The 144,179-nt window shown below is 42.1% G+C and overlaps 1 protein-coding gene across 2 annotated transcripts; it reads left to right on the top strand.

The window, feature by feature from the left end:
* The first annotated feature begins 74,010 nt into the window (after nucleotides 1–74,010).
* On the top strand, nucleotides 74,011–124,335 carry LOC134578070 (serine/threonine-protein kinase SBK1-like). 2 transcript variants are annotated; one of them, XM_063437044.1, is made up of 4 exons: nucleotides 74,011–74,229; nucleotides 112,924–113,101; nucleotides 119,760–119,959; nucleotides 123,089–124,335. In XM_063437044.1, exons 2-4 carry the CDS (start codon nucleotides 112,936–112,938, stop codon nucleotides 123,722–123,724), a joined length of 1,002 nt encoding a protein of 333 aa, XP_063293114.1. In that variant the 5' UTR covers nucleotides 74,011–74,229; nucleotides 112,924–112,935; the 3' UTR covers nucleotides 123,725–124,335. The 2 variants fall into 2 exon arrangements, with proteins under 2 accessions (XP_063293114.1, XP_063293115.1); XM_063437045.1 differs by lacking the exon at nucleotides 74,011–74,229 and adding an exon at nucleotides 75,318–75,406.
* Nucleotides 124,336–144,179: the final 19,844 nt, after the last annotated feature.

The following is a 144,179-nucleotide window of genomic DNA, read 5'->3' as shown; positions in this document are numbered from 1 at the left end:
CCAATTACTTATGAACATATTTTTTCTTTAATGTATAGATATTTAACTTTTTAATCACTTTCAGCACCACACTTTGAGGGAATTTTTTGATTTCCTGCCCTCCCCTTTTCCTTCCTCTTTATCCCACATAGCTTGTCTTATGTTAAGAGACAATAGTAGATATTCTTACCCAGTATCTCTTTAAGATAGCATCTTCACTCAGTATCTCTTTAAGGTTAAAGATAAAATATTAATAAGTCTATATATCTATGGCTTTAAGCTAAATATAGTTCCTCCTTATATTAAGAGACAATATTTGACACTCTTACTGAGTCTTGACATCAAATGGTAAGTCTATACCTTTAAAAACACAACAGTGTCTACACCTTTAAAAGACAACTTAGTCTATATCTCCAAAAGATAAGCAACAAATAGAACATATACCCCTTGAATGATTTAGACAATAAATCGGTGGACTCATGCTTCCAATCTAAGTTTTTATTGTACACATCTATAACTATCAGATAAGTACATTACAAATTATGAATCGATCTTTAACTCCTACTCATCTTAACTCTTAAATTAACAGTAAGAGAGATTATTAATGCTGTTTAGCAAATGTATGGAGTCTATAGGAAATTCTTAAATCACTGTATGTATATACTCTTAGTGATTGACAAGTATGTGAAAGAGTAAACCTTTCTATCCACGTAATAAATAATAAGGGAGAACACTAATTTGTCTCAATAACCTATGGAGCTCATATGTGTTAAATGCCTTTATGATGATCGATAAGCACTTTGCAAATCAAAGTGCTGATTTCCTTACATCAGCCTAACATTAACAGTAAGAGATATTAACAGCGCTCTCTTGGCATTTTACGGAGCTTATATTTAATTTTCTAACATTTTCGGACACTTTGTTAGCCAGGGAACAGAGGGAGGCAATCTAGCTGCCAATCACCCTGATGCGGCGGTTCACTCCGCCCACAGCAATTTCACGTGACCGCATAGCGACACGTCATTAATGATGGAACCCTGCTGATTGGCTAGCCTATATTTAAATACCGGAGGGAGATCGGGCGGCAATTCTCAGCCCCTGACGAAGGAGTCTAGCACTCCGAAACGCGCGTCGGGTTTCTACAGTGGATCTCTCACTCACTGAGCACTCACCCAGCACTATGCACGAGGGAATCCCCTTTTGATTACCACTTATTTTCCTTTTCGTTGTTTTAATTTATGTTTATTTACTTTTCTTAAGAAGCTGTACTAGTGTAGCAATGGCAGTCTTTATGGGACAGAGCATAGCAATTTAGCAAGGATAGAACACCCACGAAGGTGTTGGGGGGAGTGTATAGGAGAGATTAGAACCAGCGTTTTTTTGGGGTACTTTACCCTTCACTCTACTATTGATCTACCCTTTCACTCTATGATAGTTTTTTGCCTATCCTCCATATTATATACATGCTCTATCCTATCATGTAATGATAGTTTAGAGCCTATCCTTTAGCTACTGATTAACTGACACTCTGTGTCCTTTTCCATACTGTGCCACTCTGCCTCTATCCCACTTGCTCAACTTCTATAAGATTTAAAGGTATCATTCTTTACTTTTTTTCTTTCCTCTGTGGATTGCCCAATAGGAATATTTTGATTCTCCAGTGTTTAATATGCTTTAATTTTTACCTGGGCATTAAGATATATCCACTTGGGATTTTTTCAGTAATCAAGCATTCTCTGGAAACTGATATTTTGTATCCTTTCTATAGTTGGTTTAATAAAGTTACAGTGTTTCACTGTTTATGCTAGGATACATATTCTACTAGTTTCCCAACATTAGTATGCTTTATTTTTAGATACCTTTTTCTCTATACTTGGACATATCTATAGGTATATCCTTATTATTGTCCTTCTATTGTCTCTGGGGGGGGGGGGGGGGGGGGTGCTACCCAATCTATTTATCCTTTTGTAATTTCAGGAGAGAATAGTATCAAGAGATCCACATGCCCGCCCTACAATTACCCTCCACCAACCACAATAAAGGGTATACACGTATGAGGTCAGGGCCGGACTGGCCCACCGGGATACCGGGAAATTTCCCTGTGGGCCATCGGCACCTGGGACCTGGGGCCGGGGTGTCCTGCGGCCGCATGGAGAGCTTGGATGGCGGCCGCAGGGGAAGCACTTCTGGCGGCCGCTGGGGGAGCAGGCTGTTCTGTCTCTGCTCCCCTTCCCTCACGCGCTAGAAAAAGACCGGGGGCAGAATATGACATCATATTCCGGCCCCAGTCTCATTAAGCTGCGCTCGAGGGAGGGGGAGCAGAGACAGAACAGCCTGCTCCCCCAGCGGCCGCCAGAAGAGCTTCCCCTGCGGCCGCCATCCAAGCTCTCCATGCGGCCGCAGGACACCTAGCTATCAGTCTGCCCACCCACCCACACAGGTAGCAACAACAAATATGTATGTCAGTGGGAGTGTGTGTGTGTGTGTGTCATGCTGTGTGTCTGTGTCATGCTGTGTATATGTGTCTGTCTAATTCATGCTGTGTGTGTGTGTGTCTGTCTGTGTCATGCTGTGTGTGTCTGTCTGTGTCATGCTGTGTGTGTCTGTCTGTGTCATGGTGTGTGTGTCTGTCTGTGTCATGCTGTGTGTGTGTCTGTCTGTGTCATGGTGTGTGTGTCTGTCTGTGTCATGCTGTGTGTGTCTGTCTGTCATGGTGTGTGTGTGTGTTTCTGTGTCTGTCTGTGTGTCTGTGTCTGTCTGTGACATGGTGTGTGTGTCTGTCGTGTGTGTGTGTCTGTGTCACGGTGTGTCTGTCTGTCATGGTGTGTGTGTGTTTCTGTGTCTGTCTGTGTCATGGTGTGTGTCTGTGTCATGGTGTGTGTGTCTGTCGTGTGTGTGTGTCTGTGTCACGGTGTGTCTGTATCATGGTGTGTGTGTGTCTGTCTGTGTCACGGTGTGTGTGTCTGTCATGGTGTGTGTGTCTGTCTGTGTCATGGTCTGTGTCATGGTGTGTCTGTCATGGTGTGTGTGTGTCTGTCATGGCGTGTGTGTGTCAGTCGTGGTGGGTGTGTGTGTGTCAGTCGTGGTGGGTGTGTGTGTGTGTGTGTCAGTCGTGGTGTCTGTATGTGTCAGTCGTGGTGTCTGTGTGTGTTTTTAAAAAGTGTTTTACTCACCTTTTTTTTTCCAACGTCATGGTGGTCTTTGCCTCTATGACTGAGATCATCAAGCTTGTGACTCTAGTGACCGTCTGAGTGTCTGTCACTAGAGGTGTCACTAGGAAGCAATGTAAACACTGCATTTTCTCTGAAAAGTCAGTGTTTACATTCAAAGGCCTGCAGGGACAGGCTATAGACACCAGAACCACTACATTAAGCTGTGTGTGTGTGCGCCTGCTAGTGAGTGAGCTTGCTTGCATGTGTGTGTGTGCGCCTGCTAGTGAGTGAGCTTGTGTTTTATCTCAATGAGCTTATGTTTATTAGTGAAATTGTTTGTCTATGAGGCTGTGTATCAATGAGCTTGTGTGTGTCAGTGAGATTGTCTGTGTCTGCATGTGAGTATGCTTACTGTATAATAAAATGTTTTACTCTGAAAGGACCAATATTTTATATTAGAAAAAGCAATATATATATATATATTTATATATATATATTACTCAATCATCTGGGGTGGCAAGACATAGCCCTACATATTACATGCGACAATATATGGCGCAATGACTTATGGGGCTGGCATAGATTTTTTTTCCAGGGCTGCTTTGTATCCCCAGTCCGGCCCTGCATGAGGTACAGGGCGTCTTGGCCCAGCATCCCGACCCAACCCGATGTCTATAACAATAAGAACTCACAACACACGAGGGTTGAACCATCCGCATAAACGCCGCATCCTCTTAGAAGCGGCAAAACAAGATAAAATAGATATTCTATGCATCCAAGAAACGCATTTTGTGACCAACAAAGTCCCCAAGTTTGGACTTCAAGACTACCCAACCCAGTTCCATAACACACACTCCTCCAAATCCAAGGGGGTGTCGTTCCTAATACACAACTGACTAACGTTTGAACTACTGCATATCAAAAAAGACACACAAGGAAGATACATAATACTGCACTGCATGATTAACGATACTGAATATGTAGTGGCAGGCATATACAGCCCAAACACGAACCAAAGACAATTCTTGCAAAAAATCCTGAACAAGCTCCCAAATCCGTCACCTGGAGCTACGGTTATCTGTGGTGACCTAAACCACGTATTGGATTCCCGCATAGACACAACACTCCCTGGCCTCTCCCCACAACACACTAAAACTGGCACACAGAGCAAAGCTATACTCAAACTAATGACAGAACATAACCTGCATGATGCATGGCGCAGACTACACCCCACTGAAAAAGAGTTCACGTACTACTCACAAGTCCACAAGTCATTCTCTAGAATAGACCATATGGTATCGGGTACACTGATACCGAGAACTACTCAGTGTGAAATTGGCGACATAGTGTGGTCTGACCACGCGCCACTCATAATTACAATAAGAGGCTCCTTTCCCCATAGGGGCCGGGCGCCTTGGCGCCTAAATGACTCCCTGCTGCATGACCCTACCTTCCTCGCACAGATGACACAAAACCTGGAACAAATATCTGCGCATGGGTAGTATAATCCCCAAAAGGGATATGGTTTGGAGTAGTTGTCCAAAATTTCAGTTGGATTTACCAGGAACAAATAAAATAGGCAAAACTATTAAAAAGCATAAAAAGTGTAATAAATGGTTTAACACATATAATTAGTGAAAACCAAATATACTTTTTTTTTTTTTTTTTTTAATAGATTTTTCTTGAAGCATTTTTTCTTGTTTTTTTTACCAATATAAGACAAATATACTGGTCCTGAAAAATACAATTCATATATAATACAACAAACAAATACATTCAATACATGAATTATTGCACATTATTTGCATTATACAGCATCATAGATATTGGTACAATGATCGCTTTAAGACCAGCATAAAATATCACATAAAACACAAAAAAGAAAGAAAAAACATCACCAAATTAAGAGCACAAGATCAGTTATTTCCTTTATCATCAATCTATGGGTCTTCACGACTATTTTATCTTTGGTTTAATTTCCAATTTTTAAATGCCAACATATATATCCAAATACGGTTCAGATAAAAAAAACTATCTAAGGAGAAGATTGTCCAAATAAACCCTTATATTTTTTTAACCAATCCCAATACCATTGTTTCCTCTTTGACATGAGAATCGAGTTGTTAATTAGCTCATATTCCATTGATATTTGAAACATGATCTGGTCAATCAGTAGCCGTTTATCAAACGGCTTTGATGATTTCCAGTGTCTCGCAATAATAATTTTAACAGCAACTAAACAATGAATAGCAAAACAAATATCTTTTTGAGGTTTGAATATCAAATTAAGATGCAAAAGAGCAGAGGCAGCATTCTCCAGAATTCTATTTGTAGTCATAGCTGTAAAAATATTAAAAGCCCATACCCATAGATGTTTAACATCGGGACAAGTCCACCAAATGTGTATATAGGTACCTGGATGACTACCACATCTCCAACATGTTGGATCAACAGAGTCATACATTCTGGCCAATCTGGCTGGAGTATAGTACCATCTATGGAGAACCTTAAAATGGCACTCAGACAAATTCAGACAATGAATATGTTTGTTTACCAGAGTTAAAGAAGAGTTCCAGTCATCTACAGAAATCTGCAGTCCAAGTTCTTGTTCCCAGGTCTTAATTAATTTATAGGGAGACTCCTTAAGACTCCAACATAGATGCTGCAACAGACGTGATCTTTTTTATAGATTGATTACCAAATATAAATTCCAATTTCTTAGCAAATATAGAAGAAGATTTAGTAACGCTTTTATGGATAAAATTTTTGATGCGAAGATAAGTAAAAATTTATTTTCGTGGAATATGGAAAGTATCAGTAATATTGTTCAAAGACAAAATTTTGTCTCCCTGCATAATATCTGCAAACTTGAGTTTATCAGCATTGATCCAGTACTTTAACGAGAAATCTTTTATCAAAATTTCCAATATGTCAAGTGTGCATGACTTGGGTATAGAATTATTCAAGCCTAACTTCTTCCTAATGTCAAGCCATTCTTCCAGAGTTTGAAATAATATCGACGAACTGGTTAAGGACGAATTCACAAGACTATTCCTTGTGACTGTCCACATAGAGTGTTGTAATTTATCTATATGATCCACTTTGGACTCAATGATATACCAGGGTTCGCAGACCTGTTTAGGATCCTGGAGAAGATAAATATGCCTAATAATATTTGCTTGATAACTATAAACAATACTAGGAAAATTTAGACCACCGTTAATCAACTTTTTGGTTAGAATCTTTTGAGTAATTCTAGGTTTTTTATTATTCCAAATAAAGTTATTAAAGCTGGATTGGATCATTGCTAACCAGGGTCTAGGGACTTTGAGTGGAATCATGGAGAACAAATATAACCATTTAGGGAGAATATATGAATTAATAATATTTATTTTACCTTGCCATGAGGTTTCTAGCTTTCTCCATTTTTTAAGTTTGAGATTCATATTCCTCATAAGGGTCCAAATATTCCTCTCCATTATTCCAGCCACTTTGGCAGTTATAAGTAATCCTAAATAATTTATTTCTGAATCTGTCCATATAAATTTATAAGTATGGGATAGAATACTAACCTGATCACTATTCATGTTCAAGAACATTACTGTAGATTTATTTATATTTAATTTTAAATTCGAAACACTGGAATATCTATCAATTTCAAACATTAAAGATTTCAAAGAAGACTCTGGAGATGAAAGAGTAAGTAGCGCATCATCCGCATAAAGGGATATTTTGACGTCGAGAGTATTCATTTGGACCCCTCTAATCAGTGGATTGTTCCTGATATTAATAGCCAAAGGCTCAATTGACAGAATATACAGCAAGGGGGACAAGGGGCAGCCTTGACGCGTACCATTTTTGAGTGAAAACCACCCTGCAGTAATGTTAGGACCCACAGTTCGTGCAGAAGGGGCAGAATACAGGGCCATTATAGCCTTGTGTATCCAACCTGTAAACCCGAAAGCAGTAAGAACTTTGCTTAAATATCCCCACCCGACCCTGTCAAATGCTTTTTCGGCATCTAATGACAGGGCCAGGAGGGGAAAACGATCTCTATTAGCCAAGTCTACAATGTCTATTATTCTCCTAGTATTGTTGGACGCTAGCCTGCCCGGGACAAACCCAATCTGATCCGGATGGATCAGAGTCGTAATAATAGTCTTAATTATATCAGCGATAATAGCCGCATATATCTTCATATCCACGTTAATTAATGCTATAGGTCTATAATTACTAGGATCAGTGCTGATTTTATTTTGTTTCAATATTGGAATAATATTAGCCTGTAATAATTCACTTGGAAAAGACTCATTTAAAGATATTTGATTAAACATTTCTGTCAAAGGTTTGATCAATAAAGACTGCATGTGTTTATAATATAAATTCGAGAAACCGTCGGGACCCGGGGTTTTATTAATGGGTAGTCTATTTATTTGAAATTGGACTTCGTCCTCCGAAATGCTTTTATTTAGAATTAGTAAATCCTGACGAGTGACTTTTGGTGTCTGAGTATCAAATAAATAGTTTTTGATATCATTACAGTTGGGAGACAGTTTAAGATTATACAACTCTTCATAGAATTGATTAAATCTCTCCCCAATTGAAGAAGGTGTTGAGTAGACCTTTTGGGCGTCAATCAGTTGTTCCACTCTATTTTTAGCATAATGGTTTTGCAATCTTTTAGACAGATTTTTATTTGCCCTATTTCCAGTATAATAGTTGTCTAATTTTAATTTATGAATGTTTAATTTAATTTTCTGTTCAATTTTTAAATTAATTTGTTTTTGTAAAACATTTAAATTAGTTTTTATTTCTACGGAAGGATTTTGTTTATTTAATTTCGATAGCTTATAGAACTCGATATACAGATCGCTTAAGGTCTTTCCACTTTTAATCTTCATTATATGGGCTAATTTGATTAAATATCCTCGCAAGACTGATTTATGTGTACACCAATTATTAGCTGGGGATGTATCGGAGGAACTGTTTTCTAACCAAAAATATTTTAGTAATTGGGTTAGTTCCTCCTTACTCTTTGGATCCTTAATGAGAGCATCATTTAATCTCCAAGTATTTCGAACTGGATAAGATTTATTTCCAAGGTCCATTAATATAAAACTATGATCTGACCAAAAACTCTCTTTAATTTCGATTGAATTACATAAAGGAATCGAGTTTGCATCCAGTAAACAGAAATCAATCCGTGCATATGAACCATGTGCACAGGGTTGATGAGAATAGTCTTTATCGTTTGGATGTAATAGTCTCCATATGTCATGGAGATTATATTGTTTACAAATGTTATCAAGTTTTTTAGCCTGCTTAACAGTTCTTTTATCATTTGGGGTACCGGATATATACTTCTTATCCATTTTAGGGTCACTCACACAATTAAAATCCCCAGCTATAATTAGATGTCCCTTGTGTACTTTGTCAACTCGCTCCATTATAGACAAAAATTTAGCCATAGGCTCAACATTTGGCAAATAGACATTGACTAAAGTATAAAACGTGTTATCAATAACACAAACAATAATTATAAATCTAGCTTCTGAGTCCACTTCGATATGTTTGATTCCCAGATTAACATTGATATTAAAGATGACTGCAACTCCTCTTTTTTTCTTATCCGTTAGTGAAGCATGAACAATAGTGGAGAATTTATCCCCTCCCCATCTTTGATTAAGATCTTTAAGCCAATGGGTTTCTTGTACAAATGCAACCTGTATATTATGTTCAACAAGGGAGTTGTACAATCTTCTCCTTTTTTTATTTGTGTTCAAACCTTGGACATTTAAGGACATAAACTTTATCATCTATTTTTATCGAAAATTTATCAAAAGTATTTATGTCCAAACCCCATACGTTTAGAGACAAAGATTTGGACTGCTATTGTTGTGAAAAGTTTGTCAAAAGTATCATGTGCTCTAAAATAAAAACAAAAAAAGAAAGAAGACAACAAAGAAACAGACATACTACACCCATTATTAAAAAGATGGATCAAACTAGATCCAACAACCACAAGCAACATAAAACAAGTAATAAAGAACATTTTTCTTTATTACTTGTTTTATGTTGCTTGTGGTTGTTGGATCTAGTTTGATCCATCTTTTTAATAATGGGTGTAGTATGTCTGTTTCTTTGTTGTCTTCTTTCTTTTTTTGTTTTTCTTTTCCCTTTTCTTTCCCTTTCCTTTCCCCTTTTCTCTCTTGGACTGTAAATTTCTGATTACACTAGAAATTAACAGAGACAATGTAGTATCACTGCACCAAGAGGGACAGCCGCCCAGGAAAACAAAAAACAACCTCAGAGGATCTTACTATTTCAAACAGAAAAAGGAGAGTGACCTCCAAAAATATCCAAATACATTGTGTTCACTGTATTTTCCTATCATTATAGACATGAAAGCTGTATTCAATGTATGCATCGGTTGACCGAACTCTCTCTCTAATTGGCGCATCATGACGTGCTGACGCACTCGTGTGCGGCATCGCTGTGACGGAAGAGGAGGGGCAGCCACCAGGGACGGCGGGATCTGATGCGCCCGCCCTAGGATGAGGCGTCAGTACTCCCGCTTCAGCCTCGAGGAATCACTGTGATTTACAGCTGAAAAATTATGGTCTAAACACCTCTAACGCCCTTCCGTCGCCAGAACCGATTTGTAGTTACTCCTGTCCTCTGTAAATTAATGTCAAGGTAATCTACGACTCGAGGAGACATCCTGCTTAAAAGTGTCTATAAAGTGTCTATAAGCCCGCTGCCGTTGATGCACACGTGCTATTTGGGAATCCATTAGTTAATTTTTTAAAAAAAAAATTTGCATACGAATTACATATTGCATACGAATATTTAATAGTATGTATTTCCTCAGAAGAAAAGCCTTATAATTTTTTTATTTTTTGGGGGGCTATTGACATACTTAAAAGACAACCACATATATTAGTGTGCAACTTTAACTCTGCATACAAAATATACCGAACAGTGTGTATTCCCTGAGAAGAAAAGTCTTATATTTTTTTTTTCTATGCATGCCCTTTGACACACTTAAGGGGTAATCATCCATATTAGTGTGCAATTTTAATTCTGCATACAAAATATACCGAATAGTGTGTATTCCCTGAGAAGAAAAGCTTTATATGTTTCTATGCATGCTTATTGACATACTTAAAGGGTAATCACCCATATCAGTGTGCAACTTCAACTCTGCATGCAAAATATACCGGACAGTGTGTATTTCCTGAGAAGAAAAGCCTTATATTTTTTTCTATGCTTGCCTATTGACATACTTAAAGGGTAATCACACATATCAGTGTGCAATCTTAACTCTGCATACAAAATGTACCGGACAGTGTGTATTTCCTGAGAAGAAAAGCCTTATATTTTTTCCTATCCATGCTTATTAACATACTTAAAGGGTAATCACACATACCAGTGTGCAACTTTAACTCAGCATACAAAATATATTTAATAGTGTGTATTTCCTGAGAAGAAAGGCTTTATACTTTTTTTTTTTTGTGCAACTTTAACTCTGATTGATTTACTCAAATACAGCTGGGGTTGGAAATACAATCCAATTCAATTCAATATGGCTTCAAGAAAACCAAATGACACTAACACTTCAAGAAAGGATAAAAAAGATGTCTCACAAGATAAATCAATGAATATTTATTTCTCCCCTCAACAGCATAAAAATCCAAAATTGAAAGCGAATGGTATTGACTCCATAAATTGAAAAGAGAGATATAGGGTAGATCCACAGTGTCACAGACATATGTAAAGCCGTGGACTTATCCTATAAATGCCTACCTCAGAGCTACAAGGTAGGGGGTAACCCAACTAAAAGAATAAAAAAAAAAGGGGAGACCCTTGAACCAAGGGGATCCCAGGATAGTAGCTCTGATCACAGTATAAAGAGCCTAGTTGCCAGATAACAGGAGAGGAAGAGAGAAAGAGTAATTAGTAGTAGGTGGAGGGGAAAGAAAAAAGGAGAGACCCCCAATCCCCTATACCACCGTAACCCACAACTTCCTAAGCTAAGGAAGCTAGGAATCCAACACAAAAAATGTGTAGGAAAATCTCTTAACTCTCATAAGGCTGCCTAAAAAAATACAGTGGGTACCAGAATAGTACTGAGCCCTAGGTAAATAAAGTCCTTATCACCAGGGATACTAGAGCATACCACAATTAACAAAGGCTGCCTGTCCTAAGTAACTAAAAAATCTGGTTAACTAGAAAGTCACCACATACTAACTACCTAAGTGCTAAGTGCTACCTAAAGTGAAAACGAAAATAATAAAGAGAAGCGCTCGACGCGCGTTTCAGCGTGAATACACGCTGTCGTCAGGAGCAAGTTTGGAACTGTGTCTCTGAATGCCGGTTAAATACCTGTATAATCAGGGAGGAAAGGCCCTGCAGCTGTTTGAGTGTGTGGAGGGGCGTGGGTAAGTGACGTGTGGTTACCACGCCCACACCTTCCGCATCATAGCTTGTTGAGGCAGGCTATTGGATGGCTTGTGGATCCGTCAACGCAGATCCGCCGATACTCGCCCCGCCCCCCTCCTACGCGTCACGATCTGTGATGCTAGTCATTGGATACTGAGACAATCAGTCAAAGTGTGGCAACTTTGTGCCTACCACTCTCTGTACCTATCTAATTTCTATAGTTCTTCCGTCCCTGTGTATTTACAATTTTAATGGCAGGTTTTCTGTCTAATAAATTAGATGCCCAACAGTGGTGTTTGGATGCTGATGTGGTCTTTTCCAATAGTACTTCCTTGTCATCTCCCTTCGCTCCGAATATTCATACGAGTTTCAATAAACTAACCAGGACTTTCAAAAAACAAATTAAGACTAGTTGGGAAATTTCGACACTTAACACTTATATTACTAAACAAATCATTCCAAGAGGTCTAAGAGTTCTTGTACCCCTTCTAGGAATATAGAGATTGAGGGGTTTAATAAGGAGTGGGAGGAGGCAGCATCAAAATGCTCAGTTACATTTATGTCTATTATTTGTAAGTATGAGAATTTGCAACTTAACAAGATACAACAAGAATTGGACACTGAGATAGAGGCAGTCCAAAAATTTAATACAGACCCTCTATTTCAGAGTCTTGAAGTTAAGCTCAAAAATAATCTTGATAAATTCTCATACCAAATTAAGACCAAAAAACATCAGAAATTTCTGAGAGACACTACTGATTTCCAGACCGGTAGGATATACCGTCATTTCAAAAAACGAGTCAGGACAGATTCTGATCGATTTAGTACCTCAGAATATGAATCGACTGATAATGAAGAACATGACTCTACCACTTCCTCTAGTCAAGCCTCTCAACCTTTAGCTCCCAAAAGCATACTACGCAAAGGGGTAGATTTTTTAGGCCTAAGACAGGCCGAGTGTCACGTTTAAACATTTCATATGAAGGAACACAACTGCAGATTTCTTATAGTTCGAATATTTATTAGAAGTAATTGGTATTGACTTTAATTCCAATATACAGGTACTGTAGCATTAAGTAATAAACGATAAATGAAGTCCACAGTTACATGCACTGTAGCTTTAAGGAGTAAACGGAACTGAAGCAGCAAGAGTCCTTTAGTAGTATTAGTTAATTAGATGATAAGAAGTTACAATAGCTGTTCCATAGACTTTAACTGAAGAAAGATAGATGCAGCTAACTGAGACAAGTATGTGTTGAAGTTAGCTGTAACGGTTGGCTTTAACGAAGGACTTTGGAGACAGGAAATAACAGCTTTAGATGCAACGTTTATCAGAGAAGTTTTACTTAGCTTCCGGCTTATAGAACACTGGTTCCCGAGATTCCTCAGAGGCAGATTATCCTGCATGGATAGAGTTCAGCTTTAGCCGTGGATGAGGAGAGGCGAAGGGAACTTGAAGTCTTCTATTCCGGTCCGGTAACAGCAGGATTTCACAACTAAGTTGCAGCCGGTTCGTGAGTACAGAACGTAGTTCATTAATCCAGCCTCGATCAGCTGGTGCGGTCAGATTAAATAGGGAGACCGAGTCATGAAGAGGTGTGGCTAAGCTCCGTGGAACCAGGAAGTAAGGGGATATTATAGTTAAGGCATGACAGTATCCCCTCCTTAATGAGCAACCTCTGGGTGCTATTGACTTGGCTTAGAAGGGTAGCGTTTGTGAAACTGGGAAACTAATTTGTCAGCATGAACGTCAGAGGAGTTTTCCCATGTATCCTCATCAACTCCATATCCTTTCCATCTGATGAGATATTGTAAGGAGCCACGATGGAACCTTGAATCCAGTATACTTTGAATCTCGTATTCTTCTTCACCCTGGACCAGTATAGGGTCAGGAGAAGTAGTGACATTCCTTTGGAAAGGGTCAGGATGATGAGGCTTCAGCAAGGACACATGAAAAACAGGATGGAGCTTTAAAGTAGGTGGAAGTTTCAATTTAACAACATTACGGTTGATAATCGATAGTATTGGAAAAGGACCAAGGAAAAGAGAACTTAACTTCTTTGATGGACGGTTTGTAGAAATGTTCTTTGAGGAAAGCCAGACAAGATCACGATTTGATAAGAAGGTGAAGGTTGTCGTTTTGTATCATAAAACTTCTTTTGAGTGGAGGAGGCCAATTCAAGATTGTCATGCAATTTTTTGAATAAAGAGGACATATGAGAGATTTGATTCGAATCGGAGAGATTAGATGAAGAACTTGTCTGAGCAGGAAATGAGGAAGGATGAAATCCATAATTGGATAGAAATGGAGTCATTTTACTGCTGGTATGAAAAGAGTTATTGTATGCGAATTCTGCCATTGGTAACCAAGTTATCCAATCGTCTTGTAAGTGAGAGCAATAACATCGTAGATATTGTTCTAAGCATTGATTGACTCTTTCAGTTTGTCCATCTGTTTGAGGATGATATGCAGATGATAGTTTACGTTGGATATGAAGAGTGGCACATAAGGCAGTCCAGAATTTGGAGGTAAATTGAGTTCCTCGGTCTGAAATGATTTCGTCTGGCAGTCCGTGAAGTTTAACTATGTTGTCAAGAAATGTTTTCGAAAGTTCAGAGGACGAAGGTAACTTCTTTAAAGGAATGAAATGAGACATTTTTGTGAAGCGGTCTACTACCACTAAAATGGTAGTGTGATGATGAGAAGGAGGTAATTCTACCAAGAAATCCATAGAGATGGATTGCCAAGGTCGTTCAGGAATTGGTAAATTCAATAATTGACCAAATGGTTGATGATGGACATGTTTTGATCTTTGGCATACAGAACAAGATTTAACATAAGATTCAATAGTTTGGTCTTGACGAGGCCACCAATAGTATCTTTTGGACAATTCAAGGGTCTTCTTTATACCTGGATGACCTGCCAGAGGGGAATCATGAATAAATTCGAGTACTTTAATTCTGAAGGATGGAGGCACGTAAATCCGGTCTTTGAAATAGTAGAGACCGTTTTTCTTAGATAATTTAATTGATTTAGGAAGTTCGAGAGCATCTTCACTGAGATCTTTAATGTCGTCAATAAGAGAAGATAAGATTCCAATGACTTTAGGCGAAGGAGGTTCAATCTCAGTGTCCTTATGGATCCTGGAAAGGGCATCAGCCTTTTTGTTTCTAGACCCAGGTCTAAAGACGATTTGGAAGTTGAACCGGGAAAAAAAGAGATTCCATCTTACTTGTCGAGCAGACAGTGTTTTATTGGAGTGAAGATATTCGAGATTTTTATGGTCAGTATAAATGATTAAAGAGTTCCGAGCGCCTTCAAGAAGGTGTCTCCAGGTTTCTAAAGCCACTTTGATACTTAATAATTCTTTTTCTCCTGTAGGATAATTCTTTTCAGCAGGAGATAATGATCGTGAGAAGAAGGCAACAGGATGAAGAGGGTCTTGAGGAGTTTTGTGTTGAGAGAGGACAGCTCCAATTGCAAATTCCGAAGCATCCGTTTCAAGGACATAAAGATATGAAGGATTTGGAAGTTGAAGAATAGGAGCTGTTGTAAACTTTCTCTTTAATTCGGTGAAGGCAGTTTGAGCCTTCTCGTTCCAATTGAAGGGATAATTTTTTCTGTTAAGTTGATTGAGTGGGTGAACTATCTCAGAGTAGTTTTTAATAAATTTTCTGTAGAAATTGGCGAATCCTAGAAATCGCTGTAATTCTTTAACTGTAGAGGGAACAGGCCAGTTGATGATACAATCGACTTTTGCATTGTCCATACCTATTGAATGAGGGGAGATGACATAACCTAAGAAGGTAATTTCTTTGACGTGAAAAACACATTTTTCGGGTTTAGCGAATAATTTGTGAGTTCTGAGTCTTGATAACACCCATCTGACATGTTTTCTATGTTCCTCAGGAGTGTTGGAGTATATGAGAATATCATCTAAATAAATGATGACACAGACGTCCAATAGGTCTCTAAAGATATCATTTATGAAATGTTGAAAAGTTGCAGGGGCGTTGCAGAGGCCAAAAGGCATCACCAGATATTCGAAGAGGCCATATCTTGTTCGGAAAGCAGTTTTCCATTCATCATTAGCCTTTATCCTGATGAGATTATATGCCCCGCGAAGGTCAAGCTTAGTGTAGATGGTAGCAGTTTTTAATCGTTCAACCAGTTCATTGATGAGGGGAAGAGGATAACGATTTTTAACTGTTATTTTGTTTAAGGCTCTGTAATCAATGATAGGACGTATAGTCTGGTCTTTGTTTCTTACGAAAAACATACTTGAGGCAGCAGGTGAACTAGAGGGTCTAATGAACCCTTTCCGTAGGTTTTCATCTAGATATTCTTTGAGAATTTGTAATTCAGCCTCAGAGAGAGGGTAGATGTGCCCAAAAGGTACTGGGGCACCAGGTATGAGGTCTATAGGACAATCGTAGGAACGATGAGGCGGGAGCGTTTCAGCTTCTTTTTTACTGAAGACATCTGAAAAGTCTGAATAACAAGAAGGTATGGTTGGTTCTTTGGAGATTTGAAAAATAGGAATTTGCTGTAAACATGTTTCTTTACAATAATGTGAGTTAAAGGTGATAGAGAAAGGAGACCATGAAATTTGAGGGTTGTGGTTCCTTAACCAATTGATCCCTATTATAACGGGATAGAGAGGTGATGGAATAACATCAAATACTAGAAATTCAGTATGAATATGATTGGTGGTTACCTTTAGAGGGATGGTTTCATGAAGAATCGGTCCCGAGGAGATAAAGGAGCCGTCAATCACTTTAACAGGAACAGAAATGGCTTTTTGAACACAAGGAATTTTATTCTTTGTTACAAAGGTTGAATCGATGAATACTCCATGTGCACCAGAATCGATGAGAGCTTCAGTCACAATTCTCACCTTATCCCACTGTATTACAAGGGATACAGGTGTGAACGGAGTGGTCGATGTTGGGGGGGGTGCACTGAAGATCGCAGAGGTATAGGCTTGTCTACCGGCCTTTGTCCGTTTTAGTAAGGGACAATCAGAGACCAGATGATCTTGAGAGGCACAATACATGCATAGGTTTAATTGACGTCTTCGGTTCTTTTCTGCAGGAGTGAGAGGACTTCTTATTACCCCTAATTCCATGGGTTCATTTGGTAAAGAAGTTTTTTCTGGAGCTTTTGAGGGAGTAAAAGATTTTCGGTCTTTAGAATGAAAAAGGGCTTTTTCTGCCTTTCTTTCTCTTAATCTTCTGTCAATGCTGATTGATAAGTGAATTAGAGCGTTCAAAGTAGTAGGGAGTTCTGTTCTAGAGAGTTCATCTTTTACAGCTTCAGATAAACCAATTCGAAACTGGTTGCGCAATGTGATGTCATTCCATTGCGTTTCAACAGCCCATCTTTTGAATTCAGCAACATAATCTTCAACGGGTCTATTTCTTTGCTGTAGTGTTCTGATTGTTAAATCAGCTGTAGCTTGTTTATTAGGATCTTCATAGAGAAGAGACATGGCTTCAAAAAATTCATCCAGTGAGCCTAAGATGGGGTCATCATTGTCCAAAAAGGTATGGGCCCAGAACATAGGTTCACCTCTTAGAAAGGAAATAACTGAAAAAACCTTAGATCTTTCTGTGGGATAAGCTCTAGGTTTTAAAGCAATCAATAGTTTGCAGGAATAAAAAAACTCCTTATATTTGGAACGATCACCATAGAATTTTTCAGGGTTACATACAGCAGGATCACTAGCCGAGAGCAGAGTAGTATGAGGAGTACGAGTTTGTAAATCTCTGACATAAGTGAGAAGTCTTTCGTTAGTGACTTGCAGGTCTTGCACATCTTGGGTTAGTGTATCAACTCTTTGATTCAGCGTAGTTATAGTAGAATCGAAATCTGCTGGATCCATTACAATGGCTGGATTAATCTGTCACGTTTAAACATTTCATATGAAGGAACACAACTGCAGATTTCTTATAGTTCGAATATTTATTAGAAGTAATTGGTATTGACTTTAATTCCAATATACAGGTACTGTAGCATTAAGTAATAAACGATAAATGAAGTCCACAGTTACATGCACTGTAGCTTTAAGGAGTAAACGGAACTGAAGCAGCAAGAGTCCTTTAGTAGTATTAGTTAATTAGATGATAAGAAGTTACAATAGCTGTTCCATAGACTTTAACTGAAGAAAGATAGATGCAGCTAACTGAGACAAGTATGTGTTGAAGTTAGCTGTAACGGTTGGCTTTAACGAAGGACTTTGGAGACAGGAAATAACAGCTTTAGATGCAACGTTTATCAGAGAAGTTTTACTTAGCTTCCGGCTTATAGAACACTGGTTCCCGAGATTCCTCAGAGGCAGATTATCCTGCATGGATAGAGTTCAGCTTTAGCCGTGGATGAGGAGAGGCGAAGGGAACTTGAAGTCTTCTATTCCGGTCCGGTAACAGCAGGATTTCACAACTAAGTTGCAGCCGGTTCGTGAGTACAGAACGTAGTTCATTAATCCAGCCTCGATCAGCTGGTGCGGTCAGATTAAATAGGGAGACCGAGTCATGAAGAGGTGTGGCTAAGCTCCGTGGAACCAGGAAGTAAGGGGATATTATAGTTAAGGCATGACACCGAGGAACTCAAAGGCCCAAACACCAGACAATCTCAAAAGAGCAGGGGCCAACGGAGGTATCGAAATTAGGCCCTGATGATTTAAAAATTGTGAATTTGTCCTCCCTCACTTTATCTGACACAGAAATGTTGGTTTTGCAGAAAGGTCTTACTTTTGTACCTATCCCTCCATTTAATAAATTTATTTGGACGAAGGACCTACACCTTTTTGCCCGTAAACTGGCCCTATTTAAATATCATACCACCAGAAAAGAACAGAAAGCCCAGAATTTAGGGTTAGCTGTTAAAGATTTGGAATGCCTAGACATGCTGATTGAGTTATTGCAATGTAATGAAGATGTAAGACAGGTTAATGTACCTTTGACTGAGTTAAAGCCTAAGAGTACATTCACCCCCCACTTCAAGGATTATAAAAGTGTAGAAGTATTCCTGGATATGGTATGTAGGGATATTGAGCAAATAAATCCTAGAAGGCCATATTATCTCAAGCACTCGACAAAAAACTAATCACAAGAGATGAGTTTGATTTCATGTTTACAAGGCATCCCACAACATCAACCTTCTACAGTCTCCCGAAAATTCACAAGTCAATGACCAACCCTACGGGGTGGCCAATAGTTTCGGGGATAGGCAATCGAACCCAAAATATGAGCATTTACCTTGACAAGATAATGAGCCCTTTCGTATCAGCCCTTCCTTCCTTCATAAGGGATACGAAACAAATGTTACAACTTATGGAGAGCTTTATCGTACCCGAAGATGCACTATTGTGTAGTCTCGACGTGGAAGCTCTCTATAGCTCTATCCCACATACTCTAGGGATCGAGAACTTTAGACTGGCTTTACAACTACAGTCTAAATTCTCCTTTGAGTATATAGACTTTGCCTGCACAATCTTGAACTTTGTACTCACTAAAAATGTTTTTCTGTTCAATGGTGTAGTGTACCATCAGGTCATGGGCACAGCGATGGGCACGTCATGTGCCCCCTCATATGCAAATTTATACCTGGGCATGTGGGAAAGGAACCTTCTGACTGATGAACGCCTAGCCCAATACCAGACGCAAGTACATTGTTGGAAACATTACATCGACAATATACTTGTAGTATGGCGGGGCACAGTAGAGGATTTCAATAAGTTTGTATGCTTATTGAATGAGAATGAACTGAACTTACATTTTACAAGTGATATTGGGGGTAAACATCTGAATTTTTTGGACATTACGTTGTCTTTACAAGATAATCAAATATCCACAACTTTGTATCGTAAAAAAACAGCTATGAATAGTTTCCTCAATTGGCACAGCCATCATCCTTATCCCTCTAAAGCCGGTATCCCGATTGGGCAATACCTGCGGTTGCGCAGAAATTGCTCAACCCTTGAGGACTTCAAAATTAAAGCTGTTAGCTTACGGAAGTCCTTTAAAGACAAAGGGTACCCCAACAGAGTGTTAAAAAGGGCATACTCAAGGGCACTAAACTCAGACAGAGTGGATTTACTTAAAGATAAAAACTCATTGTCAAGCCACCAGATTCGTTGCATTGGGACATTCGATGCAGGCTGGCATAAAATGCAGTCAATTCTTTGCAGATACTGGCCAATCCTGACATCAGACACCCAGTTAAAGTCAGTGATTTCCCCCTTCCCGTCTATCACAGCACGTAGAGGGAAAAACTTCAGGGACCTATTGGTACCTAGTCATTTTGGACCACTCAGTTGTTCACCTAAACCATATCTTCCCAAAGGCACATACAGGTGTGGACACTGTAGTGCCTGCCAGCATATAGCCAAAGAAACAAAGACCTTCTCGGACAGTTTGAATCAGGACTCTCATTTGGTACAGTCCTTTTTCAACTGTCGCACGGAGGGAGTAATCTATTTGCTGACATGTTCCTGCGGAATTAAGTACGTCGGAAAGACTTTCCGCCCCTTTAAATTCCGCATTAGGGAACATGTAAACTCAGTTAGAAGGAGATTGGAAACCCCCATCTCCAGACATTTAAAAATCCACCATGCAAATTCATCCAGTAGGATACGCTTCATGGGTATAGAACTCATACCCCAAACCCAACGTAAAGGAGATTGGGACCGTAAGTTAAAACAAAGAGAGTCCTACTGGATTTATAAATTAAAAACACTTTCTCCACAGGGACTAAACGAAGGATTTTCATTCATATCATTCCTATAGAATTATAGGGTACTTATCATCAACAGTAAATAGACCCACCCATTCAACTAACCTTATAGTTTAGTTGTTGTCTGTATATATTTTTATATGTAAATAATAAATCTTTTTTGTTTTTTGTTTTTTAACTGTATAAATCTCTACCGGTTCTACCTGATCAAGTCAGCTGATTTAGGCTCACATTTATTGGTATTAAAATAATGGTTAGCCTTACATCATGTACCACTTAATAATTGTGGGAATACCTCTTATTCCTCCTGTACTATACTGGTCAATACAAGCTTCATCTCATACAGAGCCTTCATCTCATACAGAGCCTAATTAAAAAACTGACATTGTATAGGAGTTCTTAATATAGATATCTCCTATTATGTGTCTGTACATGTACTCTTCACATAGAGCTAATTCCAGTTGATGGAAATACCGATTCTCCATCACTTCGGTCTTTCGCATTATTAGGCAAAAACCTTAAGAATACATCTTGTTATTTGAGAAATATTCCCTACTTTATTATTACTCCTACTTTGTACAGCCAATATGCTGGTTAGTCAGATCCTGCTTTATAGAGAGGGTCTAAATACTTAACCCCTAGTTACAGGCTCCTATATCTACCTACCTACTATATACAGTAACCATTACGTTTTACAATGAATAATAGCCCTTAATGGTTTTGATGAATGTTCCTTCTCATCACACACCAGTCAGTCTACTAAGGGGTAGGGCGTTAGAGATTACACCCTCCCCCTATAGCGTCTGACCTGCTCTCAGCTTTCAGACCCCGGCCGTGTGGTGGAAAAGGAGGAGTGTTTAAGATCCAATCACTCATCAAACACATCCACCCCCCTCCCTCTTGACACACTTTGACTGATTGTCTCAGTATCCAATGACTAGCGTCACAGATCGTGACGCATAGGAGGGGGGCGGGGCGAGTATCGGCGGATCTGCGTTGACGGATCCACAAGCCATCCAACAGCCTGCCTCAACAAGCTATGATGCGGAAGGTGTGGGCGTGGTAACCACACGTCACTTACCCACGCCCCTCCACACACTCAAACAGCTGCAGGGCCTTTCCTCCCTGATTATACAGGTATTTAACCGGCATTCAGAGACACAGTTCCAAACTTGCTCCTGACGACGGCGTGTATTCACGCTGAAACGCGCGTCGAGCGCTTCTCTTTATTATTTTCGTTTTCACTTTAGGTAGCACTTAGCACTTAGGTAGTTAGTATGTGGTGACTTTCTAGTTAACCAGATTTTTTAGTTACTTAGGACAGGCAGCCTTTGTTAATTGTGGTATGCTCTAGTATCCCTGGTGATAAGGACTTTATTTACCTAGGGCTCAGTACTATTCTGGTACCCACTGTATTTTTTTAGGCAGCCTTATGAGAGTTAAGAGATTTTCCTACACATTTTTTTGTGTTGGATTCCTAGCTTACTTAGCTTAGGAAGCTGTGGGTTAGGGTGGTATAGGGGATTGGGGGTCTCTCCTTTTTTCTTTCCCCTCCACCTACTACTAATTACTCTTTCTCTCTTCCTCTCCTGTTATCTGGCAACTAGGCTCTTTATACTGTGATCAGAGCTACTATCCTGGGATCCCCTTGTTTCAAGGGTCTCCCCTCTTTTTGGTATTGACTCCAGTCTTGATATTCTTGAGGCTGAGGATAGAAATATTATTGAAAAAGATCAAATCACGTCTACTATATTGCAAACTAGCTGAAGATCGAATTTGGAGGAAATAAAGGCTGAATTAGCTACGATTGCAGCAGAAATTAAAACAGAATTTAAACAAGAAATAAATGTCCTCGCTGCTAATATGCAGAGAATTGAAGACCAATTTAAAGCAATTGATTCTCAAGTCAAATTCCTTACAGATGAAACTAAGAACGCCCAAAGCAAGATCTCGGCACTTGAACTTAAATTGATGGATTTGGAAGACCGTAGTCGCCGTAGAAACCTACGTTTTAGGAACATACCGGAGAAAGACTCACAAGAAGATTTAAAACAGACGCTACTGGAATTTGTAACAGTTTTGGGTATTGTGTTCAAATAATAGAAAGGTGCCACAGATTATTCAAACCCCAATCTATTCAGAAAGATCTCCCAAGGGACATCATTGCCTGTTTTTTTTCGTATGAATTTAAAGAATCAATTCTGAAGTCTGTCAGAACAAATCAAATTAATTCTGGACGTTTTCAAAATGTTCGGGTGTTTCGTGATCTTTCTTTTGAAACCAGACAGAGGAGGAAAATATTAAGTTCTGCAACCCAAATTCTTAGATCTCACAATATAAGATATAGGTGGTTATACCCCTTGAAACTATCCGTAACATATGAAGACAAAAGAGAGACTTTCGATTCAAATCCGGATTTACTGGAATGGCTGAGGGGCAAGAAATTATCATAGTTGATCTACAGAGTTCTGAAGAAAAGAATGAAAAAGGAAACAATGTGAAAGGGAAGGAAAAAAAAAAGAGAATGATAAAAACAATTTATGCAAAAAATAGAAAAGGGAGAGGCCCGAACTCTTGAATTAGAGTGATAATTAATAATACAATATTAAATTTAGTCTTTTTTTTTTTCTCTCACGATATGTGTGCACAAATAATTGATACTGACATCATATTTTTTATAATGTCTCACTCCTAAAAGATAATATTGTGGGGAAAACATCAACAGGGAAACGAAAGATAATTCCCAATGCATGGCTTATAAATTTATCACTATTATGAAGTGAAGGTGGTTGGATGTATATGGGGATAGATTGCAAACCTATATCAATTAGGTTATGATCACTTAAGAATAATATTAATGGTTTTTTTCACGGTGATGATTAGTTGATTTTGGAATTAATGTGGTTCAAGATGGCCGCACGTTATTTCCAAGAGAATGTGTGTATTTCAATTCACTTCCGGTTTCGCTTTGCTCCGGTCACGTGATACAGCTTCCGATCATGTGACACCGGAGGGGGGTGTGGGTAGATGGTTGCACAAACGGCCAGATCGTGAATAAGGAGGATAGTAAACCCTATCACTCCAAGTCCATATTATTAGTCCATATTACATAGAAATAAAGAAAGAGAGAAAGTGATATCAGGTAGAGGTATTCAACAATGTTATCATTAATAAAATTTAATAAATAAATGTCATAAAAAATATTCAGGTGAGTAAGAGTAATAAAATAAAACCTACATATCAAATTTGACTATAATAAATTAATAATATCACACATAAAAGAGAATTTATAAAATTGAGCTTATTTCAAAATCAATGTTTAAGCCTTTTGGACATAATGTTTGGAGCTCAAATATCCAGTTTGCTTCTTTTCTATTTAAATTCATAGCACCATTGCCACCTCTCCAGTGATTTTCTATTTTATGAATTGCTGTAAATTGCAACTCACTGGGATTAGAGTTATGTTTTTCTAAGAAGTGACTCGATACACTATGATTTAAAAACCCAATTTTTATATTTCGAATGTGTTCATAGATCCTAGTTTTTAACGGTCTTGAGGTTTTACCTACATACTGTAAGCCGCAAGTACATTGCAGCAAATAAATGACATTGGTAGACTCACATGAGATAAAAGAATTGATGTTAAACATTTTTTTGGTTGTATTTGAAATAAAATCTACTTTCTTTTTTTTGGTTATATGGGTATTTTTACATGCATAACAATTACCACAGTGGTAAAAACCTTTTTGTGCTTCTGACCACTTAGTTAAAAAATTAGGATTCTTATTTTCTTTATCGACATAATTTGAGGTTAAAATTTGTTTAAAATTTCTTGCCCCCCTAAAGATGAACTTCGGTTTATCCCCTAAAAAATCTCGCATTTCATGATCCTGTTGTAAAATGTGCCAATTTTGATTTATAATCCTTTTTAAAGTGCCCACGTTGCTGCAATAATTAAAAATAAGAGGGATTTGTTTGTTTGATTCTTTTGGTTCTTTTTTATCCTTGTTCTTATAATTCAATAACTGTGGCCTATTTAGATCACCAATATTATTAATATCCTGTTGGAGATCTTTTTCACAATAACCTTTTTGTACAAATTGTTTTTTTAAAAATAAAGATTGGGAATTAAAATCCTTTTTATCTGTACAATTTCTTCTCATACGCAGGAACTGGCCTTTTGGGATATTTTTAATCCATGGATCATAGTGGCAACTACTTGTTTCGATAAAACTGTTTACATCCACTTGTTTGAAGAAAGTGCGTGTTTTGAGTTGATTATCAGAGATAAAAATGTTCAAATCTAAAAAATCAATAGTATTAGGGCTCACATTTTTGGTCAATTTAATTCCCCAAGTGTTCAAATTTAGGTAATTGAAAAAAGAATTAAAATCAGACTCAGTGCCTTTCCAAATAATAAAAATGTCATCGATATAGCGTCTGTATAGGGCCAAGTTTGCTCCCCAGCCATGCCCCTGATAAATAAAAAGATGTTCCCAATAAGACATGAACAGGTTGGCATAGCTGGGGGCAAACTTGGTCCCCATAGCAGTACCCCTAATTTGAAGGTAAAAATCACCGTCGAACCAAAATAAATTGTTTTCTAAAATCATCTGAATACCTTTAGTAATAAAATCAATTTGTGTACTTAAAAATTCCTTCGATTGGTCTAAAAAGAAAGTGGTTGCCTCGATACCTTTGGAGTGCTCAATTATAGTGTATAAACTTGTGACATCACACGTGATTAATAGATAGTCTTCTTCCCATTTTAATTCATCTAAAATCTTTAAAAGGTTCATAGAGTCTTGCAAATGTGAGGGGCACCCTTTAACTAACGGTTGTAAGTAATAGTCGATAAATTGGGAAAGTGGCGATAAAAGAGAATCTATCCCCGAGACTATGGGTCTTCCTGGGGGATTTGCCAGATCTTTATGTATTTTGGGCAATATGTAAAGGACCGGTATTCTAGGGTATTGTACTTGGAGGAACGAAAATTCATTTTTATCTAGTACATTGTTTTCCATCCCAGTTTTAAGGAAGTTCTCGTATTTTATTTTAATATCCGTTGTAGGATTTTTCTCTAGTTTTTTGTAGGTAGTATCATCCCGGAGTTGTCGTTTTATCTCATCGAGGTAGGCATTTTTATCTAAAATAACCACCCCTCCCCCTTTATCAGCGGGTTTGATTACAGTGGTGGGATTTTGTTTTAGGTCTTTAAGGGTTAACTTCTCTTTAAAAGATAGATTTTGTTCGTACTTAGATAAAGGTTTAATATTGTATATTTCATCTAAGCAAGCCTTCTCAAATACTTTCATGCTATGAGATTTCAAATATTGTGGATTAAAAGAAGATTTTTTCTTAAAATTAGTGTGTTTAATATTATTTCCTATTAGTTCTGTATCTACACTCTCTATTTCTTCGCTTTGGGGTGTATTAATTATTTCTTTATTAAAAAAAATTTTTAAACATAATTTTCTGGTGAATCTATTAACGTCAATGAATGCTTCAAATTTATTTACAGAGCAGCTAGGGGCATATTTAAAACCCTTTCTTAAAACTTTCTCTTTTGTTGGTGATAAAACAGTATTAGATAAATTAAAAATTCTTATTTCATTATCGTTACTTTTTTCCTCTCTTGGTTTATCTCTCCCTCCTCTGGTTCCTCTTCTGACATTCTGTATCTTTTTATGGGAGTTCCATGGTGTTCTTCCCTCCTCATCCATCTTGGTTCTAAAAAAAACTCCTCTCCTTTTTCACTCCTTAATCGCTCAAATCTATTTTTTAAGGGGATTTGGAAAGATCGATCTTCGTTATATCTTGTCCTAAACCTCTGAGTATCTCTCCTAGGTTTAGGCGAAATAGGGGCGGCTTTCCTGTCAAACTGTTTCGGTCTGGTTTGTCTATCCTTTACTGGACTTATTTTATTATATGAGTTCTTTTTCTGGAATTTATTGGGGATATTTTCTTTCCTTTTCCAGACCGGAGTTTTGGGTACCTCATGCCGTATGGGATTGGCATTTACATGATTTCTATATCTATTTTCCTCATGCCAAATGAGGGTTTTACTATAAGTGATAATTTAGATGATATGATCCATCAATTGGAGAAATTACTAAGTAGGGAAGTAAAAATTAAATGGGACATTTTCACTTTGGAAAAGTACCTTAAAGACAAAATCACCCCTAGAGGGCTAAGATTCACAAAATTCCCCACTTTCGATCCAGATAACACCAAATTTATGGGAATTTGGACAAATGCTCTCGAATCTTTCTCCATTACAATGATCAATATAATTGTAACACAAAGAAAGGAGGATTTACAAGAACTAGATATCACCATTAAAAAATTACAAACACAGTTGGAACCGTTTGTAGGGACACAAGATTTCGATATGCTCTCTGCAAGAGTTACAAACAATTTGGATAAATTAGAGAATTATATTATTGGCATTAAAAAAAAGAAATATAAAAGAGATCTGGATGATTATGCCAGTAACAGAGTGAGAAAAATGCCAGGGAGTGGCAAAGTAGATCAGAATAGAAAAAGACCACCCCAAAAAACGATAAATATTTGGCATGAGGAAAATAGATATAGAAATCATGTAAATGCCAATCCCATACGGCATGAGGTACCCAAAACTCCGGTCTGGAAAAGGAAAGAAAATATCCCCAATAAATTCCAGAAAGAACTCATATAATAAAATAAGTCCAGTAAAGGATAGACAAACCAGACCGAAACAGTTTGACAGGAAAGCCGCCCCTATTTCGCCTAAACCTAGGAGAGATACTCAGAGGTTTAGGACAAGATATAACGAAGATCGATCTTTCCAAATCCCCTTAAAAAATAGATTTGAGCGATTAAGGAGTGAAAAAGGAGAGGAGGTTTTTTTAGAACCAAGATGGATGAGGAGGGAAGAACACCATGGAACTCCCATAAAAAGATACAGAATGTCAGAAGAGGAACCAGAGGAGGGAGAGATAAACCAAGAGAGGAAAAAAGTAACGATAATGAAATAAGAATTTTTAATTTATCTAATACTGTTTTATCACCAACAAAAGAGAAAGTTTTAAGAAAGGGTTTTAAATATGCCCCTAGCTGCTCTGTAAATAAATTTGAAGCATTCATTGACGTTAATAGATTCACCAGAAAATTATGTTTAAAAATTTTTTTTAATAAAGAAATAATTAATACACCCCAAAGCGAAGAAATAGAGAGTGTAGATACAGAACTAATAGGAAATAATATTAAACACACTAATTTTAAGAAAAAATCTTCTTTTAATCCACAATATTTGAAATCTCATAGCATGAAAGTATTTGAGAAGGCTTGCTTAGATGAAATATACAATATTAAACCTTTATCTAAGTACGAACAAAATCTATCTTTTAAAGAGAAGTTAACCCTTAAAGACCTAAAACAAAATCCCACCACTGTAATCAAACCCGCTGATAAAGGGGGAGGGGTGGTTATTTTAGATAAAAATGCCTACCTCGATGAGATAAAACGACAACTCCGGGATGATACTACCTACAAAAAACTAGAGAAAAATCCTACAACGGATATTAAAATAAAATACGAGAACTTCCTTAAAACTGGGATGGAAAACAATGTACTAGATAAAAATGAATTTTCGTTCCTCCAAGTACAATACCCTAGAATACCGGTCCTTTACATATTGCCCAAAATACATAAAGATCTGGCAAATCCCCCAGGAAGACCCATAGTCTCGGGGATAGATTCTCTTTTATCGCCACTTTCCCAATTTATCGACTATTACTTACAACCGTTAGTTAAAGGGTGCCCCTCACATTTGCAAGACTCTATGAACCTTTTAAAGATTTTAGATGAATTAAAATGGGAAGAAGACTATCTATTAATCACGTGTGATGTCACAAGTTTATACACTATAATTGAGCACTCCAAAGGTATCGAGGCAACCACTTTCTTTTTAGACCAATCGAAGGAATTTTTAAGTACACAAATTGATTTTATTACTAAAGGTATTCAGATGATTTTAGAAAACAATTTATTTTGGTTCGACGGTGATTTTTACCTTCAAATTAGGGGTACTGCTATGGGAACCAAGTTTGCCCCCAGCTATGCCAACCTGTTCATGTCTTATTGGGAACATCTTTTTATTTATCAGGGGCATGGCTGGGGAGCAAACTTGGCCCTATACAGACGCTATATCGATGACATTTTTATTATTTGGAAAGGCACTGAGTCTGATTTTAATTCTTTTTTCAATTACCTAAATTTGAACACTTGGGGAATTAAATTGACCAAAAATGTGAGCCCTAATACTATTGATTTTTTAGATTTGAAAATTTTTATCTCTGATAATCAACTCAAAACACGCACTTTCTTCAAACAAGTGGATGTAAACAGTTTTATCGAAACAAGTAGTTGCCACTATGATCCATGGATTAAAAATATCCCAAAAGGCCAGTTCCTGCGTATGAGAAGAAATTGTACAGATAAAAAGGATTTTAATTCCCAATCTTTATTTTTAAAAAAACAATTTGTACAAAAAGGTTATTGTGAAAAAGATCTCCAACAGGATATTAATAATATTGGTGATCTAAATAGGCCACAGTTATTGAATTATAAGAACAAGGATAAAAAAGAACCAAAAGAATCAAACAAACAAATCCCTCTTATTTTTAATTATTGCAGCAACGTGGGCACTTTAAAAAGGATTATAAATCAAAATTGGCACATTTTACAACAGGATCATGAAATGCGAGATTTTTTAGGGGATAAACCGAAGTTCATCTTTAGGGGGGCAAGAAATTTTAAACAAATTTTAACCTCAAATTATGTCGATAAAGAAAATAAGAACTTAATTTGGACATTAAGATATATCCCCAGGAAATTCTGTCAGTAACTAAGCATCTCTTGGGAATTGAGATTTTGTATCATTTGTTCAGTTGATTTAGTAAAGTTACAGTGTTTTCACTGTGTTTGCCAGGATACATATCTCACTAGTTTCCTAATACGAGTATGCGTTATTTTTGATACCTTTATTCTTATTTGGACACATCTATAGGTATAGCACCATAACTGTCCTTTTTTACTCTATACCAGGTTGATTGGGAGCTTTTTCCCCCCCTTTTTTTTAGTTTCTAAGGGGGAAACGCTACCCAATCTATTCATTTTTCTATAAAGTTCAAAGAAAATAAGAATCCTAATTTTTTAACTAAGTGGTCAGAAGCACAAAAAGGTTTTTACCACTGTGGTAATTGTTATGCATGTAAAAATACCCATATAACCAAAAAAAGAAAGTAGATTTTATTTCAAATACAACCAAAAAAATGTTTAACATCAATTCTTTTATCTCATGTGAGTCTACCAATGTCATTTATTTGCTGCAATGTACTTGCGGCTTACAGTATGTAGGTAAAACCTCAAGACCGTTAAAAACTAGGATCTATGAACACATTCGAAATATAAAAATTGGGTTTTTAAATCATAGTGTATCGAGTCACTTCTTAGAAAAACATAACTCTAATCCCAGTGAGTTGCAATTTACAGCAATTCATAAAATAGAAAATCACTGGAGAGGTGGCAATGGTGCTATGAATTTAAATAGAAAAGAAGCAAACTGGATATTTGAGCTCCAAACATTATGTCCAAAAGGCTTAAACATTGATTTTGGAATAAGCTCAATTTTATAAATTCTCTTTTATGTGTGATATTATTAATTTATTATAGTCAAATTTGATATGTAGGTTTTATTTTATTACTCTTACTCACCTGAATATTTTTTATGACATTTATTTATTAAATTTTATTAATGATAACATTGTTGAATACCTCTACCTGATATCACTTTCTCTCTTTTTTTATTTCTATGTAATATGGACTAATAATATGGACTTGGAGTGATAGGGTTTACTATCCTCCTTATTCACGATCTGGCCGTTTGTGCAACCATCTACCCACACCCCCCTCCGGTGTCACATGATCGGAAGCTGTATCACGTGACCGGAGCAAAGCAAAACCGGAAGTGAATTGAAATACACACATTCTCTTGGAAATAACGTGCGGCCATCTTGGGAAGGTCGCTCGCACTCCCATAGACATGAAAAGACGGCGGCCATCTTGGAAGAGGCACAAGTATTACTACCTTCGCCGGAAACACTCCTTGTATGGATGGAAGGATGGACTTTACACAGCTGCTAATGTTTTACCAATAATTGTATGTAGCATGTATGGTATATAAGAAAGTTGTCAGTCCGTTTTTGTTATGCACCTGAGGAAGACCTATTTGGACTAGGTCGAAACGCGTTGTGTTTTACATATACTTTTATGTTTTAATATTAAAGTATTTACCTTCTACTCACCTGGTGATCCTGGTTCCTGATTTCTTCTATACAAAGAAGGCGGTTTGGCGTTTTTCCCAAGGGACCCATACTGCATTACCTGCACCAGACTGATCACACTGCTTTAAAAGTTTAGAGCCAACTCAGAAAGGCTCTAAATATTGTGAGTTTTCCAAGTTTTTTATACTTTTATTGTGTCTAAGATGTACTGCCCTATGTTGGTTTTTTATACTTACAGAACCTAGGGGTCTACGCTTAAGACTAAGGATATAATTTTCTATGTGCGCAACCACCGCCCTCTTTCCTTTTATCTTTGTATGTAAGTGTTATACAGTGACTATACACTTGGGTGGTTTTTATGTGTGCTGCACTGGTTTTTTATATATGATATTTTTTATATATTACAACTAACTGTTAGCGCCATCCTTTATCTCTGTTTTTTACTTGCACCTTTTATAGTAGATTCACATTAGTAATCTAATAAGTCAAGGGTAAATTTAGGTTGTTATCGCTTATATCTATGCTGTTATAAATGATGGCAGATATATATATATATATATATTTTTTAGATATATATATATATATATTTTTTTTTTTTTTCGTTTATGTCTGCACAAATAAGTGAGATTGGCACATTGGTATCCTATTTTGCACAATGTTTCACTCTTAAAATATAATATTGTGGGGGAAACACTAAATAAGGTTATGAAAGATAATTTTTAAAGTATGACATACAAATTTATCACTATTATGAAGTAAGGGACGATGGATGTGTATAGAGATGGACTATAATGCTATACTAATTAGGTTATGATCACTGAAGATCTATATCAATGGTGTGTGTCATGGTGATGATTAGTTTAACTTGAAATTTACGTGGTTTAAGTCAAAAGTGGAAAGCAAAGGAAAGGAAAAGAGATAAACAAAATGTGATGCAATATAATTTTACTCTATCAATATAAAGCGATAATCACTTTTTTAAGTAGATTTATATTAGTAATCTTATACGTTATGGGTAATTTAAGTTGTCACTACTTGTATCCATGTTGTAACAAATGATGGCAGATACATTGGGTTTTTGCACTTAATTTTGTAATAAGTGCTATATACATAGAATAGACACATACATTACACATATTGAATATTTAAATGTCATGTTATTAATTGCCAAAGTTTAAATTAGGAAAACCAAATATACTTTAATGCTAAAAGAAATAAAACAAATACTACACAACGGATTTCACTAATAAAAGGCTTTTTCAAGTGTATTGTGTTACTGTATTTTAGGTGTATTATTGATTTTATCAATGATGTACTGAGGGATTATCTGTATTCTTTTGCCATTGTCTATCCAGTTGATATCCTTAATCACTCATCAGATATTGGCACATATCTTCATACTATCCTACAGATGCTTCTCAAGAACAGTTTGTACTTCAAACTAGAGAATGCTCTGATCAATTTACCATTCAATTTTTGGGTTATATTATACAGGAGAGGGGTTACAGATGGACCCAAACAAGTTACAAGGAGTGCTAGAATGGCAATGGTACCTCAGGCTCTTAAGGCCGTACAAAGGTTTGTGCGATTTGCTAATTATTACAGACAATGTATTCACGTTTTTATCAAAGATTATTCCCCCTATAACTAATATGACTAAGAAGGGGGCTGATACTAAATTCTGGTCTGATGAAGCTAAACAAGCTTTAAAATCCCTAAAACAAGTACAGTGGGACCTCCGTTTACGTATTTAATGCGTTCTCCGGGACATTTCTTATTGCGAAACATTTGTAAACCGAAACTCGGTTTCCCATAGGAATGCATTGAAAATTAATTAATCCGTTCTGGAGGTCAGAAATAAGTCAAAATGAGTTGGCATGGAAACCAACCCACAATGCAGAACACACAATAAAAGGCATGCAAACGATGAAACTCAGCTTCCCTACCTTTCCAGTGCTTGAGAAATGCACCAAAAAAGTTCCAAAAAGTCCCAAAACCACTGCAAACAATTTCCAGAATGGCACCAAAACTTGATGCAAAAGCCGCTCCAACACCTCCACACTCGACGCCACATGCTACCAACAGGCTCTAGCATGCAGGGGGCGGTGCTATAAACCTCCAGGTGCAATTGTGTATTGCGAAACAAATTTGTAAACCAAGGCATTATTTTCAATGGATTTTCATTTGTAAACCGAAAATTATGTTAACCGAGGCGTTTGTAAACCGAGGTCCCACTGTATTTTCTTTTGCACCAATTCTAGTTCACCCAGATCCTCTTAAACCATTTGTCTTACAGGTTTTCCTGTAAGTAGGGGCTTTACTTTCCCAAAGGGCTTCCTCTGACGCTCCTGTCCATCCTTGTGGGTTCTTCTCTAGAAAGCTGACAAAGACAGCGAAGAATAATAACACTAGTATCAGAGAATTACTGGAATTTACAGTATAGGGTATATATACTTATTGGTTTCCTTGTTTCTTGGTTTTTGATTACCCAAGAGTGCATTCCATTGTTATTGATTTTTCTGGTATCTGACCCTGACTTGTTTGACATTTCCTTTATTCTGTTATCCTGACCTTGGCTTGTATTCTTGCTATTCCAATTCTCTGTTTCCCTTTGACCTTGGCTTGCCAACATTTATTCCTAGTCTGTTTGCAGACATATTCTTTATCTGTCACCAGTGTCAACCTGGCCACTCTAATGACAGGTACACACTTCTGTCCTGGTTACACCTGGGTTTGGTCAGTCCTGACATTAATGTATTGTAAATGGCCATGTTTTATGGATCAGTAGTGGTAAAAGTAATTAAATTGTTATCAGTTTTACCTTGTTAATAGCTGGTCTGCAACCAATAAGATGTAGATAATGATGGTACATTATGGTACACGAGTTTGTAATTTCCCTCTATGTGTGAACCAAGAAAAGCAGTCATTATTTACCTTTCATGTAACTTTACAGTGGGAAGCATGTAGTCAGCAGCACCCTCTCGCATTTTCTAAACACAGAATTCTCTGTCAATCAGTCAATTCATTAAAGGATCACTATAGGGTCAGGAACACAAACATGTACTCCTGACCCTATAGTGTTAAAACCACCATCTAGCCCCCCTGGGCCCCTCATGCCTCCATAAATATAAAAAAATCTTACTTATTCAAGCCTGAAGCTGCAGATCTGCATGTTGTTTGCCTCAGAAAACAAGCAGTCTGCTGACATCAGGGCCGCCATCAGGGGGTGACAACCATAACGGGTTGCACCAGGGCCGCACGCTGATGGGGCCTATCGGGTGCCTATATCTTAAGGGGACCGGTCAGAGCTGTGGCCGTGTTATAGCGCGACCGGGCCCCTTTAAAAAGAAATGCAGCCGCAACGCAAGTACTGCTGGGAGGAAGTGGACACGTCCTCCCAGCTCACTCCGCGCTGGAGGAGCGCGCCCACCAGTGAAGAGGGAGAGCCAGCCGACTCCTATCAGCCCCAGCCACCCTCCTGCAAAGAAAAGGTAAGAAACAGGAGGGTGGCTGAAAAATGAGCTGTGTGTGTGTGTGTGTGTGTATGTATGTATCTCATTATGAATGTATGCATGTTTGTCTATATGTATGTATGCCATTATCAATTTATGTCTGTATGTCATAATGTATGTCAGTATGTCATTATGAACATATGTCTGTGAGTATGGATGTCAGTATGTATGTATGTCTGTCAGTATGTCTGTATGTCATTATGTATGTATGTCTATATGTATGTATGCCAGTATCAATGTATGTCTGTATGTCATTATGCATGTCAGTATGAACGTATGTCTGTGTGTATGTGTGTCAGTATGCATGTATGTCAGTATGTATGAATGTATGTCTGTATGTCATTATGTATGTGTGTATGGATATCAGTGTCTGTAAGCATGCATGTCTGTATGAATGTATGTATGTATGTCAGTATGTCATTATGAATGTATGCATGTATGTCTATATGTATGTATGCCAGTATCAATGTATGTCTGTATGTCGTATGTCATTATGAACGTATGTCTGTGTGTATGTGTGTATGTATGTCAGTATGCATGTATGTCAGTATGTATGAATGTAAGTCTGTATGCCATGATGTATGTATTTGTGTATGGATGTCAGTGTCTGTATGAATGTATGTATGTATGTATGTATGTCAGTATGCCATTATGAATGTATGCATGTATGTCTATATGTATGTATGCCAGTATCAATGTATGTCTGTATGTCAGTATGAATGTATGTCTGCATGTCATTATGAACGTATGGATGTCGGTATTCATGTATGTCAGTATGTATGTATGTCAGCATATATGCATGTATGTCAGTATGTATGTATGAATGTATGTCTGTATGCCATTATGAATGTATGTATGGATGTCAGTGTCTGTATGCATGTATTCCAGTATGAATGTATGTATGTCTGTGTGTATGTATGTATGTGTGTATGTCAGTGTGTATGTATGTATGTGTCTGTATGTCCTCATGCATGTGTGTCTGTATGTATGTTAGTATGTGTCTGTCTGTCACTATGTATGCCTATATGCGTGTATCAGTGTGTGTGTTTGTGTCTGTGTGTGTATTCCTGTGGGCGGGATTTGGAAGCGGACCCTGTGGGCGGCATTGGAGGCCCCAGGGGGCCCAGACCCTGAGCTGAGTTAGGGGCCCCAAAATTTCTGGTGGCGGCCCTGGCTGACATCATCAGAAGTGGTGGCCTGATCCAATCACAATGCTTCCCCATAGGATTGGCGGAGACTGAAAAAGAGCCAGATCAGGGTCAGAGCCAGCATGATTCAAACATAACCCTGGCCAATCAGCATCTCCATATAGAGATGAATTGAATCAATGAATCTCTATGAGGAAAGTTCAGTGTCTACATGCAGAGGGAGGAGATACTGAATGTCTGGGTGCATTTTAGGTAGCCATGACCCAGGAAAGATCTCTAACAGCCATCTGAGGAGTGGCCAGTGAAGTTATCACTAGGCTGCAGGGCCGGACTGGGAGAAAAATTCGGCCCGGGCATTTTTTGAGCACAGCGGCCCACTAAGAAGGGGGCGGGGCAGAGAGGGTGTGTTTCGTCATCACCAATGTCTCAAAGTGAGCATTGGGTCAATGCTCTTCCAGGGCAGAGCAAGCAAGTTTATTTGTTCTGCACAGTGCAAGCAAGTTTAATAACATGCTTGCACTGTGTTTCCTTGCAACTTGTCTCTGGTGTCTCTATAAATGGATACCAGGAGACAAAAGGGCCAGGAAAGAGTATTGAGCGTGTGTTTGGAGCCTGCTTGTGGTATTGCGTGTGTGTAGAGTGAGCTGATTGTGGTGTGGTATTGTGTAATAAGGTCGGTTTTAGTTGTGTTGTGTTGTGTTTGTGGTGTAATGTAATACATAGGTGGCTAGGGGCTGTAGAGAATGTGTGTATAGGGGATGTAGTAAGTGTGTGCATACAGGCTATAGTGTGTGTGTGTGTGTGTGTGTGTATATAGGTGATGTAGTGTTTGTAGGGGTTGTAGAGAGTGTGTGTTTAGGGGTATAGCATGTGTTTGTTTACAATTAATCTAGTGTATGTATAAGGGATCCAGAGTGTGTATGTTAGGAATGTAGTGTGTGTGTGTGTGTGTGTGTGTTTGAAGGACCCAGAATGTGTAGGAGATTTAGTGAGTGTGTGTATATAATGGAATCAGAGTGTATATAGGGATCTAGTGTGTGTATATGATCCAGAGTTGGGTGTGTGTCTGGAATGTAATGTGTTTAGGGGTGCAGTATGTGTGTGAGGGGTGCTGTAGTGTGCGTGTATATGTATATATATATATATATATATATATATATATACATATATAAATATAAATATGTTTGGAAGTATTGTGTGTGTGTGTGTGTGTTTGGTGCAGTGTGTTGGGGTTCTGTGTGTATGTGTGAGGGGTGCAGTGGGTGTCTGTGAGGGGTGTAGTGTGTATGTCAAGGGTGCAGTATGTGTGTGTGATGGATGCTGTGTTTGAGGGGTGCTGTGTTTGAGGGGTGCTGTGTGTGATGTGTGTAAGGGTGCTGTGTATGTGTGTGAGGATGCTGTGTATGTGTGTTAGAGTGCTGTGTGTGATGTGTTTAAGGGTGCTGGGTGTGTGATTTGTGTGTGAGGCTGCTGTGTTTAAGGGTGCATTGTGTGTGATTTGTGTGTGAGGGTGCTGTATGTGAGGGTGCTGTGTGTGATTTGTGTGTGAGGGTGCTGAGTGTGATGTGTGTGAGGGTGCTGAGTGTGATGTGTGTGCGAGTGCTGTGTGTGCGAGTGCTGGCTGTGTGTGCTGTGTGTGAGAGTGCTGTGTGTGCGAGAATGCTGTGTGTGAGAGTGCTGTGTGTGAGAGTGCTGTGTGTGAGAGTGCTGTGGGTGAGAGTGCTGTGGGTGATGTGTGTGAGAGTGCTGTGTGTGCTGTGAGTGCTGTGTGTGAGAGTGTTGTGTGTGATGTGTGTGCGAGTGCTGTGTGTGATGTGTGTGAGAGTGCTGTGTGAGAGTGCTGTGTGTGATGTGTGTGAGAGTGCTGTGGGTGAGAGTGCTGTGTGTGCGGTGTGTGAGAGTGCTGTGGGTGAGAGTGTTGTGGGTGAGAGTGCTGTGGGTGATGTGTGTGAGAGCGCTGTGTGTGCTGTGAGTGCTGTGGGTGAGAGTGCTGTGTGTGATGTGTGTGATGTGTGTGAGAGTGCTGTGGGTGAGAGTGCTGTGGGTGAGAGTGCTGTGTGTGAGAGTGCTGTGGGTGAGAGTGCTGTGTGTGCGTTGTGTGAGAGTGCTGTGTGAGAGTGCTGTGGGTGAGAGTGCTGTGTGTGCGGTGTGTGAGAGTGCCGTGTGTGAGAGTGCTGTGTGTGAGAGTGCTGTGTGAGAGTGCTGTGTGTGAGAGTGCTGTGTGAGAGTGCTGTGGGTGAGAGTGCTGTGGGTGAGAGTGATGTGGGTGCGGTGTGTGAGAGTGCCGTGTGTGAGAGTGCTGTGTGTGAGAGTGCTGTGTGTGAGAGTGCTGTGTGTGAGAGTGCTGTGGGTGAGAGTGCTGTGTGTGCGGTGTGTGAGAGTGCTGTGTGTGAGAGTGCTGTGTGTGAGAGTGCTGTGTGAGAGTGCTGTGGGTGAGAGTGCTGTGTGTGCGGTGTGTGAGAGTGCTGTGTGTGAGAGTGCTGTGTGTGAGAGTGCTGTGGGTGAGAGTGCTAAGTGTGAGAGTGCTGTGTGTGCGGTGTGTGAGAGTGTTGTGTGAGAGTGCTGTGTGTGAGTGCTGTGGGTGAGAGTGCTGTGTGTGCGGTGTGTGAGAGTGCCGTGTGTGAGAGTGCCGTGTGTGAGAGTGCTGTGTGAGAGTGCTGTGGGTGAGAGTGCTGTGGGTGAGAGTGCTGTGTGTGCGGTGTGTGAGAGTGCTGTGTGTGAGAGTGCTGTGTTTGAGAGTGCTGTGTGTGAGAGTGCTGTGTGTGCGGTGTGTGAGAGTGATGTGGGTGAGAGTGCTGTGTGTGAGAGTGCTGTGTGTGAGAGTGCTGTGGGTGAGAGTGCTGTGTGTGAGAGTGCTGTGTGTGCGGTGTGTGAGAGTGCTGTGTGAGAGTGCTGTGTGTGAGTGCTGTGGGTGAGAGTGCTGTGTGTGCGGTGTGTGAGAGTGCTGTGTGTGCGGTGTGTGAGAGTGCTGTGGGTGAATGTTAAAATGGATTGTGTGTTGGGGGGCTAAAAAAACAAAAACGAATTAACAGGCATTATGTCTCCCCCTCCCTTCTTACCTTTAGCCTGGGAGGGGGGGACCGGCATGCTGGTGAGTGGGAAGGGGGTTAAATCACTCGCACACCATCCCTGGTGGTCCAGTGGGTGAGTGAACTCTAGCCTGCGAGGCTAGAGTTCACTCTCGCGAGATCCGGTCGTTGCCGTGGCAACGCTCCGGATCTCGCGAGAGGAACCCGGCGGAGCTGCAAGATAGAGCTCCGCCGGGTCCTCTCCCTCCCTCGCCAGCCGCAGGTCTATTTAAATGGGCCGGTGAGGGAGATCTCTGATCTCCTCACCGGCCCGCCATGGCACACAGCGGGGCCGGCGCTCATATAGTAAACCCTGTATCTGTGTTTGTGAAGGTTTAGAAGAAATATTTACATTTTCCAGTGGTTTGTACTTTTAGTTTGGTCCTTGGAAAGGTTGAAAGGTCACTTGAATGGCCATTGGAGTAATACTAAAAATCTCCAATAATTTAAATGTGCATAGGGATTTAGAATAGTGCATAAGTAACTATTTTCTTTGATTTTTATTGTTTGTATTGGGGCTGATGTGTGCTATAGTCCTGCCACCCAGGAGTAGTGGGAGTTTGAGCACAGAACTTAATTTTGTATATTTGATTTTGTATCACACATCCATTTTACCGTCCAGCCCATGGTTTTGTGATGTAATTCCAGTAAAATACAAGTTTAGCAGGCTAAGATTGCCACAAGGCATATGTATGTATATGTGTTTGTAGTATCAGTTAGTTAATAACACGTAGCTAAGATACTGTCATCACTGTACTGACCAGGTGCAGGAATGTAAGAACTGGAATTACGCGTCCCTCTCCTTTGTATCAGATGAGCCACGTGGTTAGACCGGATGGATGAGTTTAGACTCTATTCATTAAATAGGTTAAGGGTATGTGTGGGTGTAGTTAATTGTGGGAGGAGCTACAGTGCTATATAAGGAATGTACTCTATGTATTCAGTACTCAGACTTTGCTGTATTTTGGTGACGCTAGTCCCTCTGAGTCCCGATCGGTGATCCAATAAAGAATCTCTTCCTTCCTGAAGAAACCTGTGTCCATCTCTCTGTGCTTGGCTTCCGTCAGTTTCTCCGGTATCATTTGGTGCATTGGCCGGGAAGCTCATCGTTCAACGGTAGCTGAGAGGCAGAGGCGTGAGACGGTCTATCTTTGCCCACGTTCTCTACGGCTGCACCCCTGAACTTCTGCGTGGACCTCCCTTCGTCTCGGCGCCACTGGTCTGTTGTCCAGGAGATCATCGGCCTCTACGTGAGAAGTGCTGGGGTGTCCCCGTCGATGAGTGTGAACTCAGGTTCAGGAACGAGGAGGTAAGATAACTGCTGTTTTAGACGGCAGGACCCGCTAGGGGTATACCGATTGTGCGGTAGGCCCAAAGGGGTTTTTGAATCTGTATCTGCCCCCTCTGTCGGAGGGAAGGAGCGAAGGCGCACCGCTCGATCGAACGCTCTTTAGTCAGACCGTTTGATTTGGTTAGTCAGGCGGGGTCCTGGTGTAAGATAGCCCTAGCCGGACACCGGTGTCTTGTCTAGACTAGCGTTCTAGGGTGTATATTACGTTCGCTAGGTCGGAGGGACCGGGAGACTAAGCGGCGCCTGTGTAAATTCGGTTCGCTAGTTCTCATCCTATCTGGGCTAAGTGGGAAGGCGTGTAAATTTGGAACCCACTAGACTTTTGATAGTACGACTAAGAGGCGCCTGTGTAAATTCGGATCTCTAGCTCGTTGTATAGTGCGACTAAGAGGCGCCTGTGTAAATTCGGTTCTCTAGCTCGCTATGTATATGTGGTGATTGGGCAGTGTGGCTAACCAAAACGGGTGTATATAGTTTTAGGTAGTCCATTCAAGGTACTGGCCAATAGTTTAGTTGGGAATTGTAAATGTGTTAACGATTGTTTTAGTAAAGTGTATATCTTGTTAGATAGCGCGAGCTCAGCCGTCTAGCGAGAGTGTTAATAGTGTGTTGCTGTATTATAGTGCACGGTACCATAACCCTGTATATTTACTGACATTATATAATAAGTACTAATCATTGTCGTCCATTGCATGTTTAACACCATAACCACTAATAATTGTATTGTGACCTTAACTTGTGCTTTGACCTATGCTAACCGTACTGTAACCGCTATTTGTAAAAGACGATGTTACTGGGGTGTGTTATAGACGGGTAATTCGTATATAGAGAATTATAGCGTGGGTGACTGTGTAGTTACGCCAAAGGGCATAATATTGATTATATAGTGACTGGTGTAGCAGCTGTGTGTGTACGGGAATTCCCTGAGTGTTTATTGTTATTGTGTACGTTTCACTTGGTAACCGTACCACGTGGTGCTGTTGCCAGAGGAAACGGGTGTGACTGTTGAATAGTACGCGTGTATAGTAATCGTTGTCGACGACGTTCCACTGTTAAATATGGGTGCGTCGCAGTCAACGATTCCGGATCCCTTAGGATGTATGGTTAAGAATTTTAAAAAGGGATTCAAAGTTTGTGATTTTGGGGTTAAGATGTCCCCTGTACGTTTGGTCACTTTGTGCACTAGGGAGTGGCCTACTTTGGTTGCGGCATGGCCGCCACGTGGCAGTTTGGATCCAACTCTGGTACAGCGCTTACACGTGGCTGTATCAGGTAGGCCTGAACTTTACGGCCAGTTTCCTTATATTGATTGTTGGAGACAGGCCGTAAATGACTCGCCAAAATGGCTCCGGACATGCCACGAGGAACAGTGTCGCCTCATGGTAGCTAGGACTTGTTCGTCCACTAGGGCTGGTGTTAGGCCCATTTTGGACACGCCCCCTGAGTCCGAGATCCCTTTGCCGCCCCCTTACTTTCCGGTAAGAGGAAGTGACGCAAATACAGGAAGTCCTGTAACCCTTCCCTCACTACCCCCATCCACTTCCGCTTCCTCCTCCAGTACAGGATCCACCCCCCCTCGTACTAAATCTCCCCTTCCGGAACCAGAACCCACCCCCATTAGAAACGAATATCCTGATTTGGCGCCACTTCAGACTTCCGGTCAAGCTTCATCTAGCTCGGCCCGAAGTGTTCTATTCACTACCTTTTCCCAAAACCAACCTCCCACATCCCCATACCCTATATCTCCCCGACCGGAACCCATGACTGACGCTTCCCTACGTAGCCCCATCCAAACCCGACAGTTGACTGGTGCCCAACAATTAAAGCACTATCAGATGCCTCTTCGCTTAAATCCCGGGTCAGCTTATATCGATGCCGCAGGTCAAATGGCACACGCTGACCCTGTCTTCGTATATGTCCCTTTCACCACTACCGACCTTTTAAACTGGAAGACCCATAATTCCTCGTATACTGAGAAACCACAAGCCATGACTGATCTGTTCACCTCAATAGTACAGACGCATAATCCGACATGGGCTGATTGCCAGCAGTTATTAATGACTTTATTTAACAATGAGGAAAGGACAAGAATAAATCAAGCAGCCATTAAAGCATTAGAGGATAGAGCCCGTGCTTTGAACCAAGCCAATCCAGCAGCATGGGCCGCGACACACTATCCCAACACCGATCCCGATTGGAACGTAAATGGTGCTGATATGGTTCAACTCAGAGCCTATAGAGACGCTATAATTGCTGGCATGAAAGCCGGAGGAAAGAAAGCCATTAACATGTCGAAGACAGTTGAGGTGATCCAGAAAAGCGATGAAGCGCCCAGTGTCTTTTATGACCGATTATTGGAGGCGTACCGCTTGTACACCCCCTTTAATCCGGAAGACGCAGACAATTCCCGAATGGTGAACTCCGCCTTTGTCAGCCAAGCTTACGGAGATATTAAGCGCAAGCTACAAAAGTTAGAAGGGTTTGCAGGTATGTCAATCTCCCAACTAATGGAGGTAGCTAATAAGGTCTATATGAATAGGGAAACAGAAAGCAAGAAAGAGGAGGAGCGCAAGATGCGTAAAAAGGCTGATATGCTAGCGGTAGCGATCGCAGGCGTAGATAAACGGGGCCCAGATAGAGGCAATAATAGATGGAGTAGGGAGCCTTTGAGTAGGGATCAGTGTGCGTATTGCAAGGAAGAAGGGCATTGGAGGAACGAATGTCCGCAAAGAGAGCAGTACGAGAGAGACCAACCCAGGGCAGGCTACGGAAACTTTAGAGGCAGAGCGAGAGGTAGAGGAGGTCCCGGAGGGAGTAATGGTTATAGAGGGAGTAATGGGAACAGAGGAAGTGTTAGGGAAGACAGATATATTCCAGCAGCGCAAAGGTCCCGCGATAGAGAAGGTAGGGACTTCGTAGGATTGGCTGACACGGTCATGGAGGACTATTGATACCGACCGGGCTCCATCCCCCTTGGTCGAGCGGAGCCTATGGTCGATGTATCAATAGGGGGGAAAAGGAGTGCGTTCATGATCGACACTGGTGCTGAACATTCAGTGGTGACTAATCTAGTTGCTCCTCCATCTGGAAGGACTATTACTGTGATAGGAGCAACTGGAAGAAGTGCTGAAAGACCGGTTCTTAAAAGTCGACTCTGTACATTGGGAGGCCACGTAGTAAAACACCAATTCCTTTATATGCCTGAATGTCCAGTCCAATTGCTGGGACGTGATATGCTATCCAAATTACAAGCGCAGATTACGTTCCTACCAGATGGAACAACATCTTTAAAGTTTAATGGACCTTCAGGTATTATGACTTTATCCGTACCAAAGGAAGAAGAGTGGCGACTTTATACAGTGTTGACTAGGCAAAACCCTAGGAGTGATGAGACATTGTTTAACATACCAGGAGTTTGGGCAGAGAACAACCCACCAGGACTGGCCCGCAATATTCCACCAATAAAAATTGAACTGAAACATGGGGTTTATCCAGTGAGCCTAAGACAATATCACATTCCGCAGAAGGCTAAGAAGAACATCCAATCCTATCTGGATAAGTTCATACGGTATGGTATCCTAAAATTCTGTACTTCCCCCTGGAACACCCCATTGCTGCCTGTTCAAAAGCCCGGCACAGATGAGTATCGACCTGTGCAGGACTTAAGAGCAGTCAATGATGCGGTTGTTAGTATACATCCAGTTGTACCCAATCCATATAACCTGCTTGCTTTAATTCCGGGCGGGGCTACTTACTTCACAGTCTTAGATCTCAAAGATGCCTTCTTTTGCCTCCGAATTGCCGCAGAAAGTCAATGTATTTTCGCTTTCCAGTGGGAGAACGCTGTAACGGGCTCAAAACGCCAAATGACTTGGACAAGACTGCCCCAAGGGTTTAAAAATTCACCTACCCTATTTGGTTCAGCCCTAAGTCAAGATCTATTGGATTTCGAGTCCATCCCAGGAGAGTGTGTATTGTTACAATATGTAGATGACTTGTTGATAGCAGCAGTTACAAAAGAAATCTGTCAGCAAGCAACGCACGATCTACTACACATTCTCTGGAAGGCAGGATACAAGGTGTCTAGAAAGAAGGCTCAGTTGTGTTTGCCAACTGTCAAGTATCTAGGATTCCATATCTCTGAAGGTCAAAGAATTATGGGGCCAGAGAGAAAAGAAGCTGTCTGCCAAATACCAATACCCAAGAATAGAAGACAAGTGCGAGAATTCTTGGGGGCAGCAGGCTTCTGTAGGATATGGATTCCCAGTTATGCGATACTAGCAAAACCTCTGTACGCAGCTATCAAAGGTACAGAGCACGACCCCTTCTTATGGACCCAAGAACAGCAAACGGCATTTGAAGATGTGAAGAAGGCTTTGATGAGTGCCCCAGCATTAGGTCTACCTGATCACACACGACCATTCTACCTGTATGTACACGAGCAAAGAAGAATGGCTGTGGGAGTATTGACACAGTACTTGGGATCATGGCAAAGACCTGTTGCCTACATGTCTAAGCAACTGGATGCAGTGGCCAGCGGACTTCCACCTTGTCTAAGAGCCGTAGCTGCAGCCGCCCTGCTAGTAGCTGAAGCCGATAAACTCACTCTGGGTCAAGAACTTTATGTACGAGTCCCACATGCAGTACAGACGTTGTTGGATTACAAAGGAAATCATTGGTTTAGTAATAGCCGTATGACCAAGTATCAAGCAATGTTGTGTGAAAACCCAAGAGTGCATTTAGAGACTGTAAACACCTTAAATCCAGCTACCCTTTTGCCACAACCTACTGAAAGTCAACATGATTGTTTGGAAGTAATGGATGAAGTATTCTCAAGTAGACCAGATCTTCGTGATTTTCCCATCCAGAACCCCGATGTTCAATATTACACCGACGGCAGTAGTTATGTGAAAGAAGGGATCCGCTATGCAGGATATGCAGTGACAACAATAGACAAGGTGATAGAAGCTCGGCCACTGGCGAAAGGAACATCAGCACAAAAGGCAGAATTAATAGCACTAACACGAGCGTTACAATTGGCTGAAGGTTTAAGAGTAAATATCTATACGGACTCTAAGTATGCGTTTTTAACCACTCATGCCCACGGAGCTTTGTATAAAGAAAGAGGACTACTGAATTCAGAAGGCAAAGAAATCAAGTACGCAGCTGAAATCCTACAACTATTGGAAGCAGTGTGGGAGCCGAAAGAAGTCGGTATCATACATTGTCGAGCGCATCTGAGAGGAGATGGTGATGTAACCAAGGGAAATCGGATGGCAGATAGTGCAGCTAAGCGTGCTGCTGAATCAGGAAGACAGGAGTATGTAGGGCATATAGCTGCTCTTATACCAACTCCACTGTCCCAATGGACTCCAGTTTATACAGCTCAAGAAGAGGAGTGGTTAAAGACTGAACCGGGAAAGTATCTGGAGAACAAGTGGTATCAGCTAGAAGATGGAAGAATAGTTATACCAGCATCGCTAGCGGTAGAAATTGTCCAAAATTATCACAACGGGACACATTCTGGGAGAGACCGTACTGAAGAATCTCTTAGAAAACATTTCTACATACCAAGATTGTCCAACTTGACTCAGGCCATTGTACGCAGATGTGTAACGTGTGCTAAGAATAATGCAAGACAAGGACCAGTAAAGCCACCAGGAGTTCAGTTTATGGGGGGACTCCCCATGTCCGATCTACAAATAGACTTTACAGTGATGCCTAAATCGGGTGGACATCGTTACCTGCTGGTAATTGTGTGCACCTATTCAGGCTGGGTAGAAGCATGTCCTACTCGTACAGAGAAAGCAGGAGAAGTTGTGAGATTCCTGCTACGAGAAATAATACCCCGATATGGACTACCCTGTTCTATAGGATCGGACAATGGTCCAGCTTTTGTTCACCAGTGCCTACAACAACTGACTCATATGCTTGGTATAAAGTGGAGGCTTCATACTGCATATAGACCCCAGAGTTCTGGTAAGGTAGAGAGAATGAATAGAACTATAAAGAACCAGTTGGCTAAAATGTGTCAGGAAACCCAACTTAAGTGGAACGTTCTCTTACCCATAGCTTTATTGCGAATCCGCAGTACCCCTACCAGAAGGATGGGCCTCTCTCCTTTTGAAATCATGTATGGGCGACCACCTCCCGTACTTGGTAACTTAAGGGGGGACTTGAGTCAGTTGGGAGAAGGAATTACCCGGCAGCAGGTTGTAGAGTTGGGTAAGACTATGGAGGAGGTACAGAAATGGGTACAAGATAGATTACCTGTGAATATTTATCCCCCTGTTCATAGTTACCATCCAGGAGACCAAGTGTGGATTAAAGAGTGGAATACTGTACCGTTAGGGCCCAAGTGGAGAGGTCCTTATGTTGTTCTTTTGTCTACCCCTACAGCAATAAAAGTAGCAGAAGTGACTCCGTGGATACATCACTCCAGGGTTAAACCAGCAGCAGTCGATTCTTGGCAAATTACAGCTGATCCAGAGAATCCCTGCAAGATCCGGTTGAAACGCACTACTCAGTCGGAGTAACGAGGAATTATTGTGGATTACAAATTTTATTGTTACAGGTGTGAGTGAGAAGGCCATAATAAAGCCTGTCCGCTTACCAACACATAGTGTATAAGCCAGGAAAGTCTCGAAGGGACACCTGTGAAGATGAGCAGAACTCCATTCCCTGCAGCCCCTCACATCCTGGAAGCTGAGGCGCCATCGCACGGACGAAGACTGAGGATGACGGCGAAAGATTTGCTTTTGATTGTGTTTATTTATATGTGTTTTTATATTCAGGAAGGTAGAGGTACCGACACTCCTAGCTGTGAGGTATGCATTAAGACTACGAGAACAGGTAACCATATTTCCCAAACCCTAATTTGGCATTCACAATACGAATGTAAAGGAGATGTATCGAGATGTAGATACTTAAATATAGATTATAGTGTGTGCCATTTAGGAGTAGGAGAACCTAAGTGCTTCAGTCCGGAGTATCAGCCTCGTACAATTTGGTTGACTCTCAGGAATGGAGATCCTCAGGGGACCCTAATTAATAAAACGGTGTTAGAATCCGTACATTCTTCGGGTGTTCTGCTATTTGATGCGTGTAAAGCGATATCGAGTGGTAGAAAGCCGTGGAATGTATGTGGGGATCTTAGATGGGAGAGGACGTATGGGTCTAACGATAAATATATTTGTCCCAGTAGCAAAAATAAATATGTAAGTCCTAGATGCCCAAATAAAGACTATAACTTTTGTCCATATTGGTCTTGTGTGGGGTGGGCGACTTGGGGACAGACAGTAGACAAAGACATGATAGTGACTAAGTTGCCGACTAGCCCTTATTGTAAGTCTATGGAATGCAACCCAGTCCATATACTCATTAATAACCCCGACAAGTTCTTAGATAAGTATGGAAATTTATTTGGGTTTCAAATATACGGGACGGGTTTAGATCCTGGGACATTATTGTTTATAGGAATAGAGACTGATACGGTATCCTCCCAGACTCATCAAGTATACCATTCCTTTTACGAAGAGATGAGTATAGATAATAAGATCCCCCATAATGCTAAAAACCTGTTCATTGATTTAGCTGAAAGTATTGCCGGTAGTCTTAATGTTACCAACTGCTATGTGTGTGGAGGTTCTAACATGGGAGACCAATGGCCTTGGGAAGCAAAGGAGGTAATGTCCGGTTCTGAGGCAGTTGACCAATTAATATCTACACAAGCCGATTATCATATGAGTGTTAGAGGTAAATCTGAGTGGAGATTAAAGACCTCCATCATAGGTTATGTTTGCATAGCAAGGAAAGGAATAATGTATAATACTTCTGTAGGAGAATTAACTTGTCTAGGGCAAAAAGCTTATGATGATGATACAAAGAATACAACTTGGTGGTCGGCTTCAAATGTCTCAGAACCATCTAACCCGTTTGCTAGATATGCCAATTTAAAGGATGTGTGGTTTGATCTATCCATCACATCTACTTGGAGAGCCCCAGCAAATTTGTACTGGATCTGTGGTAAGAAAGCCTATTCGGAGCTGCCACAGGACTGGGAAGGGGCATGTGTGTTGGGTATGCTCAAACCATCCTTCTTCTTGTTACCGATTGAAACAGGTGAGACTTTAGGTGTTAAAGTGTATGATGTGAATCATAGGAAGAAAAGGGGACCCATAGAGATAGGCGCCTGGGAAGATGATGAATGGCCTCCCCAGCGTATTATAGATTACTATGGGCCAGCCACGTGGGCTGAGGATGGTACCTTTGGTTATAGAACCCCTATTTATATGCTCAACCGTATTATAAGATTACAGGCGGTGGTTGAGATTATCACAAATGAGACATCACAAGCACTCAATCTTCTAGCGAAGCATAACACCAGGATGAGGACAGCAGTCTACCAAAATAGATTAGCCTTGGATTACCTTTTGGCAGTAGAGGGAGGTGTATGTGGGAAGTTTAACCTGAGCAATTGCTGTCTTCAAATAGATGACGAAGGGCAAGCAATAGCTGAGCTTACTAGCCATATGGTTAAACTAGTGCATGTGCCTACTCAGGTATGGAAAGGGTACAATCCAAGTAGTTGGTTTGGTAGCTGGTATGAGTGGTTTGGAGGGCTTAAGGCAGTGGTAGGTGGAGTCCTACTGATTTTACTGTTGTGTCTACTCCTACCGTGTCTTATACCCTTAGTAGTTAGGTCTGTGCAAAGCCTGATAGGAAGTATAGCAGAGAGGAAGGCTGCTGCACAGATAATGGCGATATATAAGTATAAGGCTCTAGATCAGGGAGAACCAATGCAAGAAGATGAATGTTGAAGATTCACATCATAAGATAAGTCTGGTCTGGTTCATGGTAACCTGAGGTATATGCAAACCAAGGTTAAGTGATGCCTCAAGTAATTGTGAAATATCAGAGGCATCAAAGGGGGGAATGTGATGTAATTCCAGTAAAATACAAGTTTAGCAGGCTAAGATTGCCACAAGGCATATGTATGTATATGTGTTTGTAGTATCAGTTAGTTAATAACACGTAGCTAAGATACTGTCATCACTGTACTGACCAGGTGCAGGAATGTAAGAACTGGAATTACGCGTCCCTCTCCTTTGTATCAGATGAGCCACGTGGTTAGACCGGATGGATGAGTTTAGACTCTATTCATTAAATAGGTTAAGGGTATGTGTGGGTGTAGTTAATTGTGGGAGGAGCTACAGTGCTATATAAGGAATGTACTCTATGTATTCAGTACTCAGACTTTGCTGTATTTTGGTGACGCTAGTCCCTCTGAGTCCCGATCGGTGATCCAATAAAGAATCTCTTCCTTCCTGAAGAAACCTGTGTCCATCTCTCTGTGCTTGGCTTCCGTCAGTTTCTCCGGTATCAGTTTCCCTATTAAGGGTTAAGAAGTATGTAGGGCTTCAGAAAAATACCCCTCTCTGTCTCATTAGAGATTTTTTACCTAAAGCTGAAAGAGGCAAGGTGAATTGTTAGCGTAGGACTCACCTAAGAAGTTTTCCTTTACGTGGTAGGTGAGATTACACTTGAATGGCCAATAGACTGATACTAAAAAAAAACTCAAGTTATTTAAAAAGGCATAGGGATTTGGGAAAGTGTGCAAGCAAATCTTTTTTTTGGCTTTTATTGTATGTATTGGGGCTGAAGTGTACTATAGTAATTGCTGCCGCCCGGGAGTAGTGGGAGTTTAAGCGCAGGACTTAATTTTGTATATTTGTATTGGCCTTGAAAAGGTAACTACAGATTCTATAAAGTCTGAAATAAATCACAAACAATATCATCAACATGTGTTGTGGCAACCATTGTGAATGCTATGACACAGTTACTGGGAAAGGTTATGACCCTGTGAACTCTTTATGGATGATTGACGGTATGTGTTGTTTACTGCCTATTTTTCCTCTTCCTGTAACTGTAACAGACTGTTCTAATTTGAGAAGCTGGCTGAACCATCTTTAAGTTGCCAGTGGATATTTTCCATTCTCATGTATGTTGAACGAGTTTCCACCATACATCCAGTAGTTTTTTTTTTTATTTCAAATATTTGTAGAGGTAACATAACATCAGCATATATTCCAACAATAATTCAAAATAGTAAGAAAAGGCAAATGGGAAGGGGTAGGTAGAGATGGATATTTGAAAGGAGGAGTGATTGTGGTGCTTTCTTAAAACAACACTATTGGTATCACCACAACTTTAGCTTAATGAATTAGTTTTGGTGTTTAGATCATGCCCCCACAGTCTCGCTGCTTAAAGGGACTAAAGGGACTATAGTCACCTAAACAACTTTAGCTTAATGAAGCAGTTTTGGTGTATAGAACATGCCCCTGTAGCCTCACTGCTCAATCCTCTGCCATTTAGGAGTTAAATCCCTTTGTTTATGAACCCTAGTCACACCTCCCTGCATGTGACTTGCACAGCCTTCCATAAACACTTCCTGTAAAGAGAGCCCTATTTAGGCTTTCTTTAGCGAAAGTTCTGTTTAATTAAGATTTTCTTAACCCCTGCTATGTTAATAGCTTGCTAGACCCTGTATGTGATTAAAGATCAATTTAGAGATTGAGATACAATTATTTAACCCCTTAAGGACACATGACATGTGTGACATGTCATGATTCCCTTTTATTCCAGAAGTGTGGTCCTTAAGGGGTTAAAGGACCACTATAGTGCCAGGAAAACATACTCGTTTTCCTGGCACTATAGTGCCCTGAGGGTGCCCCCACCCTCAGAGACCCCCACCCGCCAGGCTGGATGGAGTGGAAGGGGTTAAACTTACCTCTTTTTCCAGCGCCAGGCGGGGAGCTCTCCTCCTCCTCTCCTCCTCTTTGGCTGAATGCCTCACGTGGCACCCAGCAGTGAGGCAGAGCATTGGAAGCCATCAGGCAGACTTTCAATGCTCTGCCTGTGTGCTGAGAGGCACTCAGTGAAGAATAAAATAACAAATAAATAATAATAAAAAAAAATCTTTGCAAAATAGGACCCCAAGGGCCATGTGATCGCTCTGAAAGAGCGGTTACATGGCCGCAATAGGCGTCCATAGTGTTGCCTGCAGGAGACTGCCTGAGCTGACAGAATTTAAAAAAAAAAAGTTTTAAAATAAAAAAATAAGTTATTAATTAAAAAACTTACAAAAATCACACTTAGAGTAAAATTACACACGTAATAGAACTATATATATATATATATATATATATATATTTATATATATATATACATACATACATACTATTATAAAAAATAAATGACTCATTAAAAATAAATTTAAAATAATAAAAAACTTTTTTTACATTTTAGATATATATATAGGTTTAATGTTATTCTAACTGTATTTTGATATTTATATATATATAAATTTAATTCAAAATACACTTAGAATGAAATTATAAATATATCTATGTATATAGTTAATACAAAAATCTGCACACCAGTGAAGCCATAAGACTTGCTTTTCCCACAGAAATCCCAAATCTGCAGTGATGTTACAACCGCAAAGGATTCTGGGTGGGCATAGGCAAATTAGTTTAACAAAGAATCACATTTTTGCCTCATTCCATTTTAAACATGGATTCCTTTTAATCTGTGTTTGCAGTATACAACTGCTTGGAACACAATTTAGGAGAAGATGCAAAACCAGTGAACCACTCATGGAAAGCTGTTTAGTTGTTGCTTTTCTGTGGGCAATTCTTATGGCTTGAAATTCCCAGATTTTACTAGTAACATGACGTAAAGTCATGATTTTATTAAAGACACGGAGGCGAGTATTATGCATAACTCTTTCTTTATTTCCTCAGCAGCAAAGATAGAGGAATATAAATATTGTCAAAAAATGAAAGAAAAACTGTATAGGCATAACGGGTAGCCAATCACGGAGGCGAGTATTATGCATAACTCTTTCTTTATTTCCTCAGCAGCAAAGATAGAGGAATATAAATATTGTCAAAAAATGAAAGAAAAACTGTATAGGCATAACGGGTAGCCAATCACATGGTAGAGGAAGTGGCTATATAAGTCCTGTGTCTCCCACAATCCCCCTCTTTCTTGCGAAAACCGAAGACCAGGTAAGAAGAACGATGTCCTACTTGATCAGCACAGGAAACAGGAACAATGCGACAACATCAAGCTAAAAAAGACAGAGAAATATGGTAATTTCCAGACTCAAAACTGTAGACTTACCAAACAGCATTGTAAGGAGTCACAAACAATAAACTGGATTCTGAAATACAAAAGATAAATAATTAGTAAACATAATAAGACGTACCAAACCATCCAATCATATAAATAAACATATATAATCAATACATACCTAATTGAACAGTAAAAACCCGTAGAATCTCAAGCATCTCGTATCCCCATTCCACACCGGGAGGGCGGGAGGGAATAATACTCGCCTCCGTGTCTTTAATAAAATCATGACTTTACGTCATGTTACTAGTAAAATCTGGGAATTTTATTAAAGACACGGAGGCTCATATTATGCAAGTTCAAAGCTGTGCAACTACTCGAGATGCGATGTGTTCAATAGGTCTGAAATAGAAGTCTCTAAAAGTCGATTCTCTGGACCAATCTGCCGCCCGCATGATATCCTCCAGACGACACCCGACTGAGGAGGCTTTAGAAGCCATCGCTCCTCGTACAGAATGGGGCGTAAACACAGAGGTGTCTATACCCGCAGAGGATAATAGTTCACGTATCCAACGTGCCAGGGTAGGTGTAGAAACCGGTCGATGAGGCGACTTGAAAGATATGAACAAATCGTGTAGATCGGCAGAGCGAAGGGAACTCGTAACATCCAGATAAACTCTGAGACAATCCACCGGACAGAGCGCCGGACAGCCAGAAAACCTGGGATACGAAAAAGACTTGGATGCAGATTTAGTCCTCCTGGATATATCAAAAGTAACACCTTCTGGGGTGGATGCAACGGCGTCCCAATCCATGGCCCTGACGTCAGAGACCCTCTTGCAAGAGATCAAACAGAGTAACATTACCAACTTGGATGACAGTCGTTTCAAAGTCAGCTCCTGATTAGGGTACCATGAGGAGAGGAACTGCAACATCATGTTAACGTCCCAAAAGGCAGAGAAGCGAGGCCGAGGAGGACGAGCAAGGCGGATACCCTTGAGAAGACGACATACAAAAGGATGCCTGCCGACAGGGGAACCATCCAAACCCCTGTGTCCGGCCGAGATAGCCGAGCGGGAGAGGTTAATTGTGCGGTACGCCTTGCCTGAGTCAAACAGGGACGTGAGGAATTCCAGGATCAAAGGCAAAGGGGCAGATACGGGATCCACTGCCCGTTCCATGCACCAACCAGACCACGATCTCCATGAAGTTCGATAGGCAGTTTGTGTGCCTGGGGCCCAGGCATTATCGAGGAGTAGGAGAGTCGTCTGCGGAACGTCTGGGACAATCCAAGGTCCCCTGAAAGGAACCACGCTATCAGGGGTAGCTGGTGTTGTAATACTAGCCCGTGTGGGTTCCCATCCGGGTCTAGAAGGAGGTCCTGGAAGATTGGAATCAACCGAGGATAATCGATCGACAACTCCATCAATCGGGGAAACCATGGTCGAGATCTCCAAAGCGGGGTGATTAGCGCTACACGACAGTCGTGGCGAACCAGTTTCGAGATCGTGCGCGCTATCATGTTGAATGGAGGGAATGCGTATAGCAGACCCCGCGGCCATTCTTGAAGGAAGGCATCGGTCGCCACCGCTGCCGGATCCGGTCTCCAACTGAAGAACTTCGGCAGTTGAGTGTTCAGTCGAGATGCGAACAGATCCATCTGGAACTTTCCCCACAACATGTCCAGGCTCTGGAACACCGAAGTGTGTAGACGCCAATCTCCAGAGTCTCTTAAGTGTCTGGAATTCCAATCCGCTCCCGAATTGTCTAGTCCCGGAATGTGTTCCGCTGTTACCGAAACGTTGTTGAAGAGGCAGAATTGCCAGAAATCTTTCGCCAGAATTGCCAACATCTTGGACTTCGTACCCCCCAGGTGGTTTATGTAGCGGACCGCTGATACGTTGTCCATCTTGAGGAGAACGCAGCAATTCGCCCGTCCTGGGGTAAGGCTGCGGATCGCGAAAGCCCCAGCCAGGAGTTCCAGGCAGTTGATGTGCAACGATTTCTCCACGTCGGACCATCTGCCTCCTGTGGAAACGTCGCCACAACGAGCACCCCAGCCGTGCAAGCTGGCATCTGATTCGATCACTACGTCCGGGATGGAGCCGAAGATGGCTCTCCCATTCCACGCCTCCATGTGTGCTAACCACCACACCAGCTCGTCTCTGGACTCTGCGTCCAAGCGTATCCGAGACTCGTAGGAGTGACCTGACCGAAGGTGTGACCCTTTGAGTCGCTGGAGGGCCCGGTAGTGTAGTGGGCCCGGGAAGATCGCCTGAATAGAGGCCGCGAGAAGGCCAATTATTCTCGCCAGCTGTCTGATGGACAAGTCTGCGACACGCAGAGCTCTTCGAATCTCCTTCTGAATGGCCTTCACCTTGGAACTCGGTAGAAACAGGAACTGTTGGACGGAGTCCACTCTGAACCCCAGGAACTCTATGGACTGGGCGGGATCCAGGACCGATTTGTCCCAGTTGATCAGAAAACCCAACTTCTGTAGCAGGGCGGTAGTCCATTCCAGGTGTAGAAGGAGATCCTCCTTCGATTGGGACAAAATCAGAATGTCGTCCAGGTAAACAATGAGGCGAACCCCTCGGGTACGGAGGAACGCCACCACAGGCTTCAGAAGCTTGGTGAAGCACCAGGGAGCCGAAGAGAGACCGAAAGGCAGGCAGGTGAAACGCCAACGCCGCCCGTGCCATGTGAAATGGAGATAATCTCTGAATTCTAGAGCAATGGGGACCGTGAAGTAAGCGTCCTTCAGGTCTAGTTTGGCTAGCCAGTCCGACTGGCGCAGAAGGTCCCTGAGGCAGTGTATACCTTCCATCTGGAAGTGCTGGTAACGCAGGAAGGCGTTGAGGGGACGAAGATTTATTACAGGGCGAACTCCGCCTCCTTTCTTGGGCACCAGGAACAGATTGCTCGTAAAGCCCTTGGCGGCGAACGGCAGTTCCTCTATAGCGTCCTTGGAGAGCATCTCTCCGACCTCCGCGTAGATCATCTCGTCTTGTTCCCGTGGAAGGGACAGTTCTCTGGGGGAATAAAACTGGACAGGCACTGAAACAAAATCAAGGCGATACCCCTTTACACACTGCAGAACCCAAGCATCCGAGGTGAGCTTCGTCCACTCTCGGTAAAATAAGGCCAGCCTCCCTGCTACCTGAACGGGAGGGAAAGAAAGGGTACTCACCGTAAGGACGTCTGCTGGTGGTACCACTGCGGGGGTATCTGGAGCCCCAAGCTCGACCTCTGGCTGGGAAGAAGGGAGGGGTCCTTTGGTCTTGAAATCCCCGGGAGGGAAAAAAGGAACCTCTGGTGGCGCGGAATGCGCCTCGGAAACCCCGGCCGGGTGGACGGTTCCTGCTACGCCCGGCCCCTCCGAAAACCTTAGGCGCGAACACGCGTTTCATGCTCGCCTGCGCCTTGTCAATTGCCGTGAAGGTCTTGACATACGACCCCATGTCTTTCACGAAGGAGGTACCAAACAGTAAACCCTCTTCTGTCGGGTCAGGTTCCGCCACAGTCATAGTGGCCAGCTTAGGGTCTATTTTTAATAATATCGCCTTGCGCCTTTCCGCAGACATCGCCGTATTGGCGTTCCCCAGCAAGCATATGGCCCGTTGGACCCAACCTATGGCCACGTCTACGTCCAAAACTGAATCCCCAGCTTTAGCAGCATCTAGAAGCTCATAGAGCTTCGAGAGGGGTCCCAGTGTATCCAGGATCTTGTCCTGGCATCCCTTCAGGGAATTGTCAAGACCCTTTTTGGGCTTCCAGCCCGACTTACCCAGGAACTGGGCAATCTGTGGGTCAATATCTGGGGTTTTGCCCGCAGCGCCCGGGAGAGAAGGGCGTGGGCATTTGGCCCGTAGCTTATTGCGGCCTTCTCTGGAAAGGGGTGTGCGGATACGTTTGGCCACATACTGGGCAATATGATCCGGGGGAACCCATTCAGCGGACCGGGGGTGACGCAGGTCGTCTGGGTCGAACAGGGGATTACCCTGAGGATCAAGGATCGTTTTGTCATCCCCAGAGCTGCCTAATACTGGACCCCGGGCCTTGGCGGAGGATTCTGATGGGTTAACGCCCGTAAGGGGCAAATCCTCTCCAGATACATCATCATCATCAAAGGAGTCATACTCCATATAGTCGGATTCCTCCTCCACACTCCGGTCGGTATCCGACCCATCATCAAGGGCTCTAGCCCGTTTCCATAATCTAGCCTTTTTAGCCCGGCCAGGGGCTCTTTTGCGCGTGGGGTGCGCGCCATCTGTGACCGCCTCAAGCGTGTCAGTCATGGCAGGTAGAACCTGCATCGAGGAGTGGGAGCCGACATGTTTGGACTTGGCCTTTGCCTTACGGGCTCCAGGCACAGTCTGAGCAGGGGAGGGGGACCCCACACCCGTAGGGGCGGGGGAGGCCAGAGCAGGCAAAACCAGGGAGTGCATGGATTGCGAAAAAGAGGTAGTAACAGCCCCCATGGCCGAGGCAATAGCCTTCTGAATGGAGGAGGCCATAGTGGCTTCCAGCATGGCCTGAAACTCTTGGGAGGCCATAGCACCCTCAGCACTGTCTGAGTGAAAATCCCCAGGGGGACCTGTAGGCCCATCCTCCCTATCCTGCATGATGTAAATCTGTAGTGGGCAGCTAAAGAAAATAAACCGCTAAATGACACTAAGGTGAATAAAGGATAGCAAAGGGTTGAGTAACCCACAGAAAGCGATACACACAGACCGTCTAGCGTTCCCAGGGGACCCGGCAAAGCAAAGGTGACCGCACGGCAGCACAGGGGAAGGATCGAGGTCCGCCCAAGATGGCCGCCGCACGTGAGGGAAGGCGCACGCGACCGGGCACTCGGCGGGGGAAGGGGCTCGTGCACCCGACCCGCCGAGCCCGCCCGCGAGCGGGGAAGAATGCGTGCGCAGCCGCGGCCGAAAATAGAGCGGTCGCGGCGAGGCACAGAGCCGGGAGCCGTGCGGAAGCACGAGGAGGGAAGGGCAGGCTACAGGACTCCCCGGGAGGGAGAAGAGCACTAAGGGGTCCCAGGGGGAACGCTAGCGGTAACAGGTAAAAAACCGTACAAGCTATAAACAGTATACAACGAAAAATCAATACAAGTAAACGATTATCAAAATTGAGTCAGAGAGAAGCAAAAGCACTTATCTGTCTGAGGAAGCAGCAAAGAAAGAGGGGGATTGTGGGAGACACAGGACTTATATAGCCACTTCCTCTACCATGTGATTGGCTACCCGTTATGCCTATACAGTTTTTCTTTCATTTTTTGACAATATTTATATTCCTCTATCTTTGCTGCTGAGGAAATAAAGAAAGAGTTATGCATAATACTCGCCTCCGTGTCTTTAATAAAATTTGTATTAACTATCCACAGACTTCAGGTGGAAGGGGTTTTCAACCACATTTTTTCCCCACCATAACCTATTTGGATTTTGCTTCCTCTATGTATATATAAATAAATAAAAATAAATACATAATTACATATGTCCATATGCATAATTACATAAATAATTTCATAAATATACACGTAGACTTCAAATATATAAATATGTATATATATTTAAATTATATACGTGCATATATATGTAATATTTTTACACAATTAAGTAATTTCATTGATTGCAATTTGGGGGACCTGCCTGACAACCCAGGCTGAAAGTCAGGAGAATTTAATTTGCTAGCACTATATTTAAACCTGTAACTTGCCAAGACGCCCTAAAACCTGTACATGGGGGGTACTGTTTTACTCTGCAGACTTCACTGAACACAAATATTAGTGCTTCAAAACAGTAAAACATATCACAGCGCTGATATTGTCAGTGAAAGTGCATTTTTCACACACAAACGGCACTTTCACTGATGATTTCATTGTGGTGATACATCTTACTGTTTTGAAACACTAATATTTATTTTCAGCAAAGTCTCCTGAGTATAACCAAACCCCCCATGTACAGGTTTTATAGTGTTTTTGAAAGTTAAAGTGTCAAACATAAGGCTTGATTTTCTGTTTTTTCACATTGAATTTGCCAGATTGGTTATGTTGCCTTTGAGAGGGTATGGCAGCCCAGGCATGAGAATTACCCTCATGATGGCATATCATTTGCAAAAGAAGACAACCCAAGGTATTGCAAATGGGATATGTTCAGTCTTTTTCAGTAGCCACTTAGTCACAAACACTGTCCAAAGTTAGCGTTCATAATTGTTTTTTGCATTTTTAACGCACAAACAAATATAATGCTAACTTTGGCCAGTGTTTGTGACTAAATGACTACATAAAAAGACTGGACATACCCCACATTGAATACCCTGGGTTATCTACTTTAAAAAAAAATATGTACATGTGAGGTGTGATTCAGAGATTTATGACAGATAAGTGTTACAATGTCACTATTGATACATTTTAAAAATATATATTTTAAAACAGCAATGTCCTACTTGTACTTATATCCCTATAACTTGCAAGAAAGGTAAGAACATGTTAACAATGGGTATTTATAAACTCAGGACAAAATTAATAAACTATTTAGTATGGGTGTTTTTTGGCAGTTGTAGATGCATAACAGATTTTGGGGTCAACGTTAGAAAACGTGGGTTTTTAAAAAAAAATGTTTATCATATTTTAAAGTAAATTATATGATATGATGATAATAATGGTATCTTTGGAAAGACCATTTAATGGCAAGAAAAATGATATATAATATGTGTGGGTATAGTAAATGAATAAGAGGAAAATTACAGCTAAACACAAACACAGCAGAAATGTGAAAACAGCCTTTGTCCTTAACGGTAAGAAAATTAAAAAACGGTCTGGTCACTAAGGGGTTAATATTACTTGTATCCAGGATTGTGCATGCTTTAGCTCCATTTGTTATCATGAAATATAGGTAAATATATCCCTGACAAATGTACTGCATTTTCTGAGGCATCTTAAGCATTCTTTGCAAACTTTAGCCTTGTTTTTTTTTTTTTTTTTTTAAATAATTCACTTATGGTCCGCTTGGTGTTGACCAGCGATCATGAGCTACTCTATGAGAGCTGAAAGCTCTCTCTCTCTTCATTGAGCAAAATCTGGCAGGTACAGACTTAGTTCATTAGCTGAGCAATCATCAGATGTTCTCAGCCCATAAGCTAGCCCTGCACTGCAGAACGTGGGCTTTGGGGAGCAAATGGAAGCTCCATGCACTAGTTCTTCTTAGCCTAATACAATACTTAGTTACATATCACCAGGGCTCCTGAAGGTTATGGGATTCGCCACTTCTTTTTAATGTACTACAATACTGCACACATAAAGAAAGTAAACCGTACCCATCTATACCTTGTCGAACCATTAGAAAATGGTTTCATTTCAGACATTGTTTGAGTGCAATGGCATCACTGGCACCATAACCACAACAACACAATGTAGAAAAAACCTAATTGAAGCAAAACACCTCAATAATCCTGAAAAAATCTAAAACTTTACTGTACACCAGCAGACACGATCTGCTCTTGTGTAGGTCATAGTCCTAGTCCTAGTAGGTCAAAGCATGGCTGCTTTTTAAGTTTGTCATTGTTTTGTGATTATTATTTTACTCTAAGGTCCCTGAGGAAGTTCACATATAGTGAACGAAACGCGCAGGACCTATTGGTATTTTATATTTTATTTTATATTATATTTTATAATTATTTGGTGAAATTTTTTTTCACCTTATCAATAAAGCTGCTATTTTTTCACCATCACTGGAGTCCTACATTGTGTATCCATCAGTGAACAACAGAAGGGATCACTTAGCCCCCCACTGCTATCGGGGGAGGCACCCTAGAGCGCTATTTTCACGTAATCTTGTGAGTGCATTACATTTATACAATTTTGGTTTTTTTAAATTGTAATACACTATGTTTGTGCTCGGAATTTAAATACGTAATGGATAGTAACTGTGAGCAAAGTTGGTTGTGGTGTGCCGAAACCAACGTACGAGTGGGCCTGTAAATAAAAGAGGGCAAAAGATAAATTCGAGAAATACACACTTTATTGCATTTTTTTACAAGACCAAGTTCCTGAAAGCTTGGCGAAGCTCTTTCTCCGGCTGTGGAATATATGCAGTATATATGGAGGATTTCCACCGCCCCAGTCTCTTGATGATATGGACCGGTGTGTTAGTGCTAGAGGCTGCAGAGGCGGCTCCTATACGGAAGGAGTGCCCGGAGAATGCAGTCGAGTTGTGTCCGAGCTTAGATAACAGATCTGATGTGAACCATCAATTTTGCTGTGGTTAACGGGTGCCCTTGTAGTGTTAAGAGTGGAGAGTCCGGTAGGTGACCATGCAGAGTTGACCGTAGGTGGTCTAGTACTTTTACCGGACACCAGGCATTATCAGTAGGGAAGAGAGGAATTATAGTAGGGTGTAGTGACCGGTTGGTTTTAGTTGTAGGGATCGAAAGTAGGTAGTGATCCTCTATTTTAGTGAGATGTGATATTTTAAGGCTTAGCTTAATATCTCCTTTGCAAATTACGGTGAACTCTCTAGGTCTGAGAAAACCGTAGAAAGCGAGATATATGGCAGATTTGATCACCGTATTTGTGCCGATGTCGAATGGTGCTGTGTCAAGGAGATTGCTAAGTGACCTGAAGATAGGCCCATCTATAGGTAATCTAATGGAAGTGAGTGGAGGTGAAACCTTTGATATGCCTTTCAAAACCTTTTTGATGGGGTATGAAGACAGGAAAGGAGTGTTGTTAGGAAAATAGGTGAGGCTGTGGTGCTGGACCCCCGTGAGATAAAGTTTAATGGTGTTGTGAGATAGTTTAAGGTGTAGGTGGCAAAAAGAGGCAAAAGCCACCATGGTTTGAATAGAGAAGTCACCTTGTAAACCGAACTCTGCAGTGAATTTATTAAATATATTAAGAGCCCTATTGTAAGTGATAGCCGTGTTTGGTGATAATGCTTGGTGAGTGAGTGCTCTAGCGTGGTTCAAGAGCGTGCTTAATCCAGGATTAGTTTGTGGAACCGTGGTGTCCTGGATGGTTGTAGGTGAGCCGTTGGGAGTGCCTGAGAGAATGCCTGAAATTGAGAACGAGAAAGAGCGTCAGCGGCCGTGTTGTGAATACCCGGGATGTGAAAACAAACTAAGTGAAACTGGCCGGATGCTGCCAACCAGGTCAGCTTGCGAATCAGCTGCATGATGGTCAGGGAAGATAATCGCCCTTTGTTAACGATTTCACAAGCTGCCGAGTTATCTGAGTAGCATTTGACTGCCTTGCCAGACCAGAGATGACCCCAAGTGTGTGCGGCCGCCACAATGGGATAAATTTCAAATAGTGCTGAGGTCTCTCTGAATCCTGGCAAGGCATCCGTATCAGAGGGCCAATGGCCCCTGAACCAGTGGTTCCCGAAAATGGCTGCAAAACCGGTATTGGCTGCTGCGTCTGTGTGGATGATGGGTGAAGAGGTGGAGAGAGGGGGGATAAACATGGAGATTCCATTCCAGTCCTTCAAAAACTTCCCCCACATAGCTAAGTCAGCCTTGGCGTGGTGGGCCAAAGAAACTGTGCCAGAGTCCGGAACTCCGTGCATCAGGCAAAGAAGTCTGGAAATGAAAGATCTTCCCTGCGGAATGATGCGCATGGCGAAGTTCAGTGATCCGAGAAGGGACTGAAGTTCCTTCCTAGTGCAAACATCATTCCGCAGGAACAAGTCTATCTCCCCTCTCAAATGTGCCAGTTTGTCGTGAGGGAGGCTAGCTCTGAGGTTAACCGAGTCCAGTTCTATCCCCAGAAGGGCCTATAGTTTTGGCTGGGGACAAAGGGACTCCAAGTGTAGCAAATAGTGCAGTAGTGCTTTTGATTGCTGTGGGTGATGGTGACCCTGGCTCTATAAGTAAAAAGTCGTCGAGGTAGTGGATAACGGAGTGACACCTGGTGATGTTCAGAAGCAGCCAGCATAATGACTCTGCGAAAATGTCGAACAGTTTGGGGCTGCTACGAGAACCGAAAGTGAGTCGTGTAGAGAAGTAGTATTTCCCACGCCATTTAATACCGTGTAAGTGCCAGAGTGAGGGGTGCATGGGTAGTAATTTAAAAGCGTTTGTAATGTCCGTTTTGTTAAGCCAGGGTCCGTTACCAGATGATATGATGGACTGTATGGCGTCGTCGATGGTTACGTATTGAAGTGAAAATTCGTCTGCTGGAATGAGTGCGTTTATGCTAGGAACAAAAGAGGAGTGCGGTGCCGATAAATCAATAATTAAACGTTTTTTATTAGAATATTTGTGAATAGCAATACCAATGGGGTTAGTGCGCCAGGAGGAGAATGGTGAAGAGGTGAAGGGGCCTATCATGAACCCGTTGGTGATCTCCGAGGCAATGAGGGTGTCTGTGGAGACTGGGTCTAAACGTGCTGACTGGAGATTAGGGCATTCTAGTGTACCTGGTAGAATGGCTTCTATACCCGTGAGAAAACCACCAGATGCCTGCTAGGGTGAGACCTTAGATAAAAAACCAGGTTGTCGATGTTTATGTTGGTTAGTCATTTGTTTGGTGACAACCTGGCTGGGCACATGGTCTTTGTATGTGCCCTGAAACATGTGGAGCAGATGTGCAATAATCTACAGGCGCTGAAACTGCAGGAGCCTGCGTTGAAGTTATTGCACACCTGCGCCTTCCCAAGAAAGGAGATGGGCCTGCCTAACTTATCCCGAAGACCACCCGATGACTTGTTGTAGGGGGTGAAAGTGGAGTGAGGTGTGAAAGTGGAGTGAGAGGTGAGGGTGGAGGTGGTGGGATCTGCTTCGACTGGACATAAGTCCGCCATGTGGGATGTCGAGTTGCATATGGCACAAGCCGGGGGCCTGAGTCCAGCGAAGTGGCAACAGAACAGTTCTGTGTCCATCTGACCCCAGTTCATTTTAATATTGAACTGCTTCAGATGGGTCGCCGCCTTCGCTGACACTGACTTGTGGTAGTCATAGAAAGAGGAGCCCCCGTACTTGATGCCTAGATCCACCACCTTGTGCAGATAAAGGTCTAATTCTTCTCTCCTGTGGGGGTACACCGTGCAAATAACATCTCGATATATCCCGAAGGCTATCACAAACTGGGGTATTGAAATTTTTTATTAAGCCTGGGATCCCTTGTCTTGAGCACCACAGAAATGTCACCATAGTTGAAAGCCTTGTTCTCAAGAACATCCTGAGAGGCTATGAGCAGAGACACCAGACACACATCCTTCCCGTCTAGGATATCTTTCTTGATAGAGTCAGGGACGGAGTGTGCTGGTGACTCAAATGGTGTAATGGCTGTGCTTGGTGCTGGGGGGGGGTATGGGAGGGCCTGTTGGTATGTCGGGTACAGCCGTGATAGGGACTGGGACTACCGTGATAGGGGCTGGGACTACCGTGGTAGTACCTGGGGAGGAGATGGCGCTCTCCACCTTAGATAGCCTGTTATTGAGGGTCTGTAGATTGGCCAAGATCTCTGCCAGGGTATCCTGGTTGGCCGTGCTGTAGCTTGGTGGTTGTCCTTGAGAGCTAGTGCCTGGCCTAGGCTCGGGGGCTTGGTGGGTCAGTAGCCTATAAAGTTCAGCCTTTCTGGCTGTGGCCGGAAAGGGGATTCCCCTGAGCCTAAGTTCGGCAGTAATTTTGGGAATAGTCCATGCTCTCAAGGACGTGGGGGTTGAAAGGGTGAGTGAATCGCCTGGAGACTCGGGTCTGGTTGGCGTGAACGGTATGTCTTCTGTCAGTTCTTCAGTTGGCATTGGTTCTTGGGACATTCTAAAAAGGAATTATTATGTGAAGATATATTAATGAGGGAGTAAGGAAGTTGGGGGTGTGTGGGGGGTGGAGTAAAAGGAAGAACTGGACTGTAATGCTAGATGCCGAAGAGTTTAACTGTTGAATGTTTGGGTAGGTGAGGCCCTGCTAATGCCAAGTGGCGGTGAGAGGCTCTACCTATGATTTGGCTTATGACGTAGTTGCCACAGATGTGGTGGCGGGATGTTGGCCTCTCGGTGACAGTAAAGAGAGATCAAAACGTGTGGCCGTGACAGGTGAGGCCCTGACTAGAGCCCTATAGTAGGGCATGCGAGGTTTCTAACTATGATTTGGGCGTGGGGCCGTACCTCCGTGTTGAGATGGGGTGGGGGTGGAATGCCTCGCGGGATTGGATTTCCTAATAGGGTGAGCTAAGGCATTAGCCTAGACCCTTGTAGCCAGTTCGACTGTATACTAAAGGGTATAGTGCGAGGGCTGGAGAGGTATGTGGATACTAACCTTGACTGGTCGCAAATGGTCCCTGGAACCTTTTGGTAATATTAATGTAGTGAGTCTTGTCTTGTAATTGTCCTCGAGGAAGAATCCTGGGGATTTAAGACAGATGTTGGTGTATTTAAACGTATCCTGGTGGCGTATGATTTGTATTTGTAAGGGGCGTGACGTGTGATCCTGCGTTGAGGGATCTGGAAGGTTTGGGGTGTGTGAATTGGATGATTTAGATATTTTGAGAAGGCTGAATGAGAGCTTGGGTTGGACAATGGACGGATTTGGGAAGGGCGTAAGTACCTGAAGGTATGGCTGAGTACCGGGTCAGGATTTGGTGTTTTTCCAGAGCCTGAAGGCCGTAAGACCGTATGTCTGGGTAGAAGATAAAAGAGTTAACGTACCGTGGGCGTAAGCCTTTGACAAAGTAGTAATAAAAATTGAGACCACGTGAGGTCTTAGTATGAACAGTTGTAAGTTGGAATAGAGAACTATACCTTGTTTAGATGTACAGAGATTGTGTTAAACGTAGTAGGTTTTACCAGTGTAGAACCGGTGGAAACCTAGGTAAATACTGGAGCTAAGGGTTAACCGAAGAAAAATTATAGTAGTTAACAACAGATGTGGTAGTATGTAATAAAAGCTTAATAGTTTAAATTAATTTTTTTAGGCCTAGACCTTGATGACTCAAAGTGATAAAAATACCATACCTGTTCCTGTAATAAAGACCTTGAAATAACAATTTTAGCGCAGAAAAGCGAGAAACCGATGCACTCTGTAAAACCAAAAAATACGTGACAGCGCGATTATATGGGAAATGATTAGTGCATATGTCGATGTACCGGGTATTATGTTTAGACAAAGAATTTATTTGTATATGTTACGTATGACAGTATGAATTTATAGGTTAAATATATATATATAGGAACCGTATGTTTTATAATGGTAGTGGATGTTTGTTTAGTAAAATAAATTTAACTGATTAACATAGATGGAAAAAATCAAAAGGCTGGTATTTAAATAAGTTAAATATATCTTCAAACTGGTGAGTAGGTATCAGTAGTAACCGAACAAGGAATATACATAAAAGCAGGTAGAAATCATGTAAAATATGCCTAAGTGCATACCGTAGCCAATTATAATAATATTTAACTGAATATGTGTTAGAGCATAGTGTTCGAGCTTAATTTATACGAAATACATAGGTCCTGGTTGACCGAACGGAACAAGAGGATACCGGTAATAATATGGAGTATAACTGTATATGCTAATTCGGTAGATTACGTACTAAACTGTAAACGAGGTGAGAAAAGTGCCGAGCGTTTGACTGTTTAGTGTGAACGCTAAATTGTTTGAATGAGCATGTAATAGTACGAGTAAGTTTAGAGGGAGCCTACCACCATGTTTTTAGGCCCAAACGGCGGGAAATAGCAGAACGCTATTTCTTTCGCCTAACTCACGTGTACGTGCCGGTCTCGTGACCGGAAGCCGGGTACCTCGACCGGAAAACCGATTGGAGGGCCTTGAACGGACGGAGAACTGTATCAGGACGTCAGACTGCTGGAAACACGAGAAATTCTGGTGGGAAGCTGGACCGGAAGTGCTGGTTGCTATGGAGACAAGACAATCAGCTGAACGGCAAAGGTGAGTAGGGGCTGGGAGTTTAAGTAGGGGACTTACTCCTCCCACAAATTCAGGCCTCCACAAGTTCAGGCCTTTTAACATGCGTTTTGTTTGTTTTAGATTTACAGCCGTATCCCAAATTCCTTTGTTGTCTTGTATTCTTGTTGTAATAATAGCCTTCCTCTGAGTCTGGTTGTAGTCCTCTTCCATCTCCAACAGTCTTCTTCATCTTCCTACTTCAGTTTTTTGGATGGGTCAGTGAGTGTTTGATGTTATTGACTTTGCACATTGTGGCTCTCTGTGTACAGTGAGTGCACTGCATACAATCTGACTCTGATGTCCAAAACATCACACATTCACTGACCAGTGACACTGTGACCATCTAGTGATTGAGAATGAGATGTGTGATTGGATTGTGTGTGTCATGGTATGGTTACAGTATGGATTGAATGTGTATTGGCTGTGTGTTGTGGTTGTACTGGCTGTTGTGATGGATAATATAGGTGTGGTATGGTTTGTTAAATAACTTTTATTTCTTTTATTTCTATTTTTAATGTTACTTTTTGTGTTTGTGTTTGGGTGGAATTTGAATTGCAAGAAAGAAACTGAAAAAAAAAAAAAGAAAGTAGATTTACAAGGAAAAAGCCCATTAAGTAAGAGGAAAAGGCAATGAAAGTAGAAGAGAGAGTGAGTGGGTAATTGACAAGGCCCAGGCAAAGCATCCTTCAGTCCTTGGAGTGGGGAGCGGACTTCTAGAGCTCAAACACAGATCCATAGTGTTACTGGCTGAGCTGGCAGAGGTAGTAGGCATTGCCATGTTTCAGACAGAATAAGAGGGGAGAAACTAACTAGACATGTGCAATTCGTTTCGGGACGAATATGAATTCGGATGAATTTCTGGCAATTTGGACATTCGGGTACTTCTGAATGTCCGAATTGCTGAATTACCGAGGTCCCGAAGTTCCGAAATTACCGAATTTCCAAAGTGTCGAAGTGCTGAAGTTCCGAAGTGCCAAATTGCCGAAGTTCCGAAGCACAGTATTGCCTAAGTACTAATATACTTACCCAGTGGAAGAAGAATAATGTTACACTGTGTACAATTTTAAATAAAAAGTATACAAACATTGCCAGGATTCAGCTGTAAGCATTTGCAACACTTACAACAATCAAGTAACATACATTCATATACAATGTAAGTTACTTGGCCAGTCAGTGTAATGACAGGAATGAATAAGTAGATAACTCCCTAATTCCCACGGTATTAGGGAGCTATCTACTAAAAGGCTGAAAGACCTGACTTGGTCTTTCAGCCAAATGTACTAATACTAAGTAAAGTATTAGTAAATTACTATACTTGCTATACTGTGAGTAGGGGCATGTCTATTAAACAGTGAGCAGCTTGTGGCTGCTCACTTTAAAAAACAAACAAACAAACAAAAAAAAGCGTCCCCCTTCCCCCTCCTAACCTGAAGGGGGGACCTATTCCCCCCACCCCCACCCCTGAATGGCGGATGGGGGCCCTAAAGTAAATCAAGGGGAGGGGACCTAATGTCCTCCCCCTGGCCCCCTCCCCTGAGCAGTGGGTGGGGGCCCTAAATACTAATTAGGGCGGGACCTAATGTCATCCCCCTGGCCCCCACCCCTGAGCAGTGGGTGGGGGCCCTAAATACTAATTGGGGGGCTAATGTCCTCCCCCCTGGCCCCCGCCCCTGAGTGGTGGGTGGGGGCCCCCTAAATACTAATTGGGGGGCCTAATGTCCTCCCCCTGGCCCCTACCCCTGAGCGGTGGGTGGGGGCACTAAAATACTAATTAGGGGTGGGGACCTAATGTCCTCCCCCCGGCCCCCACCCATGAGTGGCTGGTGGGGGCCCTAAAGTAAAGTAAGGGGGGGACCTAATGTTCTCCCCCTGGCCCCCTTCCCTGAGCAGTGAGTGGGGCCCAAAATACTAATTAGGGGGGACCTAATGTCCTCCTCTTAGCCCCCACCCCTGAGCGGTGGGTGACCTAAATACTAATTGGGGAGGCCTAATGTCCTCCCCCCTGGCCGCCACCCCTGAGCAGTGGGTGGGGCCCTAAAATACTAATTCGGGGGGGGGGGCCTAATGTCCTCCCCCCTGGCCCCCACCCCTGAGCGGTGGGTGGGGGCCCTAGATTAGAATGAGGGGGGAGGACCTAATGTCCTCCCCCCTGAGCGGTGGGTGGGGGGCCCTAAAATACTAATTAGGGGGGACCTAATGTCCTCCCCCCCGTCCCCCACCCCTGAGCGGTGGGTGGGGGTCCTAAAATAATAATTAGGGGGGGGACCTAATGTCCTCCCCCCTGGCCCCCACCCCTGAGCGGTGGGTGGGGGCCCTAAATACTAATTAGGGGGGGACCTAATGTCCTCCCCCCGGCCCCCACCCCTGAGCGGTGGGTGGGGGCCCTAAATAAAAAAAAATAACCCCCCCGCCCCTGGATGACTAGGGGTCCCCAAACCCCTAGTCACCCCTCTCCCCCAAAAAATTAACCCCTACCTACCCCCAACATGCTAAAAATAATGAGGGGGGACCATTTAACTAAGTACCATTTGATGTTTTCTTTCTTCTAAAATCTTCTTTTTTCAGCCCCAAAAAAGGCCAAATAAAAAGCCATAATAACCGATGCAATTAAAAAAAAAAAAAATACATCTTCACCCGGCGAGGGCTCCGCGCAGACTGAGCTCTGCAGGGCGGGGGAAGGCTTACAAAGCCTTGCCCCGCCCTGCAATTAGGCTCAGAGCACTCTGATTGGTGGGTTTAAGCCATCCAATCAGAGTGCTCTGACAGGTAAATGAAGAGACTGACAGGTAAGTCTCTACATGTACCTGTCACAGCACTCTGATTGGTTGTTTTGAAATCCACCAATCAGAGTGCGCAGTGTCATTTTACACAGCGTGGGGTGGGAAAGTTCTTTGGAATTTTCCCACGCTGTGTAATTTGACTCATAACACTCTGGTGGATTAAGTAACCAATCAGAGAGTTATGAGTCAAATTACACAGCGTGGGAAAATTCCAAAGAACTTTACACGCTGTGTAAAATTAGTTTTTAGGGCCCCCACCCCTGAGCGGTGGATGGGGGCCCTAAAAACTAATTTTACACAGCATTAGGTCCCCCCCATTCTAATTTAGGTCCCCCACCCACCGTTCAGGGGTGGGGGCCGGGGGGAGGACAATAGGTCCCCCCCATTATTTTACTTTAGGGCCCCCACCCGCCGCTCAGGGGTGGGGTTCAATTGGTCCCCCATTATTTTTCTTTAGGGCCCCCACCCACCGCTCAATAATAATATACATATTATTGACATGGACAAAGGATCCAATACTGGAGAAGCAATTAACACACGACACAAATGGTTGTTACTTCCTGTACGTTTATTCAAAGTAGGGTGTATTTATTTACACAATATTGTTGCAGCTTAGCTTGAAGGTTTAAAAATAGGAAAGTCCAAAAAAAAAAATTAGTTAATGTGGCTACATATTTCCTAAGATATAAAATTAGTTTACAAAACAATATGTGGTTACATATTTCATAAGATAGGAAGGTCGCAGATAAAATTAGCTAGCAAACCGTCACACAATGTACAGTTTCTCAAAATAAGTACTCCGGTGGGGGCTAGAATACACAGAGAACGCAATTTATGCTGACACGTATACAGCATTTTACAGAGAAAATGTTCATTACATATAAAGAGCATCAGATGCAGCCTTAATTTAATTATGCTGAACATTGGAATCAAGATATATTCCCTCCCAATTATATATATATATATATATATATATATATATATATATATATATATATATATACACATAGTTGTATAATTCCAGTTGTGACACTAACTTGATGATATTCAAATGTTGTGTAACAGCTGTTTTGGTAGATGACGGACTCTTATTCATCCATAGTTTCCACATATGTTTCATGTAGCCCCTCCCATTGGGTCTGCTGTTGTAGTAGCATTCAATCCATTCTATGTTGTAGTTTTGTGTCCAGGAATGGTTTGTTCCAATTGCCCATTTGTTGTCAGATTGCGCTTGTTTCTTTTTAATCTGGTCGACGTCCGAGCCGGCACGTTCGTGTTACTCTCATATTGTTGAGGTGTGTACAGTGTATATATACACACACACAATTTCAAGTCTCACAGAATGTAATAGTTTTATTTAAAAACAGCTCACCTAGGCAAAAAATAATGGGGGTTTAGTTAAAGGTTTTGATCATACATTGCATAAGCCTGTCACAACGTCAATGTACATTCTTGGCACGTCCTACTCTAGCAGCCTAATGCATACTCTTATGAGAGTAATCCACTTACTTGGGAATTTCTTCCTCCTGTGACTCTCTGCAGCTCAAGGATAAATATGGCCCTGGAATGAGGCACCTGTGACAGGGAGGAGTGCAAAACCAAGGAGTTGGCCTGGACTCCCAAATATATAAATGGAAAATGCACTCACCCGAACATGCATACATTATACGGTATTGCTGGGGCCAATTTATACAACATTCAAAATACAGTGCACTTGCTCATTCACTAAACAGTATGTTCAGGTGAAAACCTACCACTCTCTGACTGGCTCTGGTGGGACTTAGGTCCCTCTCTTCCACTTTCTGCCTCTGCTCTATGGAGCCTGCTCTTCTGGGAAGATTCCAGAGTCTTACTTAGTCACATTGTTTGCAAAGCACTTGTGGTAAGCACAGGTGCTACCTTTCAGTGTTAATCACTTCCAGGAAGCAGAATCAATTAATCAGGACCACCCTACTTAAAGAGAGCTCTCTAATTTATCAGCACTTTTATGGTTCCAGAGTCCTTAATGCTATTTTGTTCTCTTTGAATCTCTGTTATTATTGACCAAGCTCGCCTTGACCATGCTTCTGTTCTCCTGACCTTGTAAACTTGACCTATCCTGTTTACTTTCCTGCCTACTTCACGTCTTCTGGCTTTTCTGACTACCCTGCCTGTGTACTAGTCCCTGGATTGTTTACATACTCTTCTCTGTGCTCATGATTTTTGCCTGTCTCGAATACACCTTCATTTAGACATATTAAATTAGGCCCTGCGTTCAAACTCCCACTACTCCTGGGGGCAGCAATAATTAAAGTACACATCAGCCGCAATACATACAATAAAAAACAAAGAAAATAGTTACTTGTGCATTATCCTATATCACTATGCACATTTAAATAACTGGAGTTTTTTTTAGTAGCCCTCCAAAGGCCATTTTTGTATAAATTCACCTGCCACATCAAGACAAAACTTCTTAGGTGAGACCTACAACAATAATTCACTTTGCTGTCTTCGGCTAACAGGTAAGAACCTCTGAGACAGAGAGGGGCATTTTTCTAAATCCCTACACATTTATTAACCCTTAATATGGAACACATGGGATAGATGGCAACACTGTAACATGGCTGTGTAATACAAAAGCAAGTTCAAACATACAAAAGCCCTGCGTTCAAACTGCCACTACTCCTGGGCGTCAACAATGACTATAGTACAATATATACAATTTAAAAAAAAAAAACACAAAGAAAAAAGTTACTTGTGCACTTTGCCAAATCCCTATACATATAAGTGTGAAGATCCACTATAACCTATTGGTGCACGGGATACCTCATTTTAAGCCATTAACATGTAATGATCTATTACTCCATCCCAGGTGTACAACAAATGAAAAGTAATCATTCAGTTATTACAGTGTATTTCACCTTAAGGGTATAATACCGGTGTTTTAAAGTTTACCTTGTGACAGTAGTCACCATCACTGGGGGCTGAAGATGGATACTTCATGTAGGTCCCCAGGTTATTCTTATGTCTTAGACACGCTGTGTCCATTATAGTGGATGTATAATGCATTACTCATTATTAAATGTTTGTGTGCTCTCCTGTCCAACTATTGGATTTGCCTTTTGAGCCTGTACAACGACATATGTCGGTTACCAGGAACTAGGAACAGCTATATGCACTACGTGAGTAGCAAACCTTGTTAATTTGAATATTCAGGTAGATTTGCATATTAGGATTTCTGCAGGCAGGGGCGATAGTTTGAGTTACCGTATATACTCGAGTATAAGTCGACCCGAATATAGGCCGAGGCCCCTAATTTTACCCCAAAAAACTTATTGACTCGAGTATAAGACTAGGGTGGGAAATGCAGCAGCTACTGGTAAATTTCTAAATAAAATTAGATCCTAAAAAAAATTATATTAATTGAATATTTATTTCCAGTGTGTATATAATGAATGCAGTGTGTGTGTATGAATGCAGTGTGTGTGTATGAGTGCAGTGTGTGTATGGGTGCAGTGTGTGTATGAGTGCAGTGTGTGTGTATGAGTGCAGTGTGTGTGTATGAGTGCAGTGTATGTATGAATGCAGTGTGTGTATGAGTGCAGCGTGTGTATATGAGTGCAGTGTGTATGAATGCAGTGTGTGTATGTGTGTATGTGTGTATGTATGTGTGCAGTGTGTGTATGAATGCAGTGTGTGTGTGTATGTGTGCAGTGTGTGTATGAATGCAGTGTGTGTATGAATGCAGTGTGTATGTGTGCAGTGTGTGTATGTGTGCAGTGTGTGTGTGAGTGCAGTGTGTGTGAGTGCAGTGTGTGTGTGTGCAGTGTGTGTGTGAATGCAGTGTGTGTATGAATGCAGTGTGTGTATATGAGTGCAGTGTGTGTATGAATGCAGTGTGTGTGTGTATGAATACAGTGTGTGTGTGCATGAGTGCAGTGTGTGTGTGTGTGCAGTGTGTGTGTGTGTGCAGTGTGTGTGTGCAGTGTGTGTGTGTGTGTGTTGCAGAGCCTTGGTGGGGGGTGGGCAATTTTATTATTATTTTTTTTACTGATTTTAATATTGTTATCATTTTATTTTATTTAATAATTTTTTTAAATTATTTTAATATTTATTGTTATTATTATTTGTAATATTATTATTTATTTATTTGTATTATTTTATTATTATTAATATATATTAATTATTTTTCGTCCCCCCTCCCTGCTTGCTAGCTGGCCAGGGAGGGGTGCTCTCCTTCCCTGGTGGTCCAGTGTCATTGGTAGTTCAGTAGGGGTAGAGGGGGGCTGGCAGAGCTGTAACTTACCTGTCCTGCAGCTCCTGTCAGCTCTCTCCTTCTCCGCGCCGTCCGAGGTGCTGAACGGATGGCGCGGAGGAGGAGAGAGCTGACAGGAGCTGCAGGACAGGTAAGTTACAGCTCTGCCAGTCCCCCTCTCGCCCCTGTCTGTATTATGGCAATGCAAATTGCCATAATACAGACACTGACTCGAGTATAAGCCGAGTTGGGGTTTTTCAGCACAAAAAATGGGCTTAAAAACTCGGCTTATACTCGAGTATATACGGTAGTTATTTTCCCACCTCTTGATAAATATGTTATAGTGTTATTGTTGAGTTTCTGTGTGTTTCCCCATATGATTAACTATAAGTTCATCGTAAGTTAAACGTAATGGGCATATGGGCTAGTACTGAGTTCCAATAAAGCTGAGTTTGGGAGTTCCTTTTGGAACGGCTTGTTCCGCTGGATTTGTTCACGGATCCCAGTAACAAAGTATTCGGACCTGTTGGCTGTCTGCATGGTCTCTGTAGTTCGGAACAATTCAAAAAGAGCTAGGCCTGAGATCAGCAAGTGCCTTTATAAAGGCAGGAGCTTGTCTCAATGCAGGCAGAGGTGTGAACACTTGCCTAGAAGGAGTGTTGCAGAGGAATTGGCAGCGGGGATAGTACCTACCTGGAAGAATAGAGCTGCAGCCTGGTTGGGTAGAAGAGCACCCTCTGTTATTGTTATTTTTTGTCACTTTGGACAAGTTTGTTTGTTTTTTCCCTCCGAACCTAATCCAATTACGGTACTCATTAAATGGAATCAGATGAATAATGCGTACATGTAGTTGTGAGACGTAATTATCTGTAATAAAATTCGTAATACAAACGCTCAACCACATATTCGGTCTTGCACACCTAAAAAAGGCATAATTGATGTTTTGCATTGTAACTCAGAAGCTGGTCATTAGCTTCTGAAGTGATATTACAAATGTTGTGCCTTGTTTGTCAACACTATGCTCAACATTTTAAAGCATCAACATTATAGCTATTATAAATAGAACACATTTTAAAAAAAAAAAAAAAAAAAAAAGTATTTCCAACATGCCGATAAGACACTGGTTTGAACTGGCCTGAATAATGTTATCCACACGGAGAGTGTGAAGAAAGGGTCAGCAAAGAGAGGCTAACTTTAGAAACAAGTTTTGGAAAGAGTTTTATCTGTGACTGACATAAAGATGCTACCCTAGTCAAACACAGCTCAACCTGCCAAGAATAAAGGCTTGTTAAGTGTCCTGAATTCAGAAGGATAAAAGCCGCAGTAAATAAGAGACTGCAGAAAGCACAAATTATTTAGCAGACTTCAAACCGCATTTGAGAGGAAAGGAATATCCCGTTTACTAATTTATTCAAAACAGATTTAATTTGGAAAACATTTTACAACACATCATTTAAGGTACAGTATTTTTTTTCAGTATTTCAACTTATTTCATTGTACTTGTTTATGGCACATTCTGATCAGGAACCTCTCTTTAAAAACTTTGATTGACCTATTGATGTTTATAAACTGATATTTAAAGTGTCCCACTATTTCAGAGGCTTGTTGTGTGAGGCCGTATTTCACTGCTAATAATGACCTACCGATAGCTTAAACCTTGCATATTAAAACTAAACACAAATCCAAGAGACTGTATAAATTGTTATAAAAATGTCGTGAATAATGCTACAAAACGTAGTTTATGTTATTGAGTGTTTTAAATGAGTGAATAATGTTTTATTGCAATAGGCATTGTTGCAAAGCACTGTACTATACTTTGATCGCTAGGATCTTTTTGCAGAACATGCAGTCCATGCAATTCATGTAGTTTTGAGTGTTTTAAGGGGTTAAATGAGTGAATAATGTTTTATTGCAATAGGCATTGTTGCAAAGCACCGTACTGTACGTTGGACGCTAGGATCTTTTTGCTGAAGATTATAGTTCATGAACCAAAAAAATGACAAATTCAACATTCTTTGCATGTTATTTTATATAGTAACGTGCTACACTGTTATTTCCAAAAATATATGATTTTCAATGTGGATATAATACTGTGAAGTCTATTCATTAAAGAATACTATGATGAATAGATAACTAACTTACAAACTTCAGACCAAATTAATAGACTTGTAAGATACACTGGGGAAAATAAAATGATATCTTTCATTTTGCAAGATGGGTTTAGTACTCACTGTTTAATGAATAAACATTGTCCCTCACAAAAAAAAAAATCATGTGATTAGGCAATAACAAATGCTCATAAAGTTTAACTATTGTCTTTTTCAAATGATATCCTTGTTCATGGGTAAGCCTATGGATATTGAGATCTAGGCTAAAAGAGGTGCAACAGATTTTCTTGTTTAAGAAGTAATATGCCCAGTTATATCACCATCCTTTAATTCCACTATATTTTTTCATCACTTATTTATATTTTTTCATCACTCCAGGCACAAAGATTGGCCTCAAACAGACTTTAACAGGCTCATTGTAGAGACAATATTTTGGTTCTACTACAGAGCCATTGTCAAGTATTAAAATCCGTTGACAAAACGGAGCCGAAAACCCGAGTTGTCATGGGAACACCTGAAGTTGTGTGGTATTGTGGACATATACAATTCCCTTTTAGTTAGCTTAATATATTATAACTTGTTATAATTATAATTTAGTTTTCCCACTACAAATTAAAGTGAGCAAATTGATTTTGTTAATTCTTAAATATAGAAAATATTTGTAGGCTTGCAAAACGTTCCTGTAAACACTCTTATAGAGAAAAATCCTGTGGAAATAGGTCTCAATGAATTTGGCCATATATCAGATTAAAATGTTGTCTCGGTCCCCATGTCAATTATTTATTTGTTCTTACTGTCTCTAAAACAAACATGGCACCATTTAATTAATTTCTGTAATATATGTTAATGATATAATTATGTCTGTTTTCTGTCTTCAATGCTGCTAGTAGAGTGGACCAGAAAATGTAAAAACCTACAGTTTGTCACATGTATTCAGGTTTAAATGCAAATTAAAATGTCTCCACAAGAAAACCTGAAATGCAAAAAAACTGTGGTTTTTGGGGGCGGACCTAGCAGCCCTACCAGGGCCGCCATCAGGGGGTGACAACCATAACGGTTGTCACGGGCCCGGCGGCCCTGGGGGGCCCGGCCGCCCGGGCCCCACGTGTAGCGGCGGAACATGCACTTAGGGCCACCCGATGGGCCCCATATCTTCAGGGGCCCGGTCAGCGCTGCGGCCGTGGTATAGCGCGACCGGGCCCCTTTAAAAAAAAAAAGGAGGAGCGCTCGCGCCCGACATGAAGAGGGAGAGCCAGCCGACTGCCAGTCCCATCAGCCCCAGCCAGCCACCCTCCTGCAAAGACAAGGTAAGAAACAGGAGGGTGGCTGGAAAATGAGCTGTGTGTATGTATGTATGTATGTATGTATGTATGTATGTCTGTCTGTGTGTATGTCTGTCTGTCTCTATGTCTGTGTGTATGTATGTCTGTCTGTCTGTGTGTATGTATGTCTGTCTGTCTGTGTGTATGTCTGTCTGTGTGTGTATGTCTGTCTGTGTGTGTGTATGTATGTCTCTGTGTGTGCCTGTCTGTGTGTATGTCTGCATGTCATTATGTGTGTATGAATGTCAGTGTATGTATGTCTTCATGTCATTATGAATGTGTGTATGTCTGTCTGTCTGCATGAATGTATGTCTGTATGCATGTATGTCTATCTGTATGCATGTCAGTATGTGTGTATGAATGTCAGTGTATGTATGTCTGCATGTCATTATGAATGTGTGTATGTATGGATATCAGTGTCTGTATGAATGTATGTCTGTATGCATGTATGTATGCATGTATGTCTATCTGTATGCATGTCATTATGTGTGTATGAATGTCAGTGTATGTATGTCTGCATGTCAGTATGAATGTGTGTATGTCAGTATGAATGTCTGTCTGTATGTCATTATGAATGTGTCTGTGTCTGTATGTCCTTATGCATGTATGTCTGTATGTATGTTAGTATGTGTCTGTCACTATGTACGCCTGTGTGTCTGTATATGTGTGTATGTCTCAGTATTTGTGTGTCAGTATGTATGCCTATATGCGTATCAGTATGTGTGTCTGTTAGTATGTATCAGTGTGTGTGTGTGTGTGTATCTGTGTCCTTTTGTATCAGTGAATGTGTTTGTGTCTGTGTGTGTATTCCTGTGGGCAGGATTTGGAGGCGGTCTCTGTGGGCGGTTTTGGAGGCAGGCCCCCAGGGGCCCAGACCCTGAGCTCAGTTAGGGGCTCCAAAATTTCTGGTGGCGGCCCTGAGCCCTACTGACTGGTCGCACTTCTTGTAAGCTCCGTGCTTAAACGCTTTTATTCAGCTAAATTCACTGCACTTAGCCTGGGATTTCAGTTACAGCGGTGCCCCAGAGAAGGGAAACACCTGCTGCAATGGCATCCATAATGATATTGACCGAGATCAACGGCTTTTAACAGGGATAGACCTGCGACCTACAAGAGGCCTACTCAGACAGAGCGAGGGAGGCGGTCGATCCCTCAGCCTGTAACAGCCCGCTTCACTCGAGGTCTCCCGTTCACATGCTCTCCCCCCAGCCGGTGAGGGATATCCCGGCAACCTCCTCCAGGGTTACAGTGGCTACATACCTACCCCAACTTACCTGCAACAACAAGCCTGCTGGAAACAATATGGCGGACGGCTCATCCAAACCGAGACCCGCAACCTACCCTCGAAAACAAACTGGATCGCCTGTTTGTCAACTTCTAAGCCAAGCTGTCCTGTCATCTGGGCACTCCTGACACAGCCCCAACTCTCCAGCAGAGTTCTCAACACTCTGCATCCCCTCAGCAAGGAACCGACACTGCATTGAGACAGCAGCTTGCGCAGAGAGAAACACGATGGGCGCCCAAGTTTCAGCTCAGCTCAGCATCCCATGAAATCATTTCCTAAGCGTCTTACTCACCCTCGGAAGGTCACAGTTTATCGGAAGAGGCGACAGCCTGAGAGAAGACCCCAAAGCCAGGAGACTGCGGCTCTCACAACCCCGCTCGGGTGGAGACCCTCCATGAGACACCAACACCACCGCTAGGCATGTATCGCCTGGACACCAGAGTACCTCTCCGTCTGACACTAGAACTGTGGAGCACATTGGAGGTCAGACCAAGGCGGGGCTGTTCATTAACCCTGCAAGGAGTTGGCTGACTAGTGACTGTTGCCGCTACTGCTTATTATGCCCTAACCAAGGTCTTTTAGCATATATGATCTACTTTGATTTTATTTTTTCTCTTTAATTTAAATTTTTATCACTAATGGGCATTTTTCACCTTTCACATCTTGCATAATTTAGGGGTTCCTTGGGGCAAAACCTTAACCTTTCACCTGTCAGTTAAGTGGGGTCAGAACAGAGCTAGCAGTGCCAGTGGTTTCACTCTCTATAGCTTGACTAGCATGAAATTCAGTGATTTATTAAATATATAAGTTACCCTCAGTTTGACCTAGCATGCAATACATAATATGCCCAAACTTGAGCTTGTTTCCTAACTAAAATATGTTGCATATTGTCAATATGTTCGCTCTGATTCATCTATATGCCTAGTTACTCGTCTGACATATTGATCATCTTGTTTGCATAAACTAGTGATTAGCCTGACTTCACTGTAACACAAAAATGTGCAGTATTTCGCAGTGCAGACCAATGTATAAAACTAAAAGTTGTGCTGCTCCATCGCAATTGTACATAACCTATCTTTGAGTACCATATCTGTCTCCATGCTACCGCCCGGTATAATTGTGTTACCTACTGTGCCTGCATCTCTTGTTGTGACAGTGCAGGTGATTGTATACTCTTCAGCACTACAAAAATAAAGATAAAAAAATAAATAAAAAAACTGGTGGTTTTACTGCACATAAACAGGGTTATTTAAGAAAATAAGGATTGCTAGGAATTCAAAGTAAATTTCAAACTAAAGTTCATAGTAGAGCATAGTAGAGGCAAAGCTGACTTAGAGAATTTTTTCAAACAGGGTAAAAAAATTGGACAGGAGACAGGAGTGCGTGAGCTACATGGGTTTGTAGGAATACTGGAAGCTGGTATTGCTATGAAATCAAGCAATCCGATCATCTGCAGCAGCGACCATAAACAGTAAAACCAGCTAGTAGTAACTTGACTTTGAACACATGAAAACCATAAAGCACATGGTGAAAGACTCAGCTGTCGATCAAACCAAAATATGAGAGTGAGAAGAAATATGCTTTAAGATAATTTGACCATGAATGATTGTTGATGCCAGATGTGGTGGCTAGAAACTGTTAATTGCTTGGAATTTTCACACACGAAGCTGTAGATCTTACAGACAATAGTGTGGGGGAAAAAAAATTCTGATCAATAAATATGCCTTGCTAAAAATATCTGTGATCAGTGTATATACCTCGCTAATGACAGTGGTCAAAAAGAATCTCCAAACTTGTTTAATCTGATAGGAAGGCGATGGTAACTAAAATAACCACATATTACCACAATGTTTCTGAATACACAACAAACTGTACCTACCTTGACATTGTCTTGACTATGGTTTGGAGTTAAGGCTTGGACACTAATGACAGATACCTCTCAAGAATAGATTGATCCCCATTCTTATGTCTCTGTACAAATGTGGTTTACTTTTGACTTCTATAAAATCTTTTGTTCGGGATAAATGTTTGAGATGACATAGTGAACCAATAAAGCTGTAGTAGAGAGACTCTCATCTAATCCTTCCAATTAGGTAAACAGCCACTTAAAAAAAAAAAAACATTTTGGGGGGGGAGGGCGTTGCCACCTGACCGGAATTTTACTGGCATTTGAGGCTGTGTGGCCGGTGCCGGTATTTCAGAAATACCGGCAATGCAGGGGCCGGTATTTCTGTGTGATGGAACGCTGAGAGGCTCTCCCAGCTCTGCATGTATCTCTTTACACGTTCCCTGAGACAGGCAGAGTGGGGGGAGATACATACATGGCCGGCTCCACCGTTTCCTGGTGGGCTCCCCCAGTCTGGGGCCACAGCACTGGGAAAGCGGCTCTTGAGCGCCAGGCCGATCCTCAAGGTGCCCGAAGGTGGGGGCGCGGAGAGGAGCCTTGTCACGGGGGGAAAGGGGGGCAGGAGGTGGGGATTGTAAGAGACGCACAAGTGGGTGTAAGACACACAAAAGGGGTTAAGACATTCAAAAGATGGGATAAGAAATCCGAAAGTGGCTTTAGAAGGTAAGAGATTTAAAGAGGGAGTTATGAGATACATAGGTAAAAACACATTTGTGTAGCCAAAAATCCTTACACCCACAATCAGACAAGGTATACACATTAAGGCACACTGCCACAAACACACACAGCATACACAATCTGATATGGTATACACACAATACTACACCCACACTCTAACACAGTATACACACTTAAACTTACTGCTACACATACACAATGCTACACACACAGTCAGACATAGTACACACTGTAAAAAGTATCTTAGCAATTTAGGGAACTTTCCTATTCGAAATGTTATGTAACATCCCGTGACGTTGTGTCCAGTGACATCACGCATACATAATTAATGATGTAAATTAGCATCGCCGGTATTTTTTTCCAAAAAAGTTGGCAACCCTAGGGGGCGGAGTTAGTTGCAGACCAGAGCAGATGCATCTTGGAAAGCTCTGTGCCAAATTAAGCAAAATACCCGATTTAAAGGTGGAAATTGGGCACCTACCTTCCCTCTACCTTGCAGGACGGAGAGGTGACGATGGGCAGAAAAATTAAAAAACAAGGTTGGACAAAGCCCCTAACAGCCGTGACATCGGCTTCTGCTGAACTCACAGAAGGCTGTATGGGAGAAAATGGAGCTGGGGGAAGAAAGATTCTCTGACTCCTCCTCCAATGCCTCCAATGCCCGGGAGAAGGCACCTCAATGGACAAAGCCAAGTCACCTCCACCCGGAGAGCCAGTCACTGCAGATTTATTAAAAAGAATGTTTGTGGAACTCCGGCAGGACTTAACTGCTGACAGGGCATATTTCAAGGAAGCCATTGAGGGTTGTCACTACATGGCTGACTCTTCTCGAGGCGTCAGCAAGCTCCCGAGACACCCTCCTAGCCACTCATGAGCAGAGAGTCTCAGAGCTCCAAACACAACAACTCGGCACAGCCATAAAAGGGAAGGCCCTGGAGGACCACACACGGAAACACAACTTAAAGATCAGAAGGGTGCCTGACGCCATATGACTTTCCGATCTTCCACATTACATCAGGCATTTATTGACCACACTGCTACAGCCTAAGCAGGCATAACTTGTGAAAATGTACGGAATGTTCTGCCTGCCAATGCCGGCAAACACACCCCCAACAGTCACAGCAGACCTTTTTGTGAGGTTTCAATCCCTACAGGACAAGGCCTCACTGTTAGCAGCGACCCGAGAGAGAACCCTTCTGTTATTCGAGGACTCTCACATTTCTCTGTTCCCTGATTTAACACGGAAGACGCTCAGCTGGCGAAAATCGCTTCAACTGACTCTTCAACACCTGTGATCTAAGCGACTCCTCACTTTTACCTTCCAAGGAACTACCTACCGGTCGAAGAGCCCACAGGAACTGGACTCTCATCTGGGTCGATTGGGCCTAGCAGCCTCACAAAAGGAGACCAATGCCATCCTGACCCAGCTGGACCCCTCTACAGTAGCGGAGTTCATTCCTAGAATCTTCCAGCTGTCCTGATGGACATACGCTGCACAGACACCTGCACATCCTTTGGGATACCACAGTTTCTGCCACCAAGAGCCGTGTTTATTCTTACTATGTTATCATTGTTATTTTGCTTCATGGATGTTCATTAATTTTAAATTCTAACTATTGATTAATTGCATACCTAGAGATGTCTTAGTGGGTAGATTTACATACCCACTTACTGTTTTAAGTTTCAATTCTAAAAGTTTGCACCCCATGCACATACGTCCGCACATCTTGCAGTCACACGCTCGAGATGTCAAACCTAGTGCTGGCTCCAATTTATCCTCCCCCCCAGTATCTACAATAGCGATAAAGATAGCTTAGAGACGTCAGTCCCTGGAGGGGGCGACCCCCTGGAGCACCTAAGTTTACACGAGACACAAGAAATACAATTTACTACTGTGCCCTAGAGGGTTTACATCATTGCGTTGTACCTGTTGAAAATCTTGTTCTTAATATAAAATTTCACTCTGCATGTACCATTGAACCTGCCAATAACTATGCCTTGATCATTACATGTGTACACCATGGGCAGCAGCCTGCTTATTGTATTTTTCGTATGCTGAATGAAAAAAAAAAAAAAATTTTAAAAAACAACATTTAAGTAGATTTCCCCCAAAATAATATGTGCATGCATTTAATTATGCATTTTTTCTTTGGAGTTATATAAAAAAAAATAGCTTGCAAAACTGCAGATCTTTCGTGACTGTTCAATCACAGACTTTCCAATGCAGCTCAATTAAAAGTCTTTGCACAGTAGATTCTCTGGGCACTTGTTGTTTTGAGTTCAGTGCACCTAAGCTAACCAAACCTAAAAGTAACATTATCCATGGGTGTAACCATTATTATTTTTAAAAGTGTCAATTTCTGTTGAAATCTTAAAAAATGAAGAAGGTAGGACTCTCCACACAAAGCTTTTCAGCAAGCTAAAGTGCTTTGGTATCTGGATTATCCCTTTACAGGGACTCTCCAGTGCCAGGAATACATATCAGTTTTCCTGGAAGTGCAGGTTCCTGCAGTGCCCCTCTCCCTCCCATCCCCATCCCATATTGCTGAAGGGGTTAAAACCCCTTCAGTGACTTACCTGAATCCAGCGCCGATGTCCCTCGGCGCTGGGTCAGGCACGTCCACGCGCCTCCCCTGCAGACGTCACCTGATGGGTGGGACATGCATGGCAATGGGCCTGCGTGCACATTAGACCTCCACATAGGAAAGCATTATTCAATGCTTTCCTATGTGGATTCCGGCGACGCTGGAGGTCCTCATGCATAGCGGGCATGGGGGCGGAGCCAATCAGAACCTCCTCATAGAGATGCATTGAATCAAGCGTCCCCATGCAGAGCGTGGGAACGCTGAACGGCACTGATGCCTACTGTGCTGCCCTGAGCCAGGAAGCACCTCCAGTGGCCATCTGAGGCATGGCCACTTGGAAGTGTCCCTAGGCGCAATGTAAACACTGCCTTTTCTCTGAAAAGGCAGTGTTTGCATGAAAATGCCTGTAGTGAGCTATTATACTGACCAGAACAACTACATTAAGCTGTAGTTGTTCTGGTGACTATAGTGTCCCTTTAATAAAAACACTTTATTATGCAAAAAAATAAGATAAATATACACATAGATTTTATATATTTCTATATATAAAACTTAATTCTAAGTGTAATTCCAATTTTATATTAATGTCAAAATACGCTTACAATAAAATTACATTTATATATATTTTGTTTTTTATTTATGGTTATGTGATCTTGATGAAATCACAATCGCATGACCCGGAAGGGCCAGATTGGCTGCAGGGTTACTGCTGGGCTTGTCCGGCAGACTCTGATCTTCATTGCTGCCCTAATGGCGTTAAAGCACACTTTTTTCAAGACGGCATTGTACATCATAACGGTGTAAAGGGGCTAAGTCCTTGCTTGGATACAGGCACATACATTAAATAAATAGTTGCAATTTACAGACAAATCTCCTTAAAAGGACACTCCAGCCTGCCTGTTCTCTTTTTGTATTTTTCAAAAAGTGGCGATTTGAATTGAAATTTATACTTTTATAACTTAACTGGCTTACATCCCCATGTTTCTGTTACATCCTGTAACTTCCTGGTTTGGTTAGCTCAGTGGAGCTAAACTTGAGAGGCAGCAATTGCTCAGAGCACCTGTCTTCCAAATACTTCTCATTGAGCTGAATTGAAAAGTCTGTGATTGGACAGCCACAGATAGCTACAAAGTCTGGGTTGGAGAAGGAGGGGAGCGTTGGCAAAGGCAGCAGACAAGAAAGTGCAGGTTTTGCATGCTGTTTTTAGATATACCCCCAGTGGGAAAAAATGCATTAATATATGCATGTAATTTTTCATTTGTGATATATCTACTAAACAGTAATTTAAAAAAAATATATATATATATATTGGGCAGTGGAGTGTCCCTTTAAATATGCACTGTTTGCCCTAACAGCCCTCTGCAGCAGAATGATATGCATGTGTGTATCCATGACATGTCAGCAGCAACAAAAAAGTAAAAATAAACAAAAATAAACAGATACTTTGCTGCCCTCAAAAATAAATAAAATCAGTCACTATTAGAGATGTCCCGAACAGTTCGCCGGGAACTGTTCGCTGGCGAACATAGCTTGTTCGCGGTCGCCGCGGCGGGCGAACATATGCGATGTTCGGTCCGCCCCCTATTCGTCATGGAGGTGGGAGGAAGGGTCTGCTGCTGATTGGCTGGAATGTGTCTGCTGACTGTGAGGTACAGGGTCAAAGTTTACTCAATGATGACGAATAGGGGGCGGACCGAACACCGCAGCGACCGCGAACAAGCTATGTTCGCCGGCGAACAGTTCCCGGCGAACTGTTTGGGACATCTCTAGTCACTATTTATTAGATATACCCCCAATTAAATTATGCATGCATTTAATAATGCATTTTGCTTGCATTGGGAGTATAGCTAAAACTATCTTGCAAAGTCTGCAGCTCTCCTGCAAGGTATGTGTTCTGGCCAATTGCCTGCCTCTTGAGTTAAATGGGCAAACATAAAAGGTAAAGGGAGGATGGAAAGGCTTAACTGAAATAGAGAGGGAGTGACGGTAAAGCTCAACATGTATTTTTGCACAGAATTCACATTAGGCAGTCTGGGACAGAGTTATGCATACAAATGAGAGGAACTACACTCGTGGTTTCCTCTCTAACCTCTGCAGTTTATATATTATGTAAATAAGTAGATTTCTTCAGTTTTGCCGTCTATGCTTTTGTAAGGTGCATTAAGCATTTGCAGATTGCTGTCAGCTCTCATCACCTTAAGTTACTTTGTGATTACTAGAGGACTTCTATTTATAGATATCTCCCCTAGGTTTGGTATGCTGGTCTCCATAGCAAAGATGAAAAATAAAAATACCAACCAGGGTAGAAAAAATACCAACTGTGTCTACTGCAGTTATACAACTACTGCAGGTACAGTTACAGTTTTACAGTGATTCAGTCTTGAGAAATCCCCACGAGGGAAGAAACATGCAGGCTTTCTTTTATTAAAAAAAAAGTTTTCCCCATACCAAGTAGGTGCACAAAATATTTAACATAACAGCCTTGCACAGAATTCATTCAAGTCTTAAAACATATCAATATACAGTTAGGTTGTTTTTTTTATTTAGGGGGTAAGAGAATATATATGGTATGTCAGAATAAGATGTGTGCCCCAATGGGTCATGTTAAGGCGTTTAAATGCAAACGCTCTATTAAAAATACCTAGTCCCTCGGATGTAGACCTCCTTTAGTGTGGTATCTAGCATTGGTATCTTAATTAATTCAGTAGGAGGAGGTGTTTTGTGGCGCGTCTGAAGTTAGGGTGTTAGACTTTGCTGCAAGCCCAATAGAGGGATTGTTCTGCCTTGGTAGACTGGTGAAGGTTAACAGAGCAGTGCATTAACCCATAAAATAAAGGGTTACTTCGCCCTGTGGTCACTTTGAACCTAGGGCGCAATTTAAGGTACACAAAACCACCCCACCCCCACCAAAAAAACCTTAAACGTGTGGTAGAACCACGGAACACGTAAAATAAAAAGACAAGTAAAGTTAACAGTGAACTAAACTAGGAAATGGTGTTTTCGGTGGTATCTGTGGACAGTCTCAAGGCTTGTAGAGACTCCGGCTACTAGAATATGATAATCCCGTTGGGCCGCCGGCTGGTAGTTAGGTCACCTCTCCGGTGGGCACAGGTGGTCTTGCCGCTCGCGCATTTGCTCTTCAAATGCCTGGTATGTTCCCGCATGGTGAGTGGTACCGTCTATGGAGTACCAGATTACCCTTGGTAGGCCCCAGCGGGAGGGTATATTTCTGTCTCGTAGTTGTTGTAGCAAAGGTTTGAGGGAGCGGCGCCATAGCAAGGTGGGCCATGTTAGGCCTGGGAAGATTAGTAACATGGCCCCCTCACACAGCACATCCTTATCCTGTAGAGACTGAAAACAGAGGATGAGGTCTGGAGTCGCCGCGGGTGGCGCACCTGCAGGCTTTGGAAGGTGGAACATGCCGTCTAGTTTAAGTCTTTTGGCTTGTTTAGGCAGTATATTTTCAAAGGAGCGTCTGATAAAAAGAGGTAAGTCCTCCATCCCCAGAGACTCCGGGATCCCCCTTAACGTGAGCTTATAATGCTTGTGGTGGTCTTTCAAGGCCTCTATCCAAATATCGGCTTTATGTTGATGTTGAAGCAGTTCTTCCATCCCACGTTCCACAGCCGCCAGCCAGGTATCATGATTGCTGTGAGCAGCTTCAATGTGGGTAATCCGAACTACTGGGCCATCCACAGCTTTCTGGAAGCAGTCCATGTCTCCCGCGATATTCGTACAGAATTCCATGAGCATTCGTACTGGGCTGCGGTGACTGGCTCCCAGCTGTCTCCTTTGGTTGCGCTTCTTGCCTACAGACGCCCCCGGATCGAAGGAGACATCTTCGGAGGAGTAGGATGATCCCTCTTCTAGGGACACCATATTATCCCACGCGCCTTCTGAGAGTTTTGGAATAAGTCTCTGATGTTGTGGCCCAGTGGGCCTTCTGTCCCCCCAGCACATTTTCAGTATAAACACATTGAAATTTGCCAGACTGGTTATGTTGCCTTTGAGACCGTATGGTAGCTCAGGAATAAGAATTACCCTCATGATGGCATACCATTTGCAATAGATCCTTGAGAGAGTTGTGGATGTGAGATTGACAGACTTCCTCGAATCCAACTCTCTGCTTGACCCACTTCAGTCTTGATTCCGCGCTCATCACTCTGTTGAAACAGCTGTGACCAAAGTATCCAATGATCCCCAAGGTTCTGTCCTTAGTCCCCTACCGCTTCCATCTCAAAAACATAGCTTGCATCCGCCCTTATTTAACACCAGACGCAGCTACAGTGCTGGTCCATGCCGTTGTTCTTTCTCGCCTTGACTACTGCAATCCCCTTCTCAGTTGTCTTACGTGTTTTCAGATTGCACCGCTGCAATCTATATTAAATGTGGCGGCGATGCTCATTTTCCTGTCCGCCCGCACCTCCCACCTCTGTCAGTCCCTACATTGGCTTCTAGTTAGTTAGATATAGAGCTCAATTTAAGAATATGGTGCTTGATTACAAGTCCCTACATAATGCTGCTCCAACCTATCTATCCTCCCTAATACACAAATATGTCACGTCGAGGCCCCTGCGCTCTGCCGAACACCTACGCCTATCTTCTGTCAATACTCCCACATCTGATGCTTGCCTTCAAGACTTCTCCAGGGCTGCACCTTTTCTTTGGAACTCCCTTCCCTTCTCCGTTAGACTTTCACCCAGCTCCACTCTTTCAAAATATCTTTGAAAACACATTTCTTCAGGCAAGCATATCTTTTAAACTGGGTTTTCATTTCCCCCTCCCCCTCACCCCCCTGCCATGACTTCTCTCCTGCAACTCTCAAAAATAACCTACTACGTTCTCAGTGATTACTTTTCTAGCAACCTATTTCATTACTCCTACTTATACCCTTTGTGTCACTATACTCCACTCCCTCTAGCATGTAAGCTCATAAAGCAGGGCCCTCAACCCCTGTGCGTCCAATTGTCTGGTTACAATTACGTGTTAGTCCACCCATTGTAAAGCGCTGCGGAATTTGCTGGCACTATATAAATAATAAGATAATAATAAATAATAATAATAATAATAGTAGACAACCCAAGGTATTGCAAATGGGGTATGTCCAGTCTTTTTTTAGTAACCACTTATTTACAAACACTGGCCAAAGTTAGAGTTTATATTTGTTTGTTTGTGAAGAATGCAACGTGATCAAATGGCCCAGGAGGGCTGAATTAGCCAGAAGGGGACTGCCTGGGATCTCAGGGACCCAATAAGTATTAAAGACAGTGGGGACGTTGTATGCCACCCGCCAGTGTTTAGGACCGGCTCCTTAAGGACAGCATTAAATTATAAACATTCATACATCAATATAATTATATATTTATATATAAAATAATGCTTGTTCACTTGAGTTTATGACTTGACAAAGGCCAGTGTAGGTCAAAACATCACCTTTTGCTTGCTGTAAGTCTGTACTTTAAAAGGGGCTATTGAGTGCTTAGACCTTCTATCTTTTACTTTGTGGAACAGAGTTCAGGGCTGCCTCATTCACGTGTGATGGGGGTGCAAATAGCAGCCAATACAAAGGTGCAGATTGCTCTGAAATTGCCCCATTTCATCCAGAAGCTCTGTACATACAGACTCCTACCACCATGACCACTTCTAAAACCTGAATTGATAGTTATAGTAACTATTTAAGCTCCACTGAGCTTAACCCTTTAAGGACTGGACTGTTTTTGCGATGTTGTACATTTGCGACCAGGCCTCTTTTTACACTTTTGTGGTGTTTGTGTTTAGCTGTAATTTTCCGCGCTCTCATTTACTGTTCCTATACAAATTATATATTGGTTTTTTTCAGGACAAATAGGGCCTTCTTTACATACCATTATTTATATAATCTCATGTAATTTAATTTAAAAAAATAAATAAATATGACGAAAAATTTAAACAAATACATTTTATTTTTTACTTTTACTTGAAGTCTTTTACTCAACTACAAAAGCTAATGAAAAAAAACCTGCTAAATAGATTCAAAATGTTGTCCTGAGTTTAAAAATACCCAGTGTTTACATGCTGTTTTGCTTTTTTTTGCAAGTTATAGGGCTATAAGTGCAAGTTGGATATTGCGATTTCAAAACATACATTTTTTAATTTATCAATAGTGACATTGTACCACTATTATCTGTCATAAATCTCTGAATAACACCCCCACATGTACATTTTTTTTTTTTTAAAGTAGACAACCCAGGGTATTCAATATGGGGTATGTCCAATCTTTTTTAGTAGCCACTTAGTCACAAACACTGGCCAAAGTTAGCGTTCATATTTGTTTGGGTGTGAAAAAAGTAAAAAAGTAAATTGAACGCTAATTTTGGCCAGTGTTTGTGACTAAGTGGCTACTAAAAAAGACTGGACATACCCCATTTGCAATACCTTGGGTTGTCTTCTTTTGCAAATGGTATGCCATCATGGGGGAAATTCTCATTCCTGGGCTCTCAAAGGCAACGTAACCATATATATATACACACACATATATAATTCTATTCTTTTATTAACATTAACCTTTATTTATTTATTTTTTTGTTTGATTGTACACTAGCAGGGAGACTGCCTGTCAGCACAGACAGTCCCCCTGCAGGCAGACACATGGACACCTATTGTGACCATGTGATCCCTCTGTTGAGTGATCACATGGCCCCAGGGGTCCTAATCCGCCTGGGGAGATCCGCCACACCTAATCCGCCACACCGGGGGAACGACGGCGATCGGGTAAGTACATAAGACCGTTGTGACGGTTCAGGACCGTCAGCAACGCAAAAAAAGGACCACTATAGTGCCAGGAAAACAAACTTGTTTTCCTGGCGCTATAGGGTCTTTAGGTTCCCCCCTCCCTCAGGGTCCCACTCCTGCTGGGCTCAAGGAGGCTGAAGGGGTTAAATACTTACCTTTCTCCAGCGCCAGGTTCCCTCGGCGCTGGGGAACTCTCCTCCTCCCAACGTCATCCCTGAAAGCGCATGCGCGGCAAGAGTCGCGCGCACATTCAGACAGTCCATAGGAAAGCATTTCTCAATGCTTTCCTTTGGACATCCAGCGACTTCTCACCATGAGTACATAAGACCGTTGTGACGGTTCAGGACCGTCAGCAACGCAAAAAAGGACCACTATAGTGCCAGGAAAACAAACTTGTTTTCCTGGCACTATAGGGTCTTTAGGTTCCCCCCTCCCTCAGGGTCCCACTCCTGCTGGGCTCAAGGAGGCTGAAAGGGTTAAATACTTACCTTTCTCCAGCGCCAGGTTCCCTCGGCGCTGGGGAACTCTCCTCCTCCCGACATCATCGCTGAAAGCGCATGCTTGGCAAGAGCCGCGTGCACATTCAGACAGTCCATAGGAAAGCATTTCTCAATGGGACACTATAGTCACCTGACCAACTTCAGCTTAATGAGGTTGTTCAGGTGAGTGCTACAGCTACCCGGAACCTTTTTCTTGTAAGCACTGTATTTTCTGAGAAAATGCAGTGTTTACATTGGAAGCTTGGAACACCTCTTGTTGCAGTCAATCAGACGGCCACCAGAGGGACTTCCGAGTTCAGAGGCCCTAAAAAGGCCTCTCGTCTGATGCATTCTGGGTGAATACTTCAGACAGGCTATCAGCACACAAAGCACTGTGGGTTTTTTGTTTTTTTTTATTGCGTCGGTTATTATGGCTTTTTATTTTGCCTTTTTTGGGGCTGAAGAAAGAAGATTTTAGAAGAAAGAAAACATCGAATGGTAAGTTGTTTTTATCTCATTTTTTTTTTTACAGGTTTTTAGTTAAAGGTCCCCCCCTCATTATTTTTAGGGTGAGGGGGGTAGGTAGGGAGAATTTTTTTTTGGGGGGAAGGGTTAACTAGGGTCCCCCCCTTTGTATTTAGGGCCCCCACCCACCGCTCAGGGGTGGGGGCCGGGGGGGACAATAGGTCCCCCCCTTATTGATAATTTTAGGGCCCCCACCCGCCGCACAGGGGTGGGGGCCGGGGGGGGGGACAGTAGGTCCCCCCCTATTGTGAATTTTAGGGCCCCCACCCGCCGCACAGGGGTGGGGACCGGGGGTGGGGACAGTAGGTCCCCCCCTATTGTGAATTTTAGGGCCCCCACCAGCCGCTCAGGGGTGGGGGCCGGGGGGGACAGTAGGTCCCCCCCCCTATTGTGAATTTTAGGGCCCCCACCCGCCGCACAGGGGTGGGGGCCGGGGGGACAGTAGGTCCCCCCTCTTATTGATAGTTTTAGAAAGCGAGCTGAGCTGTCAGTCAGACAGCTCAGCTCGCGAACGCGCATTCCGCGCACATGCGCGGTAAAGCGCTGAATTTCTTCATAGGGCGGCTGTCAATGCCGCTCTATGAAGAACGCGATTGGTGCAGCGCGAAGCCGCGCATGCGCACCACATCGCGATGACGCTTCTCTGTGAGAAGTGTCCTATTGGGTCCCGCGATTTCGTCATTTTGACGAAAAAGGGGGCGCGGCATGGCTGGGAGCTCGGCGCTGGAACGGAGGTAAGTTTTTAATATAAAAACACCTCGAAAATTATTTTTATTAAATGTAAGTTCAAATAAAAGCAAGAAGGAAGGCTGGGGGACCTGTCTTTCTTGCTTTTATATGTTGACTATAGAGTCCCCTTAAGTCAACCACATATTTTATTATCTGTGTTAAAAATATTCTTAAAAATGTATCATATTAGAAAATGAATGTAAACAAGTCACAAGTACTGGATATTGGATTAGACAGAGTAGTTTTAACAGCATTATTAAACAATTTTCAGTTTCACTGGGCAGATGACAATGTTATATATTTATTTAGGACTACATATATAGAAAACAAGCCCAGAAAAATATATCTAAAAAATAATGTTAAACTAAATTACATTCCTGAACATATTTTGTATTAAATAACTGATCCAACTCACCCTTCTCGTAGCTAGATAGAATATCAAATATAAAGATGTCAATATCTACTCTGTAATGTCTGTTTGTTCTGTACACTTTCTATAAAAATAGCAAAACTATGTTTAATAGAACAGTGGTTTGTTTGTTTTTTGTTTTTTTTATTCTTTATTTTTACAGTGCAGAATTAGGCATACAGGCTTGCATTAACATTGTGAAAGATTGATTGTAGTGGCACAGAGATGTGACATACAATATCAAGAAAAGATGCACTGTTTGTTGGTATATAAATGACATGGTAAATCCGTGTGTGTCTAATGATAGAACAAACAATCTAGTAAAAGCTAAGCTGGGTCTCAACACAAATAATAACATGCAATGAAATGCCCACCAGAGTTCTCAGGTATTAATTTAGGCTAGGTGCCTGGCGGCTACTAAAAATATAAAATAAAAGTAGCAGAGAGAGCACAAACCAAGCAAAAGACAAACTGAACCAACTGACATTATGATTAAATTAAAATAAAACCAAAAAATAATAAAACAGAATATAGTATGAATAAACAGGCAGACTTGATCAGCCATGCTGGAATAGAAATCCACTGGATACGCTTCACATTGAGACAAGTCAAGTCTCTGCATTACAAATTAGAAAAATAATAACATGAATTAGGAGAGATTTCCCAGAACGGTAAGCCTATACCCCTTGTAGGCCAATGGTTGTGCGACAGTACGGTGCTGGGGTCAGCTCCTACTTCCTTTGCCTTTGCCTCTTGCTGCAGTAATAGATAGACTTGATGCATTAGAAACAGAGACAGTTACAGCTTCTCAAAAAGAGCCTCAAAGTTCTCCCTCCAGTTCTGGCCCACCAGGCTTGTTTGACTTTGAACATGTACTTGCATGGCAACCATCTCGGACTTGCCTCGTGGTAACTGAGTAAGCAGATATTAAGTGCTGCAGATTGACAACTTCTGCAGTGGGGACCAGGATATCCCCCACCGGTCCAAAGAGGGTAGCAGAGCTATGATGGAGTCGCTGGGAGCCAAGCAACTGCAGTTGGGGTTCAGCCGCCACCCCCAGCGAGCGAGTCAGCAGTCTCTGTAGGCTGTTGATCCAGACAGACAGGATATGTGCCAGAATGGAGATTTATCGGGCTAGCAACAGCCACTCCAGTTAGTAGTGATTTTGCTGTTAGGTTACAGGCTTAAATTGGTCAAGAGATCAATATAAACAGCTTACATTCAGGATTTCACAGAGGAGCTCCAGCAACACACACCTGCCTCTATAAGAGGCCAGGCCCTGCCCCCACAGTGTTGTTGTTTTTTTTAGTTTTCAATGGTAAAGTTTACATTGAAAGATACAGTTTAAGAAATAGACTACAAATATGAACAAAGAACATATTGCATTCAGAGAAAAGTGATGTACCGAACTGTGCTGTTAATACAGAAATACAGAATAGTAGTCAAAGGCAACATGACATTCTACTGTGAAACTCATACCATGCAAGGGAATATATTGAGCTACCTGAAATCCAACACTCTCTGTCATTATCAGTACAGCACTAGCCATGCCAGTCCTGTGATAGTCTCCTAGCTTCACTTTACTACAGTGGAGCCAGGTAGCTCCCTCTTTCTGTTCCCTGATGGAAACATGTAGGGGTGAGAACCCCCCGATACCAAAAAAAAGTGGAGCACATCTCTCCAAAACTAGTAAGTGCTCAAGCCAAATATGATCTCTGCAGGATGGATATAATGTAGTCTCTGATCTGGTAGCATACAAATATAACCAAAAGAGGGATAATTTTATCCCCTATCAAAATCTCTTAGGATCTGATCTGTCTGTGAGGATCAACAATATGTCTTGCTTGTGGAATAAACACTTTTGAGAACAGGATCTGTATTGAGTGTCTTCCACCCACCTCTAAAGATTGATGTCTTGCAATAGCAGGAGTCGTGAAAGAGTAGAGGCAAGAAAACATTGTCTTCTTTGGAAATACTGTATACACATAGACAGTCCCATAAAAGGATGTCTCCACACCATTCCCCCTCCCTTCAGAGGAGGTCAATCCACAGTACACAGCTAATCGCATCCAGAAGAGTGCATACCTCTAGACTTATTCACAATGTGTCATTGTGTTGGATACTCTATTCCTTAATCCTTGTTAGTTGTGTTGATCAATAATATTTTCCCAAATACAAAAGTAATAAGCCTTCCCTGCTCTTGGAGAGGGACATCTGGGAGAAAGACAGGCAAGGTGACTTACTGCACCAAACAAAGGAATGGATTGTTCATATCAGAGTACCACAGAAGAGAGTCTTCAGTTTTATTCAGAAGGTTTACCAGCTTCCCCCTACTAGTTAATAGCTTTCTATAAGTCTGTTTGTTGCCAGTAGCCCCGTGTGCCACTTCCAGTTTGGATATAACATAATATAGATGTTAAATTTGTGTGGAGCATCCCTGCTTTCTCTGAGCACCCTCCACTATATAATGTTCACGTACTACTGTTGTTGCATTCTCAAGGAAATAATACTACAGAACTTTCTGTGTCTTTGTTACGTGAATGGAATCGATCAGTAGCTTTCATTTAGCCTTCAGTAAATTCTCATAACTCTGTGCAGGACTGACAATTATGTCATTTGTCAAATTGTCATGGAGTTCAGCAAGTGTAGCCCATGGTTCTCCATGTGAGTAACATCCATGGACCAACAAATATTAGGTAAAATCTCTCTCAATGGCATGCTAGGCTGCCCAGCAATCAACTAGCTGGTATGTGTGGAGTGGTCATTGAATCTAATGAAAAGTGGACTCCAGATGGGAGGAGGACTTGAATCAGCGTTTGGTTCTTGAACTACATTTCCCCATCTACAATTAGGATTTATTTTCGGAATTTGTATGTATCAAAAAATCTACACTGTTGGTGTTGGGCCCATAGAGGTTTGCAAATGTTTGCAAATATAGTCCTCTTTATGAGGAGGATTCTCCCTTTTCCATCCTTTCTCATGGAATAGGATTGCTCTGAAGAACATGATCCCCACTCCTTTTGATTTAACCTGAATGTTAATGATAAAAAAAGCAAAAATGGAATGCTTGACAAAATGCTATTTCGACACAAAATCTTGCATCACCAGTGCTCGTCGAAAATTAACAAACTGAAACTATATGAAGCTAAATATTTTTATATGAAAATTTTTCACCCATGTACATCTTTAGTATATGTTTGTCTTGTGAGGAGCAGAAAGGGGTTGCCTGCCAAAATAAAAAACATAGGTGACACCAAGGATCAGTCCATAAGCCAGACATGCACAGCAGTGTTTTACTCAGTGGAGCTGATGGATTCTGTGAAAGATACCAGGCAGGCCCCACGTAAGTTATACAATTTTTACTCATAAAGAAGGGCAATAGGGCACTCCTGGCATTATAATCTCTACAAAGGGCTGTAGTGGTTATTCTGCCTATAGTGGTCCTTTAAATAATCTACTAGTACCCCTCCTAAGATTACAATATATAGGGTGAGGTAGAGGCAAAAAATGCCCACAAAATTCAGAAAATAAACAAAGAAAAAATTAGACCTGGCTGTGCTGAAGATACTCCACACTGAAGTCCCAACAGTGTATATACAACCAAAAAGCAAACACGAGTCCTGTGCATCCAGTATAGGTGTGCACACCCAGGTGCTACCACAATTTATTTGAGGACAAAGTTAATGCAGCAAACGTTTCTAGCAGCAGCCCTTTCCCAATGCTTATGTCCTCCTAAGATTACGTTTTGGATCTGCTACTTGTCTATATGTGTATGTATGTCTTTGTATGTGTTCAAGTTAATTTCCTGTAACAAGATCTTCTATATTTGCTTGTCCTTACTCCACGTGCAGTCAGTGAATGAGGAAATGCAATTACATGGGATTTATGATAAAGCAAAGCAAGTCCTACCAGGACAACCTTCTGCACTCCAAATGTTGTTGACTACATCTCCCACAATGCTCTTTCAGCAATAATGCTGGCAAAACATCATGGAAGGTAGAGTCCACAACTCTGGAGTGCTGAAGGATGCCTATTCTTGTGACATAATCTAACATTTTTTTCGTTTTTTTTATATACCCTTTAAGCACAATAACATTTTGGACTTCAAGCACCCTGGCATGACTTCCGTGTCATGAGCTACACTTGTTTTTGCCAAGATCACACCATGACAAATGTACCTTGTTAAGCTGCCCAGTACATTGTTTGGAATCACTGAGGATGAAATGTACGTTGTCAAGTGGTTCACTACATTATTTGAAATCACTGAGGATAAAAGGTACTTGCAAACAACTCCTTTCTCTGAATCTGCTCCCTGCCAAGCCTCACACAGAAGATTGTTACAAGATTACTTTTATATAAAATAGAAGAAAGTAACCCAAAATGGTTTCTGATAAACTAGAACATGTGTATGTAAAGTATGCGTGCAGCAGTGTGTGTTCTTTTTAGAGTGTGGGTTGTAATGTAGTAATGTGTAGGGTGTAGCATGTGTGTGTGTAACGTGTAGTCATTTGTGTATTTGTATAAAAGAGTGGGTAGTATCTGTATGTGTACAAGTGTATGTAGTAATGTGCGGGTAGTAATAAGGGTTGCCATCCCGCCCCAATGCCAGTGTGACCAGGGTTGCATTTGCATGTCAGGTGCCTATAGGCACAAACGTGTAAGGTGCACCCTGCTCCTTAATCCCCAAAAAGTCAGATAAAGCTAGTATAAGTAATTGATTAACTAGACATACTTCCAAAAACATAACATACAGGTACATAATTTCTAATTAGTGGGGTAATAGCTGCCTGACCCAAGGAGATATCTGACTGCCATTTTGGGGTCAAGAAGGAATTTTCTCCTAGTTTGTTGCAAAATTGGAAGCGCTGATTTTTTTGCCTTCTTTTGGATCAACAGCAAAAACATATGTGAGGAAGGCTGAACTTGATGGACGCAAGTCACTGTTCAGCTATGTAACTATGTAACATTACAAGCCTAAAAACATAAAAAAAAAAAATTCCAGCTATTTCAATTGCTTTTGCTTGATTTGTATATTGCAAACAGCTCAAAGTCTGTACATTTTGACAATAAACCTGATTTCCAATGGGGGTTGAATAATTTTGATTACAACTATATATATATATATATATATATATATATATATATATATATATATTTGATTATATTTGATTATAACTATATATATACACACACACACACACAAGATGCTACCAAGGAGCTTGTCCATGTTCTAGTAATTTCCCGCATGGATTATTGTAACCCTCTCCTGATTGGTCTTCCCAAAAGCCGTACTGCACCGCTACAGTCCATAATGAACGCTGCTGCCAGACTGATTTTCCTCTCTAGACGGTTCTCTCACACCTCACCCCTCTGCCAGTCCTTACATTGGCTTTTCAAGTCAATTCAAGGTACTAATTCACACCTATAAAGCACTGAATAACTTTAGCCCCTCTTATATCTCCTCACAGATCTATAGGCATGTCCATTCTCGGTCTCTCCGCTCTGCCCATGACCACCTCCTGTCCGTTGTCCGCACACGTACGGCCAACTCACGCTTGCAGGACTTCTCACGGGCGGCTCCCTTCCTATGGAATAGCCTGCCTACCGCCATCAGACTCTCCCCTAGTCTTGCATCTTTTAAGAAGTGCCTTAAAACCCATCTCTTTTGGAAAGCTTATGGCCTCCAAGACTAACCTCTACCTCACATACCTGTCTCTTCCTCTCTCCTAAAGGGCAGCCCACCTTATTTGACTGCAAATTCCGGTCCTAATGTGTTTTACACCCCACCTTCTATAGAATGTAAGCTCGACTGAGCAGGGTCCTCTTCAACCTATTGTTCCCGTAAGTTGTAATTGTCCTATTTATAGTTAAATCCCCCTCTCATAATATTGTAAAGCGCTACGGAATCTGTTGGCGCTATATAAATGGCAAAAATAATAATATATATATATAAGATCCAAACAGTCCTGCACTCCTACTTACAATTGCTTTCATCCGGTGCTTGATAGCACAAAATAGCATATAATCCAAAAGGAAGGAATCAGCACTTCAGACAAATCCAGTGTCTTTTATTGAAAAAGTGTAAACGTTTCAGTTCATAACTTGAACTTTCATCAGGACAAACATAACCACAGTGACCACCCACCGTCTACATAAAGAACCCCCAATTAGTCACTTACCAATTTCCTGTGTGTGGGGCTGGCGTCCCTCCGTACGGGGGATGTGTGTCTCATCTGTCTCTCATCAATCAGCTGAGTAACAGTTACAAGTGTCTATACTCTGCTCCCGACTACCTGTCTAACGTTACCTTGGTTACCAGAACACGAGCAGCTGATACCACACGTAAATGGGGGAAAGCTCTATATTTCACCCTATAACGTTTCAAAATCCCATAAAACCTGTAATTGGGAATGTTGTACTCATGAGACATTGCTGAATACAAATATGTGTATATTATTACAATAAAAGCTAAGAGGATTATGAAAATCACAGTTAAAATGCCATGCAGAACTTTGAAAATAACATTTCTTAAGTTCTGACACTTTTTCTAGATTTTATTCATATTCAATTTCGTTTCATATATACATATTTGATGTGAAATAAAATCCTATATCTCCTGAACAAAATTATATGTATAATAAGTGTGGGGAAATTATGGTTAAACAAACATTAAATCAAATTCTAGGTATTGTTTTAGTTTTGTTTTGTTCAGAAATAGTACAATTCCCTCCTTCCTTAAGGGGTTAAGAAGTTTTATTGAATTTAAAAGAATACCAAACGGGGGGCGGAGCCAGCAGCCACACGGGGCAGACGCAGAAGAGGAGAGCTGCGTGCAAAGCCCACAGTAAACGGGTAATGGGGACAGTTTTGCCCGGTCACACACCAATTCCCCTACCCACCAACCTACCCACCAACCTGAAGCTGATGGGGGAGCGCAGCAAGAAACACCGGGCCGATCCGAGCCCTCGGTCCCGTGATATCGGGACGTTCCTGCGGCAAACTGCTAGTCCAGACGCACCCAAGATGGCGCCGGCTGAGGCCTCCGTGTCTGAGTCCTTGGATGGAGAGAGCCTCCCTGAACAACTCTCAAAATTCAAGAGGGCACCTAAAGCTGCCCAAGGGTCCCAGGGAACTGGAGATACAGCCCCTTCCACCAAAGCTGACATAAAAGCCCTACTCCAAGAAATAAGGGCAATGTTTCAAGCTGATGTGGCAGTAGTCAGGGAAAAGGTGGCCACACTTGCCACCAGGATTGCTAGCACAGAAGCTGATATGGGGAATGTGAAGGTGGCACAATCTGCTACAGATGCAGCTCTGCACACGGTCCAGAAGAGCAACACTGCCATACTAAATTGTTTGGCTATCCTGGAGGACAAGACAAGGGCACGAAACGTGAGACTTGTGAACGTGAAACGTCACAGCCGAAGAACTGCCTCGTTATCTCAGGCGGCTCCTGACAACGCTTCTATCACCAAAACAGCTGAAACAAGTAGCAATCGACTATTATTTTCGCCTTCCTAAAGCACCTAAAGCTCCTCCAGAGGCGCCCAAAGACGTGCTGATGAAATTTGTCTGGGAATCTGACAGGGGCATCATTATGGGAGCAACCAGGAAAACACCTGCTGTTAATTTCGAGGGCCACCACCGTTAGGGGGATGGTATAGGGACTTGTCCCACCATACAATCCTTTGGAGACAGTCACTTCGCTCACTCACCCAATTACTCCGCTCAATTACTCCGAGACCACAAGGTACCCTACAAATGGGGGATGCACAGGATCCTGGTGGAGAAGGGCGGCAGGACCCACTCCCTCACTCACCTCTCAGAGGCTTCTGCCTTACTCAGCGAGCTCAGAATGCCAAACGGAACCCTGTCAGCAACAACCTGACCGAGATGGTCGGTTGACCGGATAAGTCCATTTGGACCAAGAGCAACGGTATCACCAACTTGCAACACACAGACCTGAAGAATCTCCTCCAAATGGACTGCAGGCTAACCCAAACTGCACTCATCCTTTTTCCTCTAATGCAAGGGTTTAATGACTTGGGCTACTCCCAACGGTTTATATTTCAGTTATAATTACCTCTCCATTTAATTAATGATGTTTCATTTATTTAACTTGATTATCTAATTTTCTGGTTCCGCAAGCTGACGTAGAATCGGAAGCCACAACGACTTTCCCCTCACAACCAGCTGGCAGACAGGTGCCTCCCCATATGTGTAAAAATGCGGCTAGCTACGTAACAACCATTACTAACAACACAGCCACCCTCACTAGACACAGCTGACCGCCACAGCGGCGAATAAACCAGATGACATTCTTACCACTTAGTATCGAGTGTGACAGTACCGGTTTCCAAAGGCCAAATGGAGACCCTTCAGCTCATATACACTCACGATACGCCAGCTGACGGACTCAGTATAATGCTTTAGCAGTGTTTAGTTTGTTAAAAAATACAAAACAGTGCTGTATACCATTGCCATGCTCCTTTTCTCTTTTTGTGAAATACTGTTGAGACCACAGACATGTCGGTCACTATGTACAACTAATGAAGCACAACCAAAATAAAGAATTTAAAAAAATTAAATAAAATACCAACCTATGTTGAATGTTTGAACTCCTACTTAACAATAGCCTACTTAAAAGAGACTACTTTTAATTAAGTCCAAGTGTGTGTAATAAGTGTGTTTTGCAATCACTGTAATTAATTTAGTTAATTGTGTTATCTATCTATCTATCTATCTATCTATCTATATCTATATATATTGTATTGTATTATTGCAAAACAATCAAGACCTGTTTTAGGTCTAAACTGTATTTGTTACACTGATCTTCATTAAATCCTCCATTCACTATCCTTGAGTGCCTATATTAAGTGGGATTATGGACAGTACTGTCTCAAAGGGCAACCCAAGACCAACCACTACATCTATATACGTTTTTTTGAAGATGAAAAATTTGAAAAGTGATTATTTGCTTTGGGAACTGTGAACTGGTTTTCATTATCCTTGCTCTGCAGGGATGTAGACATCTGTTAAAAGAATCAATGACGCCTTTCACAATAATTTTAGACAAAAACAATTTGTCCTACATACGTTATATAAAACTTTGGCATTTAGACAAGCTAGGTGGTCTCTATTTCTTTCTAGGTACATTCATGTTATCACTTATCTTCTTGGTTCCTGGAATATAGAGCCAGATGCAAGTCTAAACCAAGATTCCAAAACACATAAATAACTACCATCATACTGTGATATCCTGTGATATCCTCTATACTTCTTGAATGCATTTAAGCCAGGCAAAAAACACCCAGGAAAAAATATATTTATTCTTTCAACTGATTAATAAACTTTTTGGGTTATTATTACCATAACACAGCTAGGTACCTTATAGACTGTAACTGCCCTCTCTAACAAGTTTTGGTGACCATCTCTTCACAAAGAAGTTAAACAATACTTTCACACCTCCAATACATGTGTGCAAACAGAAATGTCAACTATTCACCTGTAGCCCTTTCTTTACAAACCATGGACATGTTTTAATGGATTTTATGTTAGTGTTGCCATCATTTATAGCGAATACTGGAAATTGTAATGATCATAGATAGAAAACGATCATATGGGAAACCATTCTTTTGCTTATACTTTATCTTTTTTGAATTAAGAATTTTTTTGTGAGTGAAATATTCATTGGTTGCATTGGAATTCTCATATTATGATGGATCTGATGAACTGGCTAATCAAGCTTTGGAGCAAAATATTTATTGAGGCATAAAGCTTAGATACATAACAGTACAGTAGTAATAAGAATATATGCAGACATGCAATGAGGAGGTAAGATGCACAATATGAGTCGAGAGCAAACCTATGTTAACACAAAGAATTTGACGTATCAAGAAATACTAGGAAACAAACAAACAGCATATAGCTTTCGATGTGTAATAACGGTTTCTAAAGCCATCCTATAAAATTGGCCTTTGATATATCAGACCATAGAATATGATTGGTAAAACCAAACTTCATTTCTTAAGTAGCAGCACACCTGTAAACCACTATATTTGAAAGTAACACTCCTACTTATAACAACAAAGAACCTTAACCACCCGACTAAACCTTAATGTCGCAGGCCCTCCATGGGTGAAGATTAATTATTTTTTTATTGCTGTAAAGTTTTTCTTTCTTTCTGGATTTTTTGTGGTCAGGCCTTTTTAAAATGTTATTAGGGGTATTGGTTCTTATGAATTTTAATTTGGCCTATTTTTAGGGCTGAGGAACAGAAGCATAAAAAGTATATATTTTTTTAACAGGTTTTAGATTTATTGCCCCCCTTGCTATTTTTAGGGTGAGAGGGTTACTGATGGAGTTTCATTTCTTGTAGTTGTGGTGGCTATAAGATTGGGGACCCGTAGCCACCTGAGCTATTATTCGGGGGATGGACAATGGCATGTCCAACCCACCCCAATTTATAATTAAGTAAGTAGAGAAGTCACTCTAACATCAAGTAGGTGCTGGATATCTGGGTAGCCCACTCCTAATACCTCAAGATTATATATACAAAAACATATGATACTGCACTCTAATATATGACGCAATTATATTAAGCAAATGTTTCAAAAATAGATTAATTTTATTGAATATATATTGAGATAAAGAATCTCTCAAAAAATAATTCCTGTAATAAATAATATACATCCCATTCCATGTATATTATTTATTATAGGAACTATAATTAAGTAAGTTCCACATCCCAACCCCCAAGGGTGGGGGTGGGGGTTGGGGTGGACACTAGGATCCCCCTTTATTATTTCACTGGCCCCATTCCCATTTATTTAACATGCCCCCACCTGCTGCATTAAGGTACAGTACCTCCATTGTAGTAATATGGGGGTCTTTTATTGACCCCCATAGGATTTGTATTTATTAAAGGACCACTATAGTGCCAGGAAAATAAACTTGTTTTCCTGGCACTACAGGGTTATTAGGTCCCCCCCACCCTCATGGCCCCCCTCCTGCTGGGCTAAAGTGGTTGAAACACCATCAGCCACTTACCTTTCTCCAGCGCCGGTGACCTCTCTTCCTCCTGGCGAGGTCAGCACCGAATGCACATGCGCGGCAAGAGCTGTGCACGCATTCAAACTGCCCATAGGAAAGCATTACTCAATGCTTTCCTATGGACATCAGCGTCTTCACACTGTGATTTTCACAGTGAGAATCGCGGAAGCGGCCTCTAGTGGCTGTCAGGTAGGCTGGATTTACCCTCAGTGTAAACATAGCAGTTTCTCTGAACTTCTCTGAAATTTCTCTAAAGCAGTTTTCAGCTGCAGGGTAAAACTAGAGGGACCTGGCACCCAGACCACTTTATTGAGCTGAAGTGGTGTGGGTGCCTATATTGGTCGTTCAATTATTTTAAAATGTTTAAAACATTTTTAATCTGGCAAGCACTGGCCAGCTACCACATAAATAACCCTCTTGCTGCTGAGGGTTTTTTACCTTGAATCATCAATTTACTTTCAAAAAGCAAGTGAATGATAATTTGAGACTGTGCATCCTGCCATATGCATTGAGGTATCTTCGTTTGCCATGAGGCCGTTGATAAATCTATAATTCCTTTGCTTTAATTTGGTTCATATATTAGAGATATTTTAAACACTTCCGAACCAACTGAATCCTGACCACATTTAACTTTGATAAATCCCCATATATGATTTAGGTCTTGTGAGAGAAGTGGAAGTGATGCGCGATAAAGCCTTGCGAAATTGGAGCGGTGCGGCAGATAGATCTGCAAAGACCTTGATATGGCAATACAACTTAGGCAGGTCTGCGGCATGGACAATATTCTCCTTGGCATGGAAAAAGTGGACCCTTGCGTTGACATCTCGTGCCGTAGCGGCAGGTAGGTGTTTAGTCCTCCTGAGCCTGTGTGCCCTATACACATGCAGCTGGTTCGAACAGATTTCGGCCAGATGTGTCTGGAACATGTCCAGGAGATATGCTTATAGGTCAGCGTTAGACACCAATTTTGGAATGTCTCTAGATTGTGCCTTTGAGATCTACCTTCGATGTCAGCGAGTTTGAGCTTATGAGCCTCCAAGATGTTGTCGATCTCTTGCAGTTTATCTACTAAGCTATTATGAGCTCCTGCAAAATCATCCATCTTCTGTTCAATGTGTGAAGTGTGCAAACCAATATCTTTAATTTCTTTCTGTAAATCAGTAGCCAAGGTTTTTATTTGTATTTTAATGTTAGTTTTAGTAGAGTCTGAGAATTCTGAAATCATAGCCAATATCGTGGGTATTGTCAAGGGCCGGTCATCAGATCAAGAGCATGGAGAGGCTGGAGGTGAGAACGAGGTCTCTCTTCATCGGGCCTCTCTGCCATTTTGATTAAGAGCAAGGTATAAGCGCACTTTTAATGTGGAGGCTCTTATTAGGAAAAGTGAAGGACATGCTTAGGTCAGTATTGACATATAGTTCAAATTATCCCCTAAATGCATGACATTTGCAAAAGTAGACATGGAGTATGTCATATGGTATATTTGGAGCCTTATTGTACAGCCATGTTTGCACCAATTTCTTTTATAGTTTAAGGCAGGGCCAACCTGTCCATAGGAGCAGGTGGGACCACGACCCCAGGCGGCACTTTAACTGTGCAGAGCCAACCTTAGATTTGCAAGCTGTGTGGGCGCCACTCAGTGGCCACCTGAGTGCACTTTGGCAGGTGGGCGACAGTATCCAATGATACTGCTGCCCCCAAGGAAAAGTGCCATTTACTTTTATTAAATATATTGCTGGATGCACAATATTTCTAATAAAAAGTATTCCCTGGTGGTCCAGTGGGCGATATCCGATGCTAGGTACCTCCTCTTGATCCACTCGATAATAAGCTCTCCCTCACGGCTCCGGCGCTCAGTGAGGACTCAGAGTGCAGCCAAGGAGATTCCCAGCCTGCTCTGAGTCATCACTGACTGCCAGAGCTGCGACAAAGAGCTTATTAATGAGTGGATCCACAAGCTCCAAGAGGATTAGCTCAGGATGCAGCCACGAGTTATACACTGCTGCCAGGTGTGTGCCAGTAATCTGACGTTTTACTATGTGGGTTCTAGTAAACTGAGCTTGTGTGTATGTGTGTCAGTGAGCATGTGTGTATGTATGTCTGTGTGTATGTCTGTCAGTGAGCATGTGTGTATGTATGTCTGTGTGTATGTGTCAGTGAGCTTGTGTGTGTGTTAGTGAGCATGCGTGTATGTGTGTATGTGTGTCAGTGAGCTTGTGTGTATGTGTCTGTATGTGTGCATGTAAGTCTGTGTGTATGTGTGTCACTGAGCTTGTGTGTATGTATGTCTGTGTGTGTATGTGTGTCAGTAAGCTTGTGTGTATGTGTGTCAGTGAGATTGTGTGTAGTAACTTTGTGTGTCAGTGAGCTTGTGTATGTGTGTCAGTGAGCTTGGATATAGTGACCTTGTCTCTGTGTGTCGGAGCTTGTGTATGTGTGTTTGTGTGTCAGTGAGCTTGTGTGTAGTGGCCCCGTGTCTGTGAGCTTGTGTGTAGTGTCCCCGTGTCCCCAACACAGTCACCTTCCTACACACTGTCTCCCAACACTGTCACCTTCCAACACACTGCACCCCTATACTGTCACCTTTCTACACACTGGGGAAGATACGCCCAATTTAATTTAAACTGCTCACCCCCCAGCACTTATCCAACACTACACACACTACATGCACAATACAGACACTACATTGACTGCATCCACTAGACACAATGCATCCATCACACAGACACTGTGTGGCGAAACCAGCTTCGCCACTGTGAACTGGAGAGGCCTGGTTGCTAGCCTCCTGCCCGCTGACTATGGCCCCTGGACATGCTGCACTTTAAAAACTATATTTGGGCATGTAATAATTTATATTGCTGCTACTGGCCCTTTAAAATCAGCGATGGACATTTTGGGACTACTGTCCCTTTAAGACTGTGAAGCATATTCTATTGTACTGCCTGTATATTGTATATGTATTCATGTGTTAAGTTTAACCTGGGTGATATGTATGCAGCATTCATCTGATTGTTCGCTAGAATCACTCCATTCATTATATTGAGTGAAACTACCGAACAACCAGACCACCCAGGAATAAGTGTGCCTCCAATTACCGTTTGCAACAATGTTGCAAACAGGTAATTGGCAATCCATGTAATGTATTCTTTGTCCTCTGGGTGGCCGCCATTCGGGAAACAAACACGTGGCGGCGGCCATCTTAAACTACCGAACAGCGGTGTTTTGCCGTCGAGTGTCTGGAACTGAAATCGGACACTTGACTAGGCAAACACCGCTGAGACCTCCATACTCCCAGAAATTCGTATAGAAACTACCGAATGACCCGTCGTTCGGTAGAAAGAAACATACGAACTAGGGGATTCATGCGAATCCCCCTAGTCTCTATAACCCAAGTAATTCGTCTGTTTCATTCACTTGTTTGTGACCGACCGCAGGGCCAAAATGCATGGAACTGTTTTCGGATACTTTACCCATGCGGTCGGTCAAATCTTTGGAACCTCATATCTCCCGAACCATTCATCCGAATGACCTGATTCTTGGATATGTTGTCCCCCTGAATAAGGGCTACCAGGGGATACCTGTTTTGGAGGTGTAGCATATGTATTTGGGGTACATCCAGGAATTGGGGAAAAGGGTGTACGGTATAATTATGTTAAGTGCTAATCTAAGGGGAGGAAATGTGTGGGAGGTACATCCATGTGATTGGTTAAATTCATCCTCCCCCTGGGAGTGTCCTGTATGTACTTGTTTGTAATAAAAGCCAGACTGGGTGTCCCAGTCCAGAGTTCTTGCTTAACCCTCAAAGCGATGTGTCGTCTCGGTCTTTGGGGGAATGGGATTGTATGCTGACTGCCAAGAGTGTAAGCCGATGTCTGCTTTTCTTGTTCAGCTGTTCCAGTGTTCGTGTGGTTCCAGTCGGGAGAATGGTGTTTGCAGTAGCTGCCTGTGCATCTGGAAAGGGGATTATCGCCTAAACTGGGTTTTATCCTCTTGTAAGTGAAACGGTCCGTTACAATTGGTGGCAAGCGGCGGGATCGTTCCTACAACCAGAGGGACAGCTACAGACAACACTATTTCTGGATTACAAATTGAGGGCAACGCTAGTATCCGTACAGCGACCCTATCTACAAAGGAACTCAGAAAATGGAGAAGAAGCTTCAGGATGTAATGTCCAGTTACGTAGGCCTGTGGGCTGGAGTAGTCCCAGAGGAGGACATGATGAGGTACAGAGATATGGCCAGAGCCAGATTGTGGGACGAAGCCCTAGAAGAAGTACAGTATTCACGAGGGGATCGGCGCCGCAGCAGAAGGCAGCGAATTCTGGCTAGAATGGCAGAGCGGATGCCCCTCCTGAGAAAACAGACCACAGAAAAGTGGGTGACTAGACTCGAGATTCTAGTATACGCAGAACTGACGCTCGACAACGCGTACCAGGCGCTACAGTGGTACGCGGCTCAGTGTGTCCCCAGGATGGCAGAGTATGAGTTCCCAGAAGGCGGAGAATACACTGGCCCCGGTCTATTTTGGGATAATAGTGGTGACGAGGACTTTGGGGAAGATACCGACTATCGTTTTTGGGACCTGTACGGCATCCGAGAGAACATGCTGGGTCTCTTTGGCGCTATGGACCTCGAGGCAGACCTACGATATTTGGTCACCAAGGAATGGAACCTGGAGGGGAATTACCTGCGACTCATCAATGAGGCCTGGGAAGAGACAACCGGTCCTCCCGCCCAACAGCAACCAGCAGGACCCGAGGTAGCAGAGTTCCTAGACTGGTCCTGTGAGCAACCCCAGGGAGAGGAAGGTGTCGTCCTTCCTCCCCAGCGGCAGTGTGTACCCCAGGGAGATGAAGGTGTCGTCCTTCCTCCCCAGCGGCAGGCTGAGTTACAGGGGGCAGAGGTTGTTGTTCCTGCCCCCCAGCAGCAAAGTGATATGCCAAGAAGGCAGTGTGAAGTGAAGGGAGAGGAGAGCAGCGTCCTCCCTCCCCAGCGGTAGTGTGTGCCCCAGGGAGCAGAAGGTGCAGTCCTTCCTCCCCAGCGGCAGTGTGTGTCTCCGGGAGCTGATGGTGTCGTCCATCCTCCCCAGCGGCAGGCTGAGTTACAGGGGGCAGAGGTTGTTGTTCCGGCCCCCCAGCAACAAAGTGAGGTGCCAGGAAGGCAGTGTGAAGTGAAGGGAGAGGAGAGCAGCGTCCTCCCTCCCCAGCGGCAGTGTGTACCCCAGGGAGATGAAGGTGTCGTCCTTCCTCCCCAGCGGCAGTGTGTACCCCAGGGAGCAGAAGGTGCCATCCTTTCTCCCCAGCGGCAGTTTGCCATCCAGAGAGAGGAACTTGTTACACCCTCTCTCCCACGGCAACCTAACCCACCAAGGGGAGATGTTAAGCCCCACAACTGTGCAGATGGGACCGTAGTCTCTGCACTTACAGCACAAGGGATAGGGACGGTCGGTCCTGTTCCCCAGCCTCAGTGTGATGGATCCAAAGGGGAGACAGTCGGTCTCCCCCTCCGGCAGTCGAGCTGTGCACCTAAAGGGGAGACAGCCAGTCTCCAGCAACCAGGCGCCCACCAGACTACTCCCGTGGTAGTGCTGGCAACAGGACAGAGTACCGCTGGTCTCTGCCCCCTCAGCAACCCACCAAGGCAGCCTACCCGTCTCCCACCCAGCAGTGGTGAAACACCAGAACTTGGACAAAATTCTTCCTCACCCAGATGTAGTAACCGGTTAGTGGGGGTGGGCTGCTCTGTTATTTCTGTTTCGTGGGTGGGTTGCTGGACTAACCAGGGCACTGACCGGCAGAAAGTCAGGTACCCTGTTAGTCTAATTGGCAAAGGGGAGAAATGTGGCGAAACCAGCTTCGCCACTGTGAACTGGAGAGGCCTGGTTGCTAGCCTCCTGCCCGCTGACTATGGCCCCTGGACATGCTGCACTTTAAAAACTATATTTGGGCATGTAATAATTTATATTGCTGCTACTGGCCCTTTAAAATCAGCGATGGACATTTTGGGACTACTGTCCCTTTAAGACTGTGAAGCATATTCTATTGTACTGCCTGTATATTGTATATGTATTCATGTGTTAAGTTTAACCTGGGTGATATGTATGCAGCATTCATCTGATTGTTCGCTAGAATCACTCCATTCATTATATTGAGTGAAACTACCGAACAACCAGACCACCCAGGAATAAGTGTGCCTCCAATTACCGTTTGCAACAATGTTGCAAACAGGTAATTGGCAATCCATGTAATGTATTCTTTGTCCTCTGGGTGGCCGCCATTCGGGAAACAAACACGTGGCGGCGGCCATCTTAAACTACCGAACAGCGGTGTTTTGCCGTCGAGTGTCTGGAACTGAAATCGGACACTTGACTAGGCAAACACCGCTGAGACCTCCATACTCCCAGAAATTCGTATAGAAACTACCGAATGACCCGTCGTTCGGTAGAAAGAAACATACGAACTAGGGGATTCATGCGAATCCCCCTAGTCTCTATAACCCAAGTAATTCGTCTGTTTCATTCACTTGTTTGTGACCGACCGCAGGGCCAAAATGCATGGAACTGTTTTCGGATACTTTACCCATGCGGTCGGTCAAATCTTTGGAACCTCATATCTCCCGAACCATTCATCCAAATGACCTGATTCTTGGATATGTTGTCCCCCTGAATAAGGGCTATCAGGGGATACCTGTTTTGGAGGTGTAGCATATGTATTTGGGGTACATCCAGGAATTGGGGAAAAGGGTGTACGGTATAATTATGTTAAGTGCTAATCTAAGGGGAGGAAATGTGTGGGAGGTACATCCATGTGATTAGTTAAATTCATCCTCCCCCTGGGAGTGTCCTGTATGTACTTGTTTGTAATAAAAGCCAGACTGGGTGTCCCAGTCCAGAGTTCTTGCTTAACCCTCAAAGCGATGTGTCGTCTCGGTCTTTGGGGGAATGGGATTGTATGCTGACTGCCAAGAGTGTAAGCCGATGTCTGCTTTTCTTGTTCAGCTGTTCCAGTGTTCGTGTGGTTCCAGTCGGGAGAATGGTGTTTGCAGTAGCTGCCTGTGCATCTGGAAAGGGGATTATCGCCTAAACTGGGTTTTATCCTCTTGTAAGTGAAACGGTCCGTTACACACTGCATCCACTGCACATACACAGCCTCCACTATACACACACGGACAATGTATTCAATACACACATTGCATACAATACACACTACATTCACGACACAAAAAAAAGACAGCATCCACGGCACACAGACATTGCACCCATAACACACAAATACTGCCTTCACTACACACACACACACATTCTGCATCCACTATATACACTATATACACACACATAGTGCATTCACTACACACACTGCATCCAATACAAACGCTGAAGAAAAAAGTTACCTGCACTCTTCCCAAATTCCTATGCATATTTAAACAAATGGAGGTTATTTAGTTTTTCCAATGGCCATGAGAGAGTTTAGTCCACCTGCCACGTCAAGGCAAACCTCTCAGGTGGGTCCTACACTAACCTTTCACCTTGCTTCCTTGAGCATAGATGGCACATGATTTAGGTAAACTAGAAAAATGGTCAGAGTTGTGGCAACTGACATTTAATGTGGGTAAGTGCAAGATAATGCATCTTGGACTTAAAAACCCAAGGGCAGGGGGCGTGGCTGACCACGAAGCCGAGCGGACGTCTTCCCTGAGAGCTCCGTACCGGCCCAGGGAATAGAGACTCAAGCCAACGAATAAAAACAAAATTCAACAAGAACGACAGATACCCCCCAAAGCAGAGAGCATGGGGCGCAAAAATAAAAAGCCTCACCGACAAGAACCGACTAGACAGCCGGATATACGGCTCTCCTTCGAACGGCCGGTGCCGCAACAGCCGCCCAAGATGGCGCCCGAGGCCCAGTATGACACGGAGGATTCAGATGCCTCGCAAGCTGAAGCAGCAACCCCACCTCCACCCTCCTCAGAGGAAGCTTCCATTGTGTCGGGGTCTGAAGAAGATGAGTCACCCTCAACCAAAGGTGACATAAAACGCCTCCTAATAGACCTCAGGAAAGTATGGAAGCAGGATCTGCGGGAAGTACAGGCCGAATTAGGGGTGGTCCACCAAAAGGTGCGGGAACTGGAACTAAAAGAGACCGTTAGAGAGGAGAAGTCTCAGGCTACAGAAAGTAGGCTAACAGAACTCACCTCACAGGTACAGCAACTACATAGTGTGGTGACCACCATGGAAGTCCGACACAGGAGGAAAAACCTGCGACCTGCGAGTCAGTCGAGAATACGAAGCTCCTGTTGTGGGTCCGCACTATGCTGACAGCCATGGGCGCCGAAAGCAACACTGACTCTCCACCGATCGCTTCAGTGTTCAGAGTCAGAAAAGCTGCCGCATCACCTAATGAAGCACCCAGGGACGTCATAGCAGTGACCAGGGACATAGCGGTAAAATCCGAGATACTGCGGCGCTCCAGAGAGATGGGGACGGTGCCACATGAAGGCCACAGAATATCGATTTTTGCCGATATCCCATTCTCGGCTCTAGCAGAGAGAAAAAGGCTGGCACCAGTGGCCAGGAGACTACGAGACTCGTCCATTAGGTACCGGTGGGGCACAGAGGGATCAATACTAGCTGAGAAGGGGGGAGAAAGCTACACGCTAACGTCCCGAGACGACCCCGACCAATTCCTGCAAAAATTAAACCTGGCACCTCAGCCGCAACTGGATACACCAACCTCACCAAGCAAAGCAGTTTGTGGAGACAACGCCAAGCGCGTCTTTAAAAGCTTAACAAAACTCTCCACCACGAAGCAGAAGCCGTGATAAAGGCTTGGATGCCAGCCCTTACCCTCACTGACCCAACACCAATCCACCGATACCGGACTGCTCCAAAATTCCTGCGGCCATCAAAGGCTTAGCACCACTACGACCTCTGGCATGAGCACCTGAGAGTGAGAGTCGGGCATATGCACAGGACTAATATGCAAATATGCACCCCTCTGTCTTTGAATATTCCCATTAATGTTTGATTCCTTTTTGTTTTTTCTTATAACAAATATATTGGAAAAGTTGTATAATGCTGAGAATAACTCAATAAAATACAAATTAAAAAAAAAAAAACCCAAGGGCAGAGTACAGAATATTTGATAGAGTCCTAACCTCAACATCTGAGGAAAGGGATTTAGGGGTGATTATTTCTGATGACTTAAAGGTAGGCAGACAATGTAATAGAGCAGCAGGAAATGCTAGCAGAATGCTTGGTTGTATAGGGAGAGGTATTAGCAGTAGAAAGTACTCATGCCATTGTACAGAACCACTGGTGAGACCTCCAATACCTTGGAGTATTGTACGCAGTACTGGAGACCGTATCTTCAGAAGGATATTGATACTTTAGAAACAGTTCCGAGAAGGGCTACTAAACTTGTTCATGGATTGCAAGATAAAACTTACCAGGAAAGGTTAAAGGATCTTAAAATGTATAGGTTGGAGGAAAGACGAGACAGGGGGATATGATAGAAACATTTAAATACATAAAGAGAATCACAGTAAAGGAGGAGAGTATATTTAAAAGAAGAAAAACTACCACAACAAGAGGACATAGTCTTAAATTAGAGGGGCAAAGGTTTAAAAATAATATCAGGAAGTATGACTTTACTGAGAGGGTAGCAGATGCATGGAATAGCCTTCCAGTTGAAGTGGTAGAGGTTGACACAGTGAAGGAGTTTAAGCATGCGTGGTATAGGCATAAGGCTACTCTAGCTATAAGATAAGGCCAGGGACTAACGAGAGTATCTAGAAAATTGGGCAGACTAGATGGGTTCTTACCTGCCGTCACATTCTATGTTTCTACGAATTGGTAAGACAAAAAAATGTATTCTGCCTTCATTATAGTTCTAGCGGGGACCTGGTTTTTAGTGGTGCACTGCTCAAAAAGGGTTTAAAAGTGGATGGAGGGACAGCACCAGGGGACTCCATTCTCTATAATCATTTCAATGAGGTAAAATTGTTATAGCACCTACAATGTCCCATTTGGGTGTTTTGCCGTAAATATGTACACACAGTATTGTTCCCTCGCATAGCACAACTCCTGCTAGTGAAGGACAGTGACTGAAAATTGTGATATTGGACCTTATAGCAATGTACTGATTGTCAGATTAATTTTTTTGCTGAGACATTCTGTGAATTGGCAATCAAATAAACACAAATTATCATGAATCTTCATCTGTAATTGTGATTTAGTTAGTTGTGGATCAGTTAATTTTTTGAGTCTTTAGTTTGCTTATTTTTTGCATGTACATTTTTATTTGTAGATAGCTGCAAACATGAATCTTAACGACAAACAAAGGAACCGCCATTTTCTGGAGGAGATGCTGCTCTTAACATCGCGAAACCTACCTATGATTACAGTTAAGGATAATTACACAATTGTCAAGGAACTGGGAAGTGGTTCTTATGGACATGTGCTTCTTGCAATGAATCAAGCTCAAGGTAATTAATATGCTGTTTGTATGAGTATCAGCACAATCTTTTTTTGTTTTTGTTATATAATGAGCAAATAATGGATAATAGGAAAGTAGAGAAATATTCTATCCAGAAAAGAATGATGATTAAATTGAAATTGAATTGTCAAATACTAAGAGGGATGACGAAGGTAAAGACAAAGTAAACAGTCACTTTCACTCTTGACTATTGGGGTAAACACAGGGTATGAAAATGAGTTGGCAGAGTCAGGGAGGAAGTAGAGATTAGTTCAGAATTTATTGAGGATTCAGATAAAGGAATATCCAAGGATCTCATATATTAGGAAATAGTTCTAAAGAGCAATGTAGAGGATTGGTTGATCTTTTCATATGAAACATTTACACATTTTAGCAGCAATCCAAGAGATGATAGAGTATAATGGTCCACTCCAGTTCTTTGCTAAACACAAGTAAGACACGGTGCATATCCTGTGAATAATGCAGTGAATACAGTTGCAGTTGCTGTTTAAATATAATGTACAAACATGTTCAGACTCTGATAAAACCCATTTTACAGAAAGAGAAGTTCACATCCTTCTTGCTGTAAAAATCCCTTTCCTTTGCCTTCGACTAAATCTCTTTTCTTCCAGTCTAGATTTGGGACCTTATGTCCTATGTATAATTCTATGCTCTATGTAAACAATGGATTTCCAGACAATGATATGTATTGCAGAAATAAACAAAAAGTAATGCGCTAACTATAATAACAAGGACAGGCAGCAGTGACCCAGGTAAGGATTTCCAAACATTTCCAAGACAAATATGACAGAGAGCAAAAAACAGGATAACCGCACCTATTAGACATAATTATTTAGCAATCCTTTTTTTACTTGCATAGTGAAATACTGTGGAAGAATTCTCGGGTCAGAGATGATGCAAGGACACTCCAAACACAGGTCGTTGAAGAACAAAGGTTATTTATTATTTTTGCAGCTGCAAAGTCTCAGTCAGACAATAGTCTTGCAATACCCGACTGAGCAAGTTTTTACAAGAGAATATATACCACAAATGACGTATTCCATACGTATACATAGAATACAAAAATTACAACTACATTGCTATAGTTACATCCAATTATTAAAGTACCACTATAGGCACCCAGACCACTTCAGCTCAATGAAGTGGTCTAGGTGCCAGGTCCATCTAGGGTTAACCCTGAAGCTGTAAACATAGCAGTTTCAGAGAAACTGCTATGTTTACAATAGGGTTAATCCAGCCTCTAGTGGCTGTCTCATTGACAGCCGCAAGAGGCGCTTCTCACTGTGATTTTCACGGTGAGAAGACGCTGCTTTCCTATGGACTAATTGAATGCGGGCGCAGCTCTTGCCGCGCATGTGGTGGAAGAGGGAGGAGAGTCTCCAGCGCAGAGTGAGCCCGGCGCTGGAGTAAGGTAAGCGTTTAACCACTTCCTCCCCATAGAGCCTGGTGGGAGGGGGGGGGGGGGATGGGATGAGGAGGGGGGGGGGACCTATTAACACTATAGTGCCAGGGAAATTAGCTTGTTTTCCTGGCACTATAGTGGTCCTTTAAACTAATGCTTATCTCTAACATATGTTATCTAATAGTGGGCATTCCTGACATTCCACACATGCACCCTGGTTCAAGATAGTTGCACAGTAGTTTTAACCATGTGAGTACTGAACTTTACTTAAACATCCTGTAGCTTCTACCACAATACATATATTTTTGCAAGTATTCGTCCAATTGCTGTTCGAACATCATGTACAAACATGTACATGCTCTGATAAAAAACCCTTCTGCAGGAATAGAAATCCACATTCTTATTATCCTTACTCCAATAATCCATCCACTCTGTCTGCAACATGACAGACCTGAGCACCCGGAAGACATCTCTCCTATTGACACGATCAGAGCAGCAGATTACCATATCTGCTCTCTTAATAATATATAGTCCCCTACCACCACAACCTGTCTAGCCTTTATCACATTCTCTTTTTTTTTATTTATAATTTTTATTGTTAATGTTTTATGCATATATATATATAATATTGGGATGCAGAAGAGAGAAGTGTGAAAAAGGGAACAGTACATAATTTAGTCTATAATTACACACTTTTGTTTAATCAATATTCATTTGCTTAAAGTTAAGAGAAACCACTGAAAACTATCACTTCCTCTCGGTCCAAATCAAAAGAGTAATTTACGTTCTTATAAAGGATTGTATCAGGGAGGGGTGGGGAATGGTGGATAGAACAACAGCCTATTGAGCTAAATCCCTTTTGAGTCTAGCTCTCATTATAGTCTTTAAACGTTAGGAAAAGCATAAAGGGGAGAAAAATATAATAACACTTTAAACATATCTATCTCTTATTTCTAACCATTTATTCCACCTTTTTTTGTATAAAGTTTCCTGTCCTTTAAAACGACCAGCCATCAATTCATAAGTACATGAGGAGTCTAGTCTTATCTCTGACAATAAAGGAGTCTGTATTTTTTTCCAGCTGTATGCAATAGCAGTTTTAGTTGCTATCAAACTGTGAATAATAATATAAATAACCTTTTCTGGGAGCGGTATAGAAACATATGTAATAAAAAACATTCGGGATGGGTAGGTATCACTGCTTTCAAATCATTTTGAAAAAACCTTCCCAATTCTTTCCAAAGCTTAGCAATACCTGGACATAACCAAAAGATATAATATAGAGTGCCCTCCTGTTTAAGGCAGCGCCAACATAAATTTGATGCCCCTGCGTATATATGAGCTATCCTAGTTGGCACCAGGTACCAACGCATATTCAATTTACAATATGATTCCCAGTGTTGTAAGTTACATGATGCCTTTTTGGTTAGTTTTATTGCTTGATGCCATTTGGATAAAGAAAATTGATAACCTAAATCTAACTCCATTTCTGCATATATTATATGTTATTATAAGATAATGATAAAGTTTTAATAATCGGTAATTTACCCATACATTTGTATATCAAAGGCGGAAGTGTTTTTATTTCTTCTATTTTTATATTAAATCCATGAAGTATATTCCTAATGCATAGGTAGGAAAACAACTCTCTCTGAGGTATGGAATACTCTTTAAGTATTTCAGGGAATTGCTTAATGCCTACAGTATTATAAAAAAAACTAACCTGTGTGACACCATGATTTAACCAGGTGTCCACTCGTAAGTCTGATGTGAAGGCAGTAATAATCTGTAGCGGGGCTGCATTTGGCAAAACCTTATCATCTGCAATTTTGGGGATAATTTGTTTCCAAATTTGAAGTAGTGTTTTGGTAACTGGTAGCATATCATTTTTCTTCCTTATTTTTATTTCACCTGTCCACAAGGCTTGTGGTATTGTGCCTTGATGCATGCAAGTGTATTCTAATGCTAACCACAAAGGGGAAGGCAATCGTTCTAATACTGATATGCCTTGTGCTAATATTGAGGCTTTATAATACATTTTAACATTCGGAATACCAAGGCCACCTTTTTCATATGGAAGCCACAGTAAGTTCTGCTTTACTCCGGGAGGTTTCCTTTTCCAAATGTGTGCATTTATTAAAATTTTAAATTTACTTAATATTGTATTCGGTATAGCAATTGGGAGAGTACGGAAGAGGTACAAAATATGTGGTAAAACCCATCATTTTTATAGTATGTATTCGGCCAAGCCAAGATATGCTTTTGGCTTCCCACTTTCTCAATTGTTGCTCTAATTTAATTATAAGTGGTATATGATTCTCTTTTATAATTCAATTATGTGCGGAAGGAAGTTTAATTCCTAAGTATGTTATTGACTTTTTCCGCCAGTCAGAAGGATGTATATTTTGTAATGCGTGTACCACAGATGTGGGAAGACCAATAGACAATGCTTGAGATTTTTTGGGGGTTATTTTTATAGTATGATATCTCTCCAAATCTTTGTAGTGTCTTTAATAAAATTGGAATTGATAAATCTGGATTAGTTAAAAAAAGCAAAACATCATCCGCATAAAGAACTATTTTTGAGACACCCGCAGGAGTATTCAGTCCCTGTATCCCTTTATGGTTTTTAACATGTCTTATTAAGGGCTCCATACACAAAATAAAGATTAATGGTGAAAGAGGGCATCCCTGTCTGGAACCATTAGTAAAAAAAAAACCAGAATTGCTTATTTTCGCTGCTGGTCGAAAGTAAAGAACTAAAATACTTTGACGAAATGCTAAAGGGAAACCCATGCTCAAAAATACTTCTTCCATGTATTGCCAATTCAAGCGATCGAACGCTTTTTCAGCATTGAGTGCCAGCAATAACCCCTGTTGGTTACTAAGATGTGCCCAAGTAATTCAATTTAAACAGTGGCGTGTGTTGTCTCCTGGTTGTCTATTAGGGATGAATCCCGCTTGTTCTGGTGAAACCAGATCCACTATTAACGGTTTTAGGCGTGCTGCCAGTAATTTAGCATACAATTTTGTATCCGAGTTTGCCTGGTTTTGGTATCGTAATTATATGGGCTACTAACATCTCTTTGGGTATTGTACCTAAATTTTTAAAATAATTGAAAAGTTTGGTAAGGTTGGTATATAATAATTATTTGGAAACCCATCTGGGCCCGGTGCCTTATGGTTAGGAAGTTTTCGAATTGCTTCTCTAACCTCCTCTTCTGAGAATTGTGCATTCAGGGATAAACCTTGCTCTGGCGTAATGCACGGAAGATTTACTTCTTTCAGATAATTTTGTATTTCTACTCTAGAGGGTTGATATGTGTTAATATCAGACTGTAAGTTGTATAGCTTAGAGTAAAAAAACGCTAACTCCTCGACTATATCCTGAGGGTTATATAATTTAACATTGTTATTATCTGTCATTGACATATAGGGTAATTTTGACTGTAAATACTTGATTGATTCGCTAACATTCTTCCTGCTCTATTCCCTTGCATATAATAAGATAGTTTTAATTTCCTTAGTTGCCATTCCATATTCGATGCTGAGAGTGACTGTATTTCCCTCTTAATTATTTTAGCTATATGTTTTGTGGGATTAATTTTATTGCTTGCTTCTGCTCCACAGAGATCAGCTATGAGTCGTTCTCTGTTCACATCTGTCTTTTTCTTAACTATTGACCCGGCTTTAATGAAAAGTCCCCTTATAACAGCTTTCAATGCTAGCCATTGTATATCTATACGTGATGTATCATTGACATGGTCAATGTAAAATACTTGGCCTTTATCACATTCTCAACCCCACCCATACTTGAGATATTCTCTTGGTTGTTAGAAGGAACAGCTTTCCTTAGTACAGTTACTCCTGCCAACATCTTCACTTAAATCTGATTGAGAACTAGATAAACCTTTCCTTTTCCATCCCCTCTGCTACCACGTGAAAATTTTCCCCAGTTGTTTTATCTCCTCCTACTCCACTACCAGTCCCACTAAACTTTGCTCAGTGAGTATCAATGTTTATTGACTGTCATTGCTTATTTACATTATGTGTAACAGGAAATTATTTTGTAGTTCAGGAAATTATTTTGTAGTTGATTAACATAGGGTATTCTCTGCTAAACAATGTATTTCAAATGTATCTTTTCACATATCAATCATGAGTTTCATGATTTATTATTATTATTATATGTGCTTATTAGCAATCTGTTTTTATTATTTAAGTTTCCTCTTTTTAGGGAATGTGGTATGTCTCTTTAATTTTGCTTCTATTAATATTTTTTTTGTGATTTTATTTTTTACACTTTTTTTGTTGTTTGTTCATTTTATTTCTTTGTGTGCTTCGTTTAATATGTTACTGTGTGGGGTCATTATGCCATTATGAAAATTGGTGTGTTAGACATCTTGATCGTGCTATATAAATATCATAATTGTGGATGACTATGTTAAACCATGCTAAACCATGATGAACCATGTTAAACCGTGCTAGACCATGTATACAACATGTTGTGTCAAGACAAAATAAAGAATAAAAAAAAATATATATCATAATAATAATAATAATATGTTGTCACTACTTAGTTGTTTAACACTTTTTCCATTTTGATAAATATTGATTACTTCAATTAGCATTGTAACACCCTTTTACAAGGAAGCAGTCTCCCTTGGCAACCTTCGGCACTCCAGATGTTTAGGACTACATCTCCCATGATGCTTTGCCAATATTATGGTTTTAAGAGCATTATGGGAGATGTAATGTTTTAGTATGCAACATTATAGTTGGTGTTCCTGACAAATGTATGTGTTCCTTTATTTATTCCTTTCTTATACTGGAATAAATTATCATATCTACCTTGGACTTTTTTTTGCTTAATTGCTTGTCATAAAACGGTAGAGCTCTTGCATATGAGAATTGTAGCAGATTAGGGAGCTATCTACTAAACAGCATTCTATAGGGAATAATGGATGTCCGAATTTCTAATGTTTCTGAAATTAGCGGCTGAATTTCTCTCCAAATTGATAATTACCAAATTTTAGTCAAACTGAATTTCGGAATTAACAAGCAAAACAAATCGAAAACAAACCAACTTTTCTCTTGTGCACATGTTTAATAATCTCCAATCTTAAATAGTAACATCTGTAAATGGCATTCCCATTCTGAGGTGTAAATGTTTTGCCTTATATGTCTAATGGCATAGATTTCTGATTGAAATAACGATACCTATTTTTTTATGTTTTCCCTTTAGGAAACATAATGGCTCTGAAGTTTATACGGAAAAGCACTACAGATCTCCAGGTTTTCCTTATTGAGTATTGTGTTTCACTTAGCTTGGCGGCTCACCCTTGCATTATTGGTACATTTGGAATTGCCTTTCAAACTGATAGCCATTATGTTTTTGCCCAGGAACTGGCTGTAGACAACCTCTTCTCCCTAATGAAACCTCAGGTGAGATTATTAAATGTAACAGTAATTTACAATGTATTTTCATTTATACATTGTGCTAGTTGAACTGCCAATTTTTTAATCTGGCTATTGCAAATTTAAATTTAAAATTAACTTTGAATTTGCACTTCAGTAAATAAACCTGTAAATGTTATTAGAATAAACTAGGATTGATATATAATATTAAAACTAAGCTTTCATTTAGCCAGACAGTTAGTACTTACAGATTAACCAATTGAATTCCCATAAAAAGTATGTGAACCCTTTGGAATGATATGGATTTCTGCACAAATTGTGCTTAAACTAATAACACACAAAGAATGAAATGTTGCCATGTTTTTATTGAACACACCATGTAAACATTCACAGTGCAGGTGGAAAAAGTATGCAAACCCTTGGATTTAATAACTGGTTGAACCTCCTTTGGCAGCAATAACTTCAACCATTGTACAGCGCTACGGAATTTGTTGGCGCTATATAAATAATAAAATAAGAATAAGAATAACCAAACGTTTCCTGTAGTTGCAGATCAGACGTGCACAACGGTCAGGAGTAATTCTTGACCATTCCTCTTTACAAAACTGTTTCAGGTCAGCAATATTCTTGGAATGTCATGTGTGAATCGCTTTCTTGAGGTCATGCCACAGCATCTCAATCGGGTTGAGGTCAGGACTCTGACTGGGCCACTTTAGAAGGCGTATTTTCTTCTGTTTAAGCCATTCTGTTGTTGATTTACTTCTATGCTTTGGGTCATTGTCCTGCTGCAACATCCATCTTCTGTTGAGCTTCAGCTGGTAGACAGATGGCCTTAAGTTCTCCTGCAAAATGTCTTGATAAACTTGGGAATTCATTTTTCCTTCGATGATAGCAATCCGTCCAGGCCCTGATGCAGCAAAGCAGCCCCAAACCATGATGCCCCCACCACCATACTTCACAGTTGGGATGAGGTTTTGATGTTGGTGTGCTGTGCCTCTTTTTCGCCACACATAGTGTTGTGTGTTTCTTCCAAACAACTCAACTTTGGTTTCATCTGTCCACAGAATATTTTGCCAGTACTGCTGTGGAACATCCAGGTGCTCTTGTGCAAACTGTAAATGTGCAGCAATGTTTTGTTTGGACAGCAGTGGCTTCCTCTGTGGTATCCTCCCATGAAATCCATTCTTGTTTAGTGTTTTATGTATTGTAGATTCGCTAACAGGGATGTTAGCATTTGCCGGTGACTTTTGTAAGTGTCTAGCTGACACTCTAGGATTCTTCTTCACCTGATTGAGCAGTCTGCGCTGTGCTCTTGCAGTCATCTTTACAGGACGGCCACTCCTAGGGATAGTAGCAGCAGTGCTGAACTTTCTCCATTTATAGACAATTTGTCTTACTGTGGACTAATGAACAGCAAGGCTTTTGGAGATACTTTTATAACTGTAGCGGAGAGCTGCTATTACACAGGTTATCTCCACTTAAGATCCCAGTAAGGCTCAGGAACAAGTATTAGAAATCCATAAGGCAATAATTCCAGCAGGCAAAACAATCCAACAATATCCCAAAATAAATCCCAATGACTGGACGACACACAGCATCAGGAGCAGAACTAAACTTTTAATCACACAGATTCCTTATAAAGGCTTCTCCCATGCAAGGGAGGAATTTACAATAATTGGTACAGTAGCCAATAGTACAGTAGTTACCTCCCATACATCTCCTCCCCTCAGTGTGACACATAATCCACTTATACCTGCTACAGTTTTACCCGGTTTCTGGATGTACCCCTAAAACAGTCAGGCACAATTATCTAAGTCGCACCCCCTGGTAGCCCTGATCTGGGTGACCAACATATTCAAAATTAACCCAGATCAGACCAGGGGTTCGGGAGTTAGGTGGAAGAGACAATTTGACCGACCGCACATGAGGTGGTAGCCGAAAAGGGTTCCATGTGTTTTGGCCCTGCGGTCGGTCTCCGTTCGGGAGATTAAATACACATAAATCCTTGCCATCCACTGTTAAAACGGTATTTGTCTGAATACCCGTGTTCGGTACTTTGAATTCACCGAACGAGGGGCTGGTTGGCCCCTCCGTTAGGGAGTTACAGAGCTCTGGAGGTCTCAGCGGTGTTCGGGTAACTGAGTGTCCGATTAGAGTTCCAGACACTCGGCGACCAAACACCACTGAGGTTTCGTGCATAAGATAGCCGCCGCCACCCAGATACATCTATAAAGTACCGATTGTACCAATTAACTTGCGGTTAGAGAAGTTTGAAAGCCTAATAAGGTACAGACTTCTCTCTGGGGTGGTCTACTGGTTCGGTAGTTTTCATTCGTATGGAATACGGATGAAAACTAATGAACAAACATACAAATGCCACATACAATACAGGAGAATAAACACACAAATTAAATTTTTAACATAACCCTTGAGAACAGTCCAATGCCATCCGCTACAATAACCCTTTCCAGCTTTCTGCAAGTCAACAATTCTTAATCGTAGGTCTTCTGAGAGCACTTTTGTGCGAGGCATCATTCACATCAGGCAATGCTTCTTGTGAAAAGCAAACCCAGAACTGGTGTGTGTTTTTTATAGGGCAGGGCAGCTGTAACCAACACCTCCAATCTCATCTCATTGATTGGACTCCAGTGTGCTGACATCTCACTCCAATTAGCTCTTGGAGATGTCATTAATCTAGGGGTTCACATACTTTTTCCACCTGCACTGTGAATTTTTACATGGTATGTTCAATAAAAACATGGCAACATTTCATTCTTTGTGTGTTATTAGTTTAAGCAGACTGTGATTGTCTATTGTTGTGACTTAGATTATTATTATTATTTTATTATTTATATATTATTTATATAGCGCCAACAAATTCCGTAGCGCTGTACAATTTTATGACCAATTTGTGCAGAAATCCATATCATTCCAAAGGGTTCACATACTTTTTCTTGCAACTGTATTTTTAACTATATGTTCAGTTTTGTTAAAGAATAAGATGTGTGATTATTTTAATGTGTACTGTGTACATACATATTTTATGAAAAAAAAGTGACATCCTCTCATTTATTTTCACTTACAGTAAAGTGAAATGTCTTTTCTGTGAAACCCCAATATAATTATAACACTCTGTGTGTTTCTTCTTGTGCGTAGGTTGGAGTACCTGAGATATTGGTCAAACGTTGTGCTATACAACTTTCGAGTGCATTGGAATATATGCACATGAAAGAACTAGTTCACCGTGATATAAAACCTGAAAATGTTTTAATTTTTGATCATGAGTGTCGACAAATTAAGCTTACAGACTTTGGGCTTTCTTGTACTAAAGGTACCTCTGTAGAATCCATGCCTGAGAATTTGCCATATACAGCACCAGAAATGTGTATTTTGGGTACATCAGATAAACTGATAGCACAAACAAGCTTAGATATTTGGGCCTTTGGAGTACTTATTTTTTCCATCCTAACTGGATACTTTCCTTGGAACTCTGCTGTGACATCAGATAAAGATTATGTGGACTATTCTAAATGGCACAGAAGCAGTAGAATATTCCAGATTCCAAATCAGTGGAAGTTGTTCAGCACAGAAGCACTGGAAATGTTAAAAAAGTTGATTGCTCCAGAACCAGCAAAGAGATGTTCTTCAAAAGAAGTGATGAATTATCTGAAATCACCTTGGAAAGCAATCCCTGAAAACAAAAACTTAAATCCCAGAGGGAGATTAAATGATTTAAGTTATTTACATGGCCATCTGGATAACAGGAATATGAATAAGAACAGAGGGAAATGAAACAGGAGGCTATAGCAGTTAAACAGAATTCTGCAACAATTACAAATTATAATCTATTACATGTTTCAATAAAATTATCCTAATATAGATGGATGGATGGATGGATGGATAGATGGATGGATAGATGAATAGACGGATGGATAGATGGATAGATAGATGGATAGATAGATGGATAGATAGATGATAGATAGAGATATATATTTTTCTATTTTTTTTGATCTGTAACAAAAATATCCTAGTACTAGTTAAACAGTCTGACCGCATTATTTTACTAGGTATATATTTTATAAGAATGCCCTTTTGTCCCTCAGCTGCCATACCTAGCAAATCCTTTCACTGTTGCAAATCCGCAGTGTACCAACCACTGCATGCTTATTGACACTATATAGGAACATATAGATCACATTTTCAATAGGGTTAATTGAATGTATATACATTTGATGGCTTGAAATAGATGGCACCACTTACATTAATGGTGTAACTGAACCCATGGAAGAAATCACATTTGTATAACTATAAGTACACTTTTTTAAATTGAAATGCATTAATCACAGATAGAGTGCTTGTTTTTGTTAGCAATGTGTTGAATTGTATTATTAAAGACTTTTATAAACCGTATGTGCTTACACATTAAATAGCAAATTCTTTGGGGAATGTCAACTAAGCTCTGAATTTGTTTCTGAATGTCAACATTTAGAGAGAATTCCTGAAAACATCTTCACTTGATATTTTTTGTGGGAATTAGGTGACTATTTCTGAAGTAACCTTCAATGCCCTAATTTAATTTAGTTAAGTCCAGTAAAAATATACAGAAAATTCTAAATTCTACACAAAATATATGAATTGGGACATTCACCAAACAATGAACTGCTTACATTGTGCTATTGAATTGGGGGGTGGGTTTGGGCAAATGTAAAATTTTACTTTGTCTGCTGTTAGACAATGAATTGAAATCACTGGCGTACATACCGCGGTCAAAGGGCCCGGCCCACCAGGGGGCCCGGCCACCCTGCGACCGCGTATGTATGCCAGTTTGCCAGCCTCTTCTCCTGGGGGGGGCCCATGAGCTGGCCACCGCAGGGCCCCCCGAGGCTGGCAGTGGTGTTAGAGGGCGGGCGTGTGAGGGAGCATTCTCCTCTGAGCGCTCTCTGCTCAGCTCCCTTGCGCGCACCGCACTGATGCAGGAGCCGGAATATGACGTCATTCCGGCTTCCGGAATCAGTAAGCGGCATGCGAGGGAGCTGAACAGAAGGATTAGTGCTCCCTCACCGCCTGCAGTCACCGCCCTCTGGGCTGCCCCACTGAACCCCACAGAATCCCCTCAGCACTCCCAAAGGTAGGGAAGCTGGGGGGTGCAATTTAAAGAAAAAATATGAGTGTGTGTGTGTATATGTGTGTTAGTGTGTGTGTATATGAGTGTTGGTGTGTGTGTGAATTTTTGTGTGTGTGTGTGTGTTACTGTGTGTGCCTGTTACTGAGTGTGTGTCTGCTAGTGAGGGTCAGTGTGTGTGTGTGTGTTAGTGTGTGTGTCAGTGAGTGTGTTACTGTGTGTGTCTGTTACGGAGTGTGTTTGGTGTCTGTTAGTGAGTGTGTGTTTGTCAGTAAATGTGTGTGTCTGTTAGCTAGTGTGTATGCGTCTGTTCGTGAGAGTGTGTGTGTGGTCAAAAGCCCTTCAGCACTTACCTTTCTCCAGCGCCGGGCTCCCTCGGTGCTGGGGATCTCTCCGCCTTGATCTGCCTCTCAGCTCCGAATACGCATGCGCGGCAAGAGCCGCACTCGCATTCAAACCGCTCATAGGAAAGCATGGGCATCCGCAGGGGGGGGGGGGGGTAAAGGGGGGCACTTGCCCCCCCCCATGATTTTTCAGCTTGTTCTGCTAATTTTCGTGTGAGATTTAAAATTAACTGCAATACCGGCGCCGGCCAGTATTGTATGGAGAGAGACAGGGATAGGAAGCTGCATCTATCCCTGCTTCTCTCTGCTTATTGAAACCTCAGGGGAGCAACACATGCAGGCAACAGAGACAGCCTACAGATCAGGTAAGTGATGGATGGGGAGGGGGCAGCCTATATATTATGGGAGTACGGCATGGGGGGGCAGCCTATATATTATGGGAGTAAGGCATGGGGGCAGCCTATATATTAGGGGAGTAAGGCATGGGGGGCAGCCTATATATTAGGGGAGTAAGGCATGGGGGGGGGCAGCCTATATATTATGGGAGTAAGGCATGGGGGACAGCCTATATATTATGGGAGTAAGGCATGGGGGGCAGCCTATATACTAAGGGAGTAAGACATGGGGGGCAGCCTATATATTAGGGGAGTAAGGCATGGGGGAAGCCTATATATTAGGGTAGTAAGGCATGGGGGGGGGCAGCCTATATATTAGGCTTAATCCCCTAATATATAGGCTGCCCCCCACCCCATCCCTCACTTACCTGATCTGTAAGGCATGGGGGGCAGCCTATATATTATGGGAGTAAGGCATGGGGGGGCAGCCTATATATTAGGCTTAATCCCCTAATATATAGGCTGCCCCCCACCCCATCCCTCACTTACCTGATCTGTAAGGCATGGGGGGCAGCCTATATATTATGGGAGTAAGGCATGGGGGGGGCAGCCTATATATTATGGGAGTAAGGCATGGGGGGCAGCCTATATATTATGGGAGTAAGGCATGGGGGGCAGCCTATATACTAGGGGAGTAAGGCATGGGGGGGCAGCCTATATATTAGGGGAGTAAGGCATGGGGGGCAGCCTATATATTAGGGTAGTAAGGCATGGTGGGGCAGCCTATATATTAGGCTTAATCCCCTAATATATAGGCTGCCCCCCACCCCATCCCTCACTTACCTGATCTGTAAGGCATGGGGGGCAGCCTATATATTATGGGAGTAAGGCATGGGGGGGCAGCCTATATATTAGGCTTAATCCCCTAATATATAGGCTGCCCCCCACCCCATCCCTCACTTACCTGATCTGTAAGGCATGGGGGGCAGCCTATATATTATGGGAGTAAGGCATGGGGGGGCAGCCTATATATTATGGGAGTAAGGCATGGGGGGCAGCCTATATGTTATGGGAGTAAGGCATGGGGGGCAGCCTATATACTAGGGGAGTAAGGCATGGGGGGGCAGCCTATATATTAGGGGAGTAAGGCATGGGGGGCAGCCTATATATTAGGGGAGTGAGGCATGGGGGGCAGCCTATATATTAGGGGAGTAAGGCATGGGGGGCAGCCCATATATTAGGGGAGTAAGGCATGGGGGGCAGCCTATATATTAGGGGAGTAAGGCATGGGGGGCAGCTTACATATTAGGGGAGTAAGGCATGGGGGGCAACCTATATATCAGGGGAGTAAGGCATGGGGGGGCAGCCTATATATTAGGGGAGTAAGGCATGGGGGGGGGCAGCCAATATATTAGGGGAGTAAGGCATGGGGGAAGCCTATATATTAGGGGAGTAAGGCATGGGGGGGCACCCTATATATTAGGGGAGTAAGGCATGGGGGGCAGCCTATATATTAGGGGAGTAAGGCATGAGGGGCAGCCTATATATTAGGGGAGTAAGGCATGGGGTGTGACAGGGGGGCCTAACTGAAGAGTCAGCAAGGAGCAGGAAGAGTCTGCAAGGAGCAGGGGCAGCAAGGAGCAGGAAGGGTCTGCAAGGAGCAGGGGCGGCAAGGAGCAGGAAGGGTCTGCAAGGAGCAGGCAGGGGCAGCAAGGGGCAGGAAGGGTCTGCAAGGAGCAGAAAGGGACAGAAGGAGCACAAAGCTAAAGTAGGAGAAGGAGCAGAAAGGCTCTGCAAGAAGCAGAGAGGAATCAGAATGAGAAAGGAGCAGAAGGGCGCAAAATAAGCAGAAAGGAGCAGAAAGGTAAAGGAGCAGAAGGAGCCAAAAATAGAAGACAGTGTCAGAAGAAAAAAAAGACTGTCAAATGAAGGGGAAAAAAAGGAGATTGGAGCAGGAAGGACAAATGAAGTGAACCCTCCACTTTATTTTAGACACCACATCATAAGGCTTTGGTACCTGGGCCTGGCAGGGAAACTTTGGACCTTCTCATCTCTCCAGGTAAAAAAAAATATCAGTGTTAATTTGTTCACTTTTATTTACTGAGTGTCAGGAAGCACAGAGTGCCGCTGGGTAGGGGTGTTGCTGATTGGCTAGAGCGGTCAGCTGGCACTCTAAGCCAATCAGTAGCTCCCCATTCATAAAAAAGTTTTTCACTGAGGGACCTGGAGCTGGAGGAAGCCTTTGTGGTTAAACCATTTGAGAGCGGTTTAACCCCTTAAAGGAAAGCATCATAGCATTTTCATTTAGATGAAGTTGTTATGGTGACCAGAATGTTCCTTTAATTTGCCTAAAGGAACACTATAGTGTCAGTAAGACAAACATGTATTCCTGACACCATAGTTGTGATAACGCTATTCACCTTGGCTTTATGTGATGATGACTATGCTTCTCCCCTTTATGACACTGTCAAAAAGGGGCCAAGCATAGATGTCATCAGGGCCGCCATCAGGGGGTGACAACCATAACAGTTGTCACGGGCCCGGCGGCCCTGGGGGGCCCCACTTTCTTTCTCTGCACACATAGATAGCGAATATCGCCATCTATGTGTGCAGCCGCGGGCCCCCGCTCCCTGTTACCGCAGAGGGGGCCCAGGCAGCACACAGCTTCTCCTCTCTTTTCTCTTGTAATAACTCTCGCGAGACCCGGTTGCCATGGCAACGCTCCGCGGGTCTCGCGAGAATTATTGGAAGAGAGGAGAGAAGAGTAGAATCTGTGTGCTGCCTGGGCCCCCTCTGCGGTAACAGGGAGCGGGGGGCCCCCACCGGACCACCAGGGATCATGGAATCGCCCCCCTCCCTGGACAAAGGTAAGCAGGGAGGGGGGAGAAACATGTAATTAAATTAAAAAAAAAAAAATATGTAAAAAAATTTCCCCCGTCCTCTGAGTCCCACCGGGTGGCCCATGCACTTAGGGCCACCCGGAGGGCTTGTATCAGCAGGGGCCCGGTCGGGCGCTCTTTCCCTTTAACACCGCGACTGGGCCCCTTGCTTTCCGGCTGGGAGGAAGTGACAGCCGCAAGTCACTTCCTCCCATAAAGAGAGGAGCTGCATGGAAGGTGGCAGGAGGAGTCGCGAGGGAGAGAGGACGAGGCTGCAGTGAGGATGGGGGATCCTCACTCCCATCATCCTCAGGCACCACACTGGACCCCAGGGAATCCACCCTCCAGCAAAAGGTAGGAAACTGGAGGGTGGGTTTAAAAATTTACATTTTACATGTGTGTCAGTATGTCTGTGTGTCAGTATGTCTGTGTGTGTGTCAGTATGTCTGTGTGTCAGTATGTCTGTGTGTGTGTCAGTATGTCTGTTTGTCTGCGTGTCTGTATATGTCTGTTTGTCTGTGTGTCAGTATGTCTGTTTGTCTGTGTGTCTGTGTGACAATATATCTGTGTGTGTCAGTAGGTCTGTCTGTGTGTCAATATATTTGTGTGTGTGTCAGTATGTCTGTCAGTGCATGTGCATGCATGTGTCAGTCTCTGTATGTGTCTGTGTGTCTGTCAGTATATCAGTCTGTGTGTGTCAGTATTTCTCAGTGTATATGGGTGTCAGTGTGCCTGTCAGTGTGTGTGTGTGTGTCAGTATCTCGGTCAGTGTATGTGCCTGTGTGTGGGTGCCAGTATTTCTGTCAGTGTATGTGTGTCAGTATGTTGATCAGTGTGTGTGTCAGTATGTCTGTATATGTGCCTGTGTGTCAGTATGTCTGTATATGAGCCTGTGTGTGTCTGTCAGTACGTCTACCAGTATGTGTCTGTGTGTGTCAATATATGTACCTGTGTGTCAGTATGTCTGTCAGTGTATGTGCCTGCTTATCTGTATGTAGTCAGTGTATGTATCTGTGTATCTGCTTGTGTGTCAGAGTATGTACCTGTGCATCTGAGCCGCAACTTTATATACAAATACACCCCTCCATTCAAACTTCAACACTACATACAAGCACACTCCTACATTCAAAAACAAACACTACACATAAATGCACACTTGCATTCAAACTCCAGTACCACATACAAACACATTCACACAAACATACTTCATACAAACACATGCTTACATTCAAACACACAAAACAGTGCTAAATACAACCCTGCAAGCAGGGGAAATTGGTAGAGCCCCAGCTGTCAAAGCATTGTTGGAGTTGCACGACAGATGGGGTTCTACCTTTAGTCCAATCTTGCAATTGGGTGTCCCAATAAAATTCATTCTATTTTAGTGCCGCCACTGCATTGGGATGGATGCCGTGATTGCATACCAGGGAGTGAGGGGCGACGGCGGCAGGGCCCAGGGGGCCCAAGCAAACGCTTGCCCAGGGTCCAGTCGTTATTAAAGACGGCCCTGCACACACACACTGCATACACTGACACAACACACACACACTGCATACACTGACACAACACACACTCTGCATACACTAACACAACACACACTCTGCATACACTAACACAACACACACTCTGCATACACTAACACAACACACACTGCATACACTAACACAACACACTCTGCATACACTGACACAACACACTCTGCATACACTGACACAACACACTCTGCATACACTGACACAACACACACTCTGCAAACACTGAAACAACACACACTGCATACACGAATACAACACACACTGCATACACTAATACAATACACACACTGCATTCACTAATACAACATGCACTCTGCATACACTACACACTAACACACTCACTGCATCCACTATACTGACACACACTCTGCATTCACTACACTAACACACACTCTGCATCCGCTACACACTAACACACTCTCTGCATTCACTACACATTAACACTCTGCATTCACTACACTAACTCACACTCTGCATCCGCTACACATTAACACACACTCTGCATTTATTACACACTAACACACACTCTGCATTTATTACACACTAACACACACTCTGCATTTATTACACACTAACACACACTCTGCATTCACTAAACTATGCACACACTCTGGATTCACTATACTGACACACACTCTGCATTCACTACACTAACATACACTCTGCATTAACTGTACACACAGCATCCACTACACAAACATCCTTTATTCGCAGTACACACACTACATTCAACACAAATTGAAACACTCTGCATTCACTATACACAGACACTGCGTCTAATACACACACTACATCCACTACAGACACTGCATCCACTAAACACATTTTATCTAGTACATACAAACACTACATCCACTACACAAACACACACTACATCACTGTACACACACTACATCCACTAGTCAAACACTCTCTGCATTCACTACACATTAACACTCTGCATTCACTACACTAACACACACTCTGCATTCACTACACATTAACACACTCTGCATTCACTACACTAACACACACTCTGCATCCGCTACACACTAACACACTCTCTGCATTCACTACACATTAACACACTCTGCATTCACTACACTAACACACACTCTGCATCCGCTACACACTAACACACACCCTGCATTCACTACACATTAACACACTCTGCATTCACTACACTAACACACACTCTGCATCCGCTACACACTAACACACCCTCTGCATTCACTACACATTAACAAACTCTGCATTCAATACACTAACACACACACTCTGCATCCGCTACACACTAACACACTCTCTGCATTCACTGCACTAACATACACACTACATTCATTACACTGACACACTCTGCATTCACTACACACTAACACACACTCTGCATTCATTACACACTAACACACACTCTGCATTCACTAAACTATGCACACACTCTGCATTCACTAAACTATGCACACACTCTGGATTCACTATGCTGACACACACTACATTCAACACAAATTGAAACACTCTGCATTCACTATACACAGACACTGCGTCTAATACACACACTACATCCACTACAGACACTGCATCCACTAAACACATTTTATCTAGTACATACAAACACTACATCCACTACACAAACACACACTACATCACTGTACACACACTACATCCACTAGTCAAACACTCTCTGCATTCACTACACATTAACACTCTGCATTCACTACACTAACACACACTCTGCATTCACTACACATTAACACACTCTGCATTCACTACACTAACACACACTCTGCATCCGCTACACACTAACACACTCTCTGCATTCACTACACATTAACACACTCTGCATTCACTACACTAACACACACTCTGCATCCGCTACACACTAACACACACCCTGCATTCACTACACATTAACACACTCTGCATTCACTACACTAACACACACTCTGCATCCGCTACACACTAACACACCCTCTGCATTCACTACACATTAACAAACTCTGCATTCAATACACTAACACACACACTCTGCATCCGCTACACACTCTCTGCATTCACTGCACTAACATACACACTACATTCATTACACTGACACACTCTGCATTCACTACACACTAACACACACTCTGCATTCATTACACACTAACACACACTCTGCATTCACTAAACTATGCACACACTCTGCATTCACTAAACTATGCACACACTCTGGATTCACTATGCTGACACACACTCTGCATTAACTGTACACACAGCATCCACTACACAAACATCCTGTATTCACAGTGCACACACTACATCCACCATAAATTGAAACACTCTGCATTCACTAAACACAGACACTGTGTCTAATACACACTCTACATCCACTACAGACACTGCATCCACTAAACACATTTCATATAGTACATAAACACTACATCCACTACACATACACACACTAAATCACTGTACACACACTAAATCCACTATTCAAACACACTCTGCGTTCACTATACACACTGCATCCGCTACACAAACACGCACTCTGCATTCACTGCACAAACAGTATCTAATACACACAAACACTACATCCATTACACACATTCTAATTTACTTCCACCATACACACAGCATTCAGTCCTGCATCATTGTCAGCGGACTAGGTAGGGCATGGGCGGGCCCGGGAGGGAGGGGGGGGGCACAGACCTTGTGCTTTGTTAGGGGCCCCAAAATTTCTGATGGCAGCCCTGGATGTCATTACATTTATGCCCCCCCCCCCCTGGAAAAATTCCTGCGGACGCCCATGTAGGAAAGCATTACTCAATGCTTTCCTATGGACGTCCAGCGTCTTGAGAATCGCAGAAGCGCCTCTAGCAGCTGTCAGTGAGACAGCTGCTAGAGGCTGGATTAACCCTCAGTGAAACATAGCAGTTTCTCTGCAGTTTCTCTGAAACTATGTTTTCAGCTGCAGGGTTAAAGCTAGAGGGACCTGGCACCCAGACCACTTCATTGAGCTGAAGTGATCTCAGTGCCTATAGTTGTCCTTTAAGTGTATGTATCTGCATGCAGTGGCGTACATACTGTGGTCACAGGGGTCGCAGCCGTGTGACCCCTGCGACCAGGTGCCCGCCGCTATGTGTTGCGGCCCCGGCCTGTGCAGAGTAAGCGCGGGGGGGTCCACAGATCAATTTTCGCACCAGGGCCCCATGGATCGTGTGTACAATATTGGGGGTTTAGGCCTTGGCACAACTGTGCAGTAGCATTCGTCCCAATATTGTGAGATATTAGATCTTGAGGCAGCTTGGGACCGGTGGGAATGTTGCCATTGATACAACTTGTATCACAATGAGTGGACCTGCCCACTAAAGGAGCATGTCTGCACACCAGGCTGAATTACAGACTTTCTGAGTGGCTCCCAATGTAGAACACGTTCTGCTGTAGAATTCTCTGCATGGTCCTAGTGTCCATAGGACAGTGCGAGCGCATCTAATGATACAGTCATGCTGTGCTGCCCAGAGACAGTTACTTGGTATCCCTGGATGTAAGCCTTTGGAAAATAAAGGCTTTGATTAAATTGGGAGTTTATCGGCCCCCAATAAACATTTTAACAGTTTGGCTTGATACAATTACATCCATTTGAATACTAAATCAAATTTCTATATTTTACACTGGAAATGTCAGGTTCAATAATTCAATACTCATCATATTTACAACTGAAAGTTGTAAAAAAAAAAAAAAAATTTTTCACTATTTGCCACATATTAGTACAAGGTTGCCTGCCACTTGCTATGATGTGGTTGGGAGAATGACCACTAAGCAGTGATCAGGCAATGCCTTCTCACTGTCCTTAAAAACTAGTGACTGGGCAGCTATTACTTCTCAGTTGCTAAAATAAAAGCAAGAGTTGGCCTGGCACAGGTCTCCCTTTTGCTGCCATCTATGGGCATTGGGTGGGGGCTGTAAATCTGATAATGGAGGGTGGACACCAATCCACACCAAACCCCCGCCCTTGGCCAGTGGGTAGTTGGTATTAAATATAAAAATACTTGATCTATCTACTTTAAAACTCAATAGTTCCAAGACATTGACAAACTTCAAGACAAAAAGAACGAAACCAAACACAATGGTCTCTAGTCATTGGTAAATACAAGAAAAGCTTCAAATTATAGATCTGCATAATACATACAATACATATAAACCATATTTTATAATTTAGAACTTTTAACACAAGATCTTATATAGGAGAGAGGTGAGAGGTATCCCAAGGTATGAATAAATTCAGGTTTGAAATCATTCAGGGAGTTCTCTCAAATTTCATTTTTAAAATTATATATAGAGAGTCTGAAGGGTTATACTTTATACTTCTTGGATAAAGTTGTTCCATATATTTCATCCATATTGAATTATAGGCGAGGGCTCCCTCTCCATTTTTAATTGGAAGGAGATTTGGGTTTTTAATATTCCCCACATTGGAGGCTCGCTCTGCTTCCAAAGTTTTACAATGCATTTTTTTGCTGCCTTCAAAATATTGGTTGTCATGTATCTATCGTTCAGTGACAATTTAGGCCAGTCAATATGTAATAAGGCAGTTTGGGGAGAAAAAAATCACGGGGATACCCGTGAGATTCTCTAAAATGTTATATGTTAATTTCCAGAAAGCTTTTAATTTCTGACAATTCCACCATATATGAATATAAGAACCTTCTGAATGGTTGCAGTGCCAGCAGAGAGAGGAATATGTAGGGAACATCTTGTTAATTTTCTGTGAAACCAAATGCCATCTGGTTAATATCTTATATTGTAGCTCTATGAGATTAAGGCAGTGTATGATCATATAATTTAACTAAACCCCATTCATTTTTTTTACTGGATTAGGTGTTTTTTAAAAAAAACTAATAAAAAAGCTAACTAAATCTGTCAGCACCGAAGTTGCTGTTTAGGGGATAATGGAGTGCACTGAATTTTCTGTTTTTATTGCAATGTTTTGTGGACATACTAGACAACAAGAGAAATCTCCATGTATCCTTCCTGGTAAAATATTTGATAAATATAAATAAATGTATACGTGACATGAGGTTTAGAAATAAAAAACACGCTTAAAAACTTAAAACAATACATCCTCAGCATTCAAGACACTATGCACTGTCAGACTTGTGCTATGCTTAGTGTGTGCCATGAGCTTGCACAGAAAACTGGTACAGATATGTAGTTTCGTCACTAATAGGAATGTATGAGGGGGAAAAACATGGGGAGCAAAAGCTTATTAAAGTTGCTTACGGAGCCAGAGAAAATAATAAAAGGGGCTTAAAAAATCTGGAAATTAGAAATCAAAAGCTGTCTAGGAAATCAAGAACGAAACAAAAAATAAGTTCAGATGGTTTCAAGCAGGAGGATCCACCGACCCAACTAAGGCTGGTTCCTGAGCATCTGAAGGAAGGGAATTAGCAGTGGTAACCGATCAGGTTACCCACGGTCCGCTTCACTGATATTACGGGATTTGGCCCTGTCCTCCAGACTTGCCAGCCGCAGGCCCATTTCACCACATTTCTTTTGCAGGGTATGGAGTGCTGAATCTGTGGCAGATTGTGCCAATTGTGTACCTCCTAGCTCTCCTTCCACGGCCTGGACATGGCCTGTCAGCGTGACTACTTCCTTCCTCAGTAGAGTCATGCCTGCTCGAAACATAGCTTTGGTTTCTGGCAGTAAGGCTTTGATATCTGCCTTAATCGAAGAGCAGCATCCTCCAGCCAAGAAGACTGTGTGATCGCTGGCAGTGAAGCTTGCATAGTGGTCTGCGGACTAGAAGGAGCTCAATTTAAGGTCAGTAATAGTCCCGTGAGTCGCTGTATAGGCCCTGTAATTAGGCGATGGACCAGCGCTCACTGGGAGTGCAAATGTCTCGCTTGGGTGCTGGCTCCGCTGCCCTCCTTTTAGTTAGGTTGTTTATTTATTTGTTTATGTATAGTGATGTACCGAACAGTCCGCCGGCGAACAGTTCCCGGCGAACTTATCGTGTTCGCGTTCGCCGCGGCGGGCGGACACATGCGCAGTTCGATCCGCCCCCTATTCGTCATCATTGGGCAAACTTTGACCCTGTGCCTCTCGGTCAGCAGACACATTCCAGCCAATCAGCAGCACTCCCTCCCTTCCACACCCTCCAACCTCCCTCCCAGCATCCATTTTCGATTCATTCTGAAGCTGCATGCTTAGTGAGAGGAGGGAAAGTTTAGCTGCTGCTGATTAGATAGGGAAATTGATAGCTAGGCTAGGGTATTCAGTGTCCACTACAATTCTGAAGGACTCATCTGATCTCTGCTGTAAGGACAGCACCCCAAAAAGCCCTTTTTAGGGCTATAACATCAGGCTGCTTTTTTTTTTTTTTTTCCTGTGTAATGTAATTGCAGGTGCCTGCCTGCCAGCTTCTGTGTGAGGTTCACATTGGATACTGTGCCTACTTGCCCAGTGCCACCACTCATATCTGTTTTAACAATAGGTTAAGCTTTACATTTAAAATAAATATGTTTTTTTCACTGTAATAGAAGAGCAGTTGCCTGCCTGCCAGCTTCTGTGTGAGGTTCACATTGGATACTGTGCCCACTTGCCCAGTGCCACCACTCATATCTGTTTTAACAATTGGTTAAGCTTTAGATTTAAAATAAATAATTTGTTTTCACTGTAATAGAAGAGCAGTTGCCTGCCTGCCAGCTTATGTGTCAGGTTGGATGCCTTGCCCATTTGCACAGTCAGTGCCACCACTCATATCTGTTTTAACAATTGGTTAAGCTTTAGATTTTAAATAAATATTTTTTTTCACTGTAATAGAAGAGTAGTTGCCTGCCTGCCAGCTTCTGTGTCAGGTTGGATGCCTTGCCCTTTGCACAGTCAGTGCCACCACTCATATCTGTTTTAACAATAGCTTAAGCTTTAGATTTTAAAGAAATCATTTGTTTTCACTGTAATAGAAGAGCAGTTGCCTGCCTGCCAGCTTCTGTGTCAGGTTGGATGCCTTGCCCATTTGCACAGTCAGTGCCACCACTCATATCTGTTTTAACAATAGCTTAAGCATTAGATTTTAAAGAAATCATTTTTTTCACTGTAATAGAAGAGCAGTTGCCTGCCTGCCAGCTTCTGTGTCAGGTTGGATGCCTTGCCCATTTGCACAGTCAGTGCCACCACTCATATCTGTTTTAACAATAGCTTAAGCTTTAGATTTTAAAGAAATCATTTTTTTTCACTGTAATAGTAGATCAGTTAGTTGTCTGCAAGCGTCTGGGTGTCAGGCCTACTTCAGCGTGTGCTCTGCAGACCTGTGCCAGCGTGCTTTGACAGTTGCCAATCATATCTGGTGTCTCTTTAGCGTGCTTTTACAAAGAAAAAAGGTTTCCAGTGTAAGCTAATAGCAGCCAGTCAGTGTCCTTCAAGCGGCTCTGTCAGGCCTTCCTTCAGCGTGTGCCCTGCACAACCCTGCCAGCGTACTTTGACAGTTGCAACTCATATCTGGTGTCTCTATAGCGTGCTTTTACAACCAAAATTTTGTTTCCACTGTAATAGAAGAGCAGTTGCCTGCCTGCCAGCTTCTGTGTGAGGTTCACATTGGATACTGTGCCTACTTGCCCAGTGCCACCACTCATATCTGTTTTAACAATTGGTTAAGCTTTAGATTTAAAATAAATAATTTGTTTTCACTGTAATAGAAGAGCAGTTGCCTGCCTGCCAGCTTCTGTGTGAGGTTCACATTGGATACTGTGCCTACTTGCCCAGTGCCACCACTCATATCTGTTTTAACAATTGGTTAAGCTTTAGATTTAAAATAAATAATTTGTTTTCACTGTAATAGAAGAGCAGTTGCCTGCCTGCCAGCTTCTGTGTCAGGTTGGATGCCTTGCCCATTTGCACAGTCAGTGCCACCACTCATATCTGTTTTAACAATTGGTTAAGCTTTAGATTTTAAATAAATAATTTGTTTTCATTGTAATAGAAGAGCAGTTGCCTGCCTGCCAGCTTCTGTGTGAGGTTCACATTGGATACTGTGCCTACTTGCCCAGTGCCACCACTCATATCTGTTTTAACAATAGCTTAAGCTTTAGATTTTAAAGAAATCATTTTTTTTCACTGTAATAGAAGAGCAGTTGCCTGCCTGCCAGCTTATGTGTCAGGTTGGATGCCTTGCCCATTTGCACAGTCAGTGCCACCACTCATATCTGTTTTAACAATAGCTTAAGCTTTAGATTTTAAAGAAATCATTTTTTTTTCACTGTAATAGAAGATCAGTTAGTTGTCTGCAAGCGTCTGGGTGTCAGGCCTACTTCAGCGTGTGCTCTGCAGACCTGTGCCAGCGTGCTTTGACAGTTGCCAATCATATCTGGTGTCTCTTTAGCATGCTTTTACAAAGAAAAAAGGTTTCCAGTGTAAGCTAATAGCAGCCAGTCAGTGTCCTTCAAGCGGCTCTGTCAGGCCTTCCTTCAGCGTGTGCCCTGCACAACCCTGCCAGCGGACTTTGACAGTTGCCACTCATATCTGGTGTCTCTATAGCGTGCTTTTACAACCAAAATTTTGTTTCCACTGTAATAGAAGAGCAGTTGCCTGCCTGCCAGCTTCTGTGTGAGGTTCACAGTGGATACTGTGCCCTCTTGCCCAGTGCCACCACTCATATCTGTTTTTACAATAGCTTAAGCTTTAGATTTAAAAGAAATAATTTTTTTTCACTGTAATAGAAGAGCAGTTAGTTGTCTGCAAGCGTCTGGGTGTCAGGCCTACTTCAACGTGTGCTCTGTAGACCTGTTCCAGCATGCTTTGACAGTTGCCAATCATATTTGGTGTCTCTTTAGCGTGCTTTTACAAAGAAAAAAGGTTTCTAGTGTAAGCTAATAGCAGCCAGTCAGTGTCCTTCAAGCGGCTCTGTCAGTCCTTCCTTCAGCGTGTGCTCTCCAGAACTGTTCCAGTGCACATTGCCAATCATATCTGGTGTCTCTATAGCGTGCTTTTAAAACCAAAATTTGTTTTTCACTGTTATAGATTGAATAGCAGTTACTTGTCTTCAAGCGGGTGTCTCAGGCCTACAGTGTGTGCTCTGCAGAACTGTTCCAGTGCACATTGCCAATCATATCTGGTGTCTCTATAGCGTGCTTTTAAAACCAAAATTTGTTTTTCACTGTTATAGATTGAATAGCAGTTACTTGTCTTCAAGCGGGTGTGTCAGGCCTACAGTGTGTGCTCTGCAGAACTGTTCAAGTGCACATTGCCAATCATATCTGGTGTCTCTATAGCGTGCTTTTACAAAGAAAAAAGGTTTCTAGTGTAAGCTAATAGCAGCCAGTCAGTGTCCTTCAAGCGGCTCTGTCAGTCCTTCCTTCAGCGTGTGCTCTCCAGAACTGTTCCAGTGCACATTGCCAATCATATCTGGTGTCTCTATAGCGTGCTTTTTTTTTTTTTTTTTTTTCAAATTTGACTTTTATTGTTTTTCAAATAAAAAGGGGGGGAAGATGGGATACAGAAAGAAAGAAGGGTGGGGGGAGGGAGGGGAGACAACAAATCATAAAATTACATGTCCTTATTTTTAAGCATGTACCGACATAACAAGGTGTTTCAGGGTAAAATAGCAACAAATCAAGGTTATGCAAGGTGGTTCTTTGGGTCAAGATTACAAAATATCTCCACCCAAAAAAATTGAGTAAAGAACACAGTGGTTTGTCAAGGTGTAGCAAGTAGCACTGATTGCTCTTCCTTCAGATAAATCCGTAGGCCCTCACTGGTTCCCTTGTTAATTAGTAAGTTGTATAACAGAAATATAACAATAATAATACTAATACTAGGTTTAAATTAAGATCGAGTTGAACTAAGCCAGACTTGTAGAGCATGAGTGGCGTAGTCTTGTGTGACGTGGTGTGTCGGGTCTTGTGGGACATAACATGGCAAAGAACTATTTTGTGCCTGCGTGCGTCTGGGTGGTGAGTGCATGACTGTCTCATATTGTGCCTGTCAGTAGGGTAGGTTGTGCTTCTTAGCGGTGGAGGCCGCCACAAGTTGGCTTGAGTGTGTCAAGTTTGTAAAACTTAGATATTGCGTATTGTTATTTTCGTATCATGGGGGTCTTCTCTGATCTTTTGTCTTTTTGTTCGGTATCTCTTTGTTCAGAAGTGTAAGCCAAGGTAGCCATATACTTTCTATTCGTTTTGCTGAGATGTGGGAGACTGCTGAGAGCAGTTCGTATCTATAGTACTGGTAAATTTTGTCAGCCAGTTCTTTATGTGACGGGCAATATGTTGTCTTCCAATGCCCAGCTAGAAGGTTCCTGGTTGCTAGGATGATAATAGTGATTACTTTCTTTGCTGCAGTATTCCATGTAGTTGGAAGCAGCAGTAGAAGGCTTTCCCGTGGGGTAAGATGTTGCGTTTTGGGCAGAATGGTTGTTATGAGCTTTTGAGTTCTATTCCACAGAGGTCTAATCTTTTCACAGTCCCACCACAGATGCATCATAGTTCCTAAATGCAACCCGCATCTCCAACACGTGGGGGTTGTTTTAGGGAATATCTGCTGTAGGCGCTGTGGGGTGAGGTACCATCTGTAGACCATTTTTCTGTGCGCTTCTACATGTGAGAAGCATGAGGTGTTACCCTTGAGTGCATTGAGTGCTTGCAGCCATTCTTCGTCTGAGAGACCAGACAATCCATCCTTTACCCATTGGGACACATATGTGAAGGACTTGGGAGGTAAAATGTGTAAAAGAGTTTTGTAGCATAGGGATAGTGATTTGGGTTTAGTGGGGGTCGAGCGACATCTCTCAATTAATGACGTAGCAATATTTGCCTTTGGTTCTGATGTTTGAGTTTGGAGGGTTAGTTTATCTTGGACAATACTTTTCAGTTGGAGGTATGGGAATATGAAGGAACTCGGTAGGTTATATTTTCCTTGTAACTCCGGGAAAGCAAGGATCCCAGTTCGAGAACACACATCTCCAACATAATGAATGCCGTGTGTTGCCCATGCCTTTAGTGAGAGCCATGGGGATAGTTCTTCTATTGCCACTAAAGGGGCATGTACACTATATTTCCCTTTTTCGACCTTGGTGTTGAGGAATTTGTCCCAAATTTTCATTGTTAAAGACGTGGTAGGGTACCATGGTAACCCTTTTTTCCTATATATCTTCGGTGTCCACAGAACTGTCGTCAAGGATGACGTAGTAATTCTGTCTCTCTCCATGTCTACCCACTGGAAAACTTGTGGAGATGCGTGGAGGCGTATTGCTGATTCGAGAACGGCAGCTTCATAGTATGTGCTTATCTTTGGTAGGCCTAAGCCCCCTTCTGACTGGGGGTTTTGAAGTAAGGAAAGGGGCAATCTAGGTTTTTTGTTATTCCATATAAACCTGTTCAATGTAACTTGGAGTGTCTTAAAGAAACTAGTCGGAACTTGCAGAGGGAGCATTCGAAATATGTACAGAATTTTCGGTAACAGCACCATTTTAATAGTGTGAAGTCTGCCTAGCCACGACAGCTTGACCTGTCTCCATTTCTGAAAGCTAGAGATGCAGGTGTGTTGTAGAGGGCTATAGTTTAAGGACACCATTGTCTGTTTGTGGAGGGCTAGTTTTACCCCTAGGTATGTAATATGTTTCTGCCGCCAGTCAAAACGGAATGTGGTGTGTAAATGTTGTATACGCGTTGTAGGTATGTACAACGGTAAGGCTTGTGTTTTAGCAGTGTTTAGTTTGTAGTATGAGATGCGTCCAAATTCGTGTAGCAAGGACATAAGTTTAGGTAAGGATGCCTCCGGATTGCTCAGGGTTAACAGAATGTCATCTGCAAACATAGTCATACGGTATTCATTATCTTTGATTCGGATGCCAGTGATGGTTGGGTCTTGTCTAATCTTAGTGGCTAGAGGCTCTAGTGCTAGAATGTAAAGGAGGGGGGATAAGGGGCACCCTTGGCGAGTTCCATTTGTCAGGATAAAGGGTGCGGAGAGGAAGCCTGATTGGGACACTTGAGCAGATGGGCCATTGTACAGTGCCATGATCCCTTGGATTAGCTTCGGTGGAAAATTGTATTTAGCCAACACCGAAGACATATATCCCCAGTGCAATCTATCAAATGCCTTTTCGGCATCTAAGGCCAGCAAAAGGCTTTCTATGTTTTCATCCTCTATGTGGGATAGTATGTTCAACAGTTTTCTAGTATTATCCGACCCCTGTCTGCCTTTTATAAATCCAGATTGGTCATTGTGTATCAATCTCGGGAGTATTAGTGCCAACCTGTTCGCTATTAATTTGGCATATATTTTCGTGTCACAATTTAAAAGAGAGATGGGTCGAAAATTGGCACAATGGGTGGGGGGTTTCCCTGGTTTCGGCAATGTGGAAATGTGCGCCCTCAGCATCTCCGCGGGCATAGAGCCCATTTGGAAGCACCGATTGAAGAGGTTGGTCATGTGTGGTGCTAAAATGTGTTTGAATGTATGGTAGTATAGATTAGTAAAGCCATCCGGCCCGGGAGATTTTTGTTTTGGTAGGTGGTTGATTATGTCTAGTATTTCTTGAGTTTGGAACGGTTGAGTCAACACATGGCAGTCTTCTGTCGAGAGTGTGGGGAGATGGATATCTCGAAGATAATTATCTATATCGGTCTGGTTGGGGGAGTGTGTGTCGCTATTGCGGGCTAAATTATAGAGATCGCTATAGTATCTACCGAACTCTTCTACAACGTCTTGTGGATTAGTGAGCTTTTGTCCCTTCTTGTCATGGATAAATGCTATTTTAGATTGTATCATTCTCGATTTTAGTTGGGCTGCTAGAATTTTGCCTGCTCTATTGCCCTCCTTAAAAAATGTATGTTTCAGTTTAGTTAGAAAATAGGTTGTTTTCGCTAGCTCCATATCTCCTAGTTTTGCCTGTAGTTGGAGGATTCGTTTCGTCGTAGAGTGCGATGGTGAAGCTTTGTTCGTGCGGGTGAGTTCTGCAAGTTCGGTGACCGTGTCTGTGTAATCTTTTATACGTTGTCGTTTGCAATAACTGGCTTGTTTGATGAGCTGGCCCCGAAGGACCGCTTTGTGCGCCTGCCAGAGTGTATCTACTTCTATGTCTGCCGTTTTATTTGTGGCAAAGTAGGTCTCCATGTCCCCAGAAAGTTGCGTTACAAATGAATGGTCTCTAAGGAGTGTATCGTTAAGGCGCCATGACCTATTGCCTGATATTGGGTATTGAGTCATGTACGATATTGTGATCGGAGCGTGGTCAGACCATGTGGTGACACCGATGTCTGCTTTGGTAATCTGTACCATTTGTGTTATTGGGAGGAGGAAGCGATCAATTCTCGAGTATGTATTGTGAACCAGGGAGTGGTGTGTGTAATCTCTCCCTAGGGGGTGCAGGGCCCTCCATACATCGGTGTATCCGTGGTTGAGAAGGGTGTTTGCTATCAGTGAGGTGTTGCGTTGCCTCTTGCGCGTTGTTGCTTGAGCTACCTGTGTGGATGAAGTAGTATCCAATAGTGGGTCTATAATAAAGTTGGTGTCCCCACCAGCAATAATGTGTCCAAATTTGTGAGCAGTTGCGAGAGAAAGAACTTGGTCCAAAAAGATGTGCTGATCATTATGTGGACCGTAGAGGTTGACCAATGTGTATTGGGCATTGTTAATTATGCATTGGAGAATGAGGTATCTCCCTTTCTTGTCGCTTAATTTTTTGATCAGTTGGAACGAAACTTCTTTGCTTATCAGGATTGTGACTCCTCGTTTCTTTTTCTTATATGTGCTATGGTACCCTATTGGAAAGTGTTTGGACATGAAGGTGGGTTTGTGCGTCGTCTGAAAGTGGGTCTCCTGAAAGAACGCAATGTGTGCTTTGTGTCTTGTGGCTTCCTGGAGTGCGAGACGTCTTTTGTGAGGGGAATTAAGGCCTTTAACATTTAAAGAGAAAATACTAAGAGCCATACTTGTGGATTGTTTGGTTGTTTGTGAACCTTGGGCATACTACTTGGGTTTATGTATCTGTTAGGTGTATGGGCAGGTAGCTCACCTTGACATTAGGTCTGAAGGTTGACCCCGAATTCTTGTGGGCTTTATGTGAAGACATGTATGC

Source organism: Pelobates fuscus, chromosome 11 (genome assembly GCF_036172605.1).
Source record: "Pelobates fuscus isolate aPelFus1 chromosome 11, aPelFus1.pri, whole genome shotgun sequence".
Lineage (NCBI taxonomy): Eukaryota > Metazoa > Chordata > Amphibia > Anura > Pelobatidae > Pelobates > Pelobates fuscus.
This window is presented reverse-complemented; position numbering and strand designations above follow the sequence as displayed.

Coding starts and splice junctions, on each gene's coding strand:
- LOC134578070 (XM_063437044.1), top strand. CDS start 112,936: ATGAATCTTAACGACAAACAAAGGAACCGCCATTTTCTGGAGGAGATG. Junction 113,102..119,759: donor TGCAATGAATCAAGCTCAAG/GTAATTAATATG, acceptor TTTTCCCTTTAG/GAAACATAATGGCTCTGAAG. Junction 119,960..123,088: donor TCTCCCTAATGAAACCTCAG/GTGAGATTATTA, acceptor TCTTGTGCGTAG/GTTGGAGTACCTGAGATATT.